Below are 144,179 nucleotides of genomic sequence, written 5' to 3'. Positions count from 1 at the left end.
CTTAGAATAGTTTGTTATAAGAACTAGAGAGGGACTTACCAAACATCAGAACAAGTTTAACAAACAGAATGAATATCGTTTCGGGCATTGGTAAGTCATAGTTGACCATGTCAACAATCTGCACGATCAGGAAAATGATGAGACCAATCGTTGATATCACAATGTAGTACATTCTGTACGCCAGTACCAGGGTTGTCTTTTCCTACAAAGTTGCAACATTCAATCACTAGAGAACCACTAAGAACACTTCAAACTACCTTCACAATCCCAACGATCAGCACCACCCCCGCCACCGACGACAAAATGCTCTGCGTCAGGTGAAGCACAAAGTTGTAGTCCACTCGGCTCACCGGGTAGTCATCATCGTCGTCCAGTTCTTCGTCACCGTTCTTCTCCAGCTGTAGCAGTTGGCCATCGTCCGGATAGCACACCCTGATCAGCCCAGCCAGCGCGAAAAAGTGCGACACCACGATGGCCAGAATGGCGTACGCAATGCCCAGAATGTGGAACGTTTTCCGGGACACCATTCGGACCGGGTAGGATTCCCCCATTACCAAACTCACTCGCTGCTGAATGGACCGCGAACAACTGACTGACTAACTAACTTCAAGTTGCCGGAGGTTCGCTCACTTGCTTTAGATGACCGTTGACGGTACTTTTTTTTTCTCTCGATCAACGATACTGCAAATACCCCGGTTATTGTCTTCAACTACTAACCGGGCTAACTGATTAATTCCACGCTACAGATTTTGTGATTTGAGGTTTATAATTCGTAAAAGTAGTGCTTTCTCTACGCAATAAGATCGTCTTATTTATTTGTAAGTTCAGAAAAGTAAAAAAAACTACTGAAATTAATCAAAAATACATTTTTCTCAATGCTCAACTCAAAAATTTTCAATATTGGTAAAATGTCAATATATCCCGAGCATGGGTAAATAACAAGGGAAATGCGTAATAATACCTTTCTCTGGTATCAATACCAAATTATGGTATTCCTGGACCCTTTAAAATTTGTCTTAAGGATTATGCAAGAGCAAAATGTGCTATCATACCAATTTAAAGTATTGTTTTGATATTGCAAAATTACAAAATTTTTCAATGGTCGAAAACCACATTTTGGTATTCTTTTGGTATTACAGTATTTTATCAAATTCCTCTGAAACTATGGAAAGATTTTGACCAATTTTGACAAAATAATTAATTTTGCGCTAAAACGATGTCTCAAAGCGAATGCCTTCATTGAAAACCGGATATTTCTAACTTGATTTTAAACATATACCCCCTAAAGAAATAACTTGAAATTGTGGAAAATTTTCTAAGTCAGGATGCCACATTTTGGCATTATTTTGGTATTGAAAGGTTTCATCAAATTCATCTGAAACTATGGGAATTTTTTTTATTTATTTTGACGAGATAATTAATTTTGCGCTAAAATGACTTGAAACCCAAAAATGTTAAAGCTGATTTTAATTTTTTATATATGCCCACTAAGATTTTTTTTAAAAACGTTGAGATTTCTCTAAGTCGAGATAACCAAATACTTTTAAAAATGAGTTAATCGACAGATTATTGAATTTTGATGATTTCAATCCAGTTTCATTTAATAACACTTATTTTTCAATCTTGTTATTTTTCAGAATCATCAAGAACTTCAAGCACAGGCCGTTCATCAATGACAAATGCATTCGATGTGGTGAAGAATATCACTAAGAACAACATGGAATCATCAGGTGAGTAGATTTGACTGTTGCATATGGATCATTTCCGTTTTTTCACTAACTGCAACTGGCGCACTAAAAATGGTATGAAAATACCAAATTTTGGTATTACTTGTGCAAATACCAGCGACCAAAATGTGCTCTTGATTGCCCAGTAATAGATGGTAAAATACCATGAAATCAAACCAAAATCCTGTATGTGAAAGACCACAGGAATGCCAAAATATGATTTTCCAAGGGCGTGGCAATACCTAAACATAAAACCGTGGCAATACCAGGTTTTGGTATTAAAGCGATGTTCAAAATCCAGAAGACCTCAACTTGGTATTGAAATGGTTTTATTTTGTGCTATTATTTTACCTTTGGAATAACATGGTTTGGTATTATTGTGCCCTTCCACATACAAGACTTTGGTATGATTTCATGGTATTTCACCATCTATTACTGGGCAACCAAGGGCACATTTTGGTCGCTGTTATTTGCCCAAGTAATACCTAAATTTGGTATTCCCGTGTTATTTACCCCTGTTCGGGTACAGTGCATCAAATCAGTAAACAACTGTATTTGCAACTCATGAGTTAATCGCAAATTGTAAAAAAAAAACAGGAAAATGTGATGCGTTCTTAGTAATATAAAATTAATTAATAAACATATGATGACGACTTCCATACACGAGTTTTTATTACATGATATTCCCTGACAATATGAGACTAAATTCCTTCTACAAGTTGTAACTAAGTTCTACTAAGATGTAACTAAACTGGCATCCAGGGACTTGTTCCGATAGGCTTACTGAGTCCAAATCAAAAATATAAGCTTGATTGGACGTAACATTTGAATTTTAAGTGAGATTTAACCCGTATTTTTTTTCTTTAAAAAATGTCGAAGTTTTAGGCTCTTTGGCCATTTATATGTTTACTTTCAAAGAGCCTAAAAGATCGTTATTTTTGAATAAAAAAAAACTATTCCCCTCAAATTGAGAATGAACTTTAGGATCCCCAGAAACCCGTGCATTTTGAATTTTCCAAAAGTATTTAGACAGTGCCGACTGGTTTTTCTCAAAAGTTTGTATGAAGAATTAAAGCGGATCGTCGCTTTGCATACAACAACAAAAAAATGCATGCAATATGTGGAAGAAGCGAACCGCACTAATTCTACATACAAACTAGGCCCCAAAAGTTTGGGCTACATCAAAAAAGTATCTGGAATTTGGGAAGAATTGCCATGTATGGGTATTAGACGGCCCCCTTAAATTAAAAACTCATTTAAAATTAAAATAAATTGCGAGGTATCTTTAAAATACTATTTTTGCAATTCCGTTGTGATTTTTTTTTTACTTTTTTTGTTATTCTCGCATGACGAGAAGGCCTACTTTTCTCTACTCGAGATAAAAATTTCGAAAAGTGATACGACTCGTGCTGAAAAAAAAAAACAAAACATCTTTTTGCATCTTGTTGCAATAACTACTATTTCTTTATTGATTCTGTTTATTGATTTGAAAAAATGTGTTTTTTCATCCTTTCTCCTTTTGTGAGGGTGAGACGATAACTCTTTTTTTTGCAACTAAGAGAACTAAGATAATAATTCATAAAAATCTGATTTTTGTATCAACTGTTAAGGACATCGTGATATTGAATTGAACACCTTTATTTATATGCTCTAAAATGGTTTTAAAATAGTTAACAAACCAAGCATTTTTGTCAAATGACAAATATTATGACACACTGGTGATTAACTGGTGATTATTGGTATGGTATGTATTCCAAAATTGACAAACTTACGGACCAAATCCTGCAAATTGTAAAAATTGTAAAAATATGCTAATTCTATTGTGAATCGCTAAGAAGACAGTACTTTAGGGGATGAATAAAAAATTACATCGAAAATTTTCGTAGTTTCAAAAATACTTAATTGTCTGTAACAAAAATCTAGGTTGATGTGCACCGTTAAGGCAATTGTTTCTCAGGTGCTTATAAACATTTTGTGAACAAATCACTTATTTTTTGCTGAAAAGTGGCTCAAAATGATTTATTTCGCATAAGGTGCAACATTAATAGTCATTTGGGTAAATTTTATCAAGTTAAGCAGTAAAACAAGAGCATGGCCCACCTTCCCTAGTAATTATTTTGACATAGCTAATATCGTTGCACATATTTTCAAAGTGGACATTTTAGCATAAAAATTACTTAAATATGAGTGAAAGCTAAAAGTTAGTGTAGAATGTTATTTATAGACTATCTATTTTTTAAAGAACTACGATAACTCTATGATCCTGAAAACCTTTGGTAATGAGGTAAACAGATTTGTAATTTCTCTTGTTAATGTCATGATTTGAATTCCCGGACGCTTCGAAACCCGGACACCTCATCTTGTTTTATCAATTATTTGAATATAAGTTCGCATTATGAATGTCAAAACTGTGTTATTTGATAAATTCTAACATCAACTTTCATTTATAGTTTGTTTGAAAGCTGTAGTTAATTCCAAAGCAATTATATAAAATAAAATTATAAATTTACTAAAAATGTGAAACATTTCACTGTAATATTTCATAGGCGTCCAAGAAATTTATGGTTTTGAAATTCTAGCAAATCTTATATAAAATATTGATTGTATTGATGTTAACGGCTTATTTGAGACCTAAAAAATGCCATTCACTAACATTTCAGTCCAAATTCGTGCGGTTTCTAAGCAAAATCGAGTGTCTGGGTTTCGAATCAGCTTTTATCAGTGTCCGGGATTCGATCCATAACAAGTCATTTCAATTGCAAAAATCTGATGTAAAATTGTTGGAAAAGACATATTTTGCATGCATTCTCTTAAAACTGGCTGTTTATACTGCATCCTGATGATATTGCTACTTTTTCAACTTGTTATATGATTTTTTGCCAGCTATAACAAAAATGATATGCTAATAACTGTCCGGATTTCGAATCATGACGTATTGATATTGATTTTTTTTCTTTTTTATGATACAGGTGTTTGCTTAAACCAAGTTCAATGTTCAATTTTGTCTTACTTTTTTTTAAATTGTTTTAGATAAGGGGACATTTTTTTGGTTATTTGGTAAAAAACTTGAACATTGAAAAACATGAATTTCTGCATTATTGATAGAACTTTACACAGAACTAGAACTTTTTACATGATACTTATTTTTGGGACTCTAGATCTCAAAAAGTCGAATAAATTGTAAATTTTGAGCATCTTCACAAAATGTCGATTCTTGTTTTCTTCTTAAATATAAGTTAAAAGTTTAAAATTTATTTGTTTGTTTTTTTTAGAGCAAGGAGCACTTGAAGTTCTTGATATCATATTTTTGATACAATATTCATTGTTCACAAGTGCAATGTTGAATTTTTGAGCAGGTTGGGCAAAGGATAGCGATTTCTTTTTAGATTTTTTTTTCTTAATCAGCGTCTTTTTGCGCACCTCGATGCACAATTCGATAAAAAATTAAAGCTTCCTTTCCTGTTTGAATTCGCGCATAAAAATTTGATTCAACAAAAAAAAATTTCCGGTAATTCGTTCGATTTTTTTCTTGGCGAGTTTGGATTAACAGAGCATAACATTGACGACCTGTTGTTTATACACGTGTTTTAGTGAAGAACTGGAAATCTTTGCGTTTGATTGATAATAGTTTTAACAAGTTTTCTCGGAAAATTTATCAGATTGTGCTGAAATCTTCTTTTTAATTTGTTTTGTAACTGACATACGGAACAAGCACGCTTATCATTGTTCATTCATTTGTTCGATACTGTTTATCTTTTTGACACTTATGTAGATGGAAAATAACATTCAAGCGGAGGAGAAAACCATTTATTGAAAAAATCTAAATCATGAGGCTGTTTTCCGAAATTTAAAAAAAAATGGTATTGTAAAACATTTTTTTCAGCTCTCAATGTATTTATCCAACTTCTTTGGGTAAATGTACAACTCGTGCTGAAACATCTCCTTCTTTCCAACTTGTTGCATAAAATAGAAATGGTTTTGAAGTGAAAATTTGATGCAAATTTTACACAGTTAAACAAAGTCTTTTTTCTTAAATTTTAATTTTTGTATTTTTTAATCCGGCTGAAACCTTTTTGGTGTCTTCGGTATGCCCAAAGAAGCCATTTTGCATCATTTGTTAGTCCATACAATTTTCCATACAAATTTGGCAGCTGGCCATACAAAAATGATGTATGAAAATTCAAAAATCTGTATCTTTTGAAGGAATTTTTTGATCGATTTGGTGTCTTGGGCAAAGTTGTAGGTATGGATATGGACTACACTGAAAAAAAATTATACAAGGTAAAAAAAAATTTGGTGATTTTTTAATTAACTTTTTATCACTTAAACTTGATTTGCAAAAAAAAACTATTTTTTATTTATTTTTTTTTTTGATACGTTTTAGAGAACATCAAATGCCAACTTTTCAGAAATTTTCAGGTTGTGCAAATAATCTTTGAGCGAGTTATGAATTTTTGAATCAATACTGATTTTTTTCAAAAAATCGAAAAATTGGTCGCAAAAATATTTCAACTTCATTTTTCGATGTAAAATCAAATTTGCAATCAAAAAGTACTCAAGTGAAATTTTGATAAAGTGCACCGTTTTCAAGTTAAATCCATTTTTAGGTGACTTTTTTGAAAATAGTCGAAAATTTTCATTTTATAAAATTAATGCACATAGCTGCTCACCCTTGAAAAAAATATTTTTGAAAAAATGAGAAAATTCTCTATATTTTGCTTTTTTGAACTTTGTTGATACGACCCTTAGTTGCTGAGATATTGCCATGCAAAGGTTTAAAAAGCAAAACATAGAGAATTTTCTCAGCTTTTCAAAAATATTTTTTTCAAAGGTGGGCAAACATGTGCACTAATTTTAATTCAATTCAATTCAATTAGTTTTTATTAGTAAATAATCAATTCACAATTTCGTAATTCTTATAACCTAATAGAGTTTTGGAGTACCTTTCAACTATGATTTGTACTTTAGTTCATTTTGATGCAATTGGATATTCTAACAATGGATTTGTCAACAGAAGGAAAAATTATTTAAAAAAAACCTTCGAAATTTGCTAAGGAAAAGGATAGAAATAGAGAAGCTTAAAACTAGATCACAGTTTGTTTTGTCTTTTGACGTCGAAAAACTTCGCTGCACACGGCAGCTTATCCGTTGTAGATGTACTTCATCATCAGCTCACTAAGAGCTTGGAATTGTTCTGCCTTGTTCCGGCAGGCACGAAAGCGCGTGAGCATCTCTCCAGCAAGAGCGAAAAACTCGGGAAGCGTGAAGAGGTCATCTCCGGTAACGTCTGCTTGTCCCGGTGAAGTACCGCTCCCAGAAGCGGCTACTCTAGCGTACGAACCTCCCCAACCGGGAGGGAACGCTGGGTTGGTTGATGGAACCGCTCCGCCGCCAGCTGCTGCAGCGTTCGTGCTCGAAGTCTTTGGAGGTTGGCGGGACGCTGGCGCTTTCTTCTTCTTGTCCTGCTCCTCGAGGTACTTTTTCCGCGCGGCACAGCCACGGAAATTCGCCGTGTGGTTTCCACCACAGTTCGCGCACTTGACGCGCGCTTTGTGCTGCTGGGCGTTTTCCCCCAGCTGGTCTTTCCGCGGAAGATTGCACCTTTCGGTGAAGTGGGTCTCACCGCACTTTACGCACCGGGGCGGAAGATTACAATTTCTAGAACCGTGTCCGAATTTCTGACAGCGGTGGCATTGCGCTGCGTCGGCCGGATTCTTCGTGTAGAATCGCCACGTCACGAAGAAGCCGTCCAGTGCTTTGATCCGCCGTAGGTCCTGAATTTTGACGGACCCGCGATCGAAGTACAAGAGGTACAAGGTGTACGTACCTGTCACCGTAGTTGATTTCGAGAGCACCTTTATTTCTCGAGGCTTAACCTTGACGCCCGTCAGGTGTTCTTCCAGGTCGGAGATCGGGCGGTCCGGATATCCCTGAAGGACGATCTTCACTGGGACCTTCTCTGCAGGATCAAATGTGAAGAATTTGAAGTTTCGCAACTTCAACTTCTTCACCACCAGGTCGAAATTCTGTTTATTGTGCGTAATAACTTGCACTGAAGTTTTACTAATTTTCAGACAATATTGGAGTCCCTCAAGCAACTCGTCAATATCGTCTGCCAACGTTTCCAAAACAAAAATTGGAGGTGGACGTCGTTCCTTCGGAGAGTTGCATTTTTTCTTCTTTTCTTGCTTGCGCGCAAGTTCATCATCGTCATCGTCGTCGCTAGCACTACTGCTGTCACTGGCGGTGTTGTTTTCATCTCCACTCAGCATCTCAAATTCGTTGCTGGTGGGAACGTTGGAAGTGGTTGTTGTCGTAGTGCTGGTGGACTGCTGCTGCTGCTGCTGGCCGGAAGTGCTTCCGGATGCCCGGGTCGATTGTCTCGTCCGTACTGGGGACTCACGTGGGCGGTATGACACGTGTAAAAACGATGGATCGGTGACGTCACTGGGCACGCTCCCGTGCGCGATGGCGGTCGATGCGGCGTTGGTGTGTTTACCTTTCTGCACTCTGCCGGTAGATGAACTTCGCGGGTTTTTCGAGGCCGCACTCGAACTGCCTCGGCCACGGCTGGCCCTTGGCATGCTGGAGCAGCAAACTCGCGGGTAAACACTGTTAATTACGGCGAAAAAATCGAAAAGTTTGAGGAGCTCCGAACAGTTGACTGTTGCTGGCTGGTGTTGGACTAATTTTAAAAAATGAAAAATTTCGACTACTTTCAAAAAAGTCACCTAAAAATGGATTTTAATTGAAAACGGTGCACTTAATCAAAATTTCACTAAAATACTTTTTGATTGAAAATTTGATTTCACATCGAAAAATTAAGTTGAAAAATCCATATCCATACCTACAACTTTGCCCAAGACACCAAATCGATCAAAAAATTCCTTCAAAAGATACAGATTTTTTAATTTTCATACATCATTTTTGTATGGCCAGCTGCCAAATTTGTATGGAAAATTATATGGACAAACTAATGATGCAAAATGGCTTCTTTGGGCATACCGAAGGTGCCAAAAAAAGTTTCAGTCGGATTAAAAATTACAAAAAAAATCGAATGACCGAAATCTGAGAGAACTGCTCAAGAAATGTTTTCTTCTGATGATTTATTCTTTTTAATGGATAAGGCCGATGCAAATATTTAAAAAAGTTGTTGTCCCTCGGCCCTGGCCGAGGTCAAGGGGGGGGGGGGGGTGGCAAAAAAATAAAAAAATATAAAAATTCAAATAACAAGCCATAATATTCACATTTAAATGAAAAAAGTGTTTTCAAATGCATTTTACACTAGTTCAGTTGTTTTGCAATCATTAGTTTCCACAAAATCTAAGATCTGACAAAAACAAAAATTTTATCGAAAAAAAAGATTTTGCATCGAAAATTTTCAAAAAATCTTAAGATTTTTTAATAAACCCAAACATGCTAAAAATGATTTTAAACGCAGGAGAATGTATTTTAATTTGATTTCAGCTGGTTGCACTTGAATTTTCATTTAAATTTTGAAGTTTATTGTAAAAATATTTTTTTTGCCCCCTGATTTTTCGGGCCAATTTTGAAGGGGGGGGGGGGGGGGTGACAAAAACTTTCAAAAATATTTGTACCAGCCTAATGTAAAGCACAATAATTTTTTTAAAGATTTTTTCAGCGTTAAGTCATTTTAGGTTTAGGAGTTGTTTCCCCCGTATAAGTTAAAACAACACACCAAAGTCGCTTGTCGGTGGTTGGACCCGCAATCCAAAGGCCGTCAGTTTAAATCCTGGGGTGGAAGGTTTCTTGGAGTAAAAAGAGGTTTGGGTGAAGCATTTGGACCCCTACACAGTAAAAAAAATCGTGGTAATATTACATCTGGGTGTACATCTTTCATGTCAGAAAAAATGTGTTATTTTGCCTCTCAAAATGTGTAATTTTATCACTATTCTGGTATAATGGCACTTTTTCAGTCTAAATTGTGGTAAAATTACATCTTAAAAGAGGTAATATTCAACTTTACAAAATTACACCTTCCAAATTTACATTATTTATTACTGAATAGGTAAGAGCAGAAACACTTGCAATAAAAACCACAAAAGACCTGGGGGTCGGTAAATTCCTTCCAGATGAGTTTAAAACTCGTCCTCAACTAATCGAATGCAAAATTGGCATAATTCATTCAATTGCAAGCTGATTTATTCGCCTTCCCCAATTACCTGTTCCTCACTGTCAAATTATGATATATTAGCGCCAAGGTACCGCTTCCATTTCAACTGCCAAAAACAATCCGCATGCTGAACTTGGTTTATTTGCTTGGGCGTCCTTAGTATATTTATGATTACATTGAGTGGCTTGGATTAGCTCGCGACTAGTGAGCGAGAGAGAATCAAGGGAGAGGGAGGAAGAAAGAGCGTGATTTGGCACGATTGCGCACGTTAGAAAAGCGGACGCTATTCATAGAAACTGTTGATTTCGAAAGGTGAGTTTGGGGAGAATTGAAGCGCTCGGCGGGATTGTCCCCTTGGGCAGGCCGGTTTTTAGTCGCGATCGGACGATCGGATCCTCGCGTTCGCTATGATCGATCCACAGACATCGAGGCTCGTTTGCTCGGCGGCATTTTTTCCGCCGCTGCATTGTCAATTGTGTATCTGACATCTGAGCAAAATATCTCCCCCGGCTGTGTGTTCCGAGTGCAGTGCAGTGAATGAACCGAATTTTTAGATTGGCTAATTGCTGCACCAATCATGGTGTCGTTTCGAGTTTTTCTCATTTTGGAAAAAATCTACGTAGTTTTGTGTTTGGTCGTGTCGTTCTTTGAGTTTGGAGTTTTCCTGCTGCAGTTTATCAACTCGAATGGCCGGTTTCCCGAAACGTTGAGGAATTTCTCCGTTATGCTACTGAGCGTTGTTTCTGTGATTGCTTGTCTGTATCTTAGCTATGGAGTTAGTAAGGTGAGTGAAATGTTTGGTGAAAATTAATTTATAGAGCCAATGATTGATCTTGTTTCAGAAAAACATTATAGTCGTGAAAGGATACATTTGGTATTTTGTGGTGAAATTCATCCTGTACTACATACTTGCCATGTACACAATTTACTACTTTGGACGAGATAAGCCAGACGTGAACGTAAACTTTTGGTTCATCAGCACGACTGCCGTTACGTTTTGTAAGTGGGATCAAGATTCGGTTTGCTTATTCGCTTCATGTATCTCACTTTCAATTTGTTTTCAGCACATTTTTACTTCATAATCTGGATGTTATCAGCAATTATTCGAAATATTGAAGCAAATCGAGTAGTAGAAATAGACAGCGACGCTTTGAAAACTGCACAACTCCTCAAATGGAATCAAAGTACTTCAGTTTGAGCGTAACAACAATAGGCATTTGACTTAGTTTAAGTAAAATAGATTAGCATCGTAGGAATATAAACTCAAACTTGATGTTTGTCAGTGATCAATAAATGACAGTGTTAATTCTAAAATGGATTTTTTTATTATCTCTTATCTTGATCCGTAAACAATAAGGTAATTGCAAAATAGTAGTTTATGCAACAAGTTGCAAAAAGAGGATTTTTTCAGCACGAGTCGTACATTTATCCAACGAGGTTCACCGAGTTGGATAAATACGACGAGTGCTGAAAAAATCAAGTTTTGCAACGAGTTCCATACAACATTTTTTGCAATTTCGAAAAACACCCATTGAGTGAAATATTAGGTCGAAATTTCATGTATTTTGTCAATAAATCGTTTAAATCAAAAAAATGTTGAAAAGTGTTACTTTTCGAAACAAGTGCTGAAAAGTTTAACTTTTCAGCACCCATTTCAGTGCTGAAAAGTAGAACTTTTCAGCATTTATTTTGAAAAGTGTTTCTATACGATTCTGTTGTTTTTGGTACAGAAAAGTAGGCTATTTCGTCGTTCAAGAATGACAGGAAAAGTAAGTAGTTTCACGACGGAATTGCAAAAAAAAAATGTTTATGTTCATAACTCTTAATTTGACCATAGTAAAAGGTAATTTAATGTCAGTTTGCTAATTTTGTGTCATTTTGGTCATTTTGGTCAAAATGGTCAAAATGATCAAAATGACCAAAATGACCATAATTACCAAAATAACCAAAATGATCAAAATGATCAACATGCTCAAAATGGCCGAAATGACCAAAATAACCAAAATTACCAAAATGACAAAAATGACCAAAATGACCAAAATGACCAAAATGGTAAAAATGATCAAAATGATCAAAATGATCAAAATGATCAAAATGATCAAAATGATCAAAATGATCAAAATGATCAAAATGATCAAAATGATCAAAATGATCAAAATGATCAAAATGATCAAAATGATCAAAATGATCAAAATGATCAAAATGATCAAAATGATCAAAATGATCAAAATGATCAAAATGATCAAAATGATCAAAATGATCAAAATGATCAAAATGATCAAAATGATCAAAATGATCAAAATGACCAAAATAACCAAAATTATCAAAATGACAAAAATGACCAAAATGACCAAAATGGTCAAAATGACCAAAATGATCAAAATGATCAAAATGAGCAAAATGATCAAAATGATTAAAATGATCAAAATGATCAAAATGATCAAAATGATCAAAATGATCAAAGTGATCAAAATGATCAAAATTATCAAAATGATCAAAATGATCAAAATGACCAAAATTACCAAAATGATCAAAATGACCAAAATGACCATAATTACCTAAATTACCAAAATGATCAACATGCTCAAAATGGCCGAAATGACCAAAATGACCAAAATGACCAAAATGATCAAAATGATCAAAATGATCAAAATGATCAAAATGATCAAAATGATCAAAGTGATCAAAATGATCCAAATGATCCAAATGATCCAAATGATCAAAATGATCAAAATGATAAAAATGATAAAAATGATCAAAATGATCAAAATGATCAAAATGATCAAAATGATCAAAATGATCAAAATGATCAAAATTATCAAAATGATCAATATTATCAAAATTATTAAAATGATCAAAATGATCAAAATGATCAAAATGATCAAAATGACCAAAATTACCAAAATGACCAAAATGACCATAATTACCTAAATTACCAAAATGATCAACATTTTGGTCATTTTGGTCATTTTGATCATTTTGATCATTTTGGTCATTTTGATCCTTTTGATCATTTTGATCATTTTGATCATTTTGACCATTATGGTCAATTGGTCATTTTGGTCATTTTTGTCATTTTGGTTATTTTGGTCATTTCGGCCATTTTGAGCATGTTGATCATTTTGGTAATTATGGTAATTATGGTCATTTTGATCATTTTGATCATTTTGATCATTTTGGTAATTTTGGTCATTTCGGCCATTTTGAGCATGTTGATCATTTTGGTAATTTTGGTAATTATGGTCATTTTGGTCATTTTGGTCATTTTGGTCATTTTGGTCATTTTAGTCATTTGGTTCATTTGTTTCATTTTGCCTACATGCCTACAAAAAAAAGTTCTTGTGTTTTTTTTTTGCAAAGTATCAAATATTATTAATATTTCATTTTCAACTTTTGAGTTCTAAAAAAGAAAAACATTTTGCTAAAAATGAACCCCAAAACAGGGTTAAAAAAATACGATAAATTGGCATTTAAGGGTTAAGAAATTGAAAAAAAGATAAATAGTTGCGAGCGTTGAAAGTGTAAAATTTGATCAAATTTTAACTGCCAAAATGTTTTCCAATTAGCATAGCTTTTGAAAACTGACACCTGTATCTACGCTAAATTCTTGAACTTTGATTTTCAAGATTATTTTGAATATCAGATTATTTAACATATTTTCTTAATTGCAAATATTCGATCTAATCTAATCTAATCTAATCTAATCAGACCCTAGCGCAGCCAATCTTTCGAAGGGATCCTGGAGAGTGCCTTAGGTTAGATGACGAGCGACTTTGATTTTTCGTTCATTTTCACCTTTTCAAAATTATGTGTTCTTAACTTTCTCTTTGGGAGCAGATGGAAATTGAACCCAGAACCATTCTTTTACAAAACGATCACCGTAACCAGTCAGCCACGGCCGCTCCTCTTAATTGCAAATATTCGATCTGACACAAAAACCTCAACCGTTTCTACTTAACGGTATAGATTATTTGTTTAGAAGACAAACCAAGACCATTCTAGCTATATTTATCTGAATTATATTTTTTCCGATTAAAGGGGGCTTTCTCAATTCATGTGAATCGTCAGAGCATGACCGATAAAAATGAGCAGATAATATTCATACTTTGCAAAATAAAAAGGGCAATTCGTAAATTATCATCAATCTTCTACCGATAGAAAAAAAAGATACAACATATTCGTATAAACATCAAACAGTTTTACATTTCAGTTATTTTTCCAACAATTGTCAAATTACCCAACTATTTCGAATAAACCCAACCGAGTCATTCATCAAAAAAAAAATCACCCTACTAAGACTAAGACCATGAAGTTGGCACAAACACACACACACTCCTCCCGGTCTCGGCTAGAATGCACTGTGGCGGCGCCGTTTGTTTACTACGTTCTGAGTAGCACTGCAGTCGCTTAGTGTTGCTTACTGAATACGCATGTGAAAACCGGCACTACTCGTGCTAAAATGTCGTCATCGTCGCAAAAACCGTTCCGTATACTTGGCCTGGCCTATGTCGCGGTGGTGTCGATTGGTGCACTCTGTGCGATAATCTACGGCATTGTGAGAATCGGTAAGTTTGTAAACATTGTTTTTTTGAGGCTTTTTGAAGCGTTATTGATTGATTTTAATTTCTTCTCAGCTAATGGCGACGATTTTATTGCCTACAAAATGTTCGACCACAACCCTGGCGAAGCTTCCATGGGACCGAATCGATCATATTTTTACGTAATGCTGTTTAGTAGTCCCCTCCTGCAAGGTATTGTGTGGCTTGCGTCCAGCATCTTTCTGGCAGTTGGGATTCTCAAGGTATATCGGGTTTTGCCCTTTCGATGACTAAGACATGTTCTAATCTTAGTTTTGTTTTGCAGCACAACATCGTTTTTGTCAGAGGATACAGAGTCCATTTCGTAGTGATTTCTGCAGTGGCTCTTACGTTATTCATAGTAATTCACGTTTACAATTTGGTGCATCGGAAATATCCCGTCTCAATACTGTTTCTGGTGGTTGGATCTTGTGTAATGATTGGTAGGTATTTCTTTTTTTCTAGACAAACATATCGTCAGCTGTGTGCTATCTTGTGACATAGACCATTTTGGTCGAAAATGAGTTGATGATGACGATCTGCTATACTTAATTAACACTACAAGATGCTTTAACCCGATTTTGGAAACTCACTTCCGTTTCCCGGATATCGCAATACACACTTGTGACATAGACCAATTTATCATCAAAATGATCGTGCACACTTGTGACACGTCATGCATGGTGTTGGAAAATGTGGAAATTTGCACCTTTTGTTTATAAAAATATACTGATAAAGTCAGTTAAACTATTGATTTAAGTCTATTTTAGTTTGTATGGAAATTCTGTGCACACTTGTGACACGTAGTACAATTTTACTTTCGAAACACACTTGTGACACGTGCTTTTCAGATGTATTATTTACTGTATCTTTTAACTGGTGTAACCAAATTAGTTGAAACTTGGAGCGTTTGTTAAGCGATAGTATAGAAACCGATTGCTTCAAAAAGGTTGGCTCTACCATTCATAGTTTTTAAAATATTTATCATCAAACTTTAAAAATCGATTTTCTCGAAAAGTACTAAATGGTCGTTGTCACAAGATAGCACACAGCTGACGATATGACGATAACTAATGTGCGGTTTTCTATTTTGTAGTTTTCTTCGTTCTCATAATGTGGATACTGAACGGAGTCATTCGTTACATTGAAAGTGAACACAAATTTTCAAATTGGATATTGGACACGAACCACATAGTTTATCAAGTAGCGTGATCTTGGAAAATTGTATTGTAGAAATTCATCATATAAGACCATGCAAATTATACAAAAATATTCAACTAAACAGTTTTTTTACTTTCTGGGCCATTTCCCGCCAATTTACACAGCAGTTGCTCCCTAATTTCCGTGAAACGAATTCAAGGTCCATTTTTCGATATATCGTGACGTTGGGGCGGTAAGATCCCTTACATCAGTTTGTAATTTACAATTTATAACTTAACTTCCAGTTGAAAGTGAAGTAATTTAAACTATTACTTTCAGAGGCAAAAGAAGCTAGCAACTAAAATAAGCGTCACTCGTGAATAATCCTTTCAACATTGCACAGTGGTCCAGATCGCAAAATATTTTGGAAAATTGATTTTCCGAAAAATTGTGGAGTTGCAAATGAAAAGGAGCAACTTTTGGTTTGGTTCAAAATTAGGGTGGTTCGCGATAAGGGTGATTTTGAAAATCTAACTTTTCAGCAATATTTTTTGGGAATTTTTTCGTCTTTAAAAAGATGTTGGACTCGCCAATCCAATCAACTTTGTCAAAGACACCAAAATTTTATCTCGCAATCTACGCCTTCTACGATCAGATTGAGAAAAAACAAGAGCAAAAACGAACATTTTTTATTTTTTGACAAGTCGAATTGGACTTAATGGTCAAAAGTTGCAGCCATTATAAGGTAAAAAAGATGTAAATTTAAAACTGAAATATCTCGAAAAGACGCAGGCCAAATTTGAAGCGTTAGGTTGCATTCAAAAGAGGTGATCTAGAACTTTAAATGCTGAAAAAATCCCAGGGGTATTTTTCTTTAAATTCGAGATACAGTCGACTCTCTGGCTGTCGATCTTCTCGAAATCAATATTGCTCCATCTATCGATAAATTCTTCAGTCCCTTCAATCTGCATACTTCAAATGTCTTCATTCCTCGATATTTTCTCTTGCTTGAAGGATCTCTTCCTCGACGGTCCCTTGGATTCTGTTTGCTTTAAAAATCTTTTCCGGTTATCAATAATTACACTTTCTCATGGCTTGCATAGACATTTTTCTTTGCGAAACGATGCTTTGAAAGGTGTTTGACATTAGTTTGTTTTTGTTTGCTGGACGTTGCCATGATTCTCTCCCATAGCTGGGTATCAAGAAAAAAATATTTTCAATCGAGTCTTCATTTTGCATCGTTCTGTAAACTGATGATTCTCTTCCTCGACGGTCCCTTGGATATTGACAACCAGAGAGTCGACTGTATCTTCATTTGAAAATGTCCAATATTCAAGGGAAAAGTATATGGGACCACCGTAACGAAATTCGAAAATTGTCCAACTACATGTTTTTTAAGGAATTTTGACCGCTGAATCTGCCCTCAGAATTGAGCCAAAGTGTGAAAAAATCGATTTTGGTCATATTTTAGGTTTTGATATGAAATTAGCAATGGTTTTTAATCGTGTTTTGATCGTTTAACATAAAAATAAGCATAGGGCTTCAGGACCCAATTTTGAACTAAAGGAAACTTTGAACATCTTCGCTACCAGCAGTGTTATGTATTATGATTCCAATACGGTCCCAAAGCCCAGTGTCAAGTTTTATGTACAACGGTAAAATGGACGATTAAAAAAATCTCTGAAAACTTTTTTTTGTTATTTAAATGCAAAAATGACACTTGTCTTGAGACAACTTTTATCGATGGGTCAACTATGATCTCCTTGGAACGAGTTGTCAAGTAGGATGCATTCTGTTAAGCAGGGCTGTTACGTTAATGTTTAAAATTGAACTTAATCCATTTGTAATCCTTTGCGATCGTATAAAAGGTTATTGTACTCCGAGAAATAAGCTTTATCGTTGTGAACAATAATATCAGCAATTTAGCTCTATTTAGGGACCCAATTTTACTAAACTATTTTGACTTGTAATCATCTATTTCCACAGCTATTTCTTAGATCCGGTATCAAAAAAGTAGACAGTATAAGTATGTATACTTCACAAATGCATGTTTCTAATGACTAGGTTACCAGATCTCCAATATGGCTCATTGAAAATTTTTGGTAACCTAACATATGAGAGGCCAATCACAGGATTTAGACACTGATTTTATTTTAAAAAAGCTGAGATTCAGCTTTTCACAAATTTGCTTATTTCTAAATATTACACAGTAAATAAAATCTTGTCAATATTACATCTGGGAAGGGGTACATTTTTTATGACCTCTCTTCTGGTAAAACGTAATTTTTGCAGTCTAAATTGAGGTAAAATTACATAATAAAAGAGGTAATATGCATCATTAGTTTTTCCATTCAATTTTCAGGGCTGATCAAAATGGGTCTTGAATTGTTTGAAAGTTCTGTATCTTCTGAAGGGCTTTTCTGGTCTTTTCGGTGTCTTGGGTAAGGTTGTGGGTAAAGATGAAAATTCTTCAGAAAAAATAAGTACACGGAAAAAAATGCTAAATTTTATGTAACTGTTAAGGTGAAATCGGGCCAAATCTATTTTGGGCTTCTTATTCTTATTCTTCTTTTTCTCATCCATCATTGAAATCATTAATCATTTGCAATATATTTGTGTTGGTAAAACCAGCACACACCACTACTAACAGAGTTTCTTTACTAACTGAAATCAAACATAGTTTTGATTGTCAAAATTTCTTGTAAATTTTTACTGGAAATAATTCGTTAAATATGGCACATACAACTTGTTAGAATATTTTAATCCCAGTTGGGGTGTAATCCCGACTAACAAAAACAAACCATCCACTTTAACGACCCACAGGTGGTCTCTATTGCAAGTTTCTGCTCGAACCTTGGAGTCCGAAGGCTTGATTGGGGAGGGCACCCAAACCTCTTTCTACTCCAAAGAACCATCCACCCCGGAGTTTAACTGACAACCATTGGGATTGCGAGTCCAACCGCCGCCAGCGATTCCACCGGAGCAGGCTAGGTTTGGTGTGTTGATTGTCCTTATACGGGGGGAGACGACTCCTATACCTGAAATGACTTAACGACCTAACAACAACTAAGGCCGGGACGTTTTACTTCTCCATCCGATAGAAGGCTGTAACGGGCGGAAATTGGATAGGAGATTTTGGGGTACAACTTCCACTTCTGCGCTAGGCCGGAAGGGCCGTGGAAGTGCTGGTATGTGATGCCCGACCCGGCCATGAGACCTCAGGGCTGGCCATACCAAGGCAACTCGCCACCGAGTCACCGTCAGATCCCAACAACAATAAACTTCGAGCTGGACAGGCTAAAATGCGGGATTCCCGACAAGGGTTACCCCTCTTAGTTCTCCCGCTTCCACAACGACCCTCCGACGCACTAAATCTACTTGCGGACCGATCTAAAAAGTCGCAACTATCTCTACAATGCGCCGCAGCGCTTTTAATTTTCATTTTAACGTCTAGGTGTATGTTTATATAAGAGTGTAATTGAGTTTTTACATCTAATTTTAAGTTAAAAGTAGCTTCTCACTCTTGACCGTTCGCCGACGGTTTGCGCAGCTTCCATCACGAACACGCGAGGTGCACGGCTGTGCAACGGGACTGACAGGGTCGATCGCTCGACTCACCTGAGCTCGAATGTGGGACCAATCAGGTCGACCAGCGTTTAAGGAATCGCGCTCAGGGGTTGTCGAGGGCATTCAGGCTAACCGGAAATCGCAGGGCAAGTTCGCGGGAGCGGCCGATTGCCGAGGTAGCCATCCCTAGTCCGCGCTCACGTACGCGGGACCAACCAGGTCGACCTGCGTCTCAAGGCCAGCGCTCAAAGGGGACGTCGTCGTCGGATGTCACCGAGCTGGGTAGGGTGAACCTTAGGTGTGGCAGGGCGGATCCGAGAGGTGCTGGACACACGCAGCTAAAAGAATTCACGCACAACCAAGGGGGGGGGGGGGGTAGAACCGGAACACGGCCGCGGCTAACTAGCCTCCGAGCGGTTGATCGGGCGGTTTTCATCAGCGGGGCCCGTCAGGGTCAATCAGCTTGCAGAGACGTGCGTTCGTGGCAGCTGTGGGTGGCGGTTCCTTGGCTCGGAGGGTTGATGGACCTCCTACAAACCGGCCACAGGTCGAGTTGTCTCGATCACGGCCACAACCGGGTCCAGTGGCTCAGGAACCCGGGTTCAGGGTTCCCTACGGACCAGATGAACGGTCGTGAGCTACGCTGGAAGCCGGACCAGGATCGGGGCAGTGCCTCGTCGACCAGAGCGCTCGTGGCTTAGATTCGCGCACTTTTCTTTCTCACTCTACTAACGCTTGTTGTTGTTCTCGTTGCTGCTGTGGGTTGGCTGGTGTTGTGGGTGATGCGCGGGAGTTCGTGGTCGTTGCGACCCGCAGTCGCCGGCGTCGTTTTTACACCCGTCTGACTTGGTCACCTGGGGTAGATCGCGGGCCAGGCCAGGTGGTGTAGGTTGGAACTCCTTATAGATTCACTTTCTCTGACCGTCGGCAAAGATCCTCTCCCGGACCTCTTCTTCCCTCCACTATCATCTCGCTCCGAATCCTGATCCGTCCGTTCCGTCCAACGCATTCTTGGTCACATACTACAAATCTGCAGGCGACGTTTTTCACGGATGACCCGGAAACGGTTCCGGCAGGCTGCACTGATACGGGAATGACACCAGTCGTCAATTGTAATTTGCTGAAAAAAATATAATGAAAATCGAATCGGAATCGAAATCGCACCATACTCACTCTTGGTGCGATGCAATTCTGCTTCCCCGAGGCTACCACCGACTTCGGCCAAAACTCCACCACCGATTGGCCAGATCCGGTATTTTGCCGAATTTGTGTTCCGGAAAAGAACCCAGAAAAATTCGCTCCGCCAGAACCACTTCAACAAAATCAACAAACAAAGCAACAACAACAACTTGTCAGAAAGATCAAGACTCCTGATTGGCTGAAATAAGCAGTGATGCCAGGTCAAGGGCGAACAAAATTATATCAAATTAGATTGTTCTGAATTTGGTTGAAATTTTTGCTCCAAGTGACTTTTTTACTCAATATATTCTGTGTTTTATTGAACAAATAAATTCTGCTGCTTTTCAGTGGATTTTAACAGAACAAATTAAATAATTTTCGTATTATTGTACATTTAAAAGCTGAACGCTGCTGGCAACCCTTTATGCCGTGATCAAAGAACGTTTGGAACAAGTTTGGAAATGGCTTGTACAAAGGAAATTAAAGCAGTTGACTAGGTTTTAGGTACGACTTTTCAAAATATTTGTAAAGAAATGATGATTTTCAGCTTGCTGTGCAAGAACAGAGAAGAAGAAAACGAAAATTTGCTCGGTTCGGAGGCTCGGGTTTCGGAAGTTTCGGCAAATTACGAGGAAAATAAAGTTTTTTAAGTATCCAAAATTACTGTTCCTGCAAGTTTTCGCCAAAATAGGACTTGCTTAGTGGTATGAAGTGCATTAAGTGAGAGGTTATCGGAGTTTTCAGTGAAATAATGAAGAGCCCAATTTTTGTGAAGAAGACGGCAAGTTTTTTTGGGAAGAAGAAGCCAGCGATTGAAAATTTGTACTGGCCCAATATTTCAGGACTTTCCAACGTTTTTAAGTGAGTAATCTTAACAAAATATCCTGCATTCGATCATTGGTGAACATATGGTCCTGGAGTTTTCATTTGGTAAAGGTAGGTGGAAAATAGTGCTTAAAAAAACATTATTCTGGCCAAGGTTGTTTTCAGGCAGTCGAGGAAATTAAGGTCAAAAGACGGCAGCCTTTTCGGCCATTTTTCTGATCCTTTAAAATTTCACCTTAAGCTTTTTTTTATTTTTTTTTATTTTATTTTTTTTTGTCAGATATTGAAAATCCAGACAAAAAGTCTCTCATCTGTTTAATAAAAAATATTTCAAAGTTATTCAAGCTAAACTTTTAAAAAGGTTTCAAAATAGATAATTTTCTTATTTTCATATTTCACAGCACATTATCAAAGGCTGAAGCTCAGAAACTAATTATAAGATTTTCAAAGCTCCAGAGGGAAAATTATAGGACTATCTTAAAACTATAGCTTTAACTTGAAAACGGCTCAATTTATAAAAAAAAAGTACTTCTCGATTCTCGATTTCAAATTCCATTTTGGTCCAGATTTTTAATGTTTTTCAAAAAACACTATTTTTTCCAAAAAATATTTTTTTCTTAGATTTTGCACCTGCACTGAGGTTTGAAGATCTCTTTGTTAGTCCCTGAAAAAAAACACTAATGAGTATTTTGGGAATTAAACTATTGATTTTTTTTCTGTGTACCTATTTGTTATGAAAAAAATTCCACCTAAAACTTTACCGAAATCACTAAATCGATAAGAAAATCCCATTTCAAGACACAGAATTTCATACATTTACCGACCAGCCCCCAAAACTTGGAAAAACATGGACAAAGCTTCAATTTAAAAAAATATAAATAAAAGTCGTTTTGCAAAATCGAAGAGCACAACCCCACCACAACATGTTTTTATTTTCTTTTGAAAATCTCAATTGATTATGAAACCCGTATCGGAACGGGTATATTTTTGTATTCATGTTATTTAAATTTTGTTTATCTAAATAACTGGAATAAAATTAAATTTTAGTAACTGTAATGATTTACAAACATTGAAATAAAAATTAAGTAAAAAAAAATGCCAAAAAATTAACTGGTTCCAACCTTTGAACAACTTTTCGACTCAAATTGGGTAGAAAGTTTTCTGGTTTCCAGAACAAGTAAATCATTTGAGGGAAAGAGAAATAAGCATCGAAATATTATAAATAGGAACTGTACCACACTCATAGAAACTAGCAAAATAGTAAACAATCGTTATCAGCGACAAGTTATAACATTCAGCTACATCACAGCCCAGTCTTGTGTAATCATCTGATAAGTGCAGTTGGTTTTGGTTTTGGCTAGGATCAGTTTTGAAAATGGTGCCCTTGACATTTTTCCCAATTGTTGGTGGATTTTACGCCTGCTTACACATTTTTGGAGTTCTAACCGGCATTTGGCAGCTCGTTGCCGATTTAGGTGATTTGAATAAAGTTGTGATTAAAATGTTATCACTGAATTTTATATTTTGCAGTTGAAGAACCCACCACGCTAGATGTAGTGTTTACAGTTGAAAGTATCGTGTCATTCATTGCTCACGTGTTTTTGATCGTTGGAATTTTGAAGGTATCATAAGCCTAGTTAAAAAAAAACATAAAATTGTGTAACAATTAGTAACGATCTTTTCCAGGAAAACGTCAGACATGTCAAAGCATTCCGAGTTTATTTCCTGGTGTTTGTCGCTCAACTCTCGGTGCTGATCGTTATCGCTGTTTTACTCATTCCCAACCAGCAGGACTATTTTTGGCTTGAGATAGCTTTGTTTAATATGGTGATCTTTGGTCTCCGTAAGTTTTTTTTTCATTGGTAGAAAAATAATATTATCAATTTCCAGTAATTTTTTTTTTCTTCACAGCTATCGTCTTTTTGATCAATTGGATTTTAAATGGTATTGTACGATACGTGGAGCACGAGACCGCATCGCGAATCGATTTAGAATCCAGCTGTGAAAAGCAAATTTTGCTTTAATTGTGTTATTTTATTTTTTTTAATTTTACTGCTATTTGCTACAGGTGTGAAATTAAATCTGAATATAATAACGGGTATTACGAATACAAATTTTGCATTGCAAAACTTTTCCTCAACTTTATCAGTGGAAATAATTTCCAAGAAGCTCTCTGCAATCCTAGAAAACATCATAGTACATTACAGATCTATGTCATAACTTTTTGAGAAAATTAACTTATGAATAACACATTTTTACTTAAAAATTGTTTATTAAATCATGAATAGAAAACTAGTTCACTAAGGATATGTTTAATTCTAAAAATAGAATAACTCATTTGATGCAACCTCAAACAACGCCCACACAATGTTGCAATGTTTAACGAAGTGCTTATTCGTTCCACCTCTCACAGAACTCCTATCATTGTGGTGTATAAAATTACTATTTATTCAGGAGTCAACTCTGAGTGGGTTAATGTATGCAACGTTTTCTTTTTTTTGCAAACTATTCTCGAAGAATAAATTACCTTCCTTTTAATCGCAGATAGCAACAATCGTAAGATTTTCTTCACGAAAGCTCGAACCAAGCACCTTTACCTCAACTAACAGTACGCCACCGAGCAAAAGAGAGTACCGGACGGTAGCAGCAGAGCAAACATCAATCACTGCTGAGCAGCACGCCGCTGTCGTGCTATCTTGTCGCAAGTCGCTTTGTGACGTTGCGAGAAAAGCGCGCTTTAATGTTTGACCAACAAGAACAACCACGTTTTTTTTGGTTGACCATTCTGTGCATTGTCCTGAAGTTTGGTTGATTTTGGCTACTGGAGTTCCGAGTCATAATGACAAATGTTTACGGTAGTCGGGCATGTACGTGTGTCAAACGCGTTCTGACCTGAAATCCCTTTGGCCAGTTGTCGCATTTACAGCTAATTTCAGGGCGTGTCAAGATAGCACGATCAGATCGAATCTTCCTTATTTTGGGGATCTGAGGCATTGTGAGCAGCACACAAGGGCGTTTGCAACTCAATTTGGTCCAAAATGCACGTGCGACAAGATAGCACGACAGCGACGAGCTGCAGCAGAGAAGATCGTTAGACAAGCAGAAAACGATTTCAAACAAAAAGGAGGGAAAAAACGAGGAAAGCTTTGTTTGGCAGGGTGGTTTTGGGGAGAGCCTCTTCTTCCCAGAAACGAAGGACCACTCCACTTGTTGCACTGTGTGTGTTTGTTTGGCGAGAAACACCCCATCCGTAAGAGCTAACCCTTGTTCGTGGGTGGGACGATTTGGAGGAGAAGAATTCCATATAATGTTACAACATGAGAAACTTTGTCAATTTTCCGAGCTGACGGAAAAAAACTTGGAAATAACATTTTTTGATATTTGAAAATACTAGGCCAATAACATTTTATGTTATTTATAACAAGATTTGTTATTCGTCGTTATGAATTTTTTGTTATTGGATTGTACAGAGCAGTTCTCTAGGATTTCGGTCATTCGATTTTTTCTTTTGTATTTTTTAATTTGACTGAAACTTTTTTTGTGCCTTCGGTATGCCCAAAGAAGCCATTTTGCATCATTAGTTTGTCCATATAATTTTCCATACAAATTTCGCAGCTCTCCATACAAAAATGATGTATGAAAATTCAAAAATCTGTATCTTTTGAAGGATTTTTTTAATCGATTTGGTGTCTTCGGCAAAGTTGTAGGTATGGATACGGACTACACTGGAAAAAAAATGATACACGGTAAAAAAAATTTGGTGATTTTTTTATTTAACTTTTTATCACTAAAACTTGATTTGCAAAAAAACACTATTTTTAATTTTTTTTTATTTTTTGATATGTTTTAGAGAACATAAAATGCCAACTTTTCAGAAATTTCCAGGTTGTGCAAAAAATCATTGACCGAGTTATGAATTTTTTAATCAATACTTATTTTTTTCAAAAAATCGAAATATTGGTCGCAAAATTTTTTCAACTTCATTTTTTGATGTAAAATCAAATTTGCAATCAAAAAGAACTTAAGTAAAATTTTGATAAAGTGCACCGTTTTCAAGTTAAATCCATATTTAGGTGACTTTTTTGAAAATAGTCACAGTTTTTCATTTTTTTTAAATCAGTGCACATGTTTGCACACTTTAGGAAAAAATGTTTTTGAAAAGCTGAGAAAATTCTCTATATTTTGCTTCTTCGGACTTAGTTGATACGACGTTTAGTTGCTGAGATATTGCAATGCAAAGGTTTAAAAACAGGAAAATTGATGTTTTTAAAGTCTCACCCAAACAGCCCACCATTTTTTAATGTCGATATCTCAGCAACTTATGGTCCGATTTTCAATGTTAATATATGAAGCATTTGTGAAATTTTCCGATCTTTTCGAAAACATTATTTTCAAAATTTTCAAATCAAGACTAACATTTCAAAAGGGCCAAACATTCAATATTACGCCCTTTTAAAATGTTAGTCTTGATTTTGAAATATTGAAAATAATGTTTTCGAAAAGATCGGAAAATTTCACAAATGTTTCATTTTTTAACATTGAAAATCGGACCATAAGTTGCTGAGATATCGACATTAAAAAATGGTGGGCTGTTTGGGTGAGACTTAAAAAACATCAATTTTCCTGTTTTTAAACCTTTGCATTGCAATATCTCAGCAACTAAAGGTCGTATCAACTAAGTCCGAAGAAGCAAAATATAGAGAATTTTCTCAGCTTTTCAAAAATATTTTTTCCTTAAGTGTGCAAACATGTGCACTAATTAAAAAAAATGAAAAATTGCGACTATTTTCAAAAAAGTCACGTAAAAATGGATTTAACTTGAAAACGGTGCACTTTATCAAAATTTTACAAAAGTACTTTTTGATTGCAAATTTGATTTTACATCGAAAAATGAAGTTGAAAAAAATTTGCGACCAATATTTCGATTTTTTGAAAAAATAAATATTGATTAAAAAATTCATAACTCGGTCAATGATTTTTTGCACAACCTGGAAATTTCTGAAAAGTTGGCATTTTATGTCCTCTAAAACATATCAAAAATAAAAAAAAATAAAAATAGTATTTTTTTTTTGCAAATCTAATTTTAGTAATAAAAAGTTAAATAAAAAAATCACCAAATTTTTTTTACCGTGTATCATTTTTTTCCAGTGTAGTCCGTATCCATACCTACAACTTTGCCGAAGACACCAAATCGATAAAAAAATTCCTTCAAAAGATACAGATTTTTGAATTTTCATACATCATTTTTGTATGGACAGCTGCGAAATTTGTATAGAAAATTAAATGGACAAACTTATGATGCAAAATGGCTTCTTTGGGCATACCAAAGGCACCAAAACAGTTTCAAACGGATTAAAAAATACATAAATTAAAATTGAAGAAAAAAGACCGATTTCGTAGAGAATTGCTCTACAGCAAAATATCCGATGGCAAAATCGCATGCAAATGCATGCACATCAACTTTGTGAGCAAAAGCATGTAATATTGTATTGTCTTTCGTACATGCTTTTTGTGTACACGTTTTCTCATACAATATTACATGCTTTTGCTCACAAAGGTGATGTGCATGCTTTTGCATGCGATTTTACACAGACATTTTTTACCTTCATTCGCCATGGATCGCACCTCGCTACCATCGTGAGTCAAAGTGAATGAATTAGGAAGAATTGAATGCTTGACAGCCTACACGGGACGAGTGATGGTGGTTCAGAAGATTTCCTCCCCCTTTCAAGTACCCACGGTCCAGGGCTGGGGGAAACCCAAAGAGGATCCAGTGAATCGTTTTGTTATAAATCTCCGGCACAAAACGGAACTGAAACTCCCAGTTCTCGGATTGTTGTATATCTTTAGCGTTTGACGACGCCACTATTCTTCCGGTGCTTTCCTCTCAATTGGGTGGTGGGCGGACGAAAACGTTTCATTGAGTATCTTCCACGCTTGAGAAGCAGTCCTGGTGGAGCTGGGATTTCATGCATTTATTCATCAGAAAAGTATACACTTTGGCCGAGATGGTCGTAAATTTGCAATGCAACCATAACATTCTGCGGCATCGATTTTAGCGAGATTGGAAAACACGGTAACGAGCCTGCTTTCAAGAGGATGCTCTGACGTCACTAGAATAGCTGCTGCAGGACTGGGTCAGGAGTTGATGAAAGAGAACTGGTAGTCAAATTGAATGCGGGAAATTGTCCAGATTTAATTTCCCATTTTCAGCTCAGCCAACCGTGAAACGTTCAACAAGTCAAAACCCTTCGTCCAAAACGTACGTTTTAAGCAACCTACAAACCCAACTTTTGCGTGCGTGACGCAGCCCGTCTGTCGGCCCCAGTTCATGACAATAAAGTTTAGATTATTCCTGACTTTATCGTGATTCAGCCAATTCAGGCGTCGTCAAGATGCGGGTTTTGCTACAAATCGTTTTCTCCTTTCGAAAAGGACACTCTTTTCACTGCCCTACTCCCTCCCACAACCCCACAACTTGCTGGTTTGCTTTTACTCCAGTTCCCACCCAACGAGCGTCTCGGTTTGCTGATGATGCTGGTAGAGATTTTGCACCCGGGCTCGGGTTTTCTCCAACTTCGAAGAACTTTCCCATTCCAGTTGCAGCTTTGTGGATTATAAAATCGTTATTTTATTAGTATTTAAACTCAAAATATTTGACAATAAAAAATAAAACAGAAATAATTTGAATTATTTGTTCTACAATATGATTTTCTAGTTTTAAGTTTTTAGTTTTTAGTTTTTAGTTTTTAGTTTTTAGTTTTTAGTTTTTAGTTTTTAGTTTTTAGTTTTAAGTTTTAAGTTTTTAGTTTTTAGTTTTTAGTTTTTAGTTTTTAGTTTTTAGTTTTTAGTTTTTAGTTTTTAGTTTTTAGTTTTTAGTTTTTAGTTTTTAGTTTTTAGTTTTTAGTTTTTAGTTTTTAGTTTTTAGTTTTTAGTTTTTAGTTTTTAGTTTTTAGTTTTTAGTTTTTAGTTTTAGTTTTTAGTTTTTAGTTTTTAGTTTTAGTTTTTAGTTTTTAGTTTTTAGTTTTTAGTTTTTAGTTTTTAGTTTTTAGTTTTAGTTTTTAGTTTTTAGTTTTTAGTTTTAGTTTTTAGTTTTTAGTTTTTAGTTTTTAGTTTTTAGTTTTTAGTTTTTAGTTTTTAGTTTTTAGTTTTTAGTTTTTAGTTTTTAGTTTTTAGTTTTTAGTTTTTAGTTTTTAGTTTTTAGTTTTTAGTTTTTAGTTTTTAGTTTTTAGTTTTTAGTTTTTAGTTTTTAGTTTTTAGTTTTTAGTTTTTAGTTTTTAGTTTTTAGTTTTTAGTTTTTAGTTTTTAGTTTTTAGTTTTTAGTTTTTAGTTTTTAGTTTTTAGTTTTTAGTTTTTAGTTTTTAGTTTTTAGTTTTTAGTTTTTAGTTTTTAGTTTTTAGTTTTAGTTTTTAGTTTTTAGTTTTTAGTTTTTAGTTTTTAGTTTTTAGTTTTTAGTTTTTAGTTTTTAGTTTTTAGTTTTTAGTTTTTAGTTTTTAGTTTTTAGTTTTTAGTTTTTAGTTTTTAGTTTTTAGTTTTTAGTTTTTAGTTTTTAGTTTTTAGTTTTTAGTTTTTAGTTTTTAGTTTTTAGTTTTTAGTTTTTAGTTTTTAGTTTTTAGTTTTTAGTTTTTAGTTTTTAGTTTTTAGTTTTTAGTTTTTAGTTTTTAGTTTTTAGTTTTTAGTTTTTAGTTTTTAGTTTTTAGTTTTTAGTTTTTAGTTTTTAGTTTTTAGTTTTTAGTTTTTAGTTTTTAGTTTTTAGTTTTTAGTTTTTAGTTTTTAGTTTTTAGTTTTTAGTTTTTAGTTTTTAGTTTTTAGTTTTTAGTTTTTAGTTTTTAGTTTTTAGTTTTTAGTTTTTAGTTTTTAGTTTTTAGTTTTTAGTTTTTAGTTTTTAGTTTTTAGTTTTTAGTTTTTAAGTTTTAGAGTTTATTTTGACCGAATTTCCCAAACCTTTCCCAAAGTTTCCCATCCCAAAAAGTGAATATGGGTCGCGTTCGTCGGTGGGATGTGCCGATGAGTAGAACCAAACCGAGAAAAGGATACATAGCGGCAGCATCATCTCCTTAAGTAAGTGCTGACGACCCAGAAAACCGGAAAGGTATAAAAGGCCGGAAAATTCTACCCGCACGCAACAGTTGATTCGCACTTGTTGCTGGCGTCGGTTCGCCGATCGGTTCTCGTGCCCAGAAGCCAAAAATCGGGTTGGTTGCTTGCTACTTTGTGGTGACTGCTGTTGTGCGAGGGAAGAGATTTAAAGTGAAGTGGCTGCTGGAGTGGATATTTGTGACGGGGAAATTTTAAATTTTCCAAAAATAAGTGAACAACAAAAGTGATGAGTGGGTCTGGCAAAGGATTACTCGGATTATGGCTGTACCACAGCGGGGAGCAGGAGTGGACCGTCAAGGAGGGAAGTCCGCTGCACAAACGGAAGGAGTTTGCCGTAAATATCTATGGTTAAACACTCTTGATGTGCATTGTTTGCTGCTACAATTGTTAAGTGTGTTTACGACTTGAAATAATGAAAAACATCTTAAAATTTCATAACAAAAAATTTAGGGTAATACATAGTGAAATAAAAATACCCAAGTTATTTGGAACTTTATTTCAATCTCTCATTATTATTAAAATTTGATAAAAAAAGAGGATTTTTGGAATTTTCAAATGAAATTACATACTGTGGTTATTGAAAAAATAAAAGCCTTTCATTCAAGAATTTAACAAAGCATTTGTTTCAAGTGTTTATTTTTTCATAAATAAATCATGATTATAAACCGCGTTAAATGTATTGCCAGTAGAAATTAAAATTTATCGTTCAAAATTCATTGAATTATATTTTTCAGTTCAAAGTTCTTCAACTTTCTCATAATGCATCGTGTCTGTCGCGCAAATGCCAATTTTTAAATATTTTTGGTAAAGATATTATATTTCTGAACAATGTTTCTCAAAGGTTTATCAGTTGCAGTATTATTATGATTTATTAATTTTGAATCTGGATCTGAATTTTTGTATTGGTTATTTTTTCCATGTTAAAAAATAGGTTCGTTGAAGTTAACAGCTACATGTCTAGATTTTTTTTTCAAAGAACTTAACAGCCATCAACACCTTCGACTTTAGACTGATGAAAACAATTTTTTTTATCAAGTTAAAAAAATATCATTTAATTACCTGGATTTAAAAAATTTCAAATAACGGCGTTTAAAATAAATAGTAAAGTTTTTTTTCTAAAATAAGGTATAAAATCTCGTGTAAGTTTTAAAAAGATGCAAAATCTTTTGTTAATGAAGACGTTTCTATACATTTGTGCTAGTGTTTGAAGACTCTTAAAGCTAATGAAATGCCATATTTTTGAAAAAAAAAATCCCCGAAAGTTTTTTCTTTTAATATTCTTAGCTTTTCATCAAACGTAATGCTATTTAGTAGCGAGTTGTTTGTTTGATTAACTTCAAGTTTTGTGTGACTATTCTAATCGATCTCGATTCGAAGGAATCCTGTTACTGTTTACAAAATATCGTAGCTTTGCGCTGTTCTGTTTGATGATGATAACTTAAACAATGAAATTGATTAAAATATCATTATTTTGTGAAATTTTGTACAAATGTTAAGTTGTTGATAAAATGTGAACTAAAAAATTTCCGGGTTTATTCAAATTTCCCGATAGCTAATTTTGCTTGAAACTTGGTATGTTATTTTAAAGATTTGATCGGTTGAAATTGAAAAAAAAAATATTCACATTTGCCTATTTGTTTTAATTTCCATCAAAAATTAATTTCAAAAGGATTTTCTTTGTACGATTATATTTGTTGCAGTTTTTTTTCGATATGGCTGATGTTAAACTTTTTTTTAAGTTTTGTTTCTCCCCGTTTCAAAAAGAGCCCGAAAAATCAGGGAGAAAAAAACTTTGGAAAATATTTGCACCGGCCTAAGAGCTGAATTTAAAAAGAAGCGTATTTTTTATCATCGAAATTTAAGATGTAAGGATACTAAAAAATACATTTTGCAATTCCGTCGTGAAACTACTTACGAACGACGAAATAGCCTACTTTTCTGTACCAAAAATAACAGAATCGAATAGCAACACTATTCAAAAAAAATACTAAAAGTTCTACTTTTCAGCACTGAAATGGGTGCTGAAAAGTGGAAATTTTCAGCACTTGTTTTGAAAAGTAATACTTTTCATTATTTGTATTATTCAAACGATTTATTGACAAGATACATGAACATTTGACTTATAATTTTAGTCATTGGGTGTTTTTCTGAAATGCAAAAAATGTTATTTTTTTCATTTATCTTTTGAACCTCGTTGGATAAATGTACTACTCATGCTAAAAAACTTCTTTTTGCAAGTTGCTGCATAAACTACAATTAAAGCGCCAGAGTTAAGGATGGTGCTAAATTTGGTAACAGGAAAATATTTTTTTTAAAAGATGGTTTTGCAAATATTTCAAATTAAATATAGTGTTATTGAGCAAATAAAAGGACACTGAGAAAGCCCCATTTTAAAAACATGAAAAAGCTGAATTTGAGCAATGAATTGTCCGTTCAACAATGTTGAAAATTTGTATTAGAAAATTACTCAGCTTTTCAAATACAGTATGTAAAAAAAGTATTTACACCCCTTGGGCACTATACACATTTTGTGATGAAAAATGTAAACAATTAAAATTATGACAGAAACCTAGTACTACGTTTTGTTCAGAAACTCATGCCGAGCATTTTTTACAAAAAGCTCATGAAAAGATGATTCTGTAAAAAGTTATATAACAAATACTATTACAAAAATAAAAAAGGTGCCAAAAAAGTTTGTACACCTTTCGAAAAACTAACATAAATAATGTTAATTGTTGACAAATCACCATAAATCCAGGCTCCCAACTCGAAATAGGCATCCTTGACTTATAATACTTATAATAAAACTGAATATAAAGTTTACTAATTACTAAGTATAAAAGTTTATATAACTCTGAAAATTCTATATAAAACTTATCTAAACTTATTTTTGCAAACTTTCAAATTAACAAAATGTCAATGTATTACCATAGAAATGATAAATAAACATTTTGAAGTGGGTATAACACCGTTTTAGGGGTCTTTGTATCGATAGAATAGATTTTTCGTTGGAATTTCGTACCAACCCGGAATTACGTCGTCGGAAAATCCGCCGGCATTCGAACCGGTCCACAATTCACAAGTCAACCTATGTGGAATCACCCATACATCTAGGTTTTCTATAAAACCCACGTTTTTAAATACCTTAGCAAAAACGTTGTTATGGTTTCGTTTGAGCAACCTGCCAAAAATGTATGGAATTTCGTAATTTTTGTTCTCGTGGATCAAACTTACTTTTTGCCCAGGTATTGATGAAACAACAAAATGTGCATAGTGCCCAAGGGGTGTAAATACGTTTTTTACATACTGTATGTTATTTGATTTTGCATTCCTTTTTTTAAATTTACAATTTCTTGCAAAAAAACATATTCTTCAAAAAAAAATGTGAATTTGTATAAAGATTTGCATTGAAAATTCTGATGATGCAATATGGTTTCATTTGACATAGGAAATTAATGAAAAAAGTTTCATCAACATAATAAAAATTGATTTGTTGAAACGTAGACTCTGTCTCACTTTTCCAAAACATAAATCATTCTTGCAATAAAATTTTACTTACCCTGATTTTGACTTAAAATAAAGAAAATGGAAATCAAAAACAAAGCCGAGAATGACACAGATTTTTTTTTAACATTGGCAAATTTATTTAAAACAAATTAAATCAAAATTTGATTTTTGCTTTCTCTATTTTTAGAAGATCAATTTTGTTCTAAAATAGATTTCTGACAAATTTTTGATCAAATCTTATGTTGCATGATTCAATTTTATTTTGCATGATTTAGAATTCTTATTATTTTGTTTTACGTTGTTTTTTTTTTTAATGTAGAATGCTTCAAATGCTTATAAACCACAATTTTTCTCGTGATTAGTCTGTAAAAAATCCGAAATCCCTTCAGGGCAAATCGGCCGACTGCAGCAACGGCAACGACCACCGCGGTGACAAAACGTCCATCATTTTCACTCTGAAGAACCAGGTCGGTGGACTGGCCCGCGCTCTCCAGGTCTTCCAGGAGCTGGGCATCAACGTGCTGCACGTGGAGTTGAACAAGAGCGGTGAACTGTGCGAGGAAGCGGACGTGCTGGTGGACATCGAGTGCGATGCCAACAAGCTGGAGCAGGTTCTGCGGATGTTGAAACGGGAGGTCCAGTCCGTAAGCTATGCCGCCCCGATGGAGAGCGATGGGCCCCCGCAGACGCCCCTGTCCGCGTGTGGAAGTTTTGGTAATTTTTGGGAGGGTTTGGGATGGTTTGGTGAATGAATTAAGGTTTGATTTAATTGTTTAGATTTTGGTGAGATGCACTGGTTCCCGAGGAAGATTTCCGATCTGGATCGGGCCCAGAACGTTCTGATGTACGGCAGTGAGCTGGATGCCGACCACCCGGGGTTCAAAGATCCGGTTTATCGCAAAAGAAGAGAGCAATTTGCAGCGATAGCTAACTCGTACAAGCAGTAGGTGTCTTCGAGGTTCAGCAGCTGATGAAAGGATTCAATTAAACTTTATTCAACTCTTGCAGTGGCAATCCCATCCCGAGGGTTCAGTACACACCGGAAGAGATCAAGACGTGGTAAATTGAATTTCGTCTTCCCGAACCGATATTGAGAAGGCAATCTCAATCTTTGCCCTAACGAGAGCATATTCAAAACAAGCTAATTCAATTTCGTGTGGCATCTTCGTGCGCTTTCTTCACTTTCAGGGGAACGGTTTTTCGTGAACTGCACAAGCTCTATCTGTTGCATGCCGTCCCGGAGTACATGGAAAACTGGCCCGAGTTGGTCAAGTACTGCGGTTACCGTGAAGATAACCTGCCCCAACTGCAAGACATCAACGTATTCCTAAAGCGCAAAACCGGGTTCCAGATCCGTCCAGTGGCCGGTTATCTCTCGCCCCGCGACTTCCTGTCCGGCCTAGCATTCCGGGTGTTCCACTGCACCCAGTACATCCGGCACTCGTCGGACCCGTTCTACACTCCGGAACCGTAAATTAAAATTTCAAATTATAATTCCTTCGTGGTTACAATTTGAAATTTTGTATTTCCAGCGATTGCTGTCACGAGCTGCTTGGGCACATGCCACTGCTGGCCAATCAGAGTTTTGCCCAATTTTCCCAGGAGATTGGACTGGCATCGCTTGGAGCAACCGACGAGGACATCGATAAGCTGGCCACGGTGAGGATATTCCATTTGTAACAACAACAAAAAAAACTCAATTAAACTTCACCATTCCAGCTATACTTCTTCACGGTCGAGTTTGGGCTGTGCCGTCAGGAGGATGGATCGTTCAAGGTATTCGGTGCCGGACTGCTTTCCTCTGTGGCCGAACTTAACCACGCCATCACCGCCACGGATAAGATCAAACGGTTCGATCCGGAGGTCACCTGCAGCGAGGAGTGCATCATTACGGCTTATCAGAACGCCTACTACTACACGGATTCCTTCGAAGAGGCCAAAGAGAAGATGAGGTTATCTTAGTTGGGGTGTTCTCTGCAAATTTCCTACAAGACCAATGTCCCTTCCAGATCCTTTGCCGAGAACATCCAGCGACCGTTCGGAGTGCGGTACAATCCGTACACGCAAACGGTGGAGGTGCTGAGTAACGCCAAGAAGATAACGGCCCTGGTCAGCGAGCTGCGCGGTGATTTGAGCATTGTGTCCACGGCACTGAAGAAGATCTCCGCCATGGACGAAAATCTCGACGTGGAATCGATCGAGAAGTTGCTCTCGAGCAGTTTGCATGTAATTCGTTGATCTCTGAGATTTAACTGAATTGAACTAATTATGTTCTACTTCTAGGTGGCAGAAAAAAGTCCCAACTCGGAGAGCTCCGACTCCACGGACAAGGCAACCACGCCGAACCAGTGAATGTTGTGAATTTTGAAAACTATTTATGCAAATACAAAGAAAAATACTAATGCTATTTATGTGTCAGAATGGCAGCTCTTCGATGTGAACCAGAATCAAATTATGAAAAAAACAACAAATGTTTAACAATAAAGTATATCCTCTGAGTGTAGTAGCAGCAAATTTGCAGAAAATGCAAAATTTAAATTGTTGCCTTCATGATTTTTTTGCAGATAGAGAAAATGTTCTTTCACCATGCAAGTATGGGGAATCTCTTTAAAAAAATTGTAGGCAATTGAAATTTCATATTTATTCGTTTTGATTGAATTTATATTGACATTATTATTGTAAATTTTTAATTTTGCACAAAAGAGTTTTCTTAATGAAAGACCGCCAGACCGTAAAAAATTTACAATAATAATGTCAATATAAATTCAATCAAAACGAATAAATATGGAATTTCAATTGCCTTATCAGTTCTTTCAAATGGGTTGAATCAAGACTATAGTTTGTATAGGGACATTGGTTTTTAGAGCACTTTAAAATACTGTCTTTAAACATGAATATAACAGCTGTACAATTCACCCCATGTGTCCTTTCAAGTAACTCGTATTGGTTTTTTGACTTCCTCACGTTACTGAGGAAAGGCTATAAAATCACTCGAAAAATGAATTTCTCAATTAGACCTCCTAGACCCACCTTCATGTATACCTATCGACTCACCTATCGAACCTATCGAATCAAATTCTGAGCAAATGTGTGTGTGTGGTGAGATGTTGATCAAAAAATTGTCACTCGATTATCTCAACATTGGCAGAACCGATTTTGTCCGTTTTGGCGTCATTTGATCCGTCTTGGGGTCCCATAAGTCGCTATTAAAAATTATGCAGTTTAGTTAAGTACTTCAAAAGTTATGCTAAAAAACGATTTTAACAAAAATCCGGAAGATTGTAAAAAGGGTGGTTTTTGTAAGACATTTTCAGAAAGGTATTTAAGAGACCTTTCCAACGCATCCAAGACATTGAAGATCTGACAACCCTATCAAAAGTTATAAGCACTGCAGAGTTATTTAAGCAGTTTTTGGAGGCCGGATCTCAGATATTTTGATGAAAATGTTGTCCGGATCTCTCATGCGACCTATCGTAGTATGGGTATTCAAAAGACCTTTCTAACATGTCCAAAACATTGAAGATCTGACAACCCTATCAAAAGTTATAAGCACTTAAGTGTTATTTACGCACTATTTGCATTTAGGATAGCACCCTTTAAATGCGAGGAAAGCGGCAACCACCTAAGGGTGGAATAAGTAACGTTTTTTTTCTAAAATATTAAAATGATGGATTTGTAGTGAATTTTATTTTTCCTCCGCATTTCAGGATTGTTTGAAATATGTAGAAATCCATTTAAAAAATGTCTAAAATAATATTTGCTATATAAACTAGATTCATGGTAGTTCTATAATGTTTATCCTGAAAAGTTAATAAATATTATAATTTTAAAAATTTTAATTTTCATCCAATTACAATACAATCCAATACACATAATTAAAATAAAATTGATCATATTATTTCGAATAACAACTTATCTACATATTTTGCCTTCCTCACTGAGGTAAGGCTATAATCCTGCTCTAAAAATGAACTTTCTATTAAAAGCTCCTAGACCCACCTTCATGAATACATATCTACTCAGAATCGAAAACTGAACAAATGTCTGTGTGTGTGTATGTGTGTGTGTATGTATGTATGTGACCAAAATTCTCACTGAGTTTTCTCAGCACTGGCTGAACCGATTTTGATCGAACCAGTTGCATTCGACTTGGTTTAGGGTCCCATACATCGCTATTGAATTGTTTGAAGTTTCGATAAGTAGTTCAAAAGTTATGCATAAAAATGTGTTGTCACAAACACCCGGATCTCAATTATATGCATGTAAACGATGTCCGGATCCATCATCCGACCCATCGTTGATTAGGTAATTGAAAGGCCTTTCCAATGAGTCCAAGACATTGAAAATCTGGCAACCCTGTCTTGAGTTATGACCACTTAAGTGATATTTATGTACTTTTTTGAAGCCGGATCTCACTTAAATGTATGTAAACGATGTCCGGATCCATCATCCGACACATCGTTGGTAAGGTAATTGAAAGGCCTTTCCAATGAGTACAAAACATTGAAGATCTGGCAACCCTGTCTCGAATTATGACCACTTAAGTGATATTTATGTACTTTTTTGAAACCGGATCTCACTTAAATGTATGTAAACAATGTCCGGATCCATCATCCGACCCATCGTTGGTTAGGTAATTGAAAGGCCTTTCCAATGAGTACAAAACATTGAAGATCTGGCAACCCTGTCTCGAATTATGACCACTTAAGTGATATTGATGTACTTTTTTGAAACCGGATCTCACTTAAATGTATGTAAACAATGTCCGGATCCATCATCCGACCCATCGTTGGTTAGGTAATTGAAAGGCTTTTCCAAAGAGTCCAAAACATTGAAGATCTGGCAACCCTGTCTCGAGTTGGTAAGGTAATTGAAAGGCCTTTCCAATGAGTCCAAAACATTGAAGATCTGACAACCCTGCCTCGAGTTATGACCACTTAAGTGATATTTATGTACTTTTTTGAAACCGGATCTCACTTAAATGTATGTAAACTATGTCCGGATCCATCATTCGACCCATCGTTGGTTAGGTAATTGAAAGGCTTTTCCAAAGAGTCCAAAACATTGAAGATCTGGCAACCCTGTCTCGAGTTATGACCACATAAGTTATACATTGTGTTCTTTTTTTCTGGATCTAAAAAAAATGATGAAACCACTCATATACCCATTATTGGTAAAAAGTGAGGAAGGCATCAACCACATAGGTGGATTAAGTTAGTTTTTAACAGTAAAAAAGCTGAATCAAATTAATAAATTTGCATTTTTATATTTTTTTATAAAATGTTTTTGAACTTTGGAAAAAATAGACTTTTCTAATAAGAATGAGGCTACTGTATTTTTTATGTTTTTGTTTCCCTCTTCTATTCAAAATTTTGCAAAAAAAAAAACTGTAGAATATTTGATTTCATATTTTTAGCCTGCAAAATATCTGTAATAATGTATAAAGGATATTCTGATATTTTTTGCTTTCTCTTTGTTATGCTCTTTTTCCAGATCCTCGATATCAACCAGAGCCGATGGGCAAAACACTTTCAACAAAATTTTGGTTTACGATTTTGCTTCGTTGTGTGATAAATATTTTGCTTTTATTTTTTGTTAAGTTAATTCGTTTATTGCAGGTGTTTAAGATTCAAGTACTCGGTTGAAAAATTAAATTTAAAGCCAAATTTCAAGCTTCAATGAAACATAAAACATAATAAATGGTGTTATAAGTTTTTACTCATATTCATTTGCCATTGTATTTTGAATTAATTTTGATTGGAATTTCACTACGTCAACAAAAATTCAAGCTTGTTTTAAATTTGATAATAATGGATAATAGGATTCTTCATAATGTATTCTGTTATTTAAAAAAGTGTCCAATTATGGAGTTTTTTGGAAAAGGTCCAATAAACCAAATTTATCAGTTTTTGATTTTTGGGTGTTTTTGAAAGCGCAGCAAAAACTGAAAATATGGTTTTTTGGACCATATCAAAAAAAAAAAAAAACTCCAGAATTCTTGTGTATAACTGTAAACCAAAATTTATTATTTTATTGATGGTTCCCTTCTTCTTTTTTCCATCAGTACCGAATCAAATTCCATGTAGTAAAATCCTCGGCATTTACAATAAAAAAAATCCATTTTTGAATATTTTTTGAAAAAATAATGATTCAAAAAGTTTATTTTGTCATTGAACGATAGGTAATTTTCTAAAATTCATGATTTTGAACATTTGATTAAAATTTTAGTTTATGTTTTAGAAAAAAATAGCAATTTTTCAATACTTTTGTATCTAAATGCCTGTCAGTAAAACTAACAAATTGATGCCTCTGTGCTCTTATGTACTAAGCTTCTTAGGATTTCCTTTAAGGTACAGTAAATAGCTTTAAAGTACCATTTAACAGAAAAAGAAAACTGACTAATTTTTTTGGAAAAGGAACCTCAAAAATTTTATTGAAAAAATCATAAATATTTGATAAACACAACAGATACAAATTTCAGTGTGTTTACCATGTTTTTTTTATTACTCAAGATTTGGAGAATTAATCAAGCAAAATAATGTAAATGGCTCAAAAAACTAAAGTACTTACAAACAGTACACATTTATGGCGTGAACAGAAAAGACAGATGTCTTAAGTTCTTGGAATAAATAAATAAATAAATAAATAAATAAATAAATATATTGCTTATGTCAGATCATGTCGTTTGTTGACACTTTTGTCTTAGTTACATGTGTCTTGTTCTATTAGAAATATAAATATTAGTTTATTACATAGCTCTTTTTCATCTACAGCCCACAGTTGGGTTTAAGCGTTGCGACGCCACCAGTTTTAATTTCGCTTGCAACGTGTTTTAGTTGCAGGCTTGCGGGAGAAGAGAAGAAACAAACACAGCCTCACAGCTCGTCACCGTCCGTCGTCGTCGCCGTTTGCCGGACACAAACATGCTCAGAAGTTCAGAAGAAGGAAATGAAGCAAGTCGAGACGGAGAAGTCTTGGGGCGACGACAAAGAACAACACGACGGCGACGCGGCACCACGACGACCAACAACCGGCGGATTTTATAGGCGGTCCAAGAGGGGAAGGTGCAAACCTGTGAACATAAATTTTTGACTAGACATTTTCAATCAATCTTCTAGAACAGTTTCTTAACACGTGGTAGTTTTTTCTGATAAAAGAACAAGCATGTCTAAAAATATCAATTGATACCGTTACCACCTAACCATCTTGACACCGACGACGGTGACGACAGCGCGCCGACGACCCACGACCACGACGACGATGGCAACGTTCTGAGGAGCATCAAGAGAGACAGAGAGGAAAAAAAGAGCAAACAACGCACTGTGGCAGGCGGCGTTTGACGTTGACTCGAGATGCCAGTGTGATAGTGTGCGCGTCGCGAATAGTAGGCGAGTGATGTCAACAGGTGTTTTGGCGTCGTTCGTTCTGGAATTTTGACAGTTTTGAGCGTGCATTCCTGGTGAAATTGCGTGCAAAAGTGGTTATTTTCGTGCGTGACAGTGTGGGCTGCTGTTTTGGAGCGGAGAAGAGCTGAACCGGGGTGGAGAACGTCGGCAAAACATTGAAATTAAGCCGGTAAGTTGTTCTAATTTGAATTTTTATGCGAATGCGCTAATGTCAGTTTGAATTATGCAGATGACTTTCCTCTCGGAGTGGTTAACGTATCAAGTTTGCAATTTATTAAATTCTACCGCATTAAAATGTAAATCAAACTAGTTTTATAGAGTTCAATAATACGCCGATTCTACTGACAAGGCACGACAAGATTCCTTCCAAACATTTATGCTTCTTCCCTCTCGCACACATTAAAACAATTCTGGGTGCAACATATACATATGTAGCGCAACTTAAGGGGGCAGATGCAACGCAACATTTTGGGTCGACCCGAAATAACTTCCTAATTGTTAAACAAAATTTTAATATTTAATTTTCGGAGTTTTTTTTTTTTTTTTTTTGAAAAGGTCCAATAAACAAAATTTTTAGGTTTTGATTTTAGGGTGTTTTTTAATAGCTTTGACTTAAGGCGGTTTCAAAAACACCCAAAAAGCAAAAAAACTGGAAATTTTCTTTATTGGACCTTTTCTAAAAAAAACTTCAGATTTTTTCAAGATAAGTGTTCTATAATGATTTAAAAATCTAATTGATAAAGTTAAGACAAAATTTAAAATATTTTTTTTTGCAAATTTAACGAATTCAATCATTAATTATTACGACAATTCTCCTTGAGTTCTGCACCCAAAGTTAAAGAACGAGGGGAGAGTCCTTACGAAAAGAAACGTGACGAAAGTGCTATTTTGCGAGAGTATAGTCCTCTCGCGTGTTCATTCGTTCATTGAAACAGTTCATCCTATTGAGTGGCTTATAAGGACAAATGACCGCCACTTAGTCACCGAACCATGGTGGCCCATACGGCAAAGACCCGGTTCAATATGCCGAAGGTCTTGGGTTCGAGTCTCGGTATCGGTACTTTTTTTTTGATAGATGAACTTTTTTTGAAGATGAACCCATGAGTAAAGTACTCTCGGTAGTTTCGAGATTTATCCTCTCAGTCCGCACACAGTACCATTTTACTACCGAATCGTGTTCTTTATCCTCTCGTATGCCGATGTCCAGTTCTGGGTGTATATTCTAGGTATTTTGCCTTCTTTTCTTACTAAGTAATGCAAAACCCTAATTACTAAATTAGGAAAGGAGGCTTAATTCCTAGAGTATTGTAATTTTGTACTTTCTTTATTTAAGAGTACTATTTTTTTTTTGCTTGAAATTCAGATCTGAAGTTTTTTTTGTAAAGGTCCAATACACCAAATTTTCAGTTATTGTTTTTTGGGTGTTTTTTCTAATATCCCCGACTCAAGGCACTATCAAAACTGGAGTTTTTTTTTAAAGGTCCAATAACCCAAATTTTTAGTTTTTGCTTTTTGGGTGTTTTTTAATACTCCTGACTCAAGGCGGTTTCAAAAACACCCAAAAAGCAAAAACTGTATATTTGGTTTATTGGACCTTTAAAAAAAACAAAAACTTCAGAGATAACCGGTAGATAGATTTACAAATCTTTTGTTTTTAACTGTTCTTAAATCCAATGGTAATCATTTTCTTTGGACAGATTGCATACAAAATTGAGACAAAAAATTGTCTCCACATTTTTAAACATTGAAAATTGTTTGCAACTGCCTTGTTTGTTCAATTTGTTTTACAATTTATAAGACAATTTTGAGACTTGCAATTCATATAACTTTACGTGGATCAACTCGGATCTTATTGCACCCTTCGACAAAGTTGCAGAGGATTGAATTTCCTACAAGAATCTCACACTAAGACAAGTTTTGAAGAGATGTTTTTCCCCAAACATTTTTGCGATTTTCCTTCTATAAACTTCAACGATCAATAGCGACCCCTAAATCTTAACCGAATTGGCTCAAAATTGGCACAGTTACTTAGTTTTGCCAAAAGAATTTAAATCGCATGAGATTTTTTTTAAATTGTAAATTATTCTGGTCACCCTAAAAATTACTCTTACCTTTAAAAATCAAGAATTTTTTTTGAAAAGGTCCTACAAGCTATTGTGTTTCATATGTTTATGGGAGCTATTCTAGAAATACAGAAGTTTGCAGCAACCGAGAGAACCTTGCATTTTGCTAGTGTTTGCAAATTTCAGCGTAGTTTGTGGTTGCCCCACCATGCTACATTTTCTGTTGTATGCAATGTGTCACACAATGTTGCACACAAGTTAGAAGTTTTTTACCTTGAGTTGAATTTTATTTACAGTTTTGTTAACAAATAATTATCTTTTAAATAGAAGTACAGAAAAAAGCAATGCTATTTTTACTAAATTTTTTAAACATAAACAGTGGCAACGACTTAACGTCTAAAAAATAAGATTTTAACAAATTATTGTAAATTGTTTGAACCCAAGTTGTCTGAAGCAGAGGGGTGAGGCTTTTTAAATTAAAATTTTATTTTCATTTTTTTTAAAACCAATTGCAATTTTTTGCTATAATGTTTAAGAAATATAAACAAAAGCTATTGTTTATTTATTGAATTAATAATGCTAAAAAAAAGCAATTTTATGATTTTAAAATTCGGAACAAGTATTATTTGCTTTAAATTTTCTTATTAAAATAGCAAAATAAATAAAAAATGTGAACCTTTTTGCTATCAAAAAGCTGACACAAGTGACAGAGCAAATCAAAACCCTTTTTTGGTGCAATTTCCTGTCATATTTTCATCAAAAAGCCTGTCACCCTCTCATCATAAAAGCTCAGCTCAGCAAATCAAACCCAATTCAAGTCGGCAGCGTAGCGCAAGAAAACGAACCAATTATCACAAATACAAAAGAATGTGTCACGCCCTCGCCCTGACGAAGCGACTCGAACCAACGAGCGACGACGGTGGAAAATGCAGTTTTCCCAGGGCTTTCCCCCCCTTGAAACGTGAAAAGAGGAACCTAGGCCAATCAAATATAGCATTGCTGAAATGGGAACGTCACAGGATCCTTTTTTTGGTATTTTTTTCCAAAATTGTGGGTCTATTTTTTGGACCGCGCCATGGTCGTGATGGGCACTTTAGAACCGTGCCCGTGACGCGTACGAAAAATGAAAGATTCTCGTCAAACAACATCCGCTTCCTTTTCAAATAAGTGTCATCGGGGTTTAATGGGGTTGTTAAGGTTGTTGGATGGTTAGTTATAAACAAAATTCTTTTTTATTTTATTTGTTATTTCAATGACTTTGTTAAATGAGTTTCTGTACTTGAATTTATTTCCATTTTACACTTTACTTTTACATTTTACATTTTACATTTTACATTTTACATTTTACATTTTACATTTTACATTTTACATTTTACATTTTACATTTTACATTTTACATTTTACATTTTACATTTTACATTTTACATTTTACATTTTACATTTTACATTTTACATTTTACATTTTACATTTACATTTTACATTTTACATTTTACATTTACATTTACATTTTACATTTTACATTTACATTTTACATTTTACATTTACATTTTACATTTACATTTTACATTTTACATTTACATTTTACATTTTACATTTTACATTTACATTTACATTTACATTTTACATTTTACATTTACATTTACATTTTACATTTTACATTTTACATTTTACATTTTACATTTACATTTTACATTTTACATTTACATTTTACATTTTACATTTACATTTTACATTTTACATTTTACATTTTACATTTACATTTTACATTTTACATTTACATTTACATTTTACATTTACATTTTACATTTTACATTTACATTTTACATTTACATTTACATTTACACATTTACATTTTACATTTTACATTTACATTTTACATTTACATTTACATTTTACATTTACATTTACATTTTACATTTTACATTTTACATTTTACATTTACATTTTACATTTTACATTTTACATTTACATTTTACATTTTACATTTTACATTTACATTTACATTTTACATTTTACATTTACATTTACATTTTACATTTTACATTTTACATTTTACATTTACATTTTACATTTACATTTTACATTTTACATTTACATTTACATTTACATTTTACATTTTACATTTTACATTTACATTTTACATTTACATTTTACATTTTACATTTTACATTTTACATTTTACATTTTACATTTTACATTTTACATTTTACATTTTACATTTTACATTTTACATTTTACATTTTACATTTTACATTTTACATTTTACATTTTACATTTTACATTTTACACTTCTTTGAGCTTTTGCTTTTTGAAAAACAACTCTTATCAAAGAATAATTGGTTATTTTAGACATTTCAGTAAAGGGGCGTTCTGTATTCCGCAAAACAGATAAAAAGAAAATTAACATAACAGAAGAGTTTTTTGGAAATCAAATTCAGATAACAGAAAGTGTTTTTTTTTTCTTCAGTTTAGTCTCATCCATACGTAAACCTTTCCCTAGACACCAAATTAATAAAAATAAATATTAAACATAAATAAATTTTTTGATTGTCGCATACCATTTTTGTATGGAATTTTTTTTAAATATGTATGGAAAATTACATGCATAAATTGATAGCTTCTTTAGGCATATGGAAGACACTATTAAAATTTCAAAACACGGTTTTTTTTTCAAATGTTATAAATATTAAGGGTTCCCCTATGTCGCAAGATTCGAAAAGTGGTCGGTCCAATATTACTGGATATTGACTTCAATTTATTTAAAATTTATAAATAATGAAAATATGCTACGAATTTCTCACAACGCATCAAAAAAGATGTGGAACATACAATTGAATTGATGTTTAGTTAAAATATTTTTTCTTTTCTGACCGTCCAATTAAGTTACCCCATTATTCAAATCTCAGCGGAGGTGTCCGATACCGTTGCTGCTGCTGCTGCTCAAGTGTGCAGTATGCGTTTTTCATCGTCGTCGCCGCCGTCATGCGATTGCATGTTTTTGATGTGATGCAAAAGAGACGTATTGTTCCTGCGCCTCGGCTTGCGTCATGCCACGTGTGAAAGCCCCTTTTCCTCTCCTCCAATCTTCCTCCAAAACTCCGGGAGCGATATGTTGATGGTAACACATGTGTCACCTTGCAGAAAATTCTTCTTTTGTCCCTGATGGTGGCACACACACACACACGGCGGTGCTTGTTGAACACTTTCGCGACGACGTCAGGCCAAGTGTTGTTGTTGTTGCTATGCCTGTGTTGTTGAGAACCAAAAGTCACCGAAAACGGCACCAACGATGACGTCCATCGACTCCGGTCGGAGAGACCGGTTTTGGGGACATGAACGCACACAGGGAAACAGTTTTCCGGGGCCATTTTTCGGGAAACGAGATGACGGGTACTTAGCAAAGCTATCCATCCATCTCCCCAGACGCAGATCTCATCACCAGGAATGCGGCGCTGCGAGCGGACATGTGGACACCACGACCCGGGACAGCAGGACCCGGGGAATGGTCTCAGCGCGCCCCACGAAACAAGTGGCCGAGCTTGAGCTTGAGAAGGGGAATTACTGGATTTGATTTTTGAAAATGACAATTGGCATTTTTCGTAAAATGTTGGAATTTTAGAAACCTAGTTAAAGAATAGTTTCAAGCCTGATTTTTTTTTTTTAATTTGGATGGAATCTCGTCTATAATTTCTATTGGTTTAAAGAGTTGTAAGTAGTAGTCAAATGTTAAAACTTTTGATTCGTGCTTCGAATTAAATTTAAAATGCAATTTAAATCTATATGTTCATGAAGAGGTTTGAAACATTTTAGGCAAAATTCAGAGTTTTTAACAATCTTACCTAAAATGTATATGTATTTTGTGGAAAAGCTTAAATTCTTAGTTAACTCAATGAAAACATTGTTTTTTTTTCTTTAAATTTAAATTTTGCAGAAAAACCTTAGTAATGATACATTTGACAAATAAATAAATTTAGAACTCTTTAAACCTAATTTTTTTTTCAAATGGTTTTTATTTACGTTCAAAGCATTACAACATACAGGAAAATTTCAGCTAGCAAATTTTCAAATAATTACCAAAAATCTTCTCAAACAACATTTTAGAATTCCATCTTAACTGTCTAATATGTTCCTGAAATTTCGCTACTGTTCCACTCTTCAAATTGCTCAAATTAAAACGCATTGCCTCTGCCACTAACCACGGGTATGAATCTTCAAGCAATTTCAATATGGCGACTTGTATCAGAAGAAAGTGAGGCATTTTCACTAGTTCTCACTGTTCTGTGTTCTGCGTGCACGTCCGCAAATATCGACCACACACATACTAACACAAAGCGCCACCAAGAGGCAAAAGGTAGTTACGAATATTTTTGGCACTTTGGTTAAAAAATATGCGGTTTTGCAAAAACAAATAACAAAACCAACTTTTAAGTGTAGTTCGACTATCAAACTTGTAATTCGTTGCTAATTTGTTGGGAATTTTTTTTTTAAATAAATAGTTTTATTGCAGCACCCCTTTTGGGCGGACAATTCTGTTGTCACCTTTTGGTTCCTTGGATTTGCCATGGATAATTTCACAGTGTAATAAACAGGGCAGTTACCACCACGCGGCGCCACCGTTTTGATTGGGAAAATGATACAGGTTTTTCAGACGAGTTTCAATTCCGTGCACTAACCATAAACAAGCCTTGTGTCTTTGCGATGTTACAATACTCATTTCTAAGATGTCTTCTGGATCTTCTAAATTTAACTTCAAACGTTTCGAAACTACTTCTACTACCCACTTCCATACTAGCTTTGACTGACTACAATATTTAATTCTATGTTCTGTTGAATCCACAGTTTTGCAAACTTCACAAAGGTTGTCGCTTACACCTTTTATCTTCAGCCTGAACATTTTGGATCTGTTTGGGATTATGTTGTTGTACACCAAAAAAAGCGTTTCTTTGGCATAAGAACTAATAAAGTTCTTACTGATATTTTCCCAAATGTGCTCCCACAAAAGCTCCGGGTTTTCACACTCTACTTTAGGTACAATTTTCTTTTTTTGAAGCAAATATTCATAAATGATTTTGCAACTATTCAAATAGACTAAATTTAATATATCCGTCGCGAGGTTCAGCCATTCTCGTGCATTTCTTGTGAGTGTTTTACTATGAGACTGTGCTAACATAAAACGATCTGCGGTGTCCGGTTTGTTTAAATCCGCGAAAATTATATTTTTAATAAATAGCGCTTGCATTTTTGTTTCGGGATCCACAAGAGAAAGACCTCCCTTCTCAATAGGAAGATACAACTGGTCACGATTAACTTTAAAAATAGAATTCCAAATAAACCACCCACAACTTTTTTTCAGTTCTGCTATATGCTTATTCGTTGGCAGTGCGTGGCCGAATGGTTACGCTGTCCGCTTTGTAAGCGGATGATTCTGGGTTCGATTCCCATCTGCTGCAACCTTCCATCGGATGAGGAAGTAAAATGTCGGTCCCGGCCTTGGTTGTTAGGCCGTTAAGTCATTCCAGGTGTAGGAGTTGTCTCCATGCCATAAGTACAAACAGCACACCAAACCAAGCCTACTCCGGTGGAATCGCTGGCGGCGGTTGGACTCGCAATCCAAAGGTCGTCAGTTCAAACACTGGGGTGGAAGGTTCCTTGGAGTAAAAAGAGGTTTGGGTGTTCTCCCCATTCAAGCCTTCGGACTCCTAGGTTCGAGCAGAAACTTGCAATAGAGACCACAAAAGACCCGGGGGTCGTTAATGTGGATGGTTTGATTGATTTTTTTGATATGCTTATTCGTTGGGGGGAAAACCTGAGCCAAATACCAAATTAGGTTTAAACAAGAACAACTATGAATGGGCATTTAAAATAATAATGCTTAACGCAACATTTGTTTAAACCTTGTGTGACCAACCCCAGTACAGGTATAATATAACAATCTTTAAACAAACATCACCAGTTGAACAAGATGTCAAAATACATCAAAATCCTATCAACCAACTCGTGAAGATCACCTGCAACAGGTAACCAGGCAAAGCTACAAAAAAAAAACAAATTTTTAAATAAAAAAAAATCTAAATTAGCTCTCCGAGTTATAGTTGATTCGAAAAGTTCATTAAATTTTCCATTAAATAATTTGTCCTTCTATGTTTTCAGTTAAAATATGGTTTTTTAAACGGTTGCCATTTCCCGTTACAACAACCATATTTTAACTTTTTTTTTCGATGAAAAATGCGTTTAGGATTTTGGGTGCGCAACAGGGTTACAAGAAAAATTGAAAATTTAGGAAAATCTTGACAGAATAAAATGAGGACCTGTGCAAATTTTGAGCCAATTCGGTTCAGGTTTAAGGTGGTAGATGATGTCTTTCACTTTTGGGGCAATGACTGTCAAAGATGGTTCTGAATTCAGGGTCCAAAAATAGTAAATTGAAATGAAATAATTATCACTATAAGTAAAATGCTTTTACACACATTGAGCAATTCTCTACGAAAAAGGTCTTTTTTCTTCAATTTTAATTTTTGTAATTTTTAATCTGGCTGAAACATTTTTGGTACCTTCGGTATGCTCAAAGAAGCCATTTTGTACCGTTAGTTTGTCCATATAATTTTCCAAACAAATTTGGCAGCTGTCTATACAAAAACGATGTGTGAAAATTAAAAAAAAATATCTTTTGAAGGAATTTTTTGATCGATTTGGTGTCTTCGGCAAAGTTGTAGGCATGGATACGGACTACACTGATACAAGGTAAAAAAATTTTTGGTGATTTTTTATTTAACTTTTTGTCACTAAAACTTGATTTGCAAAAAAAAAACACTATATTTTTTTATATGTTTTAGAGGACATCAAATGCCAACTTTTCAGAAATTTCCAGAATGGGCAAAAAATCTTTGACCGAGTTATGCATTTTTTAATCAATACTGTTTTTTTTTTCTTCAAAAAATCGAATTATTGGTCGCAAAAATTTGTCCACTTCATTTTTCGATGTAAAATGAAATTTGCAATCAAAAAGAACTAAAATGAAATTTTGATAAAGTGCACCGTTTTCAAGTTGAATACATTTTAAGGTAACTTTTTGAAAAAAGTCGCAGTTTTTCATTTTTTTTTTTAAATTAGTGCGTATGCTTGCCCATTTTTGGAAAAAAAACTATTTTTGAAAAGCTGAGAAAATTATCTATATTTTGCTTCTTAGAACTTTATTGATACGGCCCTTAGTTGCTGAGATATTGCCATGCAAAGGTTTAAAAACATGAAAATTGATGTTTTCGAAGTCTCACCCAAACAACCCACAATTTTCTAATGTCGATATCTCAGCAACTAATGGTCTGATTTTCAATGTTAAAATATGAAACATTCGTGAAATTTTGCAATCTTTTCGAAAAAAAAACATTTTCAATTTTGTAAATCAAGACTTACATATCAAAAGAGCGTAATATTGTATGTTTGACCCCTTTGAAATGCTAGTCTTGGTTTAAAAAATTTGAAAATATTTTTTTCGAAGAGATCGGAAAATTTCACGAACGTTTCATATTTTAAGATTGAAAATCGGACCATTAGTTGCTGAGATATCGACATTAGAAAATGGTGTGTTGTTTGGGTGGGCCTTAGAAAACATCAATTTTCCTGTTTTTAAACTTTTGCATGGCAATATTTCAGCAAATAAGTTCGTATCAACAAAGTTCAAAAGTGAAAAATATTGAAAGTTTTCTCAGCTTTTCATAAATATTTTATTCAAAAGTGGGCAAACATGTGCACTTATTTAAAAAAATGAAAAACTTCGACTATTTAAAAAAAAATCACATAAAAATGGATTTAACTTGAAATCGGTGCTCTTTATCAAAAATTCACTGAAGTACTTTTTGATTGCAAATTTGATTTTACATCAAAAATAAAGTTGAAAAAATGTTGCGACCAATTTTTCGATTTTTTGAAAAAAATCAGTATTGATTAAAAAATTCATAACTCGCTCAAAGATTTTTGCACAACCTGGAAATTTCTGAAAAGTTGGCATTTGATGTCCTCTAAAACATATCAAAAAATTAAAAAAAAATAATGTTTTTTGCAAATCAAGTTTCAGTGACAAAAAGTTAAATAAAAAATCACCAAAATTTTTTTACCGTGTATCATTTTTTTCCAGTGTAGTCCATATCCATACCTACAACTTTGCTGAAGACAACAAATTGATCAAAAAATTCCTTTCAACGATACAGATTTTTGAATTTTCATACATCATTTTTGTATAGCCAGCTGTATGGAATTTGTATGGAAAATTATATGGACAAACTAATGATGCTAAATGGCTTCTTTGGGCATACCGAAGGCACCCTAAAAGTTTCAGTCGGATTAAAAAATACAAAAAAAAAACGAATTACCGAAATCTGAGAGAACTGCTCAACTATAAAGTCGTCAACTTTTCATAAAAGTTTTTGATTTAATTTTTTTACAAAATTGGTAAAAAATTTCCCACAGTTCTAGTTAAATTCATTATATGAAATATGTATAATAATGCCATGATTTGAGGTGTTATTGTATATAAGACCTGCTCGATACTCGATTACAAATATTTTTGTAATTTTTTTGGGGTTGTTTTAATTTAACTTCACATTTCAGATTTTCATGATTTCTTATAACAAAAACAGATTTTTAACCGGACTTGTTGTACAGTGGACTCTCTGGCTGTCGATCTTCTCGATATCAATATTGCTCCAGCTGTCAATATTTTTTTCAGTCCCTTCAAAAAGATTGCTTTGATTTTCCGTTCTATAATTTGATAACTCCCGCTCTCGACGGTCCCTTCAATATCGACAACGATAGAGTCCACTGTACTTCTGATTATTTGCCCATTTTTGTTTACATTGAACCCTATAATTTTGCTAGTGTTTAACTAAATTTGATAGGCATACATTCCACCTAAACACCTGAAAAGTATAGTTAAATGTACTGTACTTAACAATACCAGCTGTTCACTTTCTCCTTTCCATGCCACCCATTCAAAAGTCACATTCCAGCAGCCATAAGATTAATTAAACTGCATATTTAATGTGGACCAGTCCCATAAAAAAAAATCTCCGCAAAATTCGCCTGATTGTTTCCTTCTCTCACTCACCATTCATTCACGCTGTGAACCCGACAAAAAATCCCTCGAAATCAGATAAAAAGCGGAAATCACACGCCAATCGGCTTAATACATTATAATATTAACGGTGATTCAATAGCATTTTATTGGTGACATAAACTGCTGTAAATGACTGTTCGGCGTGTTTCCCCACCCGCACCGCGGAGGCAGGCATCGCGGGGACAAAAACAGGCCCGAAAAAAATACGGGGCAAAAAAAAGCCCCCGACAGAGATTGACCATGCAACCGCATAAACCGATGTTTGGATGCACCGAGGGAATTCGAAATTGGGCTCTCACCCTCGCTCGCGAATGCAAAAATGCACTCACACAAAAAAAATTGCAGCACGGGGTTCCAATTGATTGCAATGTAAAATTTGGAGGACACTCCCGCGGCCAGTCAAAAATCACGGGACATGCGGACGGTGGGACCATCGGGATTGTCCGAACATGGTGTTGAGTAGGTGTTATTTTTGATAGCTGGTCCAACACCCATCGTGGGCTCCTGGTCCGGCTGCGCGCTGGTTGTGGAATTGGCCACCGAAAAACTGGTCGATCGGACCAGCAGCCTGACCAGCAGAGAGGGCCACTACTTCATTGTACTGATTCCGGTGGATGTCCTCCAGATTGTATAAGGGGTGCAGCTGTTAGCTTTAGTGAGTTTGGACTGAATTGATTTCCAACCAAATTTTCAAAAATCTTTTTTTCATTAAGTGCACCGTTTTCAAGTTTCAAGCATATAAAGGTAAAATTTTCGATTTTTTTTTAAATTTTGCAATTTAAAAATACTTTACGAAGGAAAAGCACCCCTGCAAAAAAATTTATCAAAATGGTGAGGAAATTTCCTACAGGTCCTTTTTTTTTGATTTTGTTGTTGGACTACAGGTAGCTGAGGTACAGCTTCTTAAAGTTAACATTAAAATAGTAGTTTATGCAACAAGCTGCAAAAAAGATTTTTTCAGCACGAGTCGTACATTTATCCAACGAGATTTACCGACTTGGATAAATACGACGAGTGCTGAAAAAATCAACATTTGCAACATTTTTTGCGATTCCAAAAAACGCTTCTTGAATGGAATTTCATGTCAAACATCTAGGGGAAATATGCCCTTTCTAATCAAACACCTATTATCGTCATATTGTGAGTTTGAAGCTCAATTAAAGCTCCAAAAATACTATTTAGGCTATACACTTACCAGCAACAGCACCGCCTCGAGTAAGCAAGCAAATTTAAGCCATTTACGGGCTAAAAAGATCAAATTTAATGCACTTTTGATCATAATTTCTATTTTGCAAGACCATTTCTCATCATTTTGTTGGCACACACATCCACACGCAAGATGAGAGCTTAACTGCTTAACGAAAGTCGCCATCAATATCTTTTCACTAGCGCTAACGTTTTCAAAGCGCTTAAGATATGAAATTGCTTTCAACTACCGGCAACAAGTTCTTTTGACCATAAGTTAGTCACTCACTTGAAAAATAATCCCGAAACATGTAAATAATTAGCATGTGCCATAAAAAAAAACAAACGCACCAAGTCTTTTGACGTTTGACCTCTGACGACCCATTCCAATCGAAGGCTGAAGAAAACCGAGCGAGAAGCGAAGGCAAATAAAGAACAAAGGGTGGCCACCAACACCACCAGCAGCGCCTGTTGGAGTGAACCAGTGATGCCAGGAAACTTTCGCTACAAACGCTACTTTTCGTGAGTGTTCGCTTGAAATTTCATCACAATTGGCAGCACTAAGCAGACCCAAAGAGCGCTGGAAGAAAAAAGAAATAAGAAATAGGAAAATGGGCGTGGCCCAATGCATTATCGATTGATTAGAATTCCCTTTTGAAATATTTTTTTCAAATGCTTTTAAAAGGAATAGAATAGCTTGTAGTAAAAGTGGAAATAAACAGAAATGTTCTCAAAAGCTCTACTCTGGCTCTACTTTGGTGTATTTTGTTTTAGTAAATTTCCAGATTATCCAGCATCAATCAAACACGACCGCTTATTAGGCTTAAAATGGGTATATTTCCCCTAGGTGTTTAATAAATTCACCGCTCAAAACAATAAAATATTGAAAAATCTTACTTTTCGATACTAGTGTTGAAAAGCTCAACTAGAACTTTTCAGCACTGGTATTGATAGGTATGAATTTTCCATTCTGTTTTTTTGGGAAGGAAAAAGTAGGCCGTTTCGTTTCTCAGAAGGACAGGAAAAGTTGACAAAGTGGAGTTGCAAAATAGTAGTTTATGCAACAAGTTGCAAAAAGATGATTTTTTCAGCACGAGTCGTACATTTATCCAACGAGGTTCACCGAGTTGGATAAATACGACGGGTGCTGAAACAATCAAGTTTTGCAACGAGTTTCATACAACATTTTTTGCAATTTCGAAAAACACCCATTGAGTGAAATTTTAAGTCGAATTTTCATGTATTTTGTCAATAAATCGTTTAAATCAATAAAATGTTGAAAAATGTTACTTTTCGAAACAAGTGCTGAAAAGTTCAACTTTTCAGCACCCATTTGAGTGCTGAAAAGTAGAACTTTTCAGCATTTATTTTGAAAAGTGTTGCTATTCGATTCTGTTATTTTTGGTACAGAAAAGTATGCTATTTCATCGTTCAAGAATGACAGAAAAAGTAACTAGTTTCACGACGGAATTGCAAAAAATATATTTTTATCGAAAAGATCTGAAAATTTATCAAACATTTAATTAAAAAAACGAACAAAAAGTTTCCGAGCTATCGTGAGTTGCCTGCCTTATTTGATGACACTAAGAAAAACATACTTTTAACAAAATTTTAACTTCGAGAGAAAACCAGCAGTGCGACCAACAAAGTCAAAAATGGAAAACTGTACGATATTTCTCAAGATATTTCTTCAACCTTATGAACATGTTTGTTGTGGAGTAATTTTCCTCCATAAAGTATTAACTTAGTAACATTTTTCGAAAAATTCCACCATTTTATGATTATTTCTAAATGGTTCTCTAAGATTTCGCATGCATTTCCTATATCAAACGAAATCATTTTGCATCATTTGTTAATCTGTAAAGTCTCCATACAATTTTGAGGCTGGTTATACAAAATGGGTATGAATATGTTTGAAATTCTGTATCTAGAGATGGGATTTTTTATATCGATTTGGTGTCTTCGGCAAAGTTGTAGATTTTTTAGAACTTTTCAGAAAAAAACATTTTTATTAAGTCTTTTGAAAATACGCTATAGTGTATACCAGCACCGGTTTATGAGATATGCATTTTTGAAAAAAAAAAGATTTTTTGAAATTATCGAAAATCTGGTCCAAATTTAAAGAAAATTATTTTTTTTTTAAACGAATTTGCAATTGAATGCTACTATATTAATTTGTTCAAAATGTTGACTTTTCGATGTAAAATTCATTTTTTTTTTGGTTTTTTGGGTTTGAAAATTATTGTTGAAAAAAAGCACCTCTGAAAAACATATTTTTGAAAAGCTTAGAAGCTTTCATATATTTTTTTTCTAAATCATTGAAAATCGGGCAATAATTTTCTAAAATACAGCTGAAAAATGAATTCGAATACATGAAAATTATTTTTTCTATGTGTCAATTAGAATTGTAATTTTCAACTGACGATATCTCCGATTTTCAATGTGAAAAATTTGAACCTTTGTTAAATTTTCTGATCTTTTCAATTGCATTTCAATAAAAATATTGTTCTAATTTGGTCTAAATTTTCAAATTGGTAAAATTATCAATTTTTAGGAATGGTTAGGAATGGTTTTGAAATATAAAAAAATACATTGAATATCGGATCAGTTGATAATTAGAGCCTTACGAGTTGACACTTTAAGTAATTTATTCTCATCTATTCGATTTTTTTGTGAGGCTGTATCTCATGAAAATTTTCTCAGCTCTTTAAAAAAATCAGGGGTGCTTTTCTTTTATAAAATATTTGTAAGCTCAAGATCTTATAAAAATCGAAAATTTATACCTTAAACGGTAAAACGATTTTCGATATTTTCTAAAAAAGACATTTTTCAAAAAAATATAATTCCTAAACAAGCATTATCGCGCACTATGACTCAAAAGATTCATTTTTTACCTAAATCATGTCAAATCAAATGTAAAATCTTCGTGTGATATGGATATTAAGGGGTTACATACATGTACATGGTGTCGATTTCTGGAAAAGTCAGGGAAAACCTGGAAATGTCAGGGAATTTTATTTGACCTGGAAAAGTCAGGGAAAGTCAGGGAATTTTAAGCTGGGTCATGGAATTTCGATGATCTTAAAAACATTTCTACAAAATTTCATTTCTTTTTGAAAATTCGCCCTTGATGATGTATTTGAATGTCTTCCAGGCCAAACTTTGCAACATTGATACTATTTGAATTTTTATATTGGCAACGGATAGTTGCATTTGGCATTTCTTCGCGCGTTGCTTGTTTGCAATATGTTTAGGTTTAAAAATCAAATAATTTGGATTTGCTTGGGATTTGCGTTTAACTGAAAATTACAAATTTTTAGCGCACACAGGGTGGGACAATATGAGGCAGTTGCCCCAGAGATTTGTTCTAAAATTAGTCGTTTGCTCAGCATATAGGGACCATACATAAAATCATACATTTTTTAGAAATATTGAATAATTAAAAAAATCAAGAGTTAAAAATTCGAATTTTTCACCGATGTGAAACAGGTCGTATCGAGGTGCTCCGATTTGGATGAAACTTTCAGCGTTTGTTTGTCTATGCATGAGATGAACTCATGCCAAATATGAGCCCTCTACGACAAAGGGAAGTGGGGTAAAACGGGCATTGAAGTTTGAGGTCCAAAACACATAAAAATTCTTAAAATTGCTCGCATTTCCGTAAAACTTCATCAATTCCAACTCTCTTAGATGCATTCGAAAGGTCTTTTGAAGCCCTTCAAAATGTGCTATAGACATCCAGGATTGGTTTGACTTTTTCTCATAGCTTTTGCAAATTACTGTTAAAAATTGATTTTTTTAAAACCTTAATAACTTTTGGCAACAGCCTCCAACACCCATACTCCCATAGGTCAAAAGTTAGGGAATTTCATGGATTATAAGCCTTCGGTATTAACTTTTTGGCCAATCGCAGTTTTTCTCATAGTTTTTCGATTTTTCTAGAACAAACATTTTACAACGTTAGTTTTTGACCTGTAGGCCAAGAAGACGGCACTTTTTGGTCTCAATTTTGTCATATTCGGAATCCTCGGTCAATTTCACGTAAGTTGGAAGTATTGGAGTTGTAATTTTGATTTAAAAAATAATTAAATAAAACATTTTTGAAAAAGAAATAGATCTTATTTACCCTATGATCAATACGTCAAATGCTGTATCAAGTAGGCGAAAACTTGTTTACCCCTAATCCGACAAAATTCTAAATAATATTTTAATTAATTCTAAATGGCATTTTTTCCAATCAAATTCAAAATTCTAACACCTCAATCTAATGTAAAATTTTCTGAGGATTCCGAATATGTCAAAATTGAGACCAAAAAGTGCCGCTATGGAGGCCTACAGAGCAAAAACTAACGTTGTAAAATGTTTGTTCTAGAAAAATCGAAAAACTATGAGAAAAACTGCGATTGGCCAAAAAGTTAATACAGTAGGCTTATAGTCCATGAAATTCCCTAACTTTTGAATTATGGGAGTATGGGTGTTGGAGGCTGTTGCCAAAAGTGATTAAGGTTTTAAAAAAATCAATTTTTAACAGTAATTTGCAAAAGCTATGGGAAAAAGTCAAACCAATCCTGGATGTCTATAGCACATTTTGAAGTGCTTCAAAAGACCTTGCGAATGCATCTAAGAGAGTTGGAATTGAAGAAGTTTTACGGAAATGCGAGCAATTTTAAGATTTTTAATGTTTTTTCGACCTCAAACTTCAAAGCTCGTTTTACCCCACTTCCCTTTGTCGTAGAGGGCTCATATTTGGCATGAGCTCATCTCATGCATAGATTAACAAACGCTGAAAGTTTCATCCAAATCGGAGCAACTCGATACGACCTCTAGAACAAACCGAGCAGAATCTACAAATACTGCCTCTTAAAGATTCTAAATTTTGAAAATTCTAAAATTCTGATATTTTGGAATTGTTGATTTCTTAATTTTTTAAATTCTTATTCTAAAATTCAAAAAAAAAACGTAAGGTTAGAAAATTTTCCAAAATTTCATTTTAGTATTCGTTATCAAAATTTTTATTTTTCTCAAAATTAAACTGAACTATGATTTAAAAATGATCCAAAGTAATCTAATTTTGTGTAATCTAAAATGTAAACAAAATAGTCATGGTGAAATTAAATTAAAAATTAAAGAATTATTTTCAAGAATTATAGAAATATAACAAAAATTATGAAATAAACAGGGTTGTTACGGACGGCGTGAATTTGGCTCGGATTTCGCACGGTAGCAATTTTGATTAGAACATTATTGAGAGAGATAAAATTACTTTCAAATTATTTAGAAAAATATCATCAAGAATCAGGATAATTTGTTATTTTTTTCGTTGAGTGCAAAAACTTCGATTTCTTGTCAATAGAATTTTCTTCCGAAATTTTTTGTTTGTTTTTTCTCAATAAGAAACGTCGAAAGATGAAGATGAAGCAATATTTGTTTTTAAATGTTGTTGAAGATTTCCTAAATAAATGTATTACTACACTCAAATCATTTTGAAACATACTGACTCTGAATATTTAATTTCTTTTAAGTTTTAAGTAATGTTTTTTACCCTTATTTGGTGTTCTTTTATACTGGAAACATTCCATTTTAATCTTGTGAATCTTAATCATATTTTAAACTTTTCCTGAAGATACAGACATTAGGATGTAACAATCCATTTGGGGCATGTTCCAGTGGGTGTACTGTGCTTATATCCCAATTCCCAAATGATTGGACGCAACAGAAGCTGGCCTCCGCCTTTGAATTTTAGATGGGAATCAACCAGTAGAAATATTTTTTTTATATTTAAACATTCTTGAAGAAAAATTAAAAAAAAGTCAAAACATTAAAAAATTACAGCTCCACCATTCAAAATTGAATTATTCAGAAATTAGGAAATAAAATTAGGAAAAAAGTATCAAAAACCCCAAAAAAAAACCATATTAAAAAATTAAAAGATTTGAAATTTTTAAATTTAAAATTAAAAAAAACTAAAAGAAATTTAAAAAATATCAATATTCAAAAATAAAAAAAATAATCAAGAGAACAAAAAAATTTTTTTCTTAAATTCCTCAATTCTTAAATTCTTAAATACTTAAATTCCTCAATTCTTAAATTCTTATTTTTTTAAATTCTTAAACTCTTAAACTCTTAAATACTTAAATTCCTCAATTCTTAAATTCTTAATTTTTTAAATTCTTAAATTCTTAAATTTTTAAATTCTTAAATTCTTCAATTCTTCAATTCTTCAATTCTTAAATTCTTAAATTCTTAAATTCTTAAATTCCTAGGTTCTTGATGGCCATTTTTGTTACCATTTTAGATTACAGAAAACCTGATAAAATTTAAAGTATTTTTGAAGTTATTTTTTTTCGGTTAGAGAAATTTTGAAAAGAAGATGTAGGAAACTTTGCTTCGATTTTTTTAAAGTGACGCTTTGGTAGGATCATCGAGAATGAACTGTATCTTAAATTTAAAATCTCTAGATCGAGAATTTATTACAATTTTTAAATTTTATTATTTTTCTTTATTTAGATTTGATTCAGTTTCTAGATCTAAATTTCTAAATGTTGAATTTTTTTATTTTTTTGCCGAAATGTAGGTTTTGGCTTTTCCCTCTAGTTTACCTAAATCCGAGCAAAAATACATTATTATAAGAATGTAACAGAAAAATCAGGCATTGGGTCCAGACTGTCAAGATCCAGCATCCCAGATTTCTTAGGGACTGTACAACTGCATTTTATATATTCAATATATATAATATATATGAACAACATTCAAGGGCTTACAAGGAGGAGTTCCCGTGGTCAGATCGAGCTTAAATTTGGAATCTATTCCAAAACACCCAAATATCTAAGTTTGATAAATAATGACTACAACTACAACCTGCTCTGTATTTTGTTTTTATTTTTATAATATGTATTGATCGTTTGAATGACCGTCTGTAGGCTCTGGTCAAGGTACATTTTTTTTAAATTTTATAGCAAGAATATTTTTTTGTAAAATTATTTAATAAGATGTTTTCTTCAAATATCCAGGAAACCGTTAACATTAAATACAAACATTGTTGAAAAAGATTTCGAAATTTTTTAAAGCACTAAACATGTACTTGAAAAATTCTCATTTAATTGTATATTTTTCTGAGTTTTTCAGTTTTTTTAACTTTCTTAAGGTTCTTATTTTTTCAAGTTTTTGTCTTCAAAACCTTTAGTTTTTTTCTATAAAAACACAATCAAAAATTGCATCTGCCTAATTCGTTTGAAAATTCGGCAAAAGAAAACAATTTTAAAATGAAACATGACTTTTTACTTTAATTCAAATTTTCAATTGCTTTTGTTTTGGAAAACTTTTAATTTTAAATTTTCTTTAGGAAATGAAGTGAAATTAACTAATCGCAATTTGAAATTTGCAACAATTCAATTATTAATTATTATTGGATGTTCGATAAGAAAAAAGATTGACAAAATAAGAAAAAGTTTTTAAGTTTTTGCAGAATCCATCGTTACAAAATCAAATAAAAAAGTCATTGAAGTTTTTTAATAACCATAAAAACGCTCCCTACAATATGTTAGTAAAAATAGAAAATACAATAAAATTGGTGGTCTGGAGAGGTCAGGGAAAAATCAGGGAATTTTATTTTGGGATTTGGATCGACACCATGAATGTAAATCGTCAAAAATGTCAGAGGTTGATATGAGCACACATTTAATTTTTTTTTTCAAATCTTTTTACAGGGCATTATAGTGTACATTTTCATCTAATAACAAAATAAATATGAAGACATTTGGATGTACTATTGCCGAGATATAGCTATCTTAAGTTAGCAGTTTCGGAAAACGGGTGCCACGACATCTCAACACTGCTTTGACCAAATCAGCTCAAAATTTTGGTGAAGACTCCTTAAATCGGTCCTGTGTGCATGATGGAGGCCGATTTTCAAAAACTTAATTTAAAAAAAGATAAAAATATTTTTGTGTTTTTCATATAAAAAAACGTAAGTTTTTGATTTTTGTGTTTTTTTAAAAAACAAAATTTCAAAATCGGGCTTCGTCATGCGCACGGGATATGTCTTGGGAGTCTTCACCCCAAATTTCAGCCAATTTGATCCATCCCATCTCGAGATATCGTGGCACCCGTAAATCAACTCGAAGTTTAGAGAAAAACGTTCACAAAGTTTGACAGTTCGCTTTGCGCATGGCAAAATTGTGAACTTAAATCGTCTCTTACTCAGTTCAGTCATGAAATTTCTTCGTGAAACTTTCAGGAGTGATTGAAAATCATCATTTAAGTAAATTTAGTGAATTTTCTGTAATATTAAATTTTGTGATTTTCTACATGTATGTTACCCCTTAATCGGTATGTTACATACATACATACATTGCAACTGTTTTTTGAAAAGTGGTTTAAACGTCATATTTTTCTGAATCGATTAACACAAAAGTCTCCATATTGACCATTGTCCTAAGTCCTTTCCTTGGGAAGATACAGCGGTTTTAAAAATAAAAATGTTGAAAACCGGGGTTTTTGGTGGTTTTTGGCAATTTCTATATGACAGACTTGGTTTTTCTGTCTCGTAAATATTTTTACCGGAAATGGGACGCATTACCCATAAGTTTGCCTTTGACAGTTTTTCAATTTTACTTGTCTTATTATTTACGTAAGCTTATTTACTATCAAGGTTTCTACCACACTGAAAAAAATATTCTATTTTAAGTTATGAGCAATGTAATTAAGCTTATATCTGTAAGCCCATACATTTAATTGAAATACTGTCAAAGACAAACTTATGGGAAATTAGACGAGCTTTCCGGTAAAAATATTTACGAGACTGAAAAACCAAGTCTGTTTTAATTAAATTTCCAAAAACCACCAAAAAACTATTTTTTTTACATTTTTATTTTTAAAACCGCTGGATTGGACTTAGGACAATGGTTAATATGGAGACTTTTATGTAAATCGATTCTGAAAATTTTTTACGTTTAGACCACTTTTCAAAAAAACAATTGTAGTAAATGATTTTTGTATTTTTTTAGGAGAGACATACCATCCTGCATTTTTCGTGAGTCTTTTTTGTAACATTTTAGGCTACTTCCTCAAAATTTTGAGCGAAAAAAATCGTGACATCACCATCAAATTTAACTTTTAAACATAAAAACTGGAAAATCTCATAGAAGTGGCTTGTTTTTTTGTTTCAGTGTATTTTTTTTCAGATAGCCCGTCCAATTTCCTACAAGTTTGTCTTTGGCCACTTTTTGATACGACGCAACGGCTTCGAGATACAGTAATTTTTTAATTGTAAAATATAAAAATATTTAAATACCTTACGCCCTTCTCAAATGTTATTTTTCAGTTGGTCAAACTGAAAACGTACCAAGATCGTGCGTTTAAATTTCTATGTTCAAGGTTTCGATTTGTTTTATCGTTTAAGGATTTCAAACCGATTTCGAACAAACTAACTTAACTCCACGGTTCCAAATTAGACTACCCGTGATTTTTTCCTGCCCCGCGGACAGAAGCGTTCTTCATCCTGGCGGGGTAAATTGATGTCAGAAGTTCACTTTTTACTATATCCAGAGGTACCTTCTCCCCCGCTGGCCATCGTGGTGCCGGTCGAGCGACGTCCCGGGTGGATAGATTACCCACCAGATCCCGGGGACTTGCTGTCCTCCGTGTTGTTTGCCATTGCAATTTTATATATTAACATGCAGGCCAGGCTGGTCCCGTCCCCGCGGAAAGCCTTCGAAGATCAGCAGTGGCCGTTTGGTCGGAGGAATTTGACAGGGGGGCTGTGGTTTTGTGTGCCAACCAATTTTGACGCGCAATCCCCGCGCCGTTCAACCCGAAAATAGCCAACTCTGCTGGCTTGTCCCGATGCCACTTCAACAATGTTTGGTGGTCTTTTGGAGGGATCGCCAGGGAGGAATTTATTTGTTGATTAAAGTTAAAAGTTTGACTTGAATAATTTTTTACATGAAATTTTAGAAAACTAAAATCGAATTTTTAATTTAGTTTTTTTTTTGCTGAATTATTCCTACTTTGCCCCAATCATCTTCCCACGTGGTCCACCACACCCACGTTGGATGCGTGCTGCACCAAGAGGGGGGCCCAATTTCATCCTCCCAGTTGCATCCCAGCAATTGCATCACACCCAATTTTTTTTTTTCGCGGAATGGTTCATTCGATGGAGAATGACGGACCCGAATTAAGTGCGGGAATTCGGTGCACTTTATTTTCGCGCCGTGATTTTGAGTTCGTGGAGTGCGCGGCGCGGTGTTTGTTTGCTGTGCACTTATTCGGCAATCACATGGCCCCCCGCTCCACGTGGTCAAGCCGCACACACACACGCACACACGAAAAAAAAGGTGCATGTTTTCGAGGATCAACTGAGGCTGTGGCATGCTGGTTGACTCTGCACGGGAACGGACCGGACTCTGTTGACCGCGAACGGCACGTACTTTTTTGTGCAATTTTATGACAATTGATTTTTCATGCAATCTGATACGATAATTCTTTCAGTGGATTATGATCCGTATCAATTACAGCAAATGATGGACGTATGTGTGTGGCTTTTAGTGGGGGGCTATTTCAGGTTTTCGGGGCAGGATGCTTTTTTGTGCATGTGTGGAAATGAATTACATAACGTCATACAGTTCCATCTAGTGACTTTATTTTAAGATTTTTTTTTACTTCCAACTACAAATGATTCGAAATACCTTGCCTCTCGACGAAATATATATAGTCTCGACTGTTTTTTTTACAATTCTTATTCATTTTGCCCCCAATTTGCAATCGATGAGTTCTTCCGTGGCCGAATGGTTACGCTGTCCGCTTTGTAAGCGGATGATTCTGGGTTCGATGCCCATCTGCTCCAACCTTCCATCGGATGAGGAAGTAAAATGTTGGTCCCGGCCTTGGTTGTTGTTAGGCCGTTAAGTCATTCCAGGTGTAGGAGTCGTCTCCATGCCATAAGTACAAACAACACACCAAACCAAGCCTACTCCGGTGGAATCGCTGGCGGTTGTTGGACTCACAATCCAAAGGTCGTCAGTTCAAACACTGGGGTGGAAGGTTCCTTGGAGTAGAAAGAGGTTTGGGTGCTCTCCCCATTCAAGCCTTCGGACTCCTAGGTTCGAGCAGAAACTTGCAATAGAGACCACAAAAGACCCGGGGGTCGTTAATGTGGATGGTTTGATTTTTTTTGATTGAGTTCTTGAAACTGAGCATGAGCATGGTTGACTGCCAATGAGCTGCTGCTCCGTTATTACTCCGTTAATCGAAAATGATCAGGAGCCAACCATCCGTTCACTGTTTAACCCCTGAAGACCCCGACTTTACTCGTCAATACCGGCGCCCTCTCAAGAAGCCTGCAGTTCAACAAAAGGGAGGAATGTTAGTCCGATAGTTGAAGTTGCAGACTCATCAAGCGCACAGCTTTTCGCAATATAGGTACCTGTTGACACCGCATGAGACACTGGATATTTTTTTGAGTTAGTATTTAGATGCCTCCCGAGCTCCGATGCTATTGGGACGACTTCCATAATGAACCCGTCGGCGAGCCCTCCGAGCTACGATGCTATGGGAAGGTCTTTCGCATCAAAACATAGTTCTTTCTCGCGCATAGTTCTTTCATAATAATTGGCACCACAATTACCTGGACGACTAAAACCGACAGCGTGCCTTTCGATCAACGATGACATAGGAAGGATTTTTTGATTATACCAAACAATTAGCATTACAATCTGCCAACAACATAATCCTGTTCAGCTTCCGCGCGATCGAACTTTCCACAACCGACTGAAGCAGCAAAACAATCAACACTAATAACCCACCAAAATGACGCGAAAAACACGAATAATCCTGTTCGGCGTCCACGCGTTCCAACTTTTCACAACCGACTCTTAAACTATTGTACTTTCATCCTAACATTATTTTTTTTTGAAAAATCAATTTCCTGTGGTTTGAATATATCTTCTGTTGAAAATTGATAATTATTGCACAAACCAAATTTTGATTAGCAATATTCAAATTATTTGTAAGGCCTGATTTGGAGAACAATATGAAATTAAAAGATTGCATGTAATTTTTAAAACTTGTTTTCATAGTTTTGTCATGAGTCTGGAAAAGCTTTAAAAATATGACATATTCAATATATTATTCACCATTTCAGTTGTATTGCAATCACTTTCATTTTGGTGATTTTTGGCGACTTTGGTTATTTTTGTGATTTTGGTGATTTCGGTGATTTAGGTGATTTTGGGTATTTAGGTAGGTGATTTAGATGATTTCGGTGATTTAGGGTATTTTGGTGATTTCGGTGATTTAGGGTATTTTGGTGATGTAGTTGATTTTTGTGATTTAGGGTATTTCGGTGATTTAGGCGATTTTGATGATTTTGGGTATTTAGGTGATTCAGGTGATTTCGGTGATTTTGGGTATTTAAGTGATTTAGGTGATTTTGGGTATTTAGGTGATTTCAGTGATTTTGGGTATTTAGGTGATTTTGGTGATTTGGGTGATTTTTGTTATTTTTGTTCTTTTGATGATTTTGGTGATTTTGGTGATTTCGGTGGTTTTGGTTATTTTTATGATTTCGGTGATTTAGTTGAGTTTCGTGATTTTGGTCATTTCGGTGGTTTTGGTTATTTTGGTGATTTTTGTGATTTTCTTGATTTAGGTGATTTTGATGCTTTTGGTTATTTTGGTGATTTTGATGATTTTGGTGAATTTGGTGATTTCGGTGATTTTGGTGATTTCGGTGATTTTGGTCATTTTGGTCATTTTTTTACTAATATCTAGTGTTTTTTTAAAGCTCTGGGATTCCCTATGATTATATGACATTTTCATATAAATGTTTAGATTTCTAAGTATTTTATCAAAACAACCAATGCACCATGGGTTCCCTATGTTCATAGGACCTTTTAAAAAAGTAAGCGAGATATTAACTTTTTCTCAACAGTTTGTGATTTGCAATCATTCTTGGAGTAAGAAATGTCTATTATTTGAGGTTCTGTAAAAGTTAAAAATTCGAAATTGGGATTTGAGTGGCAATGCAGATAATTGTTTTCCTTTTTTTTTTGTTGATTAAAGTTTTAATGTTTTAAAGCCCTAGATTCTTCATAGTAATGATTAAAAAAAGATGATTACATTTTGTTTCAAGTCTGATTCTACATCTTAAATGGATTTTTGATTAAAAAAATATTATTTTCAGATATTAAATAGGGTGATATTCGTGATTATTGATTTTATATGGTTAAAGATAATTTAAAAAAATATTTTTGTTAAAATAATGTTTAAATGAAAACATTTGTTTTGCCTTCCTCACTGAGCCACTGGCCATAAACCTGGTCTAAAAATTAACTTTTTGTTAAAACCCTCCTACATGTATACCTATCGACTCAGAATCACTGTTATTTAGAGCTGGATAAACTAATTACAGGGAGAATATGAATTTGCACAAGAATCTCGAAATATGTTGATTAGGTATTCAAATGATGATGAGAATTTAAAAAAATAATCTTCTGAAAAAAACCCTCTATTTGGAACGCATTCGTCTACGGCTTGAAAGACATTTGAAAACATTAATTAGGCTTCATAAAAGATATCCCTTTAGGCCAATAACGGATCAAAACATAAAATAATCAACCACGTTATTTTATTTTTCTAAATCAAAACACCACCTCTTTCCCAGCATTCCCAGCTGCAACAAGTTATAATTTTTTCAGCAGCAGAAAAAGAGGGGATTGAGTGATTGAAATATCCACCGAAAATTGCCTAAAATGTTGAGGTGTCTCGAAATTCGCCCGCCAGCCATGGCAGCGATGTGCAACGTCTTGCGGTTGCACTCACCGCGCCCTAATGGCCTCTCCTCCACCCCTTTTGTGAGTGCGTAACTGCGGTAGCCGACAGAATTCCCCCTTAATTTCCCCCTGTCGTGGAAAGTCGGCCAAAAAGGGCCACGAGAAACCGGTTTGGCTGTGCCGGCCCCCCTGCGGCACCCCAAGCAGGCCGTGGTTTCGATTTTTTGCGATTATCACATTTTCGGTATATAATAATAAATTTATCAAAAACTCAAGAATGCCCGCCGGTTGCTGGAAACTGTTGCGCTTCCGAGGGGGGTCCTGCCCCGAAAAGCGGGCGCGGCGTCGATTCTGAAGCAACACGGCGCAGAAAAACTGGTCTGGCGTTCGAGGAGGTGAGGCTGGCGGTTGAAATTGATTTCATTTTTTGATATAAATACGAAGGACTGTTATTATGTGTGATGTGGCGCAGAATGATGCTTCTGGTGTTTAGCACTGGAGTGAGGATTTGTTGAAGCTGTTAAATGTTTTGGGGTATCAAGTATCGAACTTTGAAAAATGGAATGAAAAAAATCACTTCATTGTTTGATGCAACATCGGATTTGAAATCAAAAAGTATTTTACAGATTTTTGGATGAAGTGCTTGAAGGTAAAGTCAAATAAAGTTTGATTTTTTCGATTTTTGTGGCGTATTTTGCATTTTTTTGTTTTTTTTTTCATAGTGTTGATGGTTGCCGATGATTGCAAAAACTTGTTACGATAAGTTCAGAAAACTTCTTATAAATTTGTCTATGAAACTTTGTTGATTGAACCTTTAGCTGAATAAAAACAGCCACAAAATCAAAAAGTAACATGAATAATTTGGTATATTGGTTATCATTAGATATCCGTGAAATTTTCTGATCTTTCCGATGAGAGTATATTGAATAAATAATAAATTTAAGTTTTTATACGGAAGACTCAAAATCGCCCTTTTTAAGGCACAATTTGACATCTCAAAATCGAAAATAATTATTTTTGGGCCTTTACAAATGTTGAGTATGACATGAGTAAATAGAAAGATTTATTCGAAGGATCGAAAATTTTACGATACTTTCATTTTTTGACATTGAAAATTGGACGCGTATTTGCTGAGTTTCTTTAAAATTAGACGCTATTTGGTTGATGTAGAGAATTATGCATATTTCCTGTATTATTCGTTGGTCAATTTTGGTACCATAACATCTATAGGTCATCGCTGAATTTTTAAAGTTATCGCAGTTTTTGTTAAAAAAGTTGATTTTTTGCCGATTTCGTCATTTTCCGGTTTTTGCGCGTGGCGCGTCGAAAAACACGGATTTTATTTTCAAAAAATCATATCTCGAAATCCTGTTAATGAACTCCTCCCATTTTTAAGTATGTTATGTAAAAATATCCGGGGAATCCGATAAAAATGTTTCCAGACATATGCTCTTTGGTCCAGACACCGTCAAAACGGCATTTTAAAGTTGCATATGCCCTTTTCATATGTTAGGCTAGATTATTCATAGTTTTTACTATTTTTCTTTAAAAGGCCAACTTATCATCTTTCATTTACGTATAAGACAGTTGAAATCGGTTGAAAAGGCGAGGAGTTATGATTTTTCGAAAAAGTGGTTTTTGCGAAAATCGACGAAAATGGCCATTTTTTAGATTTTCCTCAAAACTTTCATTCTAACATATGAGTAGTTCTCTCAGATTTCAGTCATTCGTTTTTTTTAATTTTTTATCCGACTGACACTATTTTGGTGCCTTATATTTTTTCGATAAGATCGAAAAATCAGTAATGATTCAAAAATTCACAACTCGCTCAAAGATTTTTTGTTCAACTTGGAAATTTCTGAAGAGTTGGCATTTAATGTCAAATAAAACATATAAAAAAATTAAAAATCCCTGCTCCACAAGCGGAAAACGGTCTTTTGGGTTATTTTAAGCATCTGTGTAAATTTTGAGCGAAATAGGTTGAGATTAGCCCATTGATACCCGAGCCTAAAGTTGGTGAAAAAAAGTTTCGCTTATCGCTAATATCTTTTCAGGATCGAGTTTTACAGCTTTGGAATGTTCTACAAAGCTGTAGAGCATTAAATTTCCAATAGGAATCTCACTTTTGGGAATAATTTGATGGAAGTAGCGTACACTGTAGACCGTAAGAAAATTGGGTTTTTCAAACATTTTTTCGATTTTTTTCATACAAACTTCACCTCGGAGTATCATTGGGTAAATGATGACCGATTTTGCTCATATTTGACTCAGAGTTCTAAGCTCAGGACTATGAGCAAAATCGGTCATCATTTACCCAATGATACTCCGAGGTGAAGTTTGTATGGGAAAAATCGAAAAAATGTTTGAAAACCCCAATTTTCTTACGGTTTGATCTCAGTGTACGCTACTTCCATCAAATTATTTCCAAAAGTGAGATTCCTATTGGAAATTTAATGCTCTACAACTTTGTAGAACATTCCAAAGCTGTATCGAATCGAATCGAATTTTTGTATTTTTTAATCCGGCTGAAACTTTTTTGGTGCCTTCGGTATGCCCAAAGAAGCCATTTTGCATCATTAGTTTGTCCATATAATTTTCCATATACAGCAATTCCCCACGAAAACAGCATGGAAAAAAACAAAAGTGCTCGGATCGGGCTCAACATTTTTCTGAGGGTTCCCTGGCCGAAATAATTAGACCCGTATTTTTTTGTTTGGCCATTAGGGTGACCTACGGCGTATTAGGTGGTCTGAAAAATGGCGATTTTCGTCGATTTTCGCAAAACCACTTTTTCGAAAATCATAACTCCTCGCCATTTTAACCGATTTCAATTGTCTTATACGCAATGAAAGGTGATAAGTTGGCCTTCAAAGAAAAATAGTAAAAGTTTCAAAATATAGCCTAACATATGAAAGGTCGAATGAAACTTTAAAATGCCGTTTTGACGGTGTCTGGACAAAGAGTTTATGTCTGGAAATATTTTATCAGATTCTCCGACATTTTACATAACATGGGAGGAGTTCATTAACAGGATTCCGAGATATGAGTTTTGAAAATAAAATCCGTGTTTTTTGACGCGCCGCGCGCAAAAACCGGAGAATGACGAAATTGGCAAAAAATCAACTTTTTTCACTAAAACGGCGATAACTTTAAAATTTCAGCGATGAGCTATAGATGTTTGGGTACCAAAATTTTCGTAATTAAAAGACGCAACTTTTGGTACCCAGACATGTATAGGTCATTGCTGAAATTTTGAAGTTATCGCTGTTTTAGTGAAAAAAGTTGATTTTTTGCCAATTTCGTCATTCTCCGGTTTTTCGCGCGGCGCGTCAAAAAACGCGGATTTTATTTTCAAAAAATCATATCTCGGAATCCTGTTAATGAACTCCTCCCATTTTTTAGTATATTATGTAAAAATGTCCGGGGAATCTGATAAAAATATTTCCAGACATAGGCTTTTTGGTCCAGACACCGTCAAAACGGCATTTTAAAGTTTCATTCGCCCTTTTCATATGTTAGGCTAGATTTTTGAAACTTCTTATTATTTTTCTTTGAAAGGCCAACTTATCACCTTTCATTTGCGTATAAGACAATTGAAATCGGTTAAAATGGCGATGAGTTATAATTTTTCGAAAAAAGTGGTTTTTGAAAAAAATCGACGCAAATGGCCATTTTTCAGACCACCCTAACACGCCGTAGGTCACCCTAATGGCCAAACAAAAAAATACGGGTCTAATTATTTCGGCCAGGGAACCCCCAGAAAAATTTTGAGCCCGATCCGAGCACTTTTGTTTTTTTCCATGCTGTTTTCGTGGGGAATTGCTGTATAAATTTGGCAGCTGTCCATACAAAAATGATATGTGAAAATTCAAAAATCTGTATCTTTTGAAGGAATTTTTTGATCGATTTGGTGTCTTCGGCAAAGTTGTAGGTATGGATATGGACTAAACTGAAAAAAAATGATACACGGTTAAAAAAATTGGTGATTTTTAATTTAACTTTTTGTCACTAAAACTTTATTTGCAAAAAACACTATTTAATTTTTTTTTATTTTTTGATATATTTTAGAGGACATAAAATGCCAACTTTTCAGAAATTTCCAGAATGGGCAAAAAATCTTTGACCAAGTTATGATTTTTTGAATCAATACTGATTTTTTCTAAAAATCGAAATATTGGTCGCAAAATTTTTTCAACTTCATTTTTCGATGTAAAATCGAATTTGCAATCAAAAAGTACTTAAGTGAATTTTTGATAAACTGCACCGTTTTCAAGTTATAACCATTTTTAGGTAACTTTTTTGAAAAAAGTTGCAGTTTTTCATTTTTTAAAAAAAGTGCCAATGTTTGCCCACCTTTGAAAAAAATTTTTTTGAAGAGCTGAGAAAATTCTCTATATTTTGCTTTCTCGAACTTTGTTGATACGACCCATAGTTGCTGAGATATTGCCATGCAAACGTTAAAAAAAAAACAGGAAAATTCATGTTTTCTAAGTCTCACCCAAACAACCCACCATTTTCTCATGTCGATATCTCAGCAACTATAAATCCGATTTTCAATGTTAAAACATAAAACGTTCGTGAAATTTTTCGATCTTTTCGGAAAAAATACTTTCAAAAATTTTAAATCACTAACATTTCAAACGGGCCAAACATTCAATATTACGGCCATTTAAAATTTTAGTCGAAGACACCAAATCGATCAAAAAATTCCTTCAAAAGAAACAGATTTTTGAATTTTCACATATCATTTTTGTATGGACAGCTGCCAAATTTATATGGAAAATTATATGGACAAACTAATGATTCAAAATGGCTTCTTTGGGCATACCGAAGGCACCAAAAAAGTTTCAGCAGGATTAAAAAATACAAAAAAAATCGAATGACCGAAATCTCAGAGAATTGCTCTCCTAAAATAGGTCTAGGAACAATAATCAGCTTGTGGAGGGAGGTTTTGAAAAATAGTCCTATATTTTGGGCACCCTAATATCACAATCATTTCTGTATAAATATGAATTTCTTTGCTAAGTTAGACATGCAATTGGTTTTTTTTTCCCTAAGATTTTATCTTGAACAAATGTTAAAGAAATAGTAGCAAAAACCTTAAACACATAAGGGAAGAAAATGTAGTCGCAGAAGAAAGTTACAACGAACAAGATCTTAAACTTCACTTTTTCTGAATTGATTCGAATTTGTTTCTAAATGAAGGTGGGGAATTAAAGTTCTAGAAACATGCCAAGAGGAGAACAGAACGAAACAAGTGGAGAACCACTGTTCTAGTGAATTGTTAAGTACAAAATTATGCAAATCATCTACTCGTCAAAGTGGTAGTTGCTGCCAAATTTCCCGAAACCAGACTTTCTCACATTTCATCCTTCACAGCAGCTGCCAATCACTAACCCTAATATACACAATATAATAATGTAGTTGACCACTTTTGGACAACCAGAGAGACAGAGAGAGTGGTCCAGCCCGTAGCCCGGGATAATTATAATCGTTTATTGCCATAATTTATACAAAACACATGACACACAGCCGTCGCCGCCGCCGCCGCCGCCACCATGGTCGTATTCGGGCAGGTGTGACGTCTGTCAAATGATTGTCATTGAGCGCGGGGACTGGCCGTAATAGATCAATGCACGCCTGCACACCTGATTGAATTACCGATGAAATCGAGGGGGGTCCTGGTTTCGGGGGAAAGGTGGTGGAGGACGAGTGGTTTAGTGCTAGCTTATGTAGGCCAATTCAGACACTTCACTTGCTGCCAGTGCAATATGGTTGTCTATGCACTAAATAGCCAGACAATCGATGTGGCACTATTGCCGGCCAGACAGTGAGCATGGAATGGCAATTTTAATTATAATATTGCTGTAAATATTTGATGATTGGGTATGAACAGTGGAAATTTATTAGCCTGCCGATGATGACGACTGTCTAACGAGCTGGTGTGACAGATGCTTTTTCAATCAGCTAGCTAGTTGCACTGATTAGTGAACCATTTGAAATTATTTTTAGCTCGGTTTCAAATATTTGCAAAATATTCGCAATTGTTTTTGTCCGCAATCATCAACTCCACAGCCAGTGCAAATCATACTGGTCTAGCAATTCTAAGCAGGCACAAATTGAGCCCATTAGAGATTGCACCAGCCTCAAGAACAACTGTTCTTCAAAGCCCTACGCCGTTGACGTAACAATCGTCAACCGTCACCGTCCTCTGTTTGACATCCCGAGCAGTGTCCAGGCTCCGGAAGCGATTCCCGGCTCGCCCCGGAACGCAACCTTTTTGGCCTGTTTTGTTATTGTATTATATTTTAAAATGGAGAAAACGAATCGAGCCCGAAAAGAACGCAAAGCGCACCGCATCGTCGCATCGTCGTCCAGGCCAGGATCAACATCGAGAGACGATGCCCGGTCGTCGTTGGATTGGAAATGGAAATTGGAACCCCAGCGGTTCTCCCCGAGTTCGAAATTCGAGGATTTATTGTTTCGTGTGTTTACTCACTTGCAGCGGTGTGTGGGTGGGTGGTGGAAGCGGTAGATTTTAGTTCTGATGCCTAAATAGAACTCCGAAAAACGGAAAAGCCGTGCCCAGGCAGTTGACTTGGTCGATTTCGTCGTCGTCGTGGCCAGGGAAAAGCCTTTTTCCTCTTTCTCCTACTGCTGATGGGGGAGGTAGATATTTCACCATCGCCATCGTTATTATCAACAAGAGAAAACTAGAAATGCAATGTTGAACGATATGTATGTGTGCAAACAAATATTATACCAATGGGTGCAGGGGGAGCAAGGGATGGGGTTTGGTGATTGGGGCCAGAGCATCGCGAAGAACACAATGGTGCAATTTTATGAATATTGACCAAATTTGACTACGGTCAATCTTGAAGACATGTTTTGATTTTTTGGATTTGTATGCAGCAAATTTCAGTTAAAGTCACCTAAATCCAATAAACAACAACTTAAAATAAACCTTGGAGAAACTCCATTCCACTACCCAAAAATAATAATATATATTTGATTGAGGAGAGTTTCAAGCACTTCATTTCCCTAATTAATTTTGAAAAAATTGGTATTAATGCAGAAATATTACAGTTAAAGATTTTATTATTATTTATAGATTTAATTGTTTATAACAGAGAGAGAAAAATTACAAAAGGCGTCATCCATAAAGTATGTCACGCTCTAGGGGGGGAGGGGGGGTCTGAAAAAGTGTGACATTGCGTGTTATAAGTATAGGGAAAGCGTGACAAAGGGGGGGAGGGGGGGTAAATTTTGGCTGATTTTAGCGTGACGTACTTTATGGATGAAGCCAAACACAAAAAAAAACAGTATAATTTGCTAGACAACTGTATTTTTAAAATTTAATGATTTTATTCAACCCGAAAAAATGCCTAAAAAGTTTTAAAGTGGCAAATGTTACGAAATAATTTTTTAAACTGCAATAAAATTAAAATTGATATTTATGAAAAATTTAATAAAATAGAATAAGATAAGAACTGCTCACACTCACTATTTTTTTTAATCGTAAAAGCTAAATTACAAATTTCCTGATGCTTGATTTTCTAAATAATAATAGGTAAATAATATCACATTGCTTCATATACCTTACCACTTTTCTATTGTACACGGGCAGACGGTAATTACAAAATTCATGCCATTTCAATAACAAATATTGTTAAAATATCAGAAATTGTTATGGAATCTTCTTGAAATTTTTTTTTTTGCATAAGAGTTTAATAACAGTTTATGTTATCATAACAAAATTTGTTATTGCTGTGTAAGCTTGTGTAAGCCTAGTCTCTAATATCATTGGGATTTCTTTCATTTTTATTCCTTTAGCACAGAACGACACCATTTTCACTTTAACTCCAAAATATGTATTCTTAGATTTTTCTTAATCTTATTTTAACATTTTTCACTATGCCCCGTGGCATTTTGGTTGAATCTGTGCATCGTAGCACTTACACCGAATAATCAACTCCAACTCCCAACTGCAACTCTCAACTCCCACTCTTAACTCTTTCCTAATTTCAACTCCCCTGATTCTAAATCTAACTTAGGCTTTTATATTCTGAAGCGTTTTTAGTCAAGACGCATGCGCAATATTCATCTCTACGGGAGTAGCTCAGCCACGTGCGTTTTGACTACACCGCGTTGATCTTGAAATCTTTCTGCTCGAAAATTCTCAGCAGGGATCCTGGCAGAGTTCATGACCCTTCTGTTTTCGCTTTGTGTTTTTCCTTCTATCCTCCTACTGTGTTTATTTATATCTTAACCTACGTGCTCCTAGAAATATAACACTTGACTCGTGTCAACATGTGTTAATGAGTGCATCTGAAGATGTTGCACTTCGTCTGATTGTAAAGACCAATGTACTTCTGACAAATTCTTCCCTGTTGGTCGAACTAAAAATCTAAATTTATATTCTGATTAACTGAGGGTCGCTACATACCCTTACACTACCCAGCTAGATGTTTGTCTGCTAAGATAAGCATCTACTGTAAGCCTAACGCTGGTTCTTGATAAACGTTGATTTTGAAAAATATGTTTTTGTATATCTGAGTACTAAATATAATTGTTGTTCACGTTCTGTTGTCTCCTCTGCGTTGATATAATTGATAAAATAGCTGGCTTGATAATTCGTCGATGTTGTTCTTCACTTGACTTTTGGTTTGAAACTTGAAAACATTCAATAAACCACATAGATTGAGACATTTGACTTTGTTGATTTGACTATAGTGGATCAATTCTGCCAAACATTATTTGATACATTTTCCTTCTTGTCCTTGCCTTGATGCCTTTTTCTTATTGCACAGAGATCTGCGTTAGTCCTTTTTTGTGTTCTGCAGTCGATAAAATTTTCGTGGACCTCAATCGAAACTTTTCATTCCATTCCATAAGATCTGATTGATGTGTAGTGTAGATCATGTTTCATCATTTTGCCATACTTGTTCCTTTCCATTAGATCCGAGAATTGTATTTGGATGTCTTGCCTTAATTGTCAGTTTTGATATATATTTTTCCGGTTGAGAAGTTTTTTCTTCTGACTGAACAAACAGAAACTATTCCAAGTAATATAATTTAGCATCATAACCATTCTTTGCCTTGTATCATATACTTCACTCCATCATTGTTATGTTCCACCATTTTTTATACAACTCATCTCCTGTCTCAATTTTCTGCAATTTATGAATGCAATACTTCCAATAATTCGTTGATGCCAAATGTGTTGTCCGAAATGTTGTAGTTGTATTGCTGCTATCCGCTGTATCCGAATGTTAACGTTTGATGATATTTGTGTTCGTGTAGGTAAGATTTTACATATTTGTGTAGTGTCGTGTTACAGATTTTTTTTTTTTGAATAATTTCCTAAGTGACTATCAATTTAACAATTCTTTGTTTAAAGTTGATATTAATCATTGTAGCAAAGTATATTATAATTATAATTTCCTAAGCCTATCCTGCATCTACTGCTCATTGTTTTTGTTTTTTTAGATTAAAATTTAATCGGATGCCTTTCTTTTACTCTAATAATTTTAAATCTACACTGGCATTGGCTAAAAAGTTTTTCAAAATATTAGTTTTTTTATACTTACTCCGCTTACTCTCACGTTTTTTACTTCAGTTCATCGATAATATTTGTGTTTAAGGTGCGTTGTAAAGATTTTGTCCTCTTCCCCTCTCTTTTTTCCAGGTAGAATTAGGCTTGTTTGAATAAGGACCTAAATTTTTTCCTAAAATGAAACTTAATACATACTTTATCATGTGATGTGGGATAATCTATTTGTGTTTTCTCGACCCACACTGCATTTTATTTTTCACACACAAACACATGTATTCTGGGCTGCAGTCCCTTGTCCAATCACGCATCAAAACATCATTTATCCATCTCAATTATACTGTGATATCATTTATTGTACTGATCAGTAGAGTGCACTCTTTTACTTAATAATCCCATTAAATATAATTATTGACGTCTTTAAACATAAGTTATAATTATGTACCACGTGGATTTAATTTCAGTTCATGTTTTTTTTTTTTACCTTGATAATCTTTCTTTGTCTGCACGTTGTAATTTATAATCTATATTCATCTTTTTACCTTCCCAATATCTTAGTCATTTGTTTATAATAAAATGCTTGTTCATAAATAAAATCCTCGTTAATCATTGAATTTTCGCAATCTATTGTTGTGAATCTTTTCCAACTTGTTTCCATTCTTAATTACTGTAGTTTGTTCACTTGGTAAATCAACAACTTCATATGGACCTCGCCATAAACTTTGTAACTTCTTTCCTACACCTGTGGGAATGGTTTCTACAATAACCAAATCCCCCCACCAAGGTTGCCATTCTTTTGCATCTTTGTCGTAAATTTCCTTTCTTTTATGTTTTGAAGCAATTACGTTTTCTACAGCTTTGTCGTGGACATTTTTAAAATTTGCTTTCATTTCCTTTATGTAATCATCGTAATTTAACTCTCTGTCAGTAATGTTATAAACTGTATTTGGAATTCTCGCTAATCTTCCGTACAATAATTCAAATGGTGTAAATCCAGTAGACGAATTAATCGTTGTATTATACTGGAAAGTGAAAAATGGAATTAATTGATCCCATGTTTGCGGATTCCCAACAATAAAGTTTCGCAAATAGATTTTCAGTTCTCTATTTGATCGTTCTACTAAATTTGCTTGTGGATGATATGCACTTGTATTTATTTTCTTTATTTTCAAAATTTTGCATACATTTTTCAGTAAATTACTCATAAAATTTGTTCCTTGATCGGTAACTACCTCCAGTGGAGCACCATAGCGACAAATAAAATGTTCCACGAATGCTTTAGCGACAGTTGAGCTTTCCTGATCAGGCAATACAGCAACTGTTAAAAATCTTGTTAGATCATCTTGAATCACTAAACCATAACGATTATTGTCGTCAGATGGGGTTAATATTACAATATCCATGAATACTTTTGGAAGGGTTCCGTTGAAGTCGTTGTTATCTTCATAGGAATCTTATTCTTGGGCCAAATCTTGTTCTTTTGGCACAGTTCACATTGTCTTACATAGTTTTCAATATCTCTACGCATGTTTTCCCATGTGAAAAGTGGACTTATACGTTGAAGCATTCTTTTACCTCCCACATGACCTCCAAGGGGAGCATCATGAAATTCTTTCAAAACCGTTTCTCTGTCTTCTAGTTTTACAAACATTCTGTCTTCATTAGATGCATATAGTGTAAACATTTTATCAAATTTTCCTGCCATAAATCTAAGAATATTGACATCGGGAAGTTGCTGTAAATTTCTAAATGAAATAATTTGAATATTTTTAGCTGATTTGGCAAAATCAGGACATTTAACAAAACTTTCTAACAAACCCTCAAATAATTCTTCTCTACTAGTAATTGAACGTTTTGATCCATTCAAAATAAAACCCCACAATTTGTTATCTGGAAATGAAAAAATTCTTCCATTTATATTGTCCTTCATACCATGTGGTAGATCCACCAATTCACTTAGCTCTTTGAACGCTGTCTTACTATTAATGATGACAAAATTAGCATCTGTATTATTCACATTGATCATTGTTTTTGTAAATTTAAGTAAACTAAAATTAATTTCTTCTTTGTTTTGAGCATCGAAAAAGTCATCCAATGTAAACTTTTTCCATGAATCATCATCCTTTTTGTCCATAATATCGATAGCCTGTAAGGAATCAATAGTTATGTCTAAATCATCATCATTGTCTGAAAGATTATCAGTAGTATAATTTGAATTCTGTTGTAATAAAGATTGATTATTTCGAACAGGTTTTGAGTTATCAATTAAATTTGAATTTTGACGTGTTTGTTGTCTAGTAACAACAGCAATTAAATTATTATTTGAACTTTCCGAAACATTTTCAATGTTTGCATTTGAATTTTCTTCGTGCTTGATACGAGAAAGAAAATCAGCAACAACATTCTCTTTTCCCTGTTTATATCGGATATCACATCCAATACCTTGAATTTTTAATCTTAATTTGGAAAGAGTCGGTGAGGTCTCTTTTAGTCTCCAAATTGCAATCAACGGCCTATGATCAGTATAAACAATAAACTGTTGGTTAAAAATATAATGTTTAAAATATTCAACTGCCCAAACTATAGCGAGTAATTCTTTTTCAATAACGTGATACTTCTTTTCAGAAACACTTAATGCTCTACTAGCATAAGCGATTGGGTTATCATTTGTTTTAGCATTTGATAACACGGCTCCAACAGCATAATCACTAGCATCTGTTGTAATGACAAAAGTATCCTTATAATTCGGACGTACTAAAATTGGTTCTGAAATTAAGCAGTGTTTCAAATCATGGAACGCTTTTTCACACTCTTCAGTCCATTTAAATTTTACATCCTTTTTCAATAAATTATTCAAATGTTTGCGTTTATCTGCCATATTCGGAATAAACTTGCCGTAAAAATTGATTGTTCCCAGAAATGAACGAACATCCTTAACATTTTGAGGACGTTTTAATTCTTTGATTGTTTTGATGTTATCATCTGTAGGCATAATTCCATGCTTATCAATCGTATGACCCAGGTAATTAATCTGTGTCTTCAGAATGGTACATTTTGATGTTTCTACCTTCAAATTATTTTGGTATAATGCTTCTAAAATCTTGAATAAGTTTTCATTATGTTCTTCAATAGTTTTTCCAAATACAATAATATCATCGAGATAAACAAATGCTTTAATTGGTTGAATCGAGTACAAAATAATATTCATTAATTTTTGAAATGTTGCTGGGCTATTTCTAAGACCCATAGGCATTCTTAAAAATTCATAATGTCCTTTTGAAGTTGAAAATGCAGTTTTAGCTGCATCTTTGGGGTTTATAGGTATCTGATAAAAACCTGACTTTAAATCAATTGACGAAAAGTATTGTGCATCGCCAATGTTATCCAAAATTTCATTAATCAATGGAATCGGGAAAACAAAAGGTTTTGTTATCATGTTTAGTGATCTGAAATCTACAACAATTCTATATTTCTGTTTGCCGTCAGCTCCAACCTTTTTTGGTATACATAAAACAGGAGCATTCCACGGGCTTTTACTAGGTTTAATAATACCCAGTTTGAGCATTTCATCAATTTGCTCATCAATGTGCACTTTTGTTGCCTCAGGCATCCTATATTGCCTCTTATTAATGGGAATATTTGTTGTGGTTTCTATTTCATGAATTGCTGCATCCGTAAAAGTCAATTCATCTCCTTCAATAAAAAATAATTTGTTAAATTTTTCAATCATAGAAACAATTTCCTCAAAATTATGTTTATTCAAATGTTCTAGATTTACTAAATCAATTATTTTCTGAATTCTTTCCCTACCTTTAATGCTTTTTAAATTTTTGAATTCCGTTACATCACCATCTTTATCAATGTCTAAATTTAATTCTGTTGGCATACAAGGTTGATCATCTAATTTATTTTCAAATCCATCACTTGTTTCATCAGAGTGTACAATATTTTCGCAAAACGCAACATTATTTAGTATTTCTCCTTCATACTTGACTTCTTGGTCTTTTTGAAAACCACTGGTATCATTTTGATAGTTAATAGCGCTTGATTCATTATTTTCAAAATTATTTTTTTTATAGATTTGATTTGATTCAACATTATTCGATTTAAAATATATTTTTGGCTTTTGTAATACAATGAATTTAAAGTTTTTATCGATGAAGAGAGTGTGCTTCTTTAAAAATTCTGCTCCAATTATACCAGGCACAGACAAATTCTTCATAACATAGAATTTTGTGTTATAAATTGTTTTACCGATTAATAAATCAATAACCACCGATCCTATCGTTTCAGTTAATGTATTACCAATGCCAGTTAAAGTAATTTTGTCCTTAAAATTAACATGAGTGTAACCTATTTGATTCAAAATATTACTACTTATTACATTGACACTAGCACCTGTATCAAGTAAATAGTAAATAGAATGAAATGGATTTTGTTTAGATGAAATTCTTAATCTAAATTGAAGATAAGGAGTTAAAATTATTCTTAGTACTTCATGAGGAGGATTGTAGAATTCTCTCTGAGAAGTCAAACTAAAATTATTACGAAAAATATTGTTACGATTTCTATAATACCTAGGAGCACGATAATTGTAGCGTCTGTTATATTGATTCGCATTTTGTCGGGTGTTTCGGACGCCAAAATGATCGAAAACCCCATCATTCAGTTTTTTCGCTGTGTATAAAATTGTTTAAAATTATTCCTGAATCGGTTTTGATGATATCTTTTGTTTGAGTAGTTATATTGATTTTGATAGTTATTCAATCGATTTTGATGGGTTGAAAAGTTACGATTATCATTCACGTCTTGCTTTTGATTTGAAAATTCATTTTTAATGTTTTGTGAATTTAATCTTTGTTTGTCCTTGTACAAATTTTCAAATTCCTCATTACTAATTCTTTTTTCTTCTAGAATACTCAAAAAATCTCTAAAGTTTTGTATTGTTAAATTTCTTGCAGTTTGTTGCAAATAAGTATTATTCAGTCCCGCAATAAAATGAATTCTTAGATTTTCCATTGCAAAGCTATCAACATTTTTATCGATTTCTAAATCGAATAAAATTTCTAGTGCCCTGTTCTTGTATGCTTTAAAAGTTTCATGTTCGTACTGCGAAAGAGTATCGATCCGTTTGAAAATATTTAAAGAAGACTTTTTATCACCAAATTCATGTAACAAATTCTTTTCAATTTCTTCCCAAGTAAGTTTTAAAATAGTTTTAGTAAATGGTTTAGCTTTACCTTTTAATTTCAGTTGAATTACATTAATCAATGGTGTAAGGGAAACGCCTTTTGGAATTTTATTGTAAAAATAATTAATTTGATCAAGGAAAGAATTTAAATCTTCTGATTTACCATAAAAATCTGGAATACACTTAAGCGCAGAATCCATTGGAAACTCGGTATCCTCCATCACATTCAATTTTAAATCTATCAAACGCTCTTCTTGATTTAGTTTACTTGCAAAACATTCAAGAGTTAACTGAAATGATTTGACAGTTTCATTAAAATTGTTCACAATCTTGTCATATTCTTTGGGAATTGAAATCTCTCGTAACTCAATCAATTTATCTTTGTAAGAATTGACTGTCACTTTTGCTTCTTTCATTTTTAAAACAATGTCTTCCTGTTCATTAGGAAAATTATTGGAAAGAAAATTCATTTCCTTAGCAAAATAATCATCTAGTTTCTTTAAATTATCCATATTGAAAGAATTTAACAATTTCCCTTTTCAAAATAACATTTAATAAAAAAAATGCCCATGAACAAAATTATCCACTTCAATTTAATTACAAAAATAGTAAAATATTACAACTTACCCATTTTTCTTTGCTGGTTTTCTGAATGTTCTCCATGGCTGGCGGTTCGATGAAAAATATTTCGATAATCGTGATTTTAAAGCTTCAATCGTCACAAAACTGAAGTTGCTTTCCATGGGTTTGGCTGGCGGATTGTCACATTTTTTCAATCATAATGGCTGGCGTTTGAACTGCCATCTTCACTCTTCACTAAATGTTTCCTTTGGCATTGGCTAGCGGTTCGACACTGGTTTTTTCACTAGTCAGCAAAAGCGTTCCTGTTTAATTTTCTTTAAACTTTTCTGCTGTCACCACTTGTGTAAGCTTGTGTAAGCCTAGTCTCTAATATCATTGGGATTTCTTTCATTTTTATTCCTTTAGCACAGAACGACACCATTTTCACTTTAACTCCAAAATATGTATTCTTAGATTTTTCTTAATCTTATTTTAACATTTTTCACTATGCCCCGTGGCATTTTGGTTGAATCTGTGCATCGTAGCACTTACACCGAATAATCAACTCCAACTCCCAACTGCAACTCTCAACTCCCACTCTTAACTCTTTCCTAATTTCAACTCCCCTGATTCTAAATCTAACTTAGGCTTTTATATTCTGAAGCGTTTTTAGTCAAGACGCATGCGCAATATTCATCTCTACGGGAGTAGCTCAGCCACGTGCGTTTTGACTACACCGCGTTGATCTTGAAATCTTTCTGCTCGAAAATTCTCAGCAGGGATCCTGGCAGAGTTCATGACCCTTCTGTTTTCGCTTTGTGTTTTTCCTTCTATCCTCCTACTGTGTTTATTTATATCTTAACCTACGTGCTCCTAGAAATATAACACTTGACTCGTGTCAACATGTGTTAATGAGTGCATCTGAAGATGTTGCACTTCGTCTGATTGTAAAGACCAATGTACTTCTGACAAATTCTTCCCTGTTGGTCGAACTAAAAATCTAAATTTATATTCTGATTAACTGAGGGTCGCTACATTGCTTTGATATTGGTTGAAAGCCAAAACAAATTTGGAATCCCGAATAGACGGTAATAACTAAATTCATGCCATTTCAATAACAAATACTGTTAAAATAACAGAAAGTGTTATGGAAAATTCTTGCAAAATCCATTTTTGCATAAGAGTTCAATAACAGTTTATGTTATCATAACAAAATTTGTTATTGGTCTGATAATGGTTGAAAGCCAAAACAACATTGGAATAACGTTTTTTGTTATGGAAGAATACCTCCAACTGTTATTGGGATGATCGGATTAGTTGTTAAAATAACAAAAAATAATAACAAAGATTTGTTTGAAGAATAACTAGAAATGTTATTAGTCTGTTATTACAATAACAATTCAATAACAAAAAAATCATAACGACGAATAACAAACCCTGTTATAAATAACATAAAATGTTATTGGCCTAGTATTTTCAAATATCAAAAAACGTTATTCCCAAGTTATTTCCGTCTGCTCGGGATAACATTTTGGAAAAATACCTCCCGGGCAGACGGTAATAACTAAATTCATGCCATTTCAATAGCAAATCTGCCTGTGTGGATCAATCGGACCGCGCACTGGACTCACAATCCAGAGGTCGCCGGTTCGAATCCCGGGGCGGACGCAAAAAAATTCTAAGTGTAAATATAGGTATTCGGTGCCCTCTCCCCGTGCCCATACCTTCACACTTAGGAGACCGGGAGGCGGAGTCTTGTCGCAAAAAGAACGATACACGCCTGTGGATCCGTTGACGAAACCGCAAGGTTTAAGAGGGCCACATTATAAGGTGTTACGTCGATTCCGTTTTTTTTTTCAATAGCAAATACTGTTAAAATAACAGAAATTGTTATGGAATCTTCTTGGAAAATCTATTTTTGAATAAGATTTAATAACAGTTTATGTTATCATAACAAAATTTGTTATTGGTCAGATATTGGTTGATAGCCAAAACAGCTTGGGAATAACATTTTTTGTTATGGAACAATAACTCCAACTGTTATTAGAATGATCGGATTAGTTGTTAAAATAACAAAAAATAATAACAAGGATTTGTTCGAAGAATAACTAAAAATGTTATAAGTCTGTTATTACAATAACAATCCAATAACAAAAAAACCATAACGATAAATAACAAATTCTGTTATAAATAACATAAAATGTAATTGGCTTAGTATTTTCAAATATCAAATAATATTATTCCCAAGTTATTTCCGTCTGCTCGGGCTCCAACTGATTTGTTCGAAAAATAACTAAAACTGTTATTAGTCTGTTATTACAATAACAATCCAATAACTAAAAATTCATAACGACGAATAACAAATTTTGTTACAAATAACATAAAATGTTATTGGCCTAGTATTTTCAAATATCAATAAATGTTATTCCCATGTTATTTCCGTCTGCTCGGGTAATGTCACATTTTCAGTCTGAATTGAGGTAAAATAACATCATAAGAAAGGTAATATGAAACCTTCCAAAAAATAATATGTGCAGGCGACGGCATTACGCTTTTTATTTCGTCGATTTTGAGAAACGGTGAAACATTTTTGCAATCATTTAAAAGCATTTTTTTCGTCTTGCACAGATCTTCAAAATGCTTATTGAAGAAATGTTTTCAATCACCAGCAAAAAGTATAGCAACCGCTGTGAATTTCGATAACGATCTGATCTGTTTCCAAATTTTGAAAACTTTTATTTACAGGGTGGCCACTCAAGTCGGGAAATCAGGAAAGTCAAGGAAACGTCGTAATTTGTGATTTTTTGTCAAAATGTCTTGAAAAATCGGAAATTCCAAGCATACTCGTTTGAAAATTATGTTATAAACCTTAATTAATTTTGTATTATTTGGTATGATTTCACATGTGTTCAATTCTTTTTCTCTTATTTAGCACAACATTTTAAATTTGAGTTTCCTTTCACTATTTAAGTCTATTTGAAAATGAATGGCTGTTAAAGAAACTAAGAATCCGGAATATTTTGGATGATTTTTAAAGCTTGTTTTTGACAAAGATTTGCAGAATATTTTGAATGAATAAAAAAACATGATATTTTGTATAAATCAAGAGCTTTTCATTTATTTTTGACTGAGTGAATTCAATTTCAATTACATTATCTTAAATTTTTGTTAAGGTTTTTCAAATACATATGTTTAAAGAATTTGTTTCTTTAAACCTTGTTTCAAATGGATTTTTCATTGCAATAAACATTAAAATACATACGACTCGATAAACCAATACTTAAAAGCCACACAAATTGAAAAAAATCTTTAAAAAAATCTCATTTGAAAAAACTTTCGGAAATGCAGACAGAAAGGTAACTATTTGATCTTAACTATGAAATAATGAAAATTATCTATTTTAGGCCTTTGCAAAAGTTATGCCTGATTTTAAAATTTTGAAATTTATTTTATTGTAAAGTCAGAAAATGACGTTGCAAATCGGACTAGTTTAAGACATATCGTCAGTTGAAAAACACAGGCTAATTCACTTTATTTTTAGGCTGAATTTTAGAAACTATTTGTCCGATTTAAAAGGTCTTGAGAGAAATTTAAGGTAAATTTTCTAATCACTTCAAAGAAAAATCGATGGATATTCTGAAAATCTTTGAATTCATAATAGTTACTGTAATAATGATTTCAGCAATTCTGATGATTTTTTTCTGCGATTTAGCACTTCATCACCAGTTTTTCATTTCCTAAATCCGAGTCACAGAAACTTCATGTTTGGCAATCTTCCAAATAAAGTTTCTTTTTTTTTTAAAGGAAAATACTAAAGTTTCCACAAAATATCATATTTGAAAAAATCATCAGATTTTCATAATTTGCAATGTTAACCATGTGTGCGTTTTCAATATATTAGAGTTTATTTTTTTGGTAAAAACTAATTTTTTACAAAATACCGTATTTTTTAAATACTCAAATGTTCATAATTTGCAATATTGGTATCAAACGTAGAGAAATTTGGTAAACTTTGTATTTTTATATTTTTTTACTCGCACAAAATACCGTATTTTTTCGAAAATGCTAAAATTTTCAAAATTTGCAATATGGATGTCAATAGAAGCAAAATTGGGTATGCTTATTCATTTCATTAGAGTTTTTTTTTTTTTTGCTAAAAACTAAATTTTTCACAAAATATCGCATTTTTCAAAAATCCTAAAATTGTCAATCCATATAATTATGAAAAAATAACATCAAAATACGGTGCTTTGTGAAAATTTCAGTTAAAAATAGATAAATACAAAGCATAAAAAATTTCGCTGCGTTCGATACCCATATTGCAAATTAGAAAAATTTGACTTTTTTCGAAAAATACGTTATTTTGTGAAAAAATAGTATTTTTAAGAATCTCTTATGAAGTGAAAATGCATTAAAAAATCCGCATCGTTTGATACCCAAACTCATATTACAAATTATGAAAATTTTAGTGTTTTCTAAAAAAAATCAAAAAACTCTGCTAAAGTGAAAAAGCATACAAAATTTCGCTTCGTTTGATATCTATATCGCAAATTTAGATTTTTTTTGCGTTTTCGAAAAATTTGTTATTTTGTGAAAATTTTAGTATTTTTCTCAACTTCAATAAAGTGAAAAAAAGATACAAAATTTCGCTTCGTTTGACACCCATAATGCAAATAATGAATACAGTGGACACTCTCTTTGTCGATATTGAAGCGTTCGTCGAGAGTGGGAGGTAACAAATCAAAGAACGAAAAAACAATGCATGCTCCTTGAAGGGACTGAAAAGTTGTTGACAGTTGGAGCAATATTGATATCGAGAAGATCGATTTCCAGAGAGTCGACTGTATTTTATGAAATTTTCTAAAAAAATATGATATTTTGTGAAAATTTTAGTTTACACAAAAAAAACTTTATTGAAGCAAAAATGCATACAAAATTATGCTCCGTTTAATACTGATATTGCAAATTATGAAACAACGATTTTCGTATTTTCGAAAAATACGGTATTTTTTGTAAATTTCTGCATTAAAAACAAACTGGCTGAGTGAAAAGCATTCTAAATTTCGCTTCGTTTGATACCCATATTACAAATTATGAAAATTTTAGTATTTCTTTAGTCAATGAGGAAAGGCTATAACATCATTCGAAAATTGAACTTTGTAATTTGACCTCCTTCACTTCTGGAGTTTTTTTTTGAAAAGGTTCAATAAACCAAATTTCCAGTTTTTGTTTTTTGGGTGTTTTTAGAACCGCCTTGAGTCAGGGGTATTAAAAAACACCCAAAAAGCAAAAACTGAAAATTTGGTTTATTGGTCCTTTTCAAAAAAAACTCCAGACTTATACATATCGACTCAGAATAAAATGTCTGTGTGTATGTGGTGGGATGTTGATCAAAAAATTGTCACTCGATTATCTCGACATTGGTTGCACCGATTTTGTCCGTTTTTAACTCATTCGATCCGCCTTGGGGTCGCTATTGAAAATTATGAAACTTAGTTAAGTACTTTAAAAGTTATTCTAAAAAACGATACTTAATCCACCCTTAGGTGGTTGGCGCCTTCCTCACATTTAAAGGGTGCTATCCAAAATGCAAAAAGTGCGTAAATAACACTTAAGTGCTTATAACTTCTGATAGGGTTGTCAGATCTTCAATGTTTTGGACGCGTTGGAAAAGTCTTTTGAATACCCATCCTACGATAGGTCACATGAGAGATCTGGACAACGTTTCCATCAAAATATCTGAGATCCGGCCTCCAAAAAGCGTATAAATAACACTTAAGTGCTTATAACTTTTGATAGATTTGTCAGATCTTCAATGTCTTGGACGCGATGGAAAGGTCTTTTAAATACGTTTCTGAAAATGTATAGCATGACGGGTTTTCTTACAAAAACCACCCTTTTTGCAATCTTCCGGACTTTTGTTAAAATCGTTATTTTAGCGTAACTTTTGAAGTACTTAACTAAACTGCATAATTTTTAATAGCGACTTATGGGACCCCAAGACGGATCGAATGACGGACAAAATCGATTCAGCCAATGTCGAGATAATCGAGTGACAATTTTTTGATCAACTTCCCACCACACACACAGACATTTGCTCAGAATTTGATTCTGAGTCGATAGGTATACATGAAGGTGGGTCTAGGAGAAGTTCATCTTTCGAGTGATTTTATAGCCTTTCCTCAGTATCGTGAGAAAGGCAAAAACGATTTCAACTTAAGGGTGGGTTCTGTAAGGAAAACCTTTATGCTATACGTTTTTAGAAAGTTATTTATGAGAGGTATTAAGATTACAAAAATCCACGTTGTTTATGGATGATCCCTAGGCCAGTTCGTCATTCAAGAATGACAGGGTAAGAAAATAACTCCAACGCGGATATATGTTTTAAAGGACATCAAGCTTAACATTCAATCCCACAGTGCCTAATCCGCCCGTGAGGAAACGGTCAGCCGTTTTCCACCCCCTCGGAGAAAGCCCGTCCGGGGGCGCCTTTTGGTCGCTTTTTCTGAACGTTTTGAGTGGGTGGTACGGACCACCCTACCCCCTTGCACGCGGTCATCGACGACGCCGACGGTCACTCGTGAGATCCTCCCTCCCAATTCGATACACGGAGATGTGTTATTTTTCGATGGACAAATTGATTTTAGTTTCCATCTTTCCGGAGAACCCGACCCGCCAGTTCCCGTCGCTCGGTGGACCAGGTTCCGAACGAAAGGCTTTGGCCTTACGCCTCTTTCTGAACACCAGCGGAAGGCAGCACAAAACATCGTCTGCTGACGACGACCAAGGCTGTGGCCGGTCAACATGCTGCTGATGGTCGTCGTCGTCGTCGTCGTCGTGTCCCCAGCTGTAGATGGCCCGGACATTGGACACAAGGCGGGTGGTGCGTTTTTGTGTGCGAGCCGAGTTTCGGATCTCGAAGGCCTATGATTGATTCTTTTCTCTCCGGTTTCCCCTGTAGTCTCGCTGTGATGCCTCTCTGTGTTTGTGCGTACCCAGCTGCTGCGTCGTTTCAATGAATAAATAATTGCTTAAATTGTACACATCATATCTTCTAAGGCACGGGAACCCATCAGGACTTGGCTTAGGACGGAGTCCTCGCTCTCGGATGTGTGTGTGTGTGTTTGTGATCTTTTGTTTCGTTTTTCGGCCGAATGTCTACAATTCGAATAGCATTTGCTATTTTTATTGAGTTTTTGGCAGGTTGTGCGGGCGTTCGACGGATTTTGCATTTCGAGCTTTCAAATAAGTTTGCGGAATGTTTGTTTTACGGAGCCTAAATTCGCAGCCTCAGAGCCGCTGCTAGAAACGCTCACACATCATAGAAAGGTTCCTCTTTGAGTGATGAATTCGTAATGGAAATGCTTCCTATACCTGCATTTCATGTGACATCCGAGAGAAATCGATTTGGCCTTTCATTTGAAATCAAACGGAATTGATACAACATAGTTTGTTCAAAGTTCAAATAGTTACCTTTCAAGACAAAAGGCTTTTCTAAAAAATCATGTCAGATCAGCTTGGACAGATGAACAAACATTCCTTTGCATATCTTAAGAGAACAATTGGTTCCAGTTTTCAAAATAAATTACCTTCCTAAAGTGTTTCACTTATAAATAAACCCTCAACAGCCAGTTTTTGTTTTTTTTTGCGGACCGAAAGTAGATAAAAATTTAAAGAAAAATTAAAAATCAATTTCTGTTTTCATTTTAGTCAAGTCAAATCAATTGTTCGACACATTGGCTCAATTCTTATAGCAAATTCAGATTCAGCGGGCAAAATTACATGGAAAAACATATATTTGTACAATTTTCGAATTTCGTTAGGGTGGTCCCATATGGTTTTCCCTTGATAATTAGACTTTTTCAAATGAAAATATCTTTTCGTAAAAGATATCTTTTAAATTTGCATATTTTTTCCTTAAAATGGCTGTAACTTTTGACCCTTAAGTACAAATTGACTTGTCAAAAAAAAAAATGTTTGTTTTTTAGAGCTGTGCCCCCAATATCACTTTTCTCTAAAACTTATCCCTGCAATGTCACGTTCGAAAAATTATTTTTTAAAGTTTGCTCAGATGCTTTCTATAAATTTGTTCGAAGAAGGCGTAGATTAAGAAATATAATTTGGATGTCTTGGAAGACCAACAACTTTTTTGAAGACAAAATAATCCCAAAAATATTCCTAAAAAGTTAGATTTTCAAAATTACCCTAATCGTGAACCACCCTAATTTTCAACCGTACCAAAAGTTGCCATTTCATTTACCATAACTCTTCTGAAGATACCAAAGCTCCAAAACTTCACTATTTTTCGGAAAATTCATTTTCCACTTAATTTTGCGATCTAGACCACTGTGCATTGGCAAAGTTACATGAATAAATTTTGAGCTTCATATTAAATATTCTCAACAATATTTTAGATGTTATAAAATTTACTTCATATATCAATATCTTGTTAAATTTTCAATGTTTTCACTTAGAATATTTTTTTTATAATGTGGTAAGGTAGTTGCATATATTTTTAAAAGTTTATGTCTGTATTTTTCAAAGTTTGCCTGAATAAACACACTGAAAAAAAAACAATTCTCGAAATCGTAAATAAAATTCACGAATGCGAGAACCACGAAGGAATATATTCACGTTTATAGTGCAAATGCACCATACTCATGAATAAATTCCTTCGTGATTCTCACATTCGTGAACTAAATTCACGTTTACGAGAATTGATTTTTTTTCGGAGCAGGGGGCAAAAAAAATATTTTTTTCGAAAAACTTCAAAATTTTAATGAAAATTAAAGTTTAATCAACTTAAAAACGGTTAAAATGCATTTTCCCGCGTTTATAATCTTATTTAGCATGATTGAACTCCTTTGAAAACATTTTAAATTTTCATGAAATACCAATGTACAGTCCCACGAAAAGTAACCGTCAATACCTCGATATTTTCAAATCAAATGATTGGAAAGCAAATGTACGCCTGTAAAATGCATTTTAAAACATTTTTTTCATCCAAATGTTTAAACCTAAGCTTGTGATTTCATTTTTTTACTAAAATTTCCACAAAACACCGTTTTTTTGAAAATAATGAAATTTTCATAATTTTCAATATGGGTATCAAACAATTCGAAACTTTGCATAAATTTTCACTATTTTAGAGATTCTTGAAAGAAATCTGTTGATACCCATGTTCGACTCGATTATCCGAAGCCTCGATTATCCGAAGTTTCAATTATCCTAAGTGAAATTTTTCAAAGGTTTTCGGATAATCGAATGTGGACTGTATTTAAAAAAAATATGAAAATATTAGCACTTTATTCACAAAAAAAAATATTTCAAAATTTCGTAAATCAAGCTGGGAAATCAAAATTTATTTTTTTAAATATTAAATTATTTGCAGAATATGTAAATTCTGGACAATTTCTGGAATCAACCGTATTTTTTTCAAGATTTCTAAAACATTTTGTGTAATTATTGTAAACATGTGAGCTCATATGGTGAAAAAACAAAGTTGAATTTCTTTTCCAAACAAAACGTATATTTGAAATTCTTCTTGTCTATGGTGTATGTTTTCATTCAATATCTCATTCGGACGCAAGAAGCGAACTAGTTTCCAATATCCACCGCTGTGACAGCAATGCTAGCGAGCAGCCTATCTTTCTAGCTCGCCAGTTTTTCTAATATTTGAAGAACGGTCCCTGAAAAAGCAGGACTTTGGACTTGGATCCGCGAACGCTGCATTTATGTACAGCGATATATTTACGCGCCCCGCTTGGACAGCTCAGACAAATAGAATTTCAAAGGATTAGTTCCTTTGGCCGAAGCTCGGACTCGGCGGTTCTCTTTGGGGACGAAAATTTCCGCGCAGCCTATCGGCGGAATAAAAAACACACACAACTTCAGCAGTGATTTTTCCACACTTCTTCCCTCCACTATATCTCTATACGAGCTTTTGGCGGAGCTGTTTTTTTCCACGTGCCGAACATTGTCGATTTATTCCTCCAAGGATAAACATGCCGCCAGGTTTTGGTTCTCGCTGTAAAGGACTAGAGAAGTGCAAAAGCAGGCCGCGTGTGTTTCGCTCGATGTTTACCTTGGCGATGATAGCGGAAACTGCACACCTGAGCTGGAGGCAGTTCGCGCGAATTTTGCCACAGAAGTGGTGATTTATCGCGATGGTGAGAAGTGCATTTTTGGCGGAGAATATTCCGAGGATGAAGTTAAAATAAACACGAATGTTCTCTGACTTTAGAATCGTTTTATTAACAGCGGAAGGGTCTTTAAAGAATATAGATCAGATAAGAAAAGACGGCCTAGCATAAAAACTGATATAAAAATAGTTAAAACTAAAAGCATCCATTTGTGTGCCGAAATGTTGAACATGAAAATTTTGCTCCACAATTAACTCGACGACGATTATATAAAAATGACTTTTTCACCGCGAAAATTTAACACCTTATTCGAAAAATATATACACTATTTACACGACGCCGTGCCTTCCGATCAACGATGATATAGGAAGGGCTTTTAAAATCACAAAACAATAAATTAAGATTACAAAAGCACAAAAACACACCAATTACTCAACAAAAGTTACACTCAAGACACGCTCAAGAATTATTGTTTTGATAGGAAAGCGCGTGGCTTCGCCGCCCGCAATCGACTAAAGCAGGAAAAACAATTAACACGATTGATCCTGTCAAGCAATCGCGTTGCCCCACCGCCCGCAATCGACACACACGATTCACGACAATATTTTACGCTTCCATGTCATTTATCGTTTCACTCAGCAATTTCACATGAGAGTTGAAACTTTTAATTATAAATTGGTCCAAAAATTGTCCAATAATTTGATATTTAATTCATTAATTCGGCCGCTAGGGTGATCAATGCCAATTATTGGTTATTCCAAATATTTAAATTTTCAATAAAGTGGCAAAACATGTTTTCATTCGTCACTGAGGTGAGGCTATAATCCTACTCGAAAATGAACTTTTCATAAAAACTTCGTAGACCCACTTTCATGTAAACATATCGACTAAGAATCGAAAACTGAGCCAATTTCTGTGTGTATGTATTATATGACCAACAGGCTCCCATAGATCGAGATTTATACAAATTGAAGTTTCGATAAAAAGTTCAAAAGTTATGCATAAAAATGTGTTTTCTCATAAATCCGGATGTTAGATAAATGGCCAGTAACTGATTCAAAAACACTCATGTTACACATCGTTGGATAGGTAATCGAAGGACCGTTCAACGAGTTCAAAACATTGAAGAATCTGGTAACCCTGTCTCAGGTTATTACCACCCGAGCAGACGATAATAACTTTAGAATAACATTTTTTGATATTCGAAAATACTAGGCCAATAACATTTTATGTTATTTATAACGAGATTTGTTATTCGTCGTTATGATTTTTTATTGAACTGTTATTGTAATAACAGACTAATAACACTTTAAGTTATTCTTCGAACAAATCTTTGTTATTATTTTTTGTTATTTTAACAACTAATCCGATCATCCCAATTACAGTTGGAGGTATTCTTCCATAACAAAAAATGTTATTCCAAAGTTGTTTTGGCTTTTAACCAATATCAGAGCAATAACAAATTTTGTTATGATAACATAAACTGTTATTTAACCCTTATTCAAAAATTAATTTTTCAAGAAAATTCCATAACACTTTCTGTTATTTTAACAGTATTTGTTATTGAAATGGCATGCATTTTGTTATTACCGTCTGCCCGGGCACTTAAGTGAAATTTATGTACTTTTTGAGGCTGGATCTCACTTAAATGTATCTATGCAGCAATTCCCCACGAAAACAGCAAGATTCGAAAAAAAAAAGTTCTCCGATCGGGCTCAAAATTTTTCTGGGGAATCCTTGGCCAAAATAATTCGACCCAGTTCGACAAACCCAGTTTTATTTTAATAAAATCGTATCTCGGAATATTGAAAAGATAACTTCACCATTTTTTGATATGTTTTGTAAAATTTTCCGAGAAATTCGATTAAAATATTTTCAGACATAGGCTCTTTGGTCCAGAGGCCCTCAAAAAAGCATTTTAAGTTTTCATTTCACCTTTTCAAATGTTAGACTAGATATTTGAAACTTTGAACTATTTTTCCTTAAAAGTCTATCTGATACCCTTTCGTTCGCACCCAAGATAGCTAAAATCGGTTGAAATGGTGGTTTTGCAAAAATCGGCGAAAATTGATTTGTTTTTTGCCAAAAATGCGGGTCTAATTATTTCAGCCAAGGATTTCCCACAAAAATTTTGAGCCCGATCGGAGAACTTTTTTTTCGAATCCTGCTGTTTGCGTGGGGAATTGCTGTATGTATGTATGTATGCAAAAAAAATCATCCGTCAAAACAAAAAATCAAAAGTGTCGACTACGGGAATCGAACCGGAGACCTTTGACATACTAACCCAATAACTTAACTGCCTCGGCCACCATAGCTTGGTGAACAGGGAGTGGTCAGATATCGATGTATGACACTTGTTGGAGATTTATTGTTTCAATTAACGAATGAACTCATTTGTTATGCTGGTGTGAGTTGGTAGCATTGTTCTCTCGATTTTGGCGCTGATCCCTAAATACATTTTGAGGGAACGATTCTCTCGACTCGGAATTTTGGGTGTACGGTTATATAATGCATTTACCAACATTTTTTGTAATTTCATTGCAATTTAAATTTTTAATTTTTTTACTCTTTTTTCGATCAAAAGAGCTTTCTAACACGCCCAAAAGATTGAAGATCTAACAACCCTATTAAATGAAAAATATAAAACATATCAATGCTATGTAAATGAATCAAGTAACGTTTTAAACATCCTTTTATATAGCTCGTTTTTTTTTTATGTGTGCTTCAATCTTTTTCCGTACGGTAAACGAAATTTTTTTCTTATTTTTCTAATTAATTCCCTCAATCACTTCAAACACATATTTCTCCAAAAGAAAAAAATCATCCCCTAGTGGTAACAAACCCGAGCAAGACAAAATTACGTCAACATGAAAATTAAATTTTAAAAATTCAGCAAAAAGTGTATGCAAGTTAAAAAATTTAGTTTACCGTCCCCCTGGCGGTCGGTTGCACCACGCTGACTTGTATGTGCCAATGCTTTCAGCTTCAAACCGACCAACAGAATATCTCCGTACAGGAATCGACCACACCTTCCCACAGGGTCTCTCTCAAGCAGACCCGAACGCGAAATAAAAATACGACCGTTGTAGGTTATAATTTATTTAGCTCCATCTGTACATATAGTTTTCCCGACTTGCCCGAAAAATTTCCTCCTCCCGTCTTCTCGCCTTTCCCACCGATTCAAAGTTCTGGGGAGGGAAAAACGTGCGCGCATTTCACGAAACAAATTAGTCAAACGAAGCAGTCTTTTTTTGTCCTGTTGCAACATTGACTGGCTTGACGGCAGAGCGAATGTGTCGTGGTGCTGTCCTTGTAAAAAGGAAAGCTGACCAGCAGAACTTCGAGGAGAGGAGGACATTCTCAGCGAAATCGAACGTGAATGAGCGGCAGGAAAGATGCTGGGGGAAAAACGGAGATGGGTAAAGCCAAGTGAACATCAACCGCTTCTTTCTTCATTTCGAATGGAAAATTTGCCATTTTCAGAACCAATTGAAGGGCACTGGCGCTGGTGAAAGAGTCTTGCAGTAAGTAAGGGAGAGTGGGCTAAATTTAAGAAAATTAGTCTAGTCAAAATTTAAAACAAACATGTTAAAAATTCATATAATAGCTGAACAGAAAAATTGTCAAAAATAAATAAGCAAAGAGCAGTTCTCTAGGATTTCAGTCATTCGATTTTTTTTGTATTTTTTAATCCGACTGAAACTTTTTTGGTGCCTTCGGTATGCCCAAAGAAGCCATTTTGCATCATTAGTTTGTCCATATAATTTTCCATACAAATTTGGCAGCTGTCCATACAAAAATGATGTATGAAAATTCAAAAATCTGTATCTTTTGAAGGAATTTTTTGATCGATTTGGTGTCTTCGGCAAAGTTGTAGGTATGGATACGGACTACACTAGAAAAAAATAATACACGGTAAAAAAAATTTGGTGATTTTTTTATTTAACTTTTTGTCACTAAAACTTGATTTACAAAAAAACACTATTTTTAATTTTTTTTATTTTTTGATATGTTTTAGAGGACATAAAATGCCAACTTTTCAGAAATTTCCAGGTTGTGCAAAAAATCATTGACCGAGTTATGAATTTTTTAATCAATACTGATTTTTTCAAAAATCGAAATTTTGGTCGTAAAAATTTTCAACTTCATTTTCGATGTAAAATTAAATTTGCAATCAAAAAGTACTTTAGTGAAATTTTGATAAAGTGCACCGTTTTCAAGTTATAGCCATATTTAAGTGACTTTTTGAAAATAGTCGCAGTTTTCATTTTAAAATTAGTGCACATGTTTGCCCAGTTTTGAAAAAATATTTTGAAAAGCTGAGAAAATTCTCTATATTTTGCTTATTCGGACTTTGTTGATACGACCTTTAGTTGCTGAGATATTGCAATGCAAAGGTTTAAAAACAGGAAAATTGATGATTTCTAAGTCTCACCCAAACAACCCACCATTTTCTATCGTCAATATCTTAGCAACTAATGGTCCGATTTTCAATGTTAATATATGAAACATTTGTGAAATTTTCCGATCTTTTCGAAAAATATTTTCAAAATTTTCAAATCAAGACTAACATTTCAAAAGGCCAAACATTCAATATTACGCCCTTTTAAAATGTTAGTCTTGATTTGAAAATTTTGAAAATATTTTTTCGAAAAGATCGGAAAATTTCACAATTGTTTCATATATTAACATTGAAAATCGGACCATTAGTTGCTAAGATATTGACGATAGAAAATGGTGGGTTGTTTGGGTGAAACTTAGAAAACATCAATTTTCCTGTTTTTAAACCTTGCATTGCAATATCTCAGCAACTAAAGGTCGTATCAACAAAGTCCGAATAAGCAAAATATAGAGAATTTTCTCAGCTTTTCAAAAATATTTTTCAAAACTGGGCAAACATGTGCACTAATTTTAAAAATAAAAACTGCGACTATTTTCAAAAAGTCACTTAAATATGGCTATAACTTGAAAACGGTGCACTTTATCAAAATTTCACTAAAGTACTTTTTGATTGCAAATTTGATTTTACATCGAAAATGAAGTTGAAAATTTTACGACCAAAATTTCGATTTTTGAAAAATCAGTATTGATTAAAAAATTCATAACTCGGTCAATGATTTTTTGCACAACCTGGAAATTTCTGAAAAGTTGGCATTTTATGTCCTCTAAAACATATCAAAAAATAAAAAAAATTAAAAATAGTGTTTTTTTGTAAATCAAGTTTTAGTGATAAAAAGTTAAATAAAAAAAGGTGCAGGTGGTTATGTTACACATGACCAGTATGACAAAGAACTTTGCAAGATGATTGTTGAAATTTTCGATTAGAATGTCCGCTCTAAATTTCAAGGCTGATGCAAACAATTGGCGGCAGTAAAGGAAATTTGAACAGCAGACATTAGAACTGCCCTTTACAGGGCTCTAATTAATTACGAGATAGTTATTCTAAATTTCCAGAAACAGATTTTCGGCACAAAAAAATGTGCATCGCAGTAATCTATTTATTACTTCCTGCCTAATAAGCAATTTATTTTAACTGCTCAACTTCTTCAGATAATGGCCAAAAGCAACTTTTTATGTCCAGTACCAAAAACCATAAAGTTTGATACCCGAAAAAAAACGAAACTATTGGCACTACGCCCCCCGGGGCATGGCCTTCCTCTAACGTGGGATTTCTGCTCCAGCGCCTCTGACGAGACAGGAGAAACCGGGACCGACGTTTTACTTCACCATCCGATAGAAGCTCAGTGGATAAGGCGGGAATCGAACCCGCGTCTCATAGCATCATCGGGATCGGCAGCCGAAGCCGCTACCCCTGCGCCACGAGACCCAAAGTTTGATACCCATATTGCCCCAATACTTACGGTCCGGCAAATGTCCCCCCATCGGAACATCCGCGGGGCCTCCGGCCACTCCGGATTGTGACCACTACTGCCGAATTGTCAAATTTCATGTCCAGTATCAAAAACCATAAAGTTTGATACCCATATTGCCCCAATTCTTACGGTCCGGCAAATGTCCCCCCATCGGAACATCCGCGGGGCCTCCGGCCACTCCAGATTGTGGCCACTATTAACGAAATGTAAAATTTCATGTCCAGTATCAAAAACCATAAAGTTTGATACCCATATTGCCCCAATTCTTAAGGTCCGGCAAATGTCCCCCCATCGGAACATCCGCGGGGCCTCCGGCCACTCCAGATTGTGGCCACTATTGCCGAAATGTCAAATTTCATGTCCAGTATCAAAAACCATAAAGTTTGATACCCATATTGCCCCAATTCTTACGGTCCGGCAAATGTCCCCCATCGGAACATCCGGGGCCTCCGGCCACTCCAGATTGTGGCCACTATTAACGAAATGTCAAATTCATGTCCAGTATCAAAAACCATAAAGTTTGATACCCATATTGCCCCAATTCTTAAGGTCCGGCAAATGTCCCCCCATCGGAACATCCGCGGGGCCTCCGGCCACTCCAGATTGTGGCCACTATTAACGAAATGTCAAATTTCATGTCCAGTATCAAAACCATAAAGTTTGATACCCATATTGCCCCAATTCTTAAGGTCCGGCAAATGTCCCCCATCGGAACATCCGGGGCCTCCGGCCACTCCAGATTGTGGCCACTATTGCCGAAATGTCAAATTTCATGTCCAGTATCAAAACCATCAAGTTTGATACCCATATTGCCCCAATTCTTACGGTCCGGCAAATGTCCCCCATCGGAACATCCGCGGGCCTCCGGCCACTCCAGATTGTGGCCACTATTGCCGAAATGTCAAATTTCATGTCCAGTATCAAAACCATAAAGTTTGATACCCATATTGCCCCAATCTTAAGGTCCGGCAAATGTCCCCCATCGGAACATCCGCGGCCTCCGGCCACTCCAGATTGTGGCCACTATTAACGAAATGTCAAATTCATGTCCAGTATCAAAACCATAAAGTTTGATACCCATATTGCCCCAATTCTTACGGTCCGGCAAATGTCCCCCCATCGGAACATCCGCGGGGCCTCCGGCCACTCCAGATTGTGGCCACTATTAACGAAATGTCAAATTTCATGTCCAGTATCAAAAACCATAAAGTTTGATACCCATATTGCCCCAATTCTTAAGGTCCGGCAAATGTCCCCCATCGGAACATCCGCGGCCTCCGGCCACTCCAGATTGTGGCCACTATTGCCGAAATGTCAAATTTCATGTCCAGTATCAAAAACCATCAAGTTTGATACCCATATTGCCCCAATTCTTACGGTCCGGCAAATGTCCCCCCATCGGAACATCCGCGGGGCCTCCGGCCACTCCAGATTGTGGCCACTATTGCCGAAATGTCAAATTTCATGTCCAGTATCAAAAACCATCAAGTTTGATACCCATATTGCCCCAATTCTTAAGGTCCGGCAAATGTCCCCCCATCGGAACATCCGCGGGGCCTCCGGCCACTCCAGATTGTGGCCACTATTAACGAAATGTCAAATTCATGTCCAGTATCAAAAACCATAAAGTTTGATACCCATATTGCCCCAATTCTTAAGGTCCGGCAAATGTCCCCCCATCGGAACATCCGCGGGGCCTCCGGCCACTCCAGATTGTGGCCACTATTAACGAAATGTCAAATTTCATGTCCAGTATCAAAAACCATAAAGTTTGATACCCATATTGCCCCAATTCTTAAGGTCCGGCAAATGTCCCCCCATCGGAACATCCGCGGGGCCTCCGGCCACTCCAGATTGTGGCCACTATTAACGAAATGTCAAATTCATGTCCAGTATCAAAAACCATAAAGTTTGATACCCATATTGCCCCAATTCTTAAGGTCCGGCAAATGTCCCCCCATCGGAACATCCGCGGGGCCTCCGGCCACTCCAGATTGTGGCCACTATTAACGAAATGTCAAATTTCATGTCCAGTATCAAAAACCATAAAGTTTGATACCCATATTGCCCCAATTCTTAAGGTCCGGCAAATGTCCCCCCATCGGAACATCCGCGGGGCCTCCGGCCACTCCAGATTGTGGCCACTATTGCCGAAATGTCAAATTTCATGTCCAGTATCAAAAACCATCAAGTTTGATACCCATATTGCCCCAATTCTTACGGTCCGGCAAATGTCCCCCCATCGGAACATCCGCGGGGCCTCCGGCCACTCCAGATTGTGGCCACTATTGCCGAAATGTCAAATTTCATGTCCAGTATCAAAACCATAAAGTTTGATACCCATATTGCCCCAATTCTTAAGGTCCGGCAAATGTCCCCCATCGGAACATCCGCGGGCCTCCGGCCACCAGATTGTGGCCACTATTAACGAAATGTCAAATTCATGTCCAGTATCAAAAACCATCAAGTTTGATACCCATATTGCCCCAATTCTTACGGTCCGGCAAATGTCCCCCCATCGGAACATCCGCGGGGCCTTCGGCCACTCCAGATTGTGGCCACTATTAACGAAATGTCAAATTTCATGTCCAGTATCAAAAACCATAAAGTTTGATACCCATATTGCCCCAATTCTTAAGGTCCGGCAAATGTCCCCCCATCGGAACATCCGCGGGGCCTCCGGCCACTCCAGATTGTGGCCACTATTGCCGAAATGTCAAATTTCATGTCCAGTATCAAAAACCATCAAGTTTGATACCCATATTGCCCCAATTCTTACGGTCCGGCAAATGTCCCCCCATCGGAACATCCGCGGGGCCTCCGGCCACTCCAGATTGTGGCCACTATTGCCGAAATGTCAAATTTCATGTCCAGTATCAAAAACCATCAAGTTTGATACCCATATTGCCCCAATTCTTAAGGTCCGGCAAATGTCCCCCATCGGAACATCCCGGGGCCTCCGGCCACTCCAGATTGTGGCCACTATTAACGAAATGTCAAATTCATGTCCAGTATCAAAAACCATAAAGTTTGATACCCATATTGCCCCAATTCTTAAGGTCCGGCAAATGTCCCCCCATCGGAACATCCGCGGGGCCTCCGGCCACTCCAGATTGTGGCCACTATTAACGAAATGTCAAATTTCATGTCCAGTATCAAAAACCATAAAGTTTGATACCCATATTGCCCCAATTCTTAAGGTCCGGCAAATGTCCCCCCATCGGAACATCCGCGGGGCCTCCGGCCACTCCAGATTGTGGCCACTATTGCCGAAATGTCAAATTTCATGTCCAGTATCAAAAACCATCAAGTTTGATACCCATATTGCCCCAATTCTTACGGTCCGGCAAATGTCCCCCCATCGGAACATCCGCGGGGCCTCCGGCCACTCCAGATTGTGGCCACTATTGCCGAAATGTCAAATTTCATGTCCAGTATCAAAAACCATAAAGTTTGATACCCATATTGCCCCAATTCTTAAGGTCCGGCAAATGTCCCCCCATCGGAACATCCGCGGGGCCTCCGGCCACTCCAGATTGTGGCCACTATTAACGAAATGTCAAATTCATGTCCAGTATCAAAAACCATAAAGTTTGATACCCATATTGCCCCAATTCTTAAGGTCCGGCAAATGTCCCCCCATCGGAACATCCGCGGGGCCTCCGGCCACTCCAGATTGTGGCCACTATTAACGAAATGTCAAATTTCATGTCCAGTATCAAAAACCATAAAGTTTGATACCCATATTGCCCCAATTCTTAAGGTCCGGCAAATGTCCCCCCATCGGAACATCCGCGGGGCCTCCGGCCACTCCAGATTGTGGCCACTATTGCCGAAATGTCAAATTTCATGTCCAGTATCAAAAACCATCAAGTTTGATACCCATATTGCCCCAATTCTTACGGTCCGGCAAATGTCCCCCCATCGGAACATCCGCGGGGCCTCCGGCCACTCCAGATTGTGGCCACTATTGCCGAAATGTCAAATTTCATGTCCAGTATCAAAAACCATAAAGTTTGATACCCATATTGCCCCAATTCTTAAGGTCCGGCAAATGTCCCCCCATCGGAACATCCGCGGGGCCTCCGGCCACTCCAGATTGTGGCCACTATTAACGAAATGTCAAATTCATGTCCAGTATCAAAAACCATAAAGTTTGATACCCATATTGCCCCAATTCTTACGGTCCGGCAAATGTCCCCCCATCGGAACATCCGCGGGCCTCCGGCCACTCCAGATTGTGGCCACTATTAACGAAATGTCAAATTCATGTCCAGTATCAAAAACCATAAAGTTTGATACCCATATTGCCCCAATTCTTAAGGTCCGGCAAATGTCCCCCCATCGGAACATCCGCGGGGCCTCCGGCCACTCCAGATTGTGGCCACTATTAACTAAATGTCAAATTTCATGTCCAGTATCAAAAACCATAAAGTTTGATACCCATATTGCCCCAATTCTTAAGGTCCGGCAAATGTCCCCCCATCGGAACATCCGCGGGGCCTCCGGCCACTCCAGATTGTGGCCACTATTGCCGAAATGTCAAATTTCATGTCCAGTATCAAAAACCATCAAGTTTGATACCCATATTGCCCCAATTCTTACGGTCCGGCTAATGTCCCCCCATCGGAACATCCGCGGGGCCTCCGGCCACTCCAGATTGTGGCCACTATTAACGAAATGTCAAATTTCATGTCCAGTATCAAAAACCATCAAGTTTGATACCCATATTGCCCCAATTCTTAAGGTCCGGCAAATGTCCCCCCATCGGAACATCCGCGGGGCCTCCGGCCACTCCAGATTGTGGCCACTATTGCCGAAATGTCAAATTTCATGTCCAGTATCAAAAACCATAAAGTTTGATACCCATATTGCCCCAATTCTTAAGGTCCGGCAAATGTCCCCCCATCGGAACATCCGCGGGGCCTCCGGACACTCCAGATTGTGGCCACTATTGCCGAAATGTCAAATTTCATGTCCAGTATCAAAAACCATAAAGTTTGATACCCATATTGCCCCAATTCTTACGGTCCGGCAAATGTCCCCCCATCGAAACATCCCCGGGGCCTCCGGCCACTCCAGTTCAGGTGGTGGCCAGTTCCAATGACCGACTCCCGCGATCGGCATGTCTTAGTTGGTCCTTGCCTTCAAGCCATCTGCTCCCGGGCCTCCAGGCCGTCTGCAAACGGGCCACCAGGCCATCTGCTCCTGATGTGTTCTCGTCGACGTCCAGCAATAGAATGAATTTTTGGGACCGACCGAGCCGAGTTTTGTTAGCTCGTCGACGATCCGAAAATTACGAGGTGGAGTGGGGGTGATTTTAGATACATCAATCTCACGTCTCTCGATTGACTGATTGGGAAACGTTCGCTCATCCAACCAGAGTGCACCAAAAAGAGGGGAAATTTGCCGAGAGGGGAATTCGTCACGTAACGTTTTCGCTTCGCGAAAATTTTGGATTGACACCCCGTATAGAAACCTTAGGACAAAGTTCTTTGTCAAAAATCACCAAATTTTTTTTTACCGTGTATTATTTTTTTCCAGTGTAGTCCGTATCCATACCTACAACTTTGCCGAAGACACCAAATCGATCAAAAAATTCCTTCAAAAGATACAGATTTTTGAATTTTCATACATCATTTTTGTATGGACAGCTGCCAAATTTGTATGGAAAATTATATGGACAAACTAATGATGCAAAATGGCTTCTTTGGGCATACCGAAGGCACCAAAAAAGTTTCAGTCGGATTAAAAAATACAAAAATTAAAATTGAAGAAAAAAGACCGATTTCGTAGAGAATTGCTCAAAATAAAAAAATTAAATGAAAGAGTAAGAAAAGCCCCATTTCCTTTACATTTTAACCGAAACAAGTCCGAAAGATTCGAAAAGGACAAAATCATCGAGCAGGCCACACGATGGCGTTGCCTCACAAAAGTGAAGGAAATTGCACACAAAAAGCGTCCGGTAAAATTGAATAAACATCCCTAAACACACGGGATCCCGGGAGGAAGATAGAAAAAAAGCATCCAGAACCAAGTTCGGGAGGGACGAAAATTTGACAAGAAAACGGAAACCCAGCTCCTCTGAATATTCTATCGACAACACAACCCAGTAATAATATTAAACTGCAATTTTTCATTGAAATCGAATTACTTCGGCGAAGGGACGAGCGCGCACTCGCGTTCGAGGGAAATGGTCTACCTTTGGGCGATTTCTCAGTGGATGATGAAAATTTGGTTATTTTTTGTGTTGCATATTTCCCGGCAATGGAAATAGATTGCTTGAAGTGAATAGTATTGCTGTGGTTGCCTAAACATTTATAGAAAATACTTTCCAGCTCAATAATTGAACACTGCGAGACCCACCTACGATCACATCGTCATTGTTGGGCTATCTAGTCGCACGTGCATTTTTGGGACAAATTGAGTTAAGAACGCCATTTTGTGCAGCTCATCATGGTTCACCTTTTGACCTTTACCGATTCCCAAAATTCGATTTCAATCTCAAAATATTTAATAAAAACCGAAAAAACTCCGTGCATTGTTGTCACTCTTCATATGAAAGAAATTTCAATTTTAGTCGTGCTATCTTGACACAACCTGAAAATTGATGTAAGTACGACAACTGGCCAATGGTATTACAGATCAGAACGCGTTTGACACACGTACTTGCCCGACTACCGTAAACATTTGTAATTATAACTCGGGACTCCGGCAACTAAATTCAACCAATCTTCGGTACAATACACATAATGATCAACCAAACCAAATTTGTTTGTTATTGTTTACATTGCGTGCGCTTATCAAGGTCAAACATTAAAACGCATTTTTCTCGGAACGTCAAAAAGTGACAGCGTTGACTTATCATTTTTTCACCTGTGCATATAATTGTTTATTTTTAAACTATGAAAAATTCTACTGGTATGCAAGGTTGCCAGGCTACAATAAAAAAAATGCCAAGTATCGAAAAGAAATGTAGAATAAACTGGCAGACGAAAATCTAACAATTATGAATCAGGACAGCAAGGGAGGATATGAATTAATAAAAAAGCTTGAAAAAAAATGATTTTAAATGCAACGCGTTCACTTGAAAAAACAGTTGTTAGAAATTGCAGAAAAATCTGTCGAAATCTGTCAAAATCTTTCACAGAAAATATTTATCTTTTATGACAAATGAAAAATTTGGCATTCTCAGATTTATCTGCTAGAAAGTGCTAAATATGGAAGAAAACGTTTAACAATTTATTTTACCTGATATTTTAAATTGTTGTGGATCTTTTGTTTACTCACACAGCAAAAAATCCGATGGTAAAATCGCATGCAAAAGCATGCACATCACCTTCGTCAAAATAAACACTTAATATTACACACTGTATGTACATTTTTTGCAAACACAAAAAAAAAGTTGCAACCGACGGGATTCAAACCCAGCACCAACAGTAAGGACTGGCGCCTTAGCCCACTCGGCCATCAGACCGATGAAAAGCTGTAACGATAAACGCATATATGAGCTTGACATTTCGGTCAAGTAGGTTTCCCACACTGATGGGCTACATATTTCAGGATGTAAAATCACATAAAATTGCATAAAATAATGCAATATTTATTTTACACCCAGGCCTTTTACACGCAGCTGGATTACTACTTTTTTAGCTGTGCATATTGTCAGCAATTATTATTTTCTTGTGCTCTAATTCATATCAAATTTGCGTCGGCATTCTTATGTAATAGGCTGTCAAATTTTGAAGTCATGTCGAGGAATTTTGGGTGTTCACTTCTTAAATGATGGATTATAATTTTAGGAATAATGTTTTCTTAGACAAAAAAAATATATAATACTTTCTCGCACCCCCTCTTCAATATACTGGAAGAAATAACTTTTTTGAATAAATTTTCTAATACCCGAGCAGACGGACTTTTGAATAACATTTTTTGATATTTGAAAATACTAGGCCAATAACATTTTATGTTATTTATAACAAGATTTGTTATTCGTCGTTATGATTTTTTTGTTATTTGATTGTTATTGTAATAACAGACTAATAACATTTTCAGTTATTCTTCGAACAAATCTTTGTTATTATTTTTTGTTATTTTAACAACTAATCCGATCATCCCAATAACAGTTGGAGATATTCTTCCATAACAAAAAATGTTATTCCAAAGTTGTTTTGGCTTTCAACCAATATCAGACCAATTACAAATTTTGTTATGATAAACTGTTATTAAACTCTTATGTTAAAATTGATTTTTCAAGAAGATTCCATAAATATTTCTGTTATTTTAACAGTATTTGTTATTGAAATGGTATGGATTTTGTTATTACCGTCTGTCCGGGTATCGCTTGGGATCAACACAAAAAATATTTCAATTTGGTGTGTATTTTGCTTAAACAATAGGTTTTGTCCATAGATTAAGATGCACTATCAATTTTAGATCAAAATTTCTGTTTTTGGCTTCTCCAAAGCAAATTAGGGGAAAGTGGGGCAAGTGTAACAAGCTAAGGAAATGCTCGTTATAACACAATAAAAAATTTAAAAAATCTGTCGGATTTTATTATAATCATCTTATTCTAGGTCTTGACAAAGACTTTGATAGAAAAAGTTTTCAGTAAAATCCTGTTTTTTATGTAAAAAAATGATTTTAAAACTTTTGATTTTCTGTACGTTCCACTCAACTAGTGGGGAAAGACGAACAACACGTTGAGGCAAGAGGAACAATGCATGAAAAAACATGTTAATTTGTTAACAATTGAACTATTATCACTTATATACATCAGATTAGAATGTTTTGGAACGTTTCTTTAAATTTAAGATTAAATAATAATATTTTACTAAAAATTTGATCGTTTTTACGAAAAAAATATTACCTAGATGATAAAAAGTACATTTTCATAATATCTCTATATTTTGCATGGTATTTTTTTTAACAATTGTTTATCAGTTTTTAAGTATTTTTATATATTTATTTTCCAATAAAATATGTTGATGCAGCAGCTCGTATTTGTTCCATACTAAAAATCCATATGGTACACTTGCCCCACCTGAACAAGATTTTTAAATGCTATCAACAAAAATAACCAAAAGTTAAATCATACTTTATAATAGGTGCAAGTCATTGGAAGGGATACTACAGATCTAGGAAAAAAATTGATAAAATGAGCCTTAAAACAAACCCTAATCCTTATTTTGTACTTTCCAAATATTATAAGAAAACTACGGTTTTGAAAAAAACTTCATTTAATCTTATGCCCCGTGGCGTTTGGTAGTAGAAGCAGCTAATTGCATTGCTAGCAACAATTCCTCATACCGTAAAACGGGGTGACTTTGATAGCCGGGGTGACTTTGATAGGTTTGCGATTTTTACGCAAAATGAAGAGTACAGTTAAAATACGTAAGGAACGGTTTAGAAACATACTGACCGTGGTAGAGAAGTGTTCGAAGTACCTCAACAAGAATTTTTCATAAAATTTTGACAAGTTTAAAAAGTTAGTGAAGTATAGTTAAGAAAATGTTGATGAAAGTCATTATTTTAAACTTCTCAAAGTGTCATGATTTTCTCAATGAACATGATTTTTAATCGGAAACGGAATGCATTTTCGGATTCTTTGGGCAATTATCCACTAGGAGAAGGTTAAAAAAAATTGTAAATAATATATAATATTTTGTTTTTGAAACACAATTTAAAAAAATCACCAACTTTATAGGCAATTTCAGTTGAATAAATTTCATGTAAAATGTGAAAATCTGTGATTCGTGCTTGAAATTCAGTATAAAATGCAATATAAATCGATAATTTTATAAACAAAACAAGTTTTAACAAATTTCAGGCAAAATTCCGACTTTTTTACAATTTTACCTAAAATTTATATGTATTTTGCTAAAAAGCTTATACACTTAGTTAACTAAATATAAACATTGATTTTTTTTCTTTAAACTATATCAGCTACTTTAGTGATGGTACATTTAGCGTACAAATAAAGTTTGAACATCTTAAATATGATTTTAACAAGAAAAACTATGACTATCAAAGTCACCCCGGAATTAAAACTAAATTTTTTTAACGTAACTATTTTTCTAAACATTATTGAAAAAACTTTTTTTCCGAAATAGTGCATGGAATTTGTGTGAAATAGTGCATGGACATGTTTTAAAAATAATAATCTTGAGAAAAACCTTACCTGTTCGAAAATATTCCAAAAACAAATTGAAATCCTATCAAAGTCACCCCGGTTTACGGTACTAGAAAATAATTAAAATTGTAAAAATTACAGCCGTACGAGCGATTGTTCCTCTTGCCGCATATGGTCGTCTTGCCCCACCTTCCCCTTATGTTGAAAATAAAGGCATTTTTTGAAACTTTTTTCAGAAATGCTCATTCAATTTAGGGTAGCCTATATTTCCCAGTAAAACCAATACATGCAGCCTGAAGGAAAATTTACAGCGAACATTTTTCCCTCTGAGAAAACGCAAATATAGATATTTGAGTTTAAATGAGAAAAAAGTGCAATTTTTTCAAATTTTCTCAGAATTCAGAAGCAAGGCTTACTAATTACACGATGTTGCAAGCATATGTCTTAAATGTCAGGGTATGCTTTCTTATTGAAATTTTGGCCGCTGAATCCTTATCTGGAATCTAACTTCATGTAAACAGTGATGTTTTGCAGCTACGCCCATTTGGAATGTTATTCGCAGCAAATCGCTTGCAAGTTCGGTAATACTTTTTTCAGGTTTCGTTCCACTTTGATTGATATTTTACTCACAGAACTTTTTATGTTTAATTTTTTCCACGTTCATTGCAAGCTAAGGTGCAGAAAAAAACAATACCCAGATATCCAAATGCTTATGTGCCCTTCTCAAATGTTGCTCCAGTTTAAGTCAAATTAAAATCAAAGCAATCTTATTGCACTGAGTGTTAGAATCAAAATTTACATTTCTAACAATCAATATCACGTAAATTTAAATTCTTATTTATGAAATTCAGCCTAAAAATAACAAAATCATCTCTTTCGTGTTTTGTTTTGCAGTGACTCCTCGAAATCCTCCTCCGAAATGCCTCTCAACGGCATCAACCTGTTGATACCGTCCCAAACGTTCACCATGACAAACGCCAACGCTGCCTCGAGCTTGCCTTCCGCCGTCACCACCGCCACCACCATTCAAACCCCGCAGCAGCCGATCCAGCAGCAACAGTTCTGCCTCCGTTGGACCAACTACCACTCCAACCTGTCGACCGTGTTCGACCAGCTGTACCAGGCGGAATCGTTCGCCGATGTGACGCTGATCAGCGAAGGTCGCCCGATTCGGGCCCACAAAATGGTGCTGGCAGCGAGCAGTCCCTACTTCCAGACGATCTTCAACGAAACTCCGTGCAAACATCCGGTGGTGATCATCAAGGACGTCCGCTTCGAAGAGCTAAAAGCGCTCGTTGACTTTATGTACCGGGGCGAGATCAACGTGGCCCAGGAACACATCCGGTCCCTGCTCAAACTGGCCGAGATGTTCCAGATTCGCGGTCTGACGGAGGTGAGCCACGAGGAGGAAGCGCTGGAAACGACGGCCCAGAATGGCGGCGTCCCCGTCGAACAGTTTACGATCTACGCCGCGTTCAGCAACGAAGAAACCGCTCCGGCCGGGAAGAAACGCTCCTCGAAGGAGCGTGAACTGTCGCGCAAGCAAACGCTCGAAACGGTGGACGTGCCCGTCGAGTGGCCCCCGGAGGAGGCTGCTGCTGCGTTGCCCTTCCGGATCAAACCGCCCCGCAAGCGAAAGTCCCAGGCCGAAGTCGACGAAAACGCCATCAACAACTTTGAGCCGAACAACGCATTCCAGAACATGCCGTCGTCGGTGGTCGTCCCAACGGTGATGGTGCAGCCTCCGGCGCCGTCCCCAGTTAAGCTCGAAGTGGCCACCTCCTTTCAGCAGGCGCCACCAGCAGAAGATACCAACGACACCAAGATGAGCTTCCTCGATTCGACCAACGAAGATGTGAGTAATGCCGTTTGACCCGTAATACCGGATCTTAACGAACCCCCCTAGTGTCTTGCGAACCTTCGTGGTGAACGGACACTAGAGCTGCGGTATTTTTTTACTACCTAAGCTCAGAGTTATTTCAAAACAAAATTCACAGTCTTTTTAAAGACTACCTGAGTTATTTTCCAAAATTCTAAACAGTCTTTTTAAGACTAACACCACCTGAAATTTTGTTGTATTTTACAAACGAAGCCATCTTTTAAGAGAACTTTGCTTGCAAAATGCGTCAAAACAAAGGTAAACGCAAATCTTCTGAAGATTTGGTCGTTACGTCGGTGAAGCGTTTGAACGCTAAACCGGCTAACGGAAACAGAAAAAGAAAACAGCCTCTTCTGAGGTCTGATTCTGATTCTGAATGTGAGGTCAATCCTCCAATTCCATTGACAAACAGTTTCGGTGTTTTATCCGAAACTGATGACAAGGAACCTTCTCCTCGTACTGAGCCTTCTGCCGTCGAGAAACGAGTAAAGGCTCCGCCAATTGTAGTGACTTCCGTCTCCGATTTGGCCAGCTTTCGAACGCAACTGAAGAATTGCAAGGAAACTTGCAATTTGAAAGTTTCGTTCCAGCTTGGTCGAAGAGGAGAATGTCGCTTGTTGACGGAATCTTTACAAGATCACCAAACTTTTGTTGGTTATTTGAAAACCACAAACACAATTTCTACACGTATGAGACCAAGAATGCTCGGCCATTCAAGGCGGTCTTGAAAGGTCTCTCCAACGACTTGTCGGTGGATGAGATCAAAAACGAACTTAAGGTGTTGCTTGGCTTTGCCCCATCCCAAGTAATACCAATGAAGAAAAAATCAAACGGGAATATTTCTCGCTTTGGTTTGACTTCACAATTTTATCTGATTCATTTCAACAGAAATGAAATCAACAATTTGAAACTTTTGGACAAAGTACAGTTTTTGTTCCATGTACGGGTAAAGTGGGAGCATTTTAAGAAACATGGCGGTAATGGCCAGAATCTGACCCAGTGCCGGCGTTGCCAGGCATTCGGTCACGGTACTGATCATTGCGCCATGGTTCCAAAATGCATGGTTTGCGGGGATTCTTCTCACGACAAGGACAATTGTCCCGTGAAAGAAGTCACCCAATTTAAATGTGCAAATTGTGGTGGAAATCACAAATCAAATTTCTGGGATTGCCCCATCAGAAAAAGGTTTTGGATTCTCGTGCTAAGCATCAGCCGAAATCCAAACCGAAATTTTCTCAAAGTCAGGTTGTACCTGCATCTTTAAATCAAACGTTCGTGCTGTCTCCTCGAACAAAGCTAGAAATACTTCTACCGTTGAAACAGGCAACGGTATTTCTTATGCTAACGCTGTTTCAGGTTCATCCACGAATTTTAAATCCTCTACCAATTCTTCCTGAAATTGGCCAGGTACCTCAAATTTCATTTGAAAATGTTTCTGCTGGCAACGCTTTGGGATCTTCTGATCTCGGCGATGTTACGTTTGAAAAATGACTTTTTGCAAAACTCACTGTTTGGTTTGATTCAAACAATGAGTAATGCTACATCCATGATGGAAGCAATCCAGATTGGATTAAAATTTGCGAATGATGTTGTTCTTACCCTGAAGTTTAATCATGGATCTAAGTAATTCCATCAATATTATGAATTTTAATGCTCGCTCTTTAAAAGCGAAAGAAAATGAATTTTTCAACTTTTACGAGTTCATAACGTGCATGTTGCTGTTATAACCGAAACATTTTAAAAACTGGCACTTATTTGAAAAGTGATCCAGATTATAAAGTTATAACTAATAACCGAATGAATCGAAATGGCGGTGGAGTTGCAATAGTTATCCACCGTAGTATGACTTATAGCACGTTACGTGACTTTAAGTTAAAAGTTATTGAAAGTTTGGGCATTGAACTTGAAACTTCTTTTGGGAAAATTATGATTGCAGCTGCATATTTGCCATTCCAATGCACTGGGGAAAATAAAAATTATTTCAAAGGGGATTTGAATAAACTTACTCGGCATAGATCTCGATTTTTGATCATCGGTGATTTTAATGCCAAACACCAATCTTGGAATAATTCAAAAGTAAATTCCAATGGTAAAATTCTATTCAGAGATTGCACTTCTGGTCTTTATTCGGTTTTATACCCGAATGGGCCAACTTGCTTTTCTTCTGTTAGAAATCCATCAACAATTGATTTGGTGTTGACAAATCAAAGTCAGTATTGTGGTCCTTTAGTGACTCATGCTGATTTTGATTCTGATCATCTTCCAGTAACTTTTTCACTTTCTCATGAAGCAGTTACCAGACCCAATAGTTCTGTGTTTAATTACCACAAAGCTAATTGGGACAGGTATCAGCATCATATTGAGAATAATTTAAATCATGATTTTGTTTTAGAAACCAAAGCTGATATTGATTCAGCCTTGGAATCTTTAACTAATGCAATTTTGGATGCTAGGAATATTGCTATTCCTAAAGTCCAAGTCAAATTTGATTCTCCCATTATTGATGACGATCTTCAGCTTCTGATTCGTCTAAAAATGTTCGCCGAAGACAGTATCAACGTTCTCGTGATCCTGCACTGAAGCGAATTCAAAAGATTTGCAAAAGGTTATTGACCACAGATTCACTCTCCTGCGAAATGAAAAGTTCGCAAGAGATGTCGAACAAATTAAACCTTATTCCAAACCTTTTGGAAACTTTCAAAGGTTCTTAAGAAACCTCAAAACCCATCCCTTCTTTAAAAGATGGTGATAATATTCTATTAACTAATGGGGAAAAAGCTCAAAACTTGCTCAGCAGTTTGAGAGTGCTCATAATTTCAACTTGAATGTTTTGAGTCCTATTGAAAATCAAATTTCAATAGAATTTCAGAATATTGTTGAACAAGAATTTTCATCAGATGAAGTTTTTAATACGGATCTGAATGAAATAAAATCTATTATCAAAAATTTAAAAATATGAAAGCCCCTGGTGAGGATGGCATTTTTACATTTTAATTAAAAATTACCAGAAGCAACTTTAAGTTGCTTGGTCAAAATTTTCAACAAATGTTTTGATTTGGCATATTTTCCCAGTAGTTGGAAAAATGCCAAAGTAATTCCGATTTTGAAACCGGATAAAATCCTGCTGAAGCCTCAAGCTATCGGCCCATTAGTTTGCTTTCATCTATTAGTAAATTATTCGAAAGAATAATTCTTAATAGAATGATGACGCACATTAATGAAAATTCAATTTTCGCTGATGAGCAGTTTGGATTTCGCCTTGGGCATTCAACTACTCATCAGTTGTTGAGAGTTTCAAATTTAATTCGAAGCAACAAATCTGAGGGCTATTCTACTGGCGCTGCTCTTCTAGACATAGAAAAAGCATTTGACAGTGTTTGGCATAAAGGTTTGATTGCGAAATTGAAAAGGTTTAATTTTCCGATTTATATCGTGAAAATTATTCAAAATTATTTGACGGATCGTACTCTGCAGGTATGTTATCAGAATAGCAAATCTGATCAACTACCTGTACGTGCTGGCGTCCCTCAAGGAAGCATTTTGGGTCCAATTTTATACAATATTTTTACTTCTGACTTGCCTGATTTGCCCCAGGATGTCAGAAATCACTTTTGCTGATGACACAAGCATCTCCGCCAAAGGCAGAAGCCTTCGTGTCATCACAAGAAGATTACAAAAGCTTGGATATTTTCAATTCTTATTTGAAAGAATGGAAAATTACTCCAAATGCTGCAAAACTCAACTTATTATTTTCCCTCACAAACCAAGGGCTGATTTTCTTAAACCAAAAGTCATCACATTATAAAGATGAATGAGGTAAATTTAAAGTGGGAGGATCAAGTGAAATATCTTGGACTTGGTTTTGACAAAACCTTACTTACAAGGATCACATTGAAAGTATCCAGGTTAAATGTAACAAATATATTAAATGTTTGTATCCACTTATAAACAGGAATTCTAGACTTTGTCTCAAGAATAAACTGTTAATTTATAAACAAATTTTCAGACCTGCCATGCTTTATGCTGTGCCGATCTGGACAAGCTGTTGCTTAACCAGGAAGAAAAAACTTCAGAGGATTCAGAACAAAATTCTGAAAATGATTCTGAAACTTCCTCCCTGGTTCAGCACCAGTGAACTTCATCAATTAGCCGAAGTTGACACTTTGGATGTTATGTCCAATAAGATAATTGATGCATTTCGACAAAAATCATTGCAGTCTTCAGCTGCATTGATCCGCTCTTTATATAGTTTATAAGTTAGTTTTAAGGTATCCCTTTTCCCTTTTGTACATGTAGGACCTCCTACATTTGAAATCACTGAATAGCGAAAGCTACAATATTTCATGAATAAATGAAAGTTGCTAGTATTTAAAATTGAGGTGAAAAGTCATCGTTTGTGATTGGACACTCAATAATATTTTAACTGAATGAATGTACATGGAAAAGAAATTTGAATAAATATAAATTAAAAAAAAAAAAAAAAACGAACCCCCCTAGATGGAAAGTGCATTTCCCTCTTTGAAAAAAAAATATAGCCGAAAAAGCTCGCATCGAGTGTGAGGGCAAATATTTTATATGCATTCTAGCTGCCGAGCTGGCGAAATTAAACACGCATCGGCTGCAGCAATTTTGCGATCCAATTTCGAGGCCCCTCGTCAGGTAGAGAAGAACACACCGTTTCGACGCATTTGCGAATGCATTTGCGTCTTTTGATGGGCTTCGCAGCGGTTTTCTGTTTTAGAAAAGGGTGGTGCTCTCTCCTTTCGACGCAAACGGGGATTTCGGACGATGAGAATAGAAGTTGTTTAATTGTAAGAGTGAATTCGGAATGCCTTTTTTTTTGGGTAGGGCAGGAAGACTTGAAATCAGGGGTGAAGTCTGCTGTTGAATTTTCTAGTGATGGTCCTGCATACAAACCAACTTGGATTAGTCCCTGCCAATAACCAACAGGGATTCGCTCGCTCACCATGCCGAACCGTCGTCTTCTTTGGAGCCAGCACCGGTCCACATCCGGCTGGTCCACCGTGCTCGCTGCACAAACCGGTGCATCGTGAAGGTGGATGAAAAATTATTCCCCTTTCGGAAATCGGGGCAAGGAATCGCATAAAGTATTTTCGCAGATGTGAAGTGCATTTGGTCGTTGAGTCCCGAGTCTACATGTGCATCACCACATATCATCGCCGGGGAAAACATTCCGTGCCGGCTACTGCAATTGGAAAATTGCATGTGAGCCACCCTCGGAAGAACAGCAGAGCCCCCGTTGGAAAGAAACGCATCGCAAAACCACATTCAAATCCTGCTTCCTGCCAGAGAGATAGAGAAAGAAGTGCATGCGAAACGGACTCAAACGGACGAGAGTGCAGCGGGCCCTAAGATCCGGGCAAGTAGTGGGTAGTTCAGCGGATGACCGACCTGCAGCACCGATGGGAAGAAGCCAATATCCTTACCGAAAACGGGTCCGGGAATCCGAAGCGCACAGCCCATTTGGAGGAGGAGATTGATAGGGGAGAGGTGGGTTTGGTTATGTTTGGCAAATTATTTCGCGATTTTTTGATTTTCAATATATTTTTTTTTTAATTTGGAAGCATTGTCCATTAGGGTGTAATATCGTTGTATGGAAAAAATGAAAGATGACCCAATTTGATGGGCACAGCACTTTTTCAGTTCCTTTTGGGGTCCTAACCACCCTCCCAAAATTTGGGAACGATTGGTTTTGTCCTCGCTTTGCGCAAAGCGATTGAAATTTGTATGGAAATTACTATGGGAAAACGTACTTTTTTGTATTTGGATTTTTTAAATTTTCACGTTTCACGGTATAATAAAACCCAACACATAAAAATTTGCGCTGAAATGTGCTCTACAACTTTCCCGAAGAAAGTATGGTGATAAAATGCTTCTGAAAAATGATATAGAGTTTTTTAGAAAAAAAGATAAAACGATGTCTTGAAAATCATTTTTTTTGCCAACACTGCCATAGCACACGCTGTGGGTGGTGTTCAGCCGGGGCTTTTCTTCTCCTCTTTTGTCTATGGTTTAGAATGAAAATGTTTTCTGATAGTTTTTTTTTTATAAAATTGGAAGTTATAATTTAAACACATTTTTTACGTAAACGCCGTTATTCTACAATGTGACGTAAGCGCCAAATTGTGACATTTTATAGCTTCCAGTGGCAATTAAAATATAGTTCATGTTTGTTCAGTGTGGACAAATTATGATGTTTGTTAAATGATGAAAATTATGATGGTTTTTTTTTCATAATTTATGTTGCTTTTTTAAGAATCTGCTTTTGGCAAATAATGACGTAACCGACATTTTTATTTTGTGGTTTTCAGTGAAATTTCAACCGAATTTTATAAGATCTTACTTATTACGGTAATTTAGTTTAAGTCATACGATTTTGGCAAAAGCCTTGCCGATTTTTTTTCATTGTGATGTAAACGCCAAATGTTCGAACATCACCGTTTGATTATATAAAAAAACAATTTTCCAAGTTGACGACATAATATATTTCATAAGGGTTTTATCCTATACTTTTCAATAAAAATTCAAAAAAAAAATTAGTCAGTATGGTCATTCAATGTTCTTTATTCCACCGTTTTTGTTTTTATTTGATTGTTTTTTATCCACTTGATGATAAGATTGAGTATTTAATAAAGGTTAAAACAAATCATCAGGTTTATTATTTCATTAAACTTCTTAAATGAGAGAAATCTGTAAAATAATCAAAAAATTGTTTAATTGATGATACAAAAAAAAAATCAACATACCATTTTGCTCCTTTTCCCTTCTTCAATGGATGACGCTGGCGATGCCATTCAATCACTTGCGTGAGATATTGTTGTTGCTCTGAATCCGTTGTAATTTTATCGTGATAATCTGTGATAAGCTTTACAGCCCGTTCGGCTACGTCATTCACTACGTTCAAACCTTTAACTCGCTCTGCAGCTTCCTGGTATTCGGGATTGGTGGACCACTCAGCTGGTGTGGTTGTGTCCATAAATGATCGGTTCAGCTTCAAAATTTCGAAAAAACAGGACGTTTCGGCACCAATGAAATCCTTCAGCGTTGAGTTGTCATTGATTTGACTAGCTTTGTATGAAGAAGTCATTTTCGAATGCTTCGTACGGGTAGAATGATGCTTTAGTGCTCGAACCATCTCTGTTTTCTCTTCTGCATCCACTCCTGGGTCAAAAAAAGCAAGAGCAACATTTACTTGTGATAAGTACCACAAATGGTTCTTGATCGTTTTTCGAGCTGCGTTGATATACTTGTCGTCATGAAAAGCAGAGATGTCTTTGAACAGGCTCAAATCCAACCTCGGTGCGGCTGGTGCGTTTGCGGTTTGGAACCAAAATCGCACGTAAAACTGCGCGATGAAAAGCGTCACGTTTTCCAAATGAGTGAGAAAACTCAGGTCGGTCATGTATTTGTGGAATCCTTTCAGCATGAACATTTTCATCGAATATATCGCACGAGCCATCCAACGCGCGCGGCTTAGGCATCCGGGTTTTCGAAATCGTATACCTTTCCGAGGTTTTCCTCCTAGAAAGATCACTGTCAGTTCCAATAGCTCCTCGTAATCTCCTCTGGTTTGCTTTTCGTTGAGGTGGGACAGGCAAAAATTAAGAACGTCGTTCCGCCAGGTCATATCTTTAGGGTTTGTAACGGTAAGGTCTGCATACGTCTGGAAATCTTCTTGGTCAATCTCTTTGAATTTCTTTTTAAATTCCAGAAAGTCATCGAGCTGACTAGACTTTGCCTTGCCCCCGTTTACCTCGTAAATCGCCTTTAGAATCAGTTCCGATACATGCTTCCTACACGCCAGTGCCAGCAAAGGTTTGTTCATAATTTTTGGTAACTGCACAATGATTCCGTTTTTGACTCCTGAATTGACGGAAGTTGTATCAAAGCTCATTGCGGCAATATTATCTACTAAATCCCACTCCTGAACGGTTTGATGGATAACTTCTGTTTGAGCATCGGCCGTGCCACTCGAAAGGACGGGAATATCCAAAATTTTGGAAACACCCGCACCTGTCACGACTACAGGCAGGCGTTCTACTCTCGATCCGTTTCCATCAGGCAATAATTTGCCATCCCAGTGAAGCGTAATCGGAACGTTTGGATTAAATGTAGCCTTGATCTGAAAATATTACGTTTTTATTACAAATTTACTTAACATTAACAATTCGATTATATCTCCATGCTTAACATTTTTTTTATACAAATATAAATTAAAAAAAATGTGCTAATAAAAACTATATGAAAGAATTTTGATACAGTTATTACAATAAAATAGTTCAAGTACATTAAGTCATAGTTATTCAATAAAACATCAATTTTATTTATTACCTCGAAATTTTCATCTTTTGTGATGTTCTTAATACTTGTTTCAAAAGCTTTCTGAATGATAGAAATCATTATCAAGCCAGTTGGAACTTAAAACTGTACAATTTTTTGCGATTAAAATTCTTTCTAAATAACGTAGCATTTAAAATTTATGAACACCAACGATACAAAGCAGCATTTTAAATTTGTTTTTTTTTTTCTACTTCTATAAGTCAACTGTAAATATTTAGTAACAGAATACAAACAATTACAAAGAAAACTGAAATTAATATTGAAACTGGTGGATATAAAATCTAAAAAAGATACCAGAGTTCTAATAAAATATTAATTTGGTATTGGTTGAGAAACATTACCTATGAATATCACCTTGGAGAAGCGATGTTTACTTACTTAAACTTACAATTTTTAGGCTGTAACAGCAATTTTTTAAATGTAAACTTTCGGGTCCTCAATATTATGGTCGTACCACAAATTACAAATTACGCCGTAAGAACAAAGTCGTACAGCCCCTTTCAAGTGTTGTTCCAGAGTTATTGGCAATTGTTAAAAAGTTTAATTTAACGATTTTTAAATTCACAAATTCAAGATGCACTGGGCTTACTTAATAAGGGTTAATTGTGGATTGTTTGAGTTTTTTAGCAGAATGCATAACTATGAATACAAAAAGATGAGTTGTTCCTTTTAATTCCGCTTTATAAATATATAGCAGAATTAAAAGAAAGGGTAAATATTTGTTCTTTTTATTTAATTCAACTCATTCAATGTCGCTTAATGCCTTTCAATTATTTTGTTTGAAATATTGCGATTCCGGAAAATCTGCAGATTGTATGGGAAAAGCTTCGTTTTGTCTTTTTTTCATTTTTTGACGTTGTTTGCTTATTCATCCTCCTGTGATCACAATTTTATTTTACGTAAGTTTTCCCATACTATCTGCAGATTTTCCGGAATAAGTTCCAGAGTGACTAAAGTGGTCACTTTTAGCGTAAGAACCTTCCTTGAACTTATACAAAACCCAACGAAAGAAAGAGCACCTCGATCCGACGCTCCGTATTTAACTGATTCGGGTTCGAACAAAACCGTCGAAATTTTTTATATATATTGTTATCAAAATACCCGGAAGTCTCGATCAAATTACCCGGGAATCGAAAGGCTAAAAAATGCCGATTTCCTGGAAATTCCTGCTCGTCATCCCCTAGGTAGAAAACTTTGAAAATAATACAACATAACAAACACGTTAACAGTTGGTCTGAAAAAAAATTCAATGGTTATAATCCATTGTTGAAAATAAATTAAAATCTTAAAAATATGAAATACATGGGCTAATCAAAATTATTCAAATAATCTAAAGTTATAGATTTATTTATTATTCTGAAAGGATTTCAAACTGTTAAGTAAGTTTTGATAAAAACCTATATCAACAAAATTAACAAATCAACAAATTAAGGGTGACCTTCTTACCCATTTGACCGTCTCCCATTACATTTTTTTTTTAATTTTCGAGGGCAGAATCTTGGGAAAACTTCAATCTACCATGAAACAATATTTAATGAAAAGAATACTATTTTTTACCAGTTTATGGCATGTGGTAAGACACACTCTGCCGTGACGTTAAAACAACGATTTGACAACTATTTTTTTAGTTATGAAATTAAAAAAAAACCTTTAATATTTTTTACAGATACTGAAAGGCTGCGATTCTACACTGCTAATCAACATAAAACTTTTTCATGTTTTTAAGGTAAAATTGACTGCTGAACCGATGACCATCACATATTTTTGAAAAAATCAGGTATTTTGAAAAAGTAAGCTGTTTTTTGCATCAGATTTAGATTTCGCAGGTTTTTACAAAAAAGGTGTTATAAAGTCCAGGAAATTCTCAATGCGGTATCTTGCGATTTTAGAAGTCTTGAACGATATACAATTTGCCATTCAATTTAGTTTCAAAATTATCGCACTGGTTTACAAGTCATAAACTCTATTTTCATAAAATTCAATAAATTTCAATGTATTTTAGCAATTTTGGAAATGCACAGCAATATAATCGAACCTTTTACGTTTTAGTGTAGCACAAAAATCAGTTCGCAAAAATCAACTAGTTAATTTCATTATTTTAAATCAACTAATTCATTAAAAGTCCATAATTCTGTAAACTTTTGCTCTAGGTTTTGTGAACTGATTTTAATCCGTCCAGGCTTGAAGCTTACCTCTTGGGCCAAAGACTTTCTCTGGGATTGCCGGGAAAGGCTGATATTGTTGTGACTGACCGCGTAGCATGACTTGTCCTCGTGTTTCAAGTGTTTATCCGCAATAAGTGCTGAAAGAATAATTTCGGCTGATCTGCTGCTTGTTGATGTCCTGTCGAAAGCTGCCGCAACGTTTTTAGTGATAATATTGATCTTAGGAGTTTTAATGTGTTTCGTGTCGCAATCAAGCGTATCGCCTTCGTTCATCACATTTTCAATCGCAAAGTCCGTATCATCGACTGCTTTTCTTTTCGGTTATTTACAGGCTGAAAATATATTTTTATGGTTTAAGCTTAAATTTCTTTCGTGGAGACTCAATAGACATGATCCTTCATCGAGGGCACAATACTACAGTAACGAAACAGCATTATTTTCGTTTTATTTTGTTAATTTCTGAAAACGCAACTCAAATGAATGCTATAATGAACATTTCAGCATCCTTTTTTCGGACGATACTTTATATAAATTTGCAATTTGCAAATTTGGGTTTTGTGTTCAGTCATCTCAAAAACTAACACAGTTTCGAAAAGTATTAAAATATAAGATGAGAATACGTTTGTTTCACATGAAAAGTCTAGTTTTAAATAGTTTTTTGAATCTTAAATAAATGATTTATGGTACTCGTTGCAAAACTCGTTTTTTCAGCATTTGTCGATTTTTTGCAAAACAATTAAAAAACACTCCTTGTGTAATTCTCCGCCAACTCACACGAAAACGGGAATAGTTGTCCCGACCCTCTTCGGTTTGCATGAAACTTTGTCCTAAGGGGTTACTTTTGCCCATGATCCGAGCTCCATTTTTCGATACGTCTTGAGGGAGGGGCAGTACGACACCTTCCATTTAGAGGGTGACGATTCTCGAGATTTTCAATTTCCGGGAATCGAGAGTTGAATTTAACCATTTCCCGGGAGTTTTTATTTTACTATGCCAATAGTGCCAATAACTTAAAAAGGAAAGTTCATAAATTTGTTTCTTTTCAATGAATTCAATTAGAATTGATTCATACTTGTTCAATGAAACGTTAATTTAAGTAGCCTCATTATTTCGAGGAACTATTTCAACCATTAGATTTTTTCTGAATCTGCAAATACAAGATCGTTTTTGAGCTTTCTGGGACTCAAAATTGTAGTTTAAAATGTTTAGGAATCTTAACTCGGACAGAGTGATTTTTCAAAAATTGCACAAGCTTGTTGCATGAGCTTGTTACTAGATTTTTGTGAATAAAAAAAATAGCAAACATATAATTTTCCAGTATCGGGATTTTTGCAATATGATTAATAACGACTCAAATTAACAATTTTATTTCAATTTTCAATTCAGTTTTTATTCAGTAGTAAATCAATTCACAATGTGTTTAACTATTAAGCATAATAGAGTTTTGGAGGGCCTTTCAGCTATGTGTTGATATAATTTGTCTAGTGACACAATTGTTTATTACTAAAGGGATAATCAAAAGCAGGAAAAGTTAGAAAAAAAACCTACAGAATTACTATAGAAAGGGGATAGTTAGAGGAAAACTTAAATCTAGATCACAGAATGATTTTGTCTTTTAACGTCGAAGAACAGCGCTGCACGAGGCAGCTTATCCATTGTATACGAATTTAATCATGAGCTCTCCCAGAGCCATGAACTGTTCTGCCTTGTTACGACAGGTCATCTCCGGATACCGCTGCTTGTTCCGGAACCGTACCACCGCTCGCCGCGGTCACGCTTGCGTAAGAACCTCCCCAGCCGGGAGGAAACGCTGGAGTATTCCGGTCCGCCGCGCCGTGTCCAGCTGCAGGGACGATTGATCTTGATCTCGGACGTGGCCGGTTACAAAGATTGTCAGAATTTTTTATGCTCGAGAGAAGATATGGAATTTGAACTTTTTGAAAAGGGTTTTCCCTCTTGGAAATAATAAATATTTTTTTAAGTCTTTATATTTCTTTTCTGGAGTTTAACTGCTATGTATGCTTTAAGGCGAACTTTGGGGTCCCAATTTTTGGGCTTCTCTCAACTATTGTTATTGGAATTTTGAACAAGTTAAAATTTACACTTTCAGAATAAGAAGATTAGAGAAGCATTGGTTTATTCATACTTGAACATCGAACATTGAACATACAATATTCCGGACCATTTACAATTTATGTTGCTCCGATATTTATGAGCAGTGTTGCAAAAGAGTGATAGAAAAGCTATCAATAGATTATCTCTGCACCAAAATATCCGAGAGTATAGCGGCCGTCACTATAGCTTGTGAGATCTCTTCTTGTGTCTCGTGATTCCCAGCGATGCCATTCTCTCTCTATCACTCCTTCCCTTTTCCTCGACTATGCGCTCTCACCGCTGAGTCTCTCAATCTCTCCGAAAACTGCAATGAGAGAACGCGAGATGGCGATTAGGATTTCCCGGGACTCTCGATCAAATTTCCCGGGAATCGAGAGGTCCAAAATAGTAGATTTCCCGGGAATTCCCGCTCCGCACCATCTACTTCCATTTATGAACATCTGAATAATGTTAATGTCTTGTTTTTCAGTAATATACAGCCATAATGGTGATGGTTTGGAAGTTTGTCGTGAAAGAGACTTTTATGTTAAATTGGACGACCGATTTGATGGCATATTCGTAATTCTGAAAATATATCTTTTATCAAAAAAAAAAAAAACAACAATTGTTTCAAAAATTCGTCCATTTTTCAACACTCGACTGTAAATTTTATCATTTTTAATTGTTTGCTTCACAACTTTGTAGAAAATGGTTACACTCTAAAAAACAACCCTTAAAGGGTTAAACGAAATTTTAAAATGAAAATTGTTTCTTAAAGAAATAATGGCCCTCTGCGTTATTGATGGTTTGAAGAGAAGTACCTACATAAAATTTTCCATAAAATGACATGTTCCAAAAAAAATTACAGTTGAGTTACGAAAATGGCAGAGTTTTTAAAACTTTTTTAGTGTTTTTTTTCGACGAAGAATACGTTTTTTTTCGGAATTCTGAGTACGCCATCAAATCGGGCGTCCAATTTTACATAAAAGTCCCTTTGATACCAAAATTCTATCTCTTTACTGTTTCAGGCTGTAAATTATTGAAAAACACCTCTTTTTCGCATGTTCAAAAATGGAAGGGGTCGTACCGCCCCTCCGTCACGAGATATCAAAAAATGAAGCTCGGATTCGTGATCAAGGACAAAAGTTTCAAGCAAATCGAAAAGGGGTCGGGGCAACTGCTGTGTGAGTTGGCGGGGAATTACCCCCATCGCTAATTTCAGTTTATGTTTAAATTAGGAAGGAGCAGGCAGCACTGTTTGTTATATGTTATAGAATCAATTCCCTTTTCTTCTATCAAATATCAGGGTGGCCACCTGATTTCAATTTTCAATAAAATGTTTTTTTTTTAATCTTAGGCACCATCCATCATAAACCGCGTGGACACCATTTTGGAAATTACATACTCTTTCAGGAAAAAAAAATAAGGAAGGCATCAACCACCATAAGGTTGGTTAAGAAACTTTTTTCTCTAGGTGGCCAGCCTGCAGCAGTTGATTTTTATTGATTGTTCAATTATGTTATTGTTATGTTGAACAAAAATAATCAACAACAAAAGAAACTTTTTTTAAAATCGGAAAAAAAAACTTACCGTTGGGATTGTCTCGACTGGCAATGCTCGCACGCAATCCAGATGTTTGTCAATCTTTTGCGAAAAGACTGATCGGGCAATGATATTCCGCTCATCATTCCGGGTTTTGTTCTGCTGTAACTCTATTAAAAATGATTAGAAACAATACCTTAACAATAAATTGAAAATATTTACTTCTCCACTCATCATACGCATTTTTTATCTGACGTTGCATATGAAACTTCGCCTTAAATTCAAATCCCGGTATACGCGTGCGCAATAAACTTTCCAAAACATTTTGGAAGCAAACCTTCATTTGAAGTTTTTCCACAAGATGAAGATGAAATGCGCATTGCAGAACTTCCTTAACTGTTGGAATAACATTTTTTGGAAGTTTCGGGCGCACGTGGCCAATAAACGGAATTTGAAAATCTGAACGCAATAATTTTTTTCTCAACCGTTTCTTTTTTTTTCATGCTGGCACAGGTATCACTTCTTAAACTACCGAAAACAACACTTCTTACAGAAAATAGCTCAACGTTTCTCAACTCAAAACAGATTCGAACAGCTGATCTAACCCTTCAAAACTTTTAAGCCCAATCTCACGCACACAAGATCACACAAGAACTCACGTATACTAACACAGCATTATGAAAACTGAATCTTGGTTTTCGCACTGTAAAGTAACTGATCTGATCATGACATAAAATAAATGTTAAATCAAGTAAAACAATGTCAATGACCTCCAATGTTGGATTTTAAACAAAGTAACGTCTTTTTGCCAAAAGCAGATTCTTAAAAAGCAACATAACCATCATAATTTTTATCATTTAACAAACATCATAATTTGTCCACACTGAACAAACATGAACTATATTTTAATTGCCACTGGAAGCTATAAAATGTCACAATTTGGCGCTTACGTCACATTGTAGAATAACGGCGTTTACGTAAAAAATGTGTTTAAATTATAACTTCCAATTTTATAAAAAAAAACTATCAGAAAACATTTTCATTCTAAACCATAGACAAACGAGGAGAAGAAAAGCCCCGGATGAACACCACCCACAGCGTGTGCTATGGCAGTGTTGGCAAAAAAAATGATTTTCAAGACATCGTTTTATCTTTTTCTAAAAACTCTATATCATTTTTCAGAAGCATTTTAGCACCATACTTTCTTCGGGAAAGTTGTAGAGCACATTTCAGCGCAACTTTTTATGTGTTGGGTTTTATTATACCGTGAAACGTGAAAATTTAAAAAATCCAAATACAAAAAAGTACGTTTTCCCATAGTAATTTCCATACAAATTTCAATCGCTTTGCGCAAAGCGAGGACAAAACCAATCGTTCCCAAATTTTGGGAGGGTGGTTAGGACCCCAAAAGGAACTGAAAAAGTGCTGTGCTGAAAAATTAATTATGTTATTACACCCTATTGTCCATACAGCTTTTTCAAATTGGATTGCCAAAATCACGATGCTCAAAATACCGCTATAATCAAAACAAATTTAATCGGAGATTTTTGTGTCAATCGATTCCTTACACCATAACGCACCTCTGAGCAAAAAATGAAAATATTTGCTGATGTAGTTTTCGAGATACAGCCCTTTCAAGATGTTACGTCCGATTTGCAATAAGAATACCAAAACAATCAATAGAATTTGCGCACAATACAGAATATGCATTTCGAGGTAATGATGGATTTTGCTTCATATGACTGTCAAGTTTCAGAAGGTTTGCGGATGTAGTTTTTGAGACACAGCCATATTAAAATTTGATTTCCGACTTTGTGAAAGAAAATCTATATAATCGGCGTGAAAAAATCGGAAATAGCGGCTGTATCTCAAAAACTGCATTAGCAAATAATTTGTAACTTGAGCAAGAGATACTTAACAGTCATATGAAGCAAAATCCATCATTATCTCGAAATGCATATTCTGTATAGTGCTCAAATTCTATAGATTGTTTTGGTTTTCTTATTGAAAATCAGCGAATGTTTTCATTTTTTTGCTCAGAGGTGCGTTATGGTGTAGGGAATCGATAGACACCAACATCTCGGCTTGTATATTTTTGTTCATTATAATGGTATTTTGAGCAACGTGCAAAATACGAATTATTTAATTTTTGATTTTTTCTATTTTTTTAAGGCTGGTACAAATTTTATTTAAAGTTTTTGTCCCCCTCATCTTGAAGGGGCCCGAAAATCAAGAGGCAAAATATTTTTTAGGCTTCAAAATTTCAATGAAAATTAAAGTGCAATCAGCTGAAATCAATTTAAAATGCATTCATTTGCGTCTAGAATCATTTCTAGCATGTTTGGGTTTATTCAAAAATCTCTTGAATTTTTGAAAACTTCCAATGGACAGCACCGCAAAAAAAATCGCTAAAATTTTTGTTTTCGTCAAATCTTACATTTTTTGAAAACTAATGATTGCAAATCAACTGAACTAGTGAAAAATTCACTTAAAAACACGTTTTGCAATAAATTGTTGAGACTATGGCTTGATATTAAAATTTTTATATTGCTGAAAAGATTCAAGTTAGTCCACTGGAGGAAAAAGTTACAAAATAACCTTCGAAAAAGCTTAATTTATACTTACAAAATATTATTTTGTTTTTAATTTTTCACAGCAGCATTTAACTGTGAAAAGGTATAAAGCTTAATAGTAGTTTATGCAACAAGTTGCAAAAAAAGGATTTTTTCAGCACGAGTCGTAAATTAATCCAACGAGGTTCACCGAGTTGGATAAATACGAAGAGTGCTGATAAAATCAAGTTTTGCAACGAGTTTCATACAACATATTTTGCAATTCCAAAAAACACATACAGAGTGAAATTTTATGTCAAATTTTCATGTATTTTGTCAATAAATCGTTTAAATCAAAAAAATGTTGAAAATTGTCACTTTTCAAAACAAGTGCTGAAAAGTGTTGCTATTCGATTCTGTTATTTTTGGTACAGAAAAGTAGGCTATTTCGTCGTTCAATAAAGACAGGAAAAGTAAATAGTTTCACGACGGAATTGCAAAAATAATATTTTAAGTTTCCAGTAAAAAATATTGCAATTTGATATTTAGGTAGTTTTTATTTTTATTTTCAGGGACAACAACTAAGCTAAAATATTTTCAAAACATTTTTTTTTACATTTTTGACCTCTTTTTTTTAGGTCTAATATTCAAACATTTATTTTTTTCGATAATTCAAAAATATTTTTAGTAATAAAAAGTTGTATGAACTATGTTTTTTTTCATGTACCATTTTCCGAATAGTCCTTTTTTGATTTATGTTTTGTGGTTCAGATTAAGTAAGATTAAGATTAAGTAAGTGTCTTATGAATAAATCATTTATGAGCAATTCTCTGAGATTTCGGTCATTCGATTTTTTTTTGTATTTTTAATCCGGCTTAAACTTTTTTGGTGCCTTTGGTATGTCCAAAGAAGCAATTTTGCATCATTAGTTTGTCCATATAATTTTCCATACAAATTTGGCAGCTGGCCATACAAAAATGGTGCATGAAAATTCAATAATCTGTATCTTTTGATGGAATTTTTTGATCAATTTGGTGTCTTCTTCAAAATTGTAGGTATCGATATGGACTACACTGGAAAAAATGATATACGGTAAAAAAAAAATTTGGTGATATTTTATTTAACTTTTTGCCACTAAAACTTAATTTGCAAAAAAAAAACACTATTTTTGATTTTTTTTTTGTCCGCCTTGTGGGCAGATATTGGGATTAGTTCACCTCGACCGTCCTAGCGACTATCTTTTGTGATTCCCTGTTATACTCTTAAGGCTGCAATTTTTGCTCGAATCTTATTGAGAAGAATCAAGCTATCTGTTTACAGTCTTTTTTCCAATGCACATATACACTGGTAGAGTGCGCCTGAACGCAGTGCGTTGAAGCGTGGTTGTGCGAAAGGAAGAATTCTCCTCTCGTGTTTTTTGAGTCCGAACACTCTTCGTATCTGTTAGCGCATCTTCGGCTAGTTGGCCAGTCAACTATCTTCCGAAGTGCACAGATCAGCCGAAGCTAAGTAGTTGTAGTTGACCTAGCGAAGGAGAAATGAGCAACTTTTGAAGAATTGTTGTGGCTCGCAGGCTGTTGATGTCCAACTTCAAATGATGAGGACGGACGGGGACTGGAGCGGTCCCTGTTGGCTATTTTAGATCTCTCCCCTTTGTCATCAGTTTTTCGGCTCTCTCGTATTGACCCGACTGTCGTCAGTTGGCATTGGAGCTCTTCGCCGAGTAGTCCATTTTGACTAACTCGAGGTTTCTCCAAAGCGCAGACAGCAGGGAAAGAAAAACCTGTACTGATTTTGCGGGATGACCAAAGCTCCAAAGCTGCCACCCGAGGATTGAACCTCTGACCTTCCGCTTGTTAGGCGGATCCCGTAACCACTCGACCACGGGAGGTTGGAAATTTTGATTACCGGATTGAATGATTAGCTTTTAAGTTGCAACAAATTGCGTTAAAACAATGTTTTACACACAACAAAACTTGGGCAAAAAAGCAGGGAATATAACTTTAATGTAACAGCTTAAATTATTTTTTTTCCAAAACGTTGGTCAAATCACATAAAATTAGTAAAATTACTTAACCCGAGATTTTCTGATTTTTTTGATTTCTCCTTTCACTGAAAAAAAAAACAATTCTCGAAATCGGGAATTAAATTCACGAATGCGAGAGCCACGAAGGAATATATTCACGTTTATAGTGCAAATGCACAATGCACGTTATATTTCTGTGTTTAATAACTTAATTAATTGATTTTTTTTTTCTATGTTTATTAACTTTATAAGATTGGAAATCTGTAAAAACAGATTTTTGACGGATTTTTAAGTGACCAATTACTGAAATAATGTTATCTTTCCAAAAGAACAGAGCTCAAAAATGTAATCATTTGTAGAAATTCGGGACTAAACATTCTGCTTTTGTTAGTTACCACACGAACGAATGAGTGCAACGCAAATCCACTCACACAGTCAATGGAATATTAACGCCTCTCTCATTCGCAAAGAGCTCGTTTGTTCTAACTGTAATGCAATTCCGATCACCTTCCCCATGGCTGCTTTCAAATCATTGCTGTTACCACGCTGCACCACACAAGCAAGAACGAGAGAGATGAGAAAGAAAGAGAAAGAACATGTGCCTTCGGGTCGCGCGGCTGCTTGGGTGTCGAGCTCTGCATTTGTTCGTTTCAACTTCGTGTGCGTTCACAGACGGTCTCTTCGTGATGACGATCAAGCTCTTTAAAATTTTGGGCTACCACTGCACTATGGTACATTGGGTGGCCAAGTTTCAAAAAAGTGACCTTCTCCAAATATTTTTTGGTATTTTTTTCTCGAAAGTAAACATTCTAACTAAGAAAAATTTTCAAAGCTCTAAGGTTGTTCATTACGGAGATGCGCAAGCTGAAAGTCAAAAAATGGAGTAAAAAACAAGCGTTTTTCGTAAAAAAGGCTGATTGTTTAATTTTAACATAGCTCAGCCATTTTAAATGCTTTATTAGGACAAATATACATCGTTGGAAAGGTAATGAGATAAGCTTTGAAACTATTAATAGATAAAATGTTGTTTCCAAACCAAAAACTGAAGTTTTCATCGAATAATTGGAGCATTTTTTTGACAAATCATATTTTTTTGTGTTTGTTAATCGAGTACTTTTTTTGCTAACCGATGCTAAACATGAAACTAAGATCACTTGAAAGATTGGATTATAATCTAACATTGCTGAAATTTCCAGCCTGCGATTTTTTGCGTTTTCGGAGATATGCCATTTTGAACATTTACGTTTTATCAAAATTTGCTGCAATCTACATATGCGCCCGTTTATTTCACTTGCTTTGCTACCTACTTCGTGGGCATCGTCGCTTCAAAAATCAATACCTGGTTTCAAGAAGTTCGAAATGACTTTATTGGAATTTTCTGTTGCCTACATTTAAAATTGAGTACCTTAGTCAAAATAAGGTATTCGTACCGAAGTTTCTCAAGCGAAACTGGAGAATCTCAGTTTGATACCGAAAAAGTATTCAGCAAAATGTTGACTTAGCATGATGAATTTCTGCGATCAATCCATGAAACTGATCCACATTTAAGTTCTATGTTGGTTAGTACAAAACATCATAAAAAGTACCTTTAACATATCCTGAAGCTGTCACAAACTCTATAATCAAATGAATTTTAAGAATATGGTTTGTATTTTATCGTTTTACTTCAAAATTAATATTGTGGATAAAATTAATTTTTCTGTTATTTGATTTAATAATTAAAATATTCGCAATTTATGCCCATAAGGGTGGGAGGGGGTGGTCTCAAGTTATACGGCATGGACTCACAAAAAGAAACACACAACAGGAAATAATAAATATTTGACTTAAAATGAATTTATTACGCTTAACAAAAATTTGTTGGTGGGGAGGAGGAGAGGGGGGGGGGGGTGGTGAAAGAAAGAGGAGGGAGGAGTTGTGTCCTTAAAGTGGGGTGGGAGCTTATCCATAATTTAATAATATAAACTTGCAATATAATATATATGCAATTCTGTTTCACTTGCAAATGTATGAAAAGACTATTTATTATAAACAATCAACTATTGAAAAACATGAAAAGGCATAAAAATCGACGTATATCATTTCAATACCATACAATTACCTAAATTTGTATCAAAAAAAACATTTAAAAAGCAAAAAAATAATTTGGCCGCCTGTTTGTATGGAGATGGCCCATAGTGCACTGTCATTGACCGTTCCCCTTTTGAGCATTGATCAGGGCTCAGATTCCATCTGTAGATTTTTTGCCTCAAACTACTTAAATCAACTACGATTCAATAATTAGTTTTTATTGTTCCGAATAGATATGTTCGAGAAAAAATCGCCCAAAAAGCGATGCAAATAAATTGTACCATTAATTTGTCTTGTTGCATTGGAAAAATGATAAATCCGGTACCGAAACCGGTAGTACCAGTTAAATCAACCCCAATCTCCCCCCGTGATCACAAAACCACCAACCGGGTGTCACACCGGCCTCCATTCCGGACTGTTTTCGGCGATGACGGCTCACGACGGCTCCAATATCCACCTTTTCTGCTGACCTCTGACGGAGAGAAAGTCAAGTTGAGAATCCTCCAAATACGACCTGTAAGGAGCGAAACCCAACTGCTGCAGTGAGTGCATCCGGGCCCGGATGTTTTAATGTGGTCAGAGTGCGTTTCCGAGTGGGGTTCTGTTGCCACGGAACGGCCTGGCCGCACCCCCTCAAAAACCACTCGAAAATGCGCTTCAATGGGTCCCAGAAGGCGTCCGGCGTCCGTCGTCGGCGAAAACTTATCGACAGCTTTTGGCCAACATTTATAGACTAGGTTCTTCAATTTCTGGTGCAAACTCGGGCTCCATTTGCCCGTTCCGTCATAATGAATTGCAACTCTCCCCGGCAGGATGACGAGTGCTGGGCCTCTTCCGCAAATACGAGAAAGTGAACATTTTTGTGTGTTTATTACCATGTGTAATGCAATTTGGCTTTCCGGGTTCAAGCTGGGCTTTGGGCTGGACAAAGTGTGATGAACATGTGGGGTCTTGATAAAAGATTTGTTATCCGGTGGGGCAGTGGGATTTGATGATGGAATGCTGGAATGATGGAATGTATTTTTTTATCCGACTGAAACTTTTTTGGTCCCTTCGGTATGCCCAAAGAAGCCATTTTGCATCATTAGTTTGTCCCTATAATTTTCCATACAAATTTGGCAGCTTTTGAAGGAATTTTTTGATCGATTTGGTGTCTTAGGCAAAGTTGTAAGTATTTTAACAATGTAAATCAATTTTCATGATTTTAAACCTTTGCATTGCAATATCTCAGCAACTTAGGGTCGTATGAACAAAATTCAAAAAAAGAAAAATGTAGAGAATTTTCTCAGCTTTTCAAAAACATTTTTTTTATCAAAAGTGGGCAAACATGTCTACTTATTTCAAAAATGGAAAATTGCGACTTTTTTCAAAAAAGTCACCTGAAAATGGTTATAACTTGAAAACGGTGCACTTAATCAAAAATTCACTTAAATTCTTTTTGATTGCAAATTCAATTTTACATCGAAAAATGAAGTTGAAAAATTTTTGCGACCAATATTTCGTTTTTTTTTTTTTAAATCAGTATTGATTCAAAAATTCATAACTCGGCCAATGATTTTTTGCACAACCTGGAAATGTCTGATAAGTTAGCATTTCATGTCCTCTAAAACATATAAAAAAAGCGTTTTTTTTTTGCAAATCAAGTTTTAGTGACAAAAAGTTAAATAAAAAATCACCAAATTTTTTTTTACCGTGTATCATTTTTTTCCAGTGTAGTCCATATCCATACCTACAACGTTGCCGAAGTCACCAAATAGATCAAAAAATTCCTTCAAAAGATACAGATTTTTGAATTTTTATACATCATTTTTGTATGGACAGCTGCTTAATTTGTATGGAAAATTATATGGATAAACTGATGATGCAAAATGGCTTCTTTGGGCATACCGAAGGCACCAAAACAGTTTCAGCTGGATTAAAAAATACAAAAATTAAAATTGAAGAAAAAAGATCGTTTTCGTTGAGAATTGCTCTAAAGTGGAATGGAATCATGGTAAGTGATTGTTTTCATTAAAGCTGAAAATTTTTGGAATATCTTTGAAAAAAATGAAGAAACAACTGAAAAATAATTTAAAAGAGCAATTTCATATCAAATAGGGAATCGGTTGTACCGGACCCTCTCTGATTTCAATTAAACTTTGTAGACATGTTATCCTAAGCTTATGTAAGCCATTTTTGTGTATAAGGAGCCAGTTTCACTCGACAATGACATTTGAAAATTTTTTCAATATTTTTGTATTTCGGAATTTAAATATCGCTGTATCTCGAAGTCATTGCAACGTACCAAAATGAGGTCAAAGACAAGCTTGTAGGAAATTTGACGAGCTTTCAAAAAAAAAAAACAACGAAAGTAAAAACATGCCACTTTTATTGTATGTTTTGATTTTTAAGTTTAAAAGTCAAATTTAAAAGTGAGACCACGATTTTTTGCGCAACTCGCATAAAAAAATACAAAAATCATTTACTGAAACTGTGTTTTATTAAAAAGGGCTCTAAACGTCGAAATTTTGAAAAACCGAATACGGAAATCGATTCTCCAGACAATTTTGCAAAAAGGTCCAACCCTTGTGAAGTTACAGCGGTTTGAAAAATTAAAATGTTGAAAAAATGTTTTTTATGGTGTTTGACATTTTCTATATGTCAGACTTGATTTTTCAGTCTCGTGACTATTTTTACCGGAAAGCTCGTCCAACTTCCCATAAAATTGTCTTTCACCACCACCGTTTGATTTTTCTTTTTTCATAAAAAATATGGAAATTTTAGTGCGTATGAGATCGTTAAAATGTATTATCATTTAAACCAAAAATTTTACCGAAATAGTAGTTTATGCAAAAAGTTGCAAAAATAGGATTTTTTCAGCACGAGTCGTACATTTATCCAACGAGGTTCACCGAGTTGGATAAATACGAAGAGTGCTGAAAAAATCAAGTTTTGCAACGAGTTCCATACAACATTTTTTGCAATTCCAAAAAACACACACTGAGTGAAATTTTAAGTCAAATTTTCATGTATTTTGTCAATAAATCGTCTAAATAAAAAAAAATATTGAAAAGTGTTACTTTTTGAAACAAGTGCTGAAAAGTTCAACTTTTCAGCACCCATTTGAGTGCTGAAAAGTAGATTTTTTCAGCATTTATTTTGAAAAGTGTTGCTATTCGATTCTGTTATTTTTGGTACAGAAAAGTAGGCTATTTCGTCGTTCAAGAATGACAGGAAAAGTAAGTAGTTTCACGACGCAATTGCAAAAATCGATTTTTTGACACTTTGGCTCAATTCGTTAGGGTTGTCACATATGGTTTTCCCTTGAATATTAGACTTTTTTAAATGGTGTGGGTCTCGTGGCGCAGGGGTAGCGGCTTCGGCTGCCGATCCCGATGATGCTATGAGACGCGGGTTCGATTCCCGCCTTATCCACTGAGCTTCTATCGGATGGTGAAGTAAAACGTCGGTCCCGGTTTCTCCTGTCTCGTCAGAAGCGCTGGAGCAGAAATCCCACGTTAGAGGAAGGCCATGCCCCGGGGGGCGTAGTGCCAATAGTTTCGTTTTCAAATGAAGATATCTCGAGTTTAATGAAAAACAATTCTTTTTTTTGTCTAAAACACGATCAAATTATTAGTAAAATATTATTATTTCATCTGAAAATTAAATAAACGAATCAAATACATTGGGCTCTCTGCTGACGATCTTCTCAATATAGAGGAGAAAAGCAACTCGCGACAAAATTTTGAGGCTAGGAATTTTGACAGGTATGATTTTCATAAAATATTCGCCTCCTTTTCTCTCCCACCGAAAAACTGAGGACAATGTAGCTGTCAAACTAGGCCAAAATGTTAAAGTCACTCACAAAATGAACTTTGAGTGAATTTAGTTCATTTCTGACGTCACGATTTTCTCTTCTATAGAGTAGAATTTGACGTGTCGAATTGATAACATCTGAATTGTTACCAAATTAACATGAAAATCAATAATTTTTAAAACATTTTATTCATCGTGCAAAACATTTTTTTAATGCTTGTTCTATCAGAAACTTAGTCAACCTGGAATAAGATGATTATCAAATAATTCGACAGCTTTTTTTTACGTTTTAAATGAGTTTTAACGAGCATTTCCTTAGCTTGTTACACTTGCCCCTATAGAGGAGAAAAGCAACGCGCGACAAAATTTTGAGGCTAGGAATTTTGACAGGAATGATTTTCATAAAGTATTCGCCTCCTAAAGTATTCGCTGTGCACAGAACGGTATAGAACGTTAAAAAAAATATGCTGTTTCTTCCCGTTTTTGACAACACGATTTTTTCAAACATTTCTGCTTTCCAAAAATCAACGTCATTTTAAATATTTTTTCATTAATATTGTGTGAAGCTTTTGAACGGTTTTAGATCTTTTTTATATAGAAGAAAAGTTAGTCTCATTCATCAGTCATTTTTGACAAGAGGGAATATGTCAAAAACAGGATAGCACCGTAGAAGCATAACTGTAATAATGTTTGTATATTTTGTGATAGTTTTTGTTTCGAAATTTTGTTGATCAGGCTTGAATATTGCATTTTTTAATTTCCCGTTATTTTACAATTAAGGACATTTTTAACCTGCTCTTTTTTAAGTGTTTGATTTCTTAAATTTTTATTATTTTGAAATGCATTTATCTTGATGGTAAATTTCTGACTAAAAAGCCTTATTAACCAACCCTTTCTCAGCTGGTTATTATTCAGCCGAACTACTTTTTCTCGTAAGCCACGAAAGGCACAATAAAAACCCAATTTCTGCTGCCCGATTCGATTGCAATTCATCACCGTGTATGGGATGTGCACTAAGCTCGCCAAATGAATCCATCGCGAGCCCTCATCGAACAGGGTTGTTTGTGGAGTGCCCTTTTTCGCTGAATATTACATTTCAACATTTTATTCACTCGATTGCGTGGTTCGCGCGCTATGCCCCACATTCAATTTGGGATTGTATCCCGCAAAGAGCTGCTCCACGAGTGTCCAACTCCATGCATCGATGAATGCGAGCGGTTTGGGGCGAAATTTACTTCATATTTTTTTAATTGAATGCGGGGCTGAATTGGCAAGGAAGTGCTGGCGCGGCAAAAGAACTTTTTTTGCGTTGTTGAGTGGGCTTTTTTATTCAGCCTTGGGTTGATGCTGGTGCCCGCTGCTGCTGCTGCTGCACTTCTCTAGTTGCAACATATTGTCAAAAATAGAGGACTCTATAGTTAGTTTTTGGATAAAGGGGAAAAGCAACAAGGTTGCCATCGAATTTGAGTTAGGCTCTGTAATCGTATTTTATTCATAGTTTCACCTTTATGGGCTGTATTTTGTTTTGTGAGAACTTAATTCGTCAAACTTTGTTGCAGAATATAAGGGCTTCGTAAGTGGGATTAGAACCGGCTTCCATGCAGAGTTGTAGATTAGTTATCAAAGATTTTTTTTTTCTTCTGTAAGATTTTTAGTTTTGATTTTTGTTCATTCCCTTTAATTTTGACATGATTTTCTGTTTCACCCATTGCACCCAGATCTCCGCCGCCGACTCCCCGGACCCCTGGACAGCGTCAACGACGACGACGGAATCCGTGCGCCACCACTCGAACGCGTCCGCCAAGCAGCAAAAGGCCCCCGCCTGGAACTGGTCCCAGCTGCAGGAGGCGATCGCGGCCGTCGTGACGCAACGGCTGCGCTTCACCCAGGCGTCCGCCAAGTACAACATCCCCAAGGGCACCCTGTACGACAACATCCTCGGCAAGTCGCACCGGATGGCGGTCCTCCAGGAGCTGCCCCTCGAGCCGGCCGAGGAAGCTGCCGTGCTGGACTTTTGCTGCGACACTTCGATTTCTCCGTACAACAAACGCACCAAGAAGTCTCTGAAGAGCATCCTCGAGTTTCTGGCCCGGTTCGAGACGTTCCGCGCCAAGGAGGACAAGTTTGGGTTTGGCAGCAAGGGCGGCTTCCGGTGGTGGTGGGCCTTCTGTCGGAAGCACTCGATCGTGTCGCTGTACTTTGAGGGCATGGCCGAGGACGACAAGGGGCACCTGGTGCGGTACGCGTCGGCGTCCAAGAAGAGCCGCAAAAGCGGGGTGGAAGTTGGGGTTGCAGCGGCGGCCGCAGGGCTGGCCGTGAAGTGAGTGCAACGCACGTGACAAGTAGATGATGAAGAAGCAGATGGAAACGTTGATACTCTTTGTGCCTTTTTAGCAATGATTTGTGATTGATACATTCTCGTTAGTGGTAAAACCTTCTTTTACTTTTTTTTTCTTAGCTTAATAAGATGCAATCGGCTGGTTGCGATTAGACTGTAAATTAACCGCGTTTTTTTATGACTGGCTGAGTGAACATTATAATTGTTTCCAGAGATCAGTGATGGAATTATCTCAAATTTTATTTTTCGCTAGTTTCCATCGCAACCGAAGGTAAAAAAAGGTCGACAAAAAAAGTTGCGGGGTAATCTTTTTTGTGAGAATTCAAATTGGTTTCGGTTTGTTTACAAATTTTGTTCATTTACATACTGAAGGCCAAGGACTTTTTTTTAATATTTGCGTAAGTTTATTATTGTGGGTCTCGTGGCGCAGGGGTAGCGGCTTCGGCTGCCGATCCTGATGATGCTATGAGACGCGGGTTCGATTCCCGCCTTATCCACTGAGCTTCTATCGGATGGTGAAGTAAAACGTCGGTCCCGGTTTCTCCTGTCTCGTCAGAGGCGCTGGAGCAGAAATCCCACGTTAGAGGAAGGCCATGCCCCGGGGGGCGTAGTGCCAATAGTTTCGTTTCGTTTCGTAAGTTTATTTACTATTCAGGTTTCTACCACACTGAAAAAAATATTCTATTTTCAGTTATGAGCAATATATTTAAGCTTATATCTGTTTGCCCATACATCCAATTGAAAAGCTGTCAAAGGCAAATTGGACAAGCTTTCCGGTAAAAATATTTTCGAGACTGAAAAATCAAGTCTGTATAGAAATTGCCAAAAACCACCAAAAACCCTAATTTTCCGACCTTTTAATGTTTTAAACCGCTGTATCTTCCCAAGGATTGGACATAGGACAATGGTCAATATGGAGACTTTATGTAAAATTGTCTGTGAAATCAATTCCCACTATCGGTTTTTAAAAATTTTGACGTTTAGACCACTTAAAAAAAACATTTTCAGTAAATGATTTTTGTATTTTTTTAGGGTAGACATACCATCCTAATCTAATCTAATCGAACACAAGCGCAGCCAGTCCGAAGAAAGCATCCTGGAAGAACTTGGGGTTAGATTACGCCCCAAGTTCTTTCTTGTCAATACTAATTATTGCAGTACACTTAAGTAACCCCGAAGATGTATTGCATAAATTAAAGCGGCCAGGCCTACTGCGTTGCATTAACCGCAGAGACAGATTCTGTGAACGGAGCACATTTCACAGGACACAGAATCCACAGGGGAGGAAGGATGCGTGGACATACCGTACCAAACGCTCCTGTTTACAGTTTCATATGTGTTTTGTATAATGTGTTAAGTGTAAAATATAGTGTAGTTATATAATCAATTAAATATAATAATGCAATATAATGATCATTTAATAAAATCCCTTCACCTATATATAATAACCACGCACCCAAGCACACAAACAGCGACACAAAAGAAATGAAAATGAGCATGCTAAAACCTTAGGAGAGACATACCATCCTGCATTTTTCGTCAGTCTTTTTGTAACATCTCAGCCTATTTCCTCAAAAATTTTGAACGAAAAAAGACGTGACATCACCTTAAAATTTGTCTTTTAAACTTAAAAATCAAAAAAATCTTATAGAAGTGGCGCGTATTTTTATTTTAGTGCTTTTTTTTCAGAAAGCCCGTCCAATTTCCTACAAGTATGTCTTCGACCACTTTTTGATACGATGCAACGGCTTCGAGATACAGTAATTTCTAAATTGCAAAATACAAAAATATTTAAATAACTTACCCCCTTCCTAAATGTTATTTTCGAGTACAATTGGCTCCATATACACAAAATTGGCTAATATAGGCCTAGGATAACATGTCTACAAAGTTTCATTGAAATCGGAGAGGGTCGGGTACAACAGTATCAGAAAAATTCCTGATTTGAGCTGGAATTGCTTTGCTATAACACCGGTTTTTTCGTTGAAAAAAAAAAACATTTAAATACAGACCCTTCGATAAATTGACATTGATAAAAGAATTTAACAACAAAATCTACATAATTTTAAAGGATACTTGGTAAAAATATATTTTAAACGAATTCATAGATATTTTTAAATTCTTTGAACGAATAATAACTGTAATCAAGTGTAAAGATATGTAAAGATTTGATAATAAATATAGGTAATCATAACACAACGAAGTTTAAAAAAAATTTTTGTTCGGTAATTTTGAAAATTAACATTGAAATAATATGAATTTCGGTTATTTTTCAAAGAATGAATTTTTCCAGAATCAAAATTATGGTTCCATTTTTAAAGTGAAGTATTTCGAAATTTATTATTAAAATTCAAGTTTTGTTTTATTAAAATTGCCAATGATTTTTATAGAAATTTTGTCCGATTGTTTGTATTGATTTTTTATTAAGAGTTTTTGATTTAAAATCATTCTTTAGATAAGAAATTCATACTTTTTAAGATTCTGGAAAAGTCGGGCAAAATTCGGGGATTGAAATATTGGTTTTGAGTGGTCACCCTGTTCATTGGACATTTTGCTAGAATTCTTATCTTTTCAAAACTAATATCATATAGGGACGATCCATAAACAACGTGTACACATTGGGGGTGGGAGGGGGTTCTGCGATTTTTCACGCTCCTTACAAAAATATATTGGTTTTGTATGGAAATTGTCCACGAGATTTCAAAAAGCGTCCACGTGGTTTATGGATGGTCCCTTTATGATATTAGTTTTGAAAAGAAAAGAATGAAATTTTAGCAAAAGGTCCATCAGAGATAGAGGGCGGAAAAAATGGTATCGTAGGAATGTGAAACCATTAAAAACTTATTTGTTGGTTTCAAATGTACAAAGGAAATAAAATTTATATTTGTAACTAAATTCACTGCGTTTACTTAAAATTGATATTTTTTAAGATTATGAATCCAACTGATATTGTTGAAACTCAGCTGAAGCAAGCTTCTGAAATTTTTTTTTAATATATATGTATATTTATTCCGGAGTTATTTTATACTTCTACAAAAAAAGTATTAAAAAAATGAATGACGATTCATCAGGTTGAAAAAAAAAACCCTTGAAAAACATTCCTAATATTTATTTCTACATTGTTTTAATTTAAATCAACAAGAAATCATTTTTAAATGCGTATTAAATAATAAAATCAAGCAGAGCACTACAACAACTATTTGTTTAAGGAAGGTTCAAAATCCAAACTGCAAAACCAGATTGCAGAACAAAAAAAAATAAAAAACAAGATTTTGATGTTTATGAAATCATTTTTTTCTGGTATTTGTTTTTTCTTCCAATTTGCCAAGCTCATTAAAATGCCGAGTTTTAAACAAGACGAATCGAACATATTTTATGGAATTTCAACCATCCATCAAATAAGGAATCATGTTCGACGGTGTACTAATAAGTTGCCTGTCCGCAGCTAATTTCTTTTTCCCACCGCCAGAATCCTCCACGAATCCAACTGCATCAAGGCCCTCTCAAAGCTCCATTTATCCGCATTATTAATGCAAGGTGATGGACGGTAATCGACATTTTATTTCATATTGATTGTCACATTGCACGCTGCACTGCAAATCCCTAGCATCGTTTTAATTGCTAATGTGCTGGGGCCGCTTTTGGGCAATCTGGATGGCCACGTGAGTGAGCGAGATGCGGCCTCGATGCCCGAATGTGCACTTTGCATGCCGAAGGTACATATTTTGCGACTCTCCACCGAATTCGAACCGCCACCCCGCTTTTTCCCCCCTCCAGACCCCGAAATAATGATATTGAAATTGGCTTTCCCAGAGTTATTATTATGCATTATGCTTTTAAATTAAGCTCTCCACTTCAGGAGCTGTCTGCCGCGCGATTTCTGATGCTTTTCTGGTGTATCTTTTCTGATTTTTGTTTTGCCCACTTTTTTTTTTTGCTGCTCTTCCTTTTTTGGAGGGATGGTCCTCGACGGACTGCAGCAAAAACTGAGAAAAAAAGAGCCCTAAAAAATATGATGGATGCAAAAATGGCAATATTTTACCCCGTCCCTCGAGACTTCGTGTTGTTTTCGTTCCTTCCACCACAATTTCACGTAAATATGTAAATTGATCTGATCAATCATAAACCATTGACTAATTATCGACTTCAGGCCGGACTCACTCTCTCGACTTTCGGGGCCGTGTCACACAGTTCATTGATGGCCGTCACACGTGTCCCCCACCCCAACCATTCCTAGCCACTGGGGTTATCCCCAGCTTCGTGTATCAACATCATCGTTGTCAAAAGCCGCGGAATGCAGTCGATTGACCGGCCGCCCCTCGTGGCTGTTCAATGGCCGCAGGTAACGCAGGCCACGTTTTTTGGACCAGGTCAATGCATGCATCCATACGCACCCCCACTAAGCAGCTACGCTAAGTGGTGTCCTTGACACTTTGGATATCAATTTGGGATAGTTAACCCTTGCGGGCAATTTCAAATGTGAATAATTTTATTTTATTTTGTTATCACTTCCAATTTTCCCTTAAACATTACATTAACTTGATTTAAAAATGTTGAAGTACAGCTGATGATACCAATGAAAACTAGCACGAGGGCAGCCAAGGGATAAGCTCATTGATATACGCCCGATCGGGGACACGTGAGTGCGTTACCGTTGCGATGTGGAAAGCACGTGCGGAGAACATTTTCACTAGCGTGCGTGGGACTCCACAGAAGGTACCCGTTATGTGATATAGGTGTTATTACGCGAAAGCAGTAATATACACTAGCGATGAAAGTGAAAGTAGGAGGGTGTTAGATGCAGCATAGATCAAATTAGAAGGTGGATTTTTACAAATCTTATATTAAATGATATTTTGAGTTTTATGATAAATACAGAAAAGATAAATAAATATTGTTTTGGAAACGACCTTTTATTTTTCATTTCATTTGTAACATTTGAGCAATTCTTTACGAAATCGGCCGATTTCGACCATTTTTATTTTTTGTATTTTTTTTTTATTTGGCTCAAAATTTGTGGGACCTTCCCAATTACCAAAGAAGTTATTTTGTGTCATTGCTTCACCCATACAAGTCTTCATACAATTTTGACAGCTGTCCATACATAAATGAAACGTAAATATTTAAACAGCTCTAACTTTTGATTGAACTTTCTGATCAATTTGGTGTCTTCGGCAAAGTTGTAGGTATTGCTGAGGACTATTGAGAATAAAAATAGGTACACGGAAAAAATTGCATCAACATTTTTTTACATTAACTCAATTTTTCAAAAAACATATTTTTTTTATTTTCGTGATATTTTTATATGTTTTATTGGACAAAAACCCGCAACTTTTGAGCCATAGAGAAACATGGTCAAAATATCTGCCACCAAGTAATGATTTTTTGAAAAAATAGTGATTTTTGGAAAAAATCGAAATTTTGACACAACAAAATTTGACCTCAATGTTTTATGTAAAATTGAATTTGCAATCGAATAATACCTTACTGATTTTTTGATAAAGGGCTCCGTTATCAAGATATAGCCACCGAAAAATTGATTTTAACGAAATATTTGCTGTTTTTCGATATTTAAAAATAGTGACCATGATTAACCATTTCTAAAAAAAATTTTTTGGGGGAGTTCAGAAAATTAGCTATGAAATTGTCTTAGAGACATTGAAGATTGGACCTCTGGTTGTTGAGATACCGATTCCTCTGTACTCTCTTGTACTAAGCTTGCTGGTTTTCCTATCTAGTTAGCATAAGAGAGCACAGAGGCATCGATACAGCGGTTTAAAGAAAAAGAAACATGAAGTTGAAACATGAAAATTTAAGTTTTCTAAGTCTCATCCAATCAACCCTCTATTTGCTAATGTTGATATCTCAGCAACCAATGGTCCGATTTTCAATGTTAAAATATGAAATATACATGAAATTTTCCGATTTTTTCGAAAACAATTTTGTGAATCTTTCGAATCAAGACTAACATTTCAAAAGGACGAAATATTGAATATTTTTAAGAAATGGTCACTCATGGTCACTATTTTAAAAAATCGAAAGACAGCGAATATTTCGTTAAATCAAACTTTCGGTAACTATATCTTGAAAACGAAGCCCTTTTTCAAACATCTGTAAGGTAATTTTCGATTGCAAATTCAATTTTACATAAAAGATTGAGGTCAAATTTATTTATGGAGTGAAATTTCGATTTTTTTCCAAAAATCACTATTTTTTCAAAAAAATCATGACACGGTGGCAGTTTTTTTACCATACTTCTCTAAAGCTCAAAAGTTGCGAGTTTTGTCCCCTAAAACATATCAAAAAATCTCGAAAATCAAAATATACGTATTTTGGGAAATTGAGTTTTTGTGAAAAAATGTTAACTAGAAATCGGTAATTTTTTCCGTGTACCAATTTTTTTTCCTCAATAGTCCTCAACAATACTTACAACTTTGCCGAAGACATCAAATTGATTAGAAAATTCAATCAAAACTTACAGCTGTTTGAATAATATGTATGTATTAGAGGTGGGCAAAAAAAGAGCGAACCACTCAAAGAGCCGGTTCACTGAAAAGAGCGAACAAACCGTGGCTCTCAAAAAAAGAACCGCGGTTCTTTTTTAAACTCCGGTCTTTTGGAAGAACCGTTTCAAGATGGCATGATTTTTGTTATAAACATAATTTATTGAATTTACCAAAAAAATTGTACTAAATTTGTTTTTGGGAATTGAAAATGCAGTTTCAAATATTTCAAAGCTTGTAAAAATTAATCCCAAAAGTAAATGATTTTCTTAATGAACTGAAAAAAAAAACTTTTCATTGTACAACTGATTGTATATTAAAGTATTACCCGAATACAAATTTGAGTATTTCAATTTGCATAAGTTGTAAAATATTACCAACAATCTACTGAATAGTTTAGAGATTTTGAAGAAAAAAAATAAATCCTTTTGTCCGGTTAAAATTTATCGATTAAATCAGAATGTTGAAAAGAGGTCACAAAATATTTTCTTCAAATAAAATATCAGCATTAGTTCTATTCTTGGAGAAATAAACGTAATTTTAAAATTAATAGCAATTTTTCCAGTATCCCTAGATTTAAGTTTGGATGCCAATCAATTACTCGGATGTTTAGGTTCGAGTAGAAATTTTGACATAGAGGCCACCAAGACCTTTGGTTTTCAAGGGCATCTTCTCGTTATCAGTTTTAATTATTTTTATCAAATAATTTATAAAGGTGCAATGTGAAATACATGATTCTTTAAAAAAAACTTTTCATCCAAATTTTGAAAAAGAGCGAAAGAGCCGTTCAAAAGAGCGGCTCTTTTTAATGAACGAACGAAAATGAGCGGCTCATAAAAAACAGCGATTTTGCCCACCTCTAGTATGTATCATTTTTGTAAGGGCAGCTGCCAAAATTGTATGTAGTCATAGGGAAGTATTTAGTATATAGTCATAGGGAAGGCCCCAACAAAGTTTGAGACAAATATAGGGGGGATAACAAGCCGTAGCCTCAACATTTGAATGCAAAAATGTTTAAAAATGCATTTTATACTAGTTAAGTTATTTTTCAATCATTAGTTTCCAAAAAATATATAGTTTAACGAAAAATAATTTAAGCGACAAAAAACTACA

The 144,179-nt window shown here is 35.2% G+C and overlaps 6 protein-coding genes across 7 annotated transcripts in view; 5 read left to right on the top strand and 1 right to left on the bottom strand.

Annotated features, from left to right (window-relative positions):
* LOC119769840 overlaps nucleotides 1-583 on the bottom strand; it is a 999-nt gene extending 416 nt beyond the window's left edge. Inside the window, exons 1-2 of the mRNA XM_038263540.1 lie at nucleotides 258-583; nucleotides 40-202 (exon numbers count right to left, since the gene is read on the bottom strand). Of these exons, the coding sequence (XP_038119468.1) occupies nucleotides 40-202; nucleotides 258-551 (457 nt within the window). The 5' untranslated portion in view covers nucleotides 552-583. The remainder of the gene's footprint in view (nucleotides 1-39; nucleotides 203-257) is intronic.
* Nucleotides 584-10,183: 9,600 nt separating this feature from the next.
* Nucleotides 10,184-11,169, top strand: LOC119769842. Its single transcript, XM_038263543.1, has 3 exons — nucleotides 10,184-10,645; nucleotides 10,704-10,860; nucleotides 10,926-11,169. Exons 1-3 carry the CDS (start codon nucleotides 10,439-10,441, stop codon nucleotides 11,057-11,059), a joined length of 498 nt encoding a protein of 165 aa, XP_038119471.1. The 5' UTR covers nucleotides 10,184-10,438; the 3' UTR covers nucleotides 11,060-11,169.
* Nucleotides 11,170-14,243: 3,074 nt separating this feature from the next.
* LOC119769754 lies at nucleotides 14,244-15,720 on the top strand. Its single transcript, XM_038263297.1, has 4 exons — nucleotides 14,244-14,426; nucleotides 14,496-14,662; nucleotides 14,725-14,881; nucleotides 15,535-15,720. Exons 1-4 carry the CDS (start codon nucleotides 14,321-14,323, stop codon nucleotides 15,648-15,650), a joined length of 546 nt encoding a protein of 181 aa, XP_038119225.1. The 5' UTR covers nucleotides 14,244-14,320; the 3' UTR covers nucleotides 15,651-15,720.
* A 6,755-nt stretch (nucleotides 15,721-22,475) lies between these two features.
* On the top strand, nucleotides 22,476-23,444 carry LOC119769768. Its single transcript, XM_038263344.1, has 4 exons — nucleotides 22,476-22,624; nucleotides 22,680-22,771; nucleotides 22,836-22,992; nucleotides 23,061-23,444. Exons 1-4 carry the CDS (start codon nucleotides 22,525-22,527, stop codon nucleotides 23,171-23,173), a joined length of 462 nt encoding a protein of 153 aa, XP_038119272.1. The 5' UTR covers nucleotides 22,476-22,524; the 3' UTR covers nucleotides 23,174-23,444.
* Nucleotides 23,445-29,276: 5,832 nt separating this feature from the next.
* On the top strand, nucleotides 29,277-35,294 carry LOC6054018 (tryptophan 5-hydroxylase 1). 2 transcript variants are annotated; one of them, XM_038265799.1, is made up of 9 exons: nucleotides 29,277-29,583; nucleotides 33,146-33,470; nucleotides 33,534-33,699; nucleotides 33,765-33,815; nucleotides 33,945-34,226; nucleotides 34,289-34,415; nucleotides 34,476-34,708; nucleotides 34,766-34,982; nucleotides 35,040-35,294. In XM_038265799.1, exons 1-9 carry the CDS (start codon nucleotides 29,476-29,478, stop codon nucleotides 35,106-35,108), a joined length of 1,578 nt encoding a protein of 525 aa, XP_038121727.1. In that variant the 5' UTR covers nucleotides 29,277-29,475; the 3' UTR covers nucleotides 35,109-35,294. The 2 variants fall into 2 exon arrangements, with proteins under 2 accessions (XP_038121727.1, XP_038121726.1); XM_038265798.1 differs by having other exon boundaries at nucleotides 33,119-33,470.
* Nucleotides 35,295-40,083: 4,789 nt separating this feature from the next.
* On the top strand, nucleotides 40,084-136,724 carry LOC6044061 (protein bric-a-brac 1). The gene is made up of 3 exons (XM_038261612.1): nucleotides 40,084-40,331; nucleotides 108,636-109,596; nucleotides 135,944-136,724. Exons 2-3 carry the CDS (start codon nucleotides 108,661-108,663, stop codon nucleotides 136,547-136,549), a joined length of 1,542 nt encoding a protein of 513 aa, XP_038117540.1. The 5' UTR covers nucleotides 40,084-40,331; nucleotides 108,636-108,660; the 3' UTR covers nucleotides 136,550-136,724.
* The last annotated feature ends 7,455 nt before the right edge of the window (nucleotides 136,725-144,179 follow it).

This window comes from Culex quinquefasciatus, chromosome 3 (assembly GCF_015732765.1).
Source record: "Culex quinquefasciatus strain JHB chromosome 3, VPISU_Cqui_1.0_pri_paternal, whole genome shotgun sequence".
Classification (NCBI taxonomy): Eukaryota; Metazoa; Arthropoda; class Insecta; order Diptera; family Culicidae; genus Culex; species Culex quinquefasciatus.
The sequence above is the reverse complement of the archived record's forward strand: the minus strand, read 5'-3'. Positions and strand labels throughout refer to the sequence as shown.

What these genes read in the sequence shown, in the direction of transcription:
- LOC119769842 (XM_038263543.1), top strand. Translation starts at nt 10,439, where the DNA reads ATGGTGTCGTTTCGAGTTTTTCTCATTTTGGAAAAAATCTACGTAGTT. An exon ending in TTAGCTATGGAGTTAGTAAG is followed by an intron (nt 10,646 to 10,703) that starts GTGAGTGAAATG and finishes ATCTTGTTTCAG; the next exon opens with AAAAACATTATAGTCGTGAA. An exon ending in CACGACTGCCGTTACGTTTT is followed by an intron (nt 10,861 to 10,925) that starts GTAAGTGGGATC and finishes ATTTGTTTTCAG; the next exon opens with CACATTTTTACTTCATAATC.
- LOC119769754 (XM_038263297.1), top strand. Translation starts at nt 14,321, where the DNA reads ATGTCGTCATCGTCGCAAAAACCGTTCCGTATACTTGGCCTGGCCTAT. An exon ending in CTACGGCATTGTGAGAATCG is followed by an intron (nt 14,427 to 14,495) that starts GTAAGTTTGTAA and finishes ATTTCTTCTCAG; the next exon opens with CTAATGGCGACGATTTTATT. An exon ending in TGGATCTTGTGTAATGATTG is followed by an intron (nt 14,882 to 15,534) that starts GTAGGTATTTCT and finishes TCTATTTTGTAG; the next exon opens with TTTTCTTCGTTCTCATAATG.
- LOC119769768 (XM_038263344.1), top strand. Translation starts at nt 22,525, where the DNA reads ATGGTGCCCTTGACATTTTTCCCAATTGTTGGTGGATTTTACGCCTGC. An exon ending in GCAGCTCGTTGCCGATTTAG is followed by an intron (nt 22,625 to 22,679) that starts GTGATTTGAATA and finishes TATATTTTGCAG; the next exon opens with TTGAAGAACCCACCACGCTA. An exon ending in TGATCGTTGGAATTTTGAAG is followed by an intron (nt 22,772 to 22,835) that starts GTATCATAAGCC and finishes GATCTTTTCCAG; the next exon opens with GAAAACGTCAGACATGTCAA.
- LOC6054018 (XM_038265798.1), top strand. Translation starts at nt 29,476, where the DNA reads ATGAGTGGGTCTGGCAAAGGATTACTCGGATTATGGCTGTACCACAGC. An exon ending in ATAGCTAACTCGTACAAGCA is followed by an intron (nt 33,700 to 33,764) that starts GTAGGTGTCTTC and finishes CAACTCTTGCAG; the next exon opens with TGGCAATCCCATCCCGAGGG. An exon ending in GAGGCCAAAGAGAAGATGAG is followed by an intron (nt 34,709 to 34,765) that starts GTTATCTTAGTT and finishes TGTCCCTTCCAG; the next exon opens with ATCCTTTGCCGAGAACATCC.
- LOC6044061 (XM_038261612.1), top strand. Translation starts at nt 108,661, where the DNA reads ATGCCTCTCAACGGCATCAACCTGTTGATACCGTCCCAAACGTTCACC. An exon ending in TCGATTCGACCAACGAAGAT is followed by an intron (nt 109,597 to 135,943) that starts GTGAGTAATGCC and finishes CATTGCACCCAG; the next exon opens with ATCTCCGCCGCCGACTCCCC.